The following is a 138,502-nucleotide window of genomic DNA, read 5'->3' on the forward strand; positions in this document are numbered from 1 at the left end:
ACTGGGAGCTGTTTTGGGCTGGAATGCCCCTCCCCGTTCTTTCAATTCCTTTTTCTGTGCAAGGCTGATGTCAGGAAGTGCTGCCTGCCACCCCTGCTGCTCCCAGGCTGAAGGAGGATGGCGGGAGGGGACTGTGCGGGGCTGAGCCTTCTCACCCTGGAGGGGATTGCTAGGAACTCCTGGGGCCCCTGACTGAACAGTCTTGGTCCAAGTTCAAGTGCTGTTTGCAGCCAAGCGGCTCGGCTGGCTGGTAGTAACTGTCCCCACTTCCTCTTCCCCTGGGGTTTTCTGTGGGAGCCTCTGCAGCGGCTGCTGCAGCACATTGTGTCACAAGCTGCTCTGCGAGGCCCTGCTGGCCTCCCAGGGGGCCGGGGAAGATGGTTGGTTTTGGGAAGTAGCAGTAACGGTCGGCTGCAACGTGAGGGAGGGGTTTTCCCATCCCCATCCCTGCTGTAGCCCTGTGTCTCTGAGATAGCGGGGTTGGCCCGAGGGCTGTGTCTCTACTGCCAACTCCCGCCACTAAATGCCAGCTCGGGTGGCTACCAAAGTCCATGGTGCACAGGTTGTTTGGGTCCTCAATCCCAGGCCAGGAGTGGCAGGGAGGTCTCGTTAAATGGATCCCATAGCAGTCAGGAGTGCCCCCTGCTGGGGGTTTCCACCCTCTGTGCAACAGCTTCCCCTACTGCCCCTACATCTAGGGCCTCTGAGTGCAGAAGCTCAGCAAGCAGCTTTCTGGGCTTTGGGTTCGATCCCTGTGGAGTCTGGCTAAGGAGTCAGGGGAGGAAAGGGATAGTCACGCTAGTACCACGCAGCTTAGTCCCACAGAGTAGCACAGAGACTCCCTCTTGGGGTTGCCTTGCCTCGGTGTCTGGCCACTGTTGCCCGTAAACTTCACTCTTGTTTGCCTATATTCTAACAGCGGTGAATCAAGTATGGTCCGGGCTCTAGGGCACTGGATTGCAAGCGAGGAGCCCTGGGGTACTGGGTGACTACCCCTCAGTTTTCCCATCTGTGAAATGGGGGTGATAACTACCTCGATGAGATCTCTGGGTGCAGAGTACCATATAAGGACTCAGGGGCGCTGTTTATTTCAGTCGTGGGCCATACATGGGAACGGTGCTCCGTCCGATGGCCCACTTCTTCCTGCCTCTCTCCCTCCTTGACAATTATACAGTGTATTTCTTTATATACACACACATACTCTGACCACTTCCTGTCCCAGCTTTTGAGCTTTCCCACTGACCTTGCAGGCTGACCACACTTCCTCCCTAGTTCTCTTTCTCGACAGGCTGCTCTTGGCTGTGGGGGGCTTGGGGATGATCTCGCAGCAGGGAAAGAAATCTGACAGATTGTCTCCCTCTAGCATGTGAATAAAGCCAATGGGAGGGCAAGAGCTGGGCCCGGTTGCTGCATGTCTCAGAGCCCTGCAGCTGCGGGCTGTGGCTAGGGAGGCTGGGCTCTGCAGAGGAAGGCACCAAGGGAGGTTGCAGAGTTGACAGCTAAGTGCTGAAGTGCCCACTGTGCTTGGAGCAGGGCTTTTGCAACACTGCGGTCCCCTGCCAGTGGTTCGCTGCAGACGTGTGCGTGGGAGGTGCTGCAGTGCACCTTACGGATAAAGCGGTGGTGAGCCCACTGCCACAGCCTCTCTACAGGGTGCACAAGCAACACCTAGGGACCCAGCCTAAGCCGGCAGCACCGCTGTTATCGCCCTGGGGGTGCAGATTAGAATCTTTTTGCTGCAATGGCAAGGGGCTTGCAGATCAGGACTGGGGTGGGGGTCTCGGGACAGGAATCGCAGCCTGAGCTGCAGATCAGGCATGAGGTACGCTGACAGCTGTTGGGGGAGAGCTCCCAGGACTGCAATGGGCTATAATTTATTATTGCAGCCGCACCTAGAGGCCAGCAAAGCTGGTGTCTCATTGTGCAAGGTGCTGTACATAGAAAATGACCATCCCTGCCTTGTTAGACGGGCCGTACAACAGGAGTGAGGTGGGGAGGAGATCATGGTTGGAGCAGAAGGGACTTCTGTTGGCCAGGACTGGGGTGTGTTGGCAGAGTGGTGGTGCTGCAAGGGCAGGACAGGAATAGCAGCTAGGTCAGGGCAGGAGGGCAACACACCAAAAGCCCTGTGGGTGCAGTGTGGGGCTGGACTGGAATAGCAGGAAGTGCAGCAGGTCCGGAGTGGAGCTGGGTGCATAACTGATGCGCTGGTTTGCTGATAGTTTCAGGGAAAACGATGGTTTGGCTTGAATCAAATCTGAAAATAGCAATCACAGAAAAAGTCAGCAAATTGAAAACAAATCCATTTGGGGTGAACAACGCACAGTGTGGGACCCAACACATTTTGGTTCAGGCCTTTAGAAGGCTTTACAAAACAGGAGAAGAAAGTGCCCTCCTTATAACTTTCACCCGTTTATAACTTTCAGGGGTGAGGGCATTTACCTGGGAGGTGAGAGAGCCAGGTTCAATTCCGCCCCCCCCCACCCCCTTATGTGGAGAAGGGATTTGAATTATGGTCTCCCATATCCTGTGGGAAGACCCTAACCACCAGATTGCAGAGTCATCCTCCCTCAGTATGGCTAGTCATTGTCATTATGAATGACCATGAGTTGCTATAATGAATAACAATGACTAGTTATCAGGCAGGAGGAGGAGGAGGAGGGAACAGCGTGGGGGTTAGGGTACTCACCTAGGTAATGGGAGAACCAAGTTCAAGTCCCTTCTCTGATGGCACGTTATTTATACAAAGAGGAACAGCTTCAATAGAAGAGCTGGAGCAGAGATTATCCCATAGCTCTGCAGCTAGGGTGTTCACTTGCAGGGTGGGAGCGCTAAGTTTGAATCCTTTCTTCACCTCGGGCCGAGGGGGGGTTGAACCTCCCAAATCCCAGGGGAGCACCTTGACCACAGAGCTAGAAGACACTGGGGCCCCCCCATTTTATGAATAGCACCTCAGTCTTGAAAAAAAAATGGCCAAAATGTTTTGGTTAATTTGTGTCAAATTCACAAATGGTTTTGGGTCAAACAAAACTGCATTTTTTGGCAAATAAACTGTTCATCTGACCAAAAGCCAGGAATGAAGGGCATTGGCAGAGCTGGCCAGGGAGGCTGTGGGTCACGACTGAGGTGCGTTGGCAGAGCTGCTGGGACACTAGCGTGCCTCCTGCCCGCTCCGTCCCTGCCTCTAGCTAGTGGGATCAATCGCCTGGCTCCCCAAGCGAGTTTGACAAGGCGTAAGGAAGGCAGAGTAAGTGCCGGTGGAGAGAGCGCGTGGGAAACGAGAGGGAGAGCATGTGGGTCCTGCGCTCTGGTTAGGCGGTGGCGGATGCTTGTTCTGCCTTGTTATGTGTTTGCTGTAAAAAGATTTCCCCTTTAAGGCTTGGCTGAAATTATTTATACTTGCGGGGTGGTGACAGGAACAGAGAGCAGCAACAGGAGCACTGACAGCTCTTACCTGCTCAGCAGTGATGGGGGAAGGGGGAGGGTGGGAACCAGACCAGAGAGGAAACTGAGGAGGGAAGGAGAAGTGAGAGAAGGGGCTAGAGGAGAAAAGCGAGGCAGGAAATCCATGAGCAAGAAGGAGTGAGGGCACCGGAGGAGGGAGGAGAGAAAAGGGCGGGAGTCCAAAGCGAAGTCAGAGCCGAGCGAAAGAACCGAGCGGGGAGGGAGGAGAGGAGAGAGGGAAGTACCGAGAAGCGCAGCAGGGAGGAAGAGGCAGCGGGCTCTGGCTCCTCCGATGACAAGTGCAGCTGGCTGGTGCTGAGTGGGGGAAGCCACTCGTGGGGGCGGTCGGTGCCACGCTCTCTTCTCCGCTCCCAAGATGATGAAGAGGCAGTTCAATCGGATGCGGCAGCAGCTCTCCCATCCCAGCATCACGGGACGGTAAGGACCCAGCCTCAAGCCCTTCAGCTCCCCACTGGTGGGGCTGCCAGGGAGGGCAGGAAGCTGCACCGGAGAGCGTTGCCCAACCGCCACCGCCACCCCCCAGCCTTGCAGCAGGTCGTAGGCCGGATGCACGCCTGGTCAGGAGCCGGGGGAGAAGCTGTGACGACCACTGAGGCCCTGCGGTTGAGTGACCGAGGAAGGGGGCCGGGGTTGCTCGGAGCAGCCCCAGTTCTGGGGAAGCTTTAACTAACCCCCGGGGGGCTTGGTTAACTCGGCCCTCTTGGCTGGGAGAGCTGGAGGGGCACAGCAATGGTGCTCAGTAGCGACTCCCTCTGGTCGTTTATAAAGCCAGGTTAACCAAGAGCAGCTGGCTGGCTCCACTTGTCCTGCTGGACCAAGCAGCAGGGCCCCTCCGTCCAGCCAGGCCCCGAATTGCCCTGTAAGCTCAGTTTCGATGGTGTGGTTCAGCCCCATGAAAATCAGGCCAGGGGGCGACCCTAAGCCTGACAGGCTAGGCAGGGAGGGCCTGTCGCATTGTGCCCCTCTGTGCGGCAGGATGGCAGCCGGGGTTGGGGCCAGGGAAGTGTAGAAGTCCGCAGCAGAGGGAATCCCCCAGGCCCCATTGGGGTAGAGAGGAACAGAGATGCAGGAAAAGGAGTAACGACTACAGGAACATTCCCTACCAGAGCTGCTCTCCCTCCTGGGCTGGAGGCCCCATTTGGAGCTAAATCCTCCACACGGTACCATGGGAGCTTCCTCTTGTATCCCCCAGTGTCTCAGAAAAGCCTGCCTGAGGTGGAGAGGGGCGCAGGGAGTGTCTCGGTAGGCTGATGAGAGGGGCTCTGGGCGTATGCCCTGCTCACCTTTCCTCTCTGGGTCTCTAACTATATTTCCATTCCTGCCATTCCCCAGCCCAGTGCCACCTCTGCTTGATTGTTTTTCTTTCTAATTGTTCCTCTTGCAAAACCTTGAAAGCCCTGGCAGGGCTGGGCTCTCCTGTCTCAGTTCTCACCCACACACCCACGTTGGTTTTTCTAATGTCAGGAGGCTGAGAATGGCTTGAACTCATCTCACTGTTTGCCTGAGCCCCCAGGCCGGGCAAGTGTGTCTTTCACTGGGAGCAATAGGTTATGCTGCTGCAGGGTCTTCCCCTTACCCCAAAGCAGTCCCCTCCCTCAATTCCCCTTCCCCCTGTGTAAGGACTAGGGCACTTGCAGCGGCTCTCTTCTCCCCATATCCTCTGCATTAAAGTGGTCTTCTCCTCTTCACCTGACCTTCACAGTGGTCACATCCCCTGAAAGAAGAAGCCCCTGGATTGGATGGACTCTGCTGGCAGCCCCTGGTACGAGGAGGAGGAGAAGAACCAGAACTGGGGCCAAGAGCTGCTCAAGTGCCTAGTGATTTTGGGTGCCCAACCCCAACATGTCTTGAAGGGCCCTGATCACTAGAGGGCGGGAGCTCAGCGCCTCCTGACAATCAAGTGTCTCTGGTGGAGTGCCCCAAATCACTAGACACTTCTGAAAATCTTGACCTAGATCCCTTGTTCAGCTTAGAAGGAGCCAGCGTGGACCTCCAGTGCTATCACTCTGCCCTGTGCCTGAGTCCCAGCCCCCTCTGCTCTCAGGTTGGGAGCCATTCTCATGCCTCACATCCACTTCCTGTGGGCCCACCTGAAAGCTCCTCTTAGTCAAGCCCAGCCTTAGACGGGATGACTCAGGACCCACCATCTCCCATCCCCCTGGACCCACCCAGAGTCGCTGTGGTTCAAAGCCCTCCCTCCGGAGGAGGCTGGCTGGAGGTCACCAACTGTAATAAGTCTCTCTCTCTCTCTCCCTCCCACGCCCTCTTCACCAGAGCCCAAGAAACAGCAGAGTTCCTGACTGAAGACTTGCTGCAGGTAAGGCATGGGTTCGGTCCATGGGCATGTGTGGGCCTGTGCCTGCATGTGGGGCGAACATCTGGTGTGTCTGTGTATGAGTTACTCTCTCTCCATGTTTATAACAAAGTTACAGGGAAGCCTCAGCCTGGATTTTTCTGCATCCTGGAATGGTACCTAGGTGCAGTAGTGGGTGATAGACCTCTGACAAGCCTCCCTGATTACATCAGTGGGGGACAGAGCTAACCTCAAGCCTGAGCCCTGCCTCCCATGCTAGCTCTGCTGCTGAGACCTTGTCTACACTATGTCTCTAGCCACATTAGGGACCCCAGTTACAACACAGCCTAGCCACACTGGAACGTGGGTTGTTTTTTTCCCGTGTAGACCAGACAAAACCGTGTTATAACCACATTAAGGAAACTATGTGACATGGGTCCAGTCTACACAGGCAAAATCAAGTGGTGGTGGAACAGGGTCACCATGCAAACAGGCTGTACCTATAGTGTAGGCAAGGCTTCATAGTCCAGCCCTCCAGCCCTCTCTGGCAGTGGTGTGGGATGGGGACACAACACCCCACCAGACCTTGCACACACAGGGGAGGCACCAGAGGGACATGGATGGATGTCAATAGGCAGAGAGGGTCACCCCGTACCCTCCACACTGGAAGAACGGAAGTTCTCTTCCCTCAACACACAGCTGCCTTCCCAGCTAGGAAACCCCAGCAGAGAGACCCCAGGGCAACCCTGGAACCTGATACACTGGGGGGTGGCTGGGGAAGGGAATCCCCCAGCCCAGTCCCACTGGCTTCCCAGTCTCTTCCCTCTCTCTAGATAGAGCAGAGAATCGAGCCAGCCAAACGGGCAGCGCACAATGTATCCAAGAAGCTCCAGGCATGCCTGCAGGGGCAGTGCGGGGCCGACATGGACAAACGAGTGGTAAGTGCCTCTGTCCCTGGCTCCGCTCCCTGGCAAGCTGCCTCTTCAGCCTACCCATGAAGTGGTTGTCAGCCCCTCCCCCAGCAGCCAAGCCCAGCTGCTCCATGCGAGACTCTGCTGGGTGGAAGATGCTTCAAGGGTGCAAAGCGCCTGAGACCTGAGTGTTACAGCGGCACATTTATTCCCCTCCACCGTGGAGGGTCTGATCTGTGCAGGGTGGGGATTAGTTGGAGAGAGTGAGGCAGGGTCATGGAGCCTTAAAGACCATAGTAGCCATTTGCATCATAACCCCTCCCGTGTATCTCCTTGGCTTCTGCTTTGATTCTCAGGCTGGTGAGGAGGATTCTGAGGAGGGACTGTGAGGTGGGGACGGATGTGAAATGTGTCCTGTGTGAGGTGGCACTTCCTTGGCTGGCCCTGCCATCAGCAGGTTGTGGTGCTGAAGGTGTCACTCCCACACTGGAGGGGGAGGGAGGATCTGACCTGTCTGCTCATTGTTTCCTCTCTCCCCCCCTCCGTCCCCACCCCTTGGTTCTGTGCAGAAGAAGCTTCCTTTGATGGCTCTTTCCATGACTATGGCTGAGAGCTTCAAAGAACTAGACACCGATTCCAGCCTCGGGTAAGTGCCCTGAAAAGTATCAGTGCATATGGTACAATCAGCACACACTCCCCAGGTAGGGTGACCAGATGTCCCAATTTTATAGGGACAGTCCCAATTTTTTTCTCCTGCTGATAATAGCTCACCTTAACTAATTAGCCTCTCACAGTTTGAATGGCAACTTCCAACTTATCTGTATATATATAATCTTACTATATGTTCCATTCTATGCATCTGATGAAGTGGGCTGTAGCCCACAAAAGCTTATGCTCTAATAAATTTGTTAGTCTCCAAGGTGCCACAAGTACTCCTGTTCTTTTTCCCAATTTTTGGGTCTTTTTCTTATATAGGCTCCTATTACCCGCCCTGTCCCGATTTTTCACATTTGCTGCCTGGTCACCCTATCCCCAGGGCACTGGTTCAGGGGTTCATGCTCCCAGACTGAGCCTCTGAGCACTTGCATCAAGGTTAACGCTGCCAGCCACAAGGCGGCACCCCACCCCTGAGCACGCGCGCTGGGGGGTTTATGCTCTCCATCTCTGAGTGCAGTAGGATGGGCACTGCCTGCCTCCCTGATGCACTACCCCGCAGGGAGAGGGGAGGGTGTTTGAGACCTGCTGTGATTCTCCCCTTCCATTCCTACAGGAGAGCTCTAGAGATGAGCTGCTTCATACAAAGCATGCTGGCCAAAGTCCTGTCTGAGTTTGAAATCACCTTAGAGAGAGACGTCCTACAGCCTCTGAATAAACTGAGTGAGGTAGCCCTGATCTTTCTCTTTCTTATCTTTGCTTTCCCCATCCCCTCTTTGCTCACTCTCCCTCCGTCTCTCCTGCCTGCTTGTGCTCTCTGGCCCACCTCTGCTCTCTCCCCGACCTTCTTGCCTCTCTCTCTTTGTGATTGCACTAAACGCAGCAATTCCTGGCAGCACAGGGGTAGGATCTGTAACTAACTCCCTCATCCCAATCTCGGCTAGGAGGAGCTGCCTGTCATCCTGAAACATAAGAAGAATCTTCAGAAGCTGATCTCGGACTGGAACTCCATCAAAAGCAGGTACTGAGCGAGGGGGAGAGTGGTGGGTTGCAGCTGTGATCCAGATGATTGCCCCTTGAGAGTGGGGATTGAGGGTGGGGGGAGCTGACAGCTGCACCCTCAGATCAGAAAGGATCTAAGTCCCTGACACACAAGGATGAGTCCAGATGCAGTGTGCACTCGTGAAGTCCCTTCCTGTTAAAGACACTGTGGATTCTGCTATACAAGCAGAACAGGCAGTCACCTGGGGCAGCAAAATGCTCAGTTCTTCTTCGTGTGGGTGACTCCAGCTGGTGCAGGGATTATTGGCCTGTATGCCCATGCCCCTAGGGCAGGTCCTGGTACCAGGGGTGGGGGGAGGTTTATCTATGTTCACACATTCTAAATGAGCAAATCCTGTGCCGGGGCAGAAATGGAGGGTTTAACCCACAAGTAAATGCTCTGCCAAGGGGAAGGAGAGGGGCAACCCTCCCGCTTCTAGGCGTATTTACATATCGGCCAGAGTTCTGATGTGGATGGAGGAGAGGGCTGGAGGGTTTGTGCCTCTCCATTTAAAGTGTCAGCATCCCTGGTATTAAATGCCATCAGGCTTCCAGGATGTCGGCCTGATTCTTCTTTTGCAACCCAAAGGCTGAACCAAGCTGTCAAGAACTCCAGTAACAGTGCTGGTGCTGGCCCTGGCCCCGGGGGGTCGTCCGCTGCCATCAAACTGGAGAACCTGAAGGAAGAGGAAGAGGAGGTGAAGCGAAGGGTGGAGCAGTGTAAGGCAAGTGGAAAATGAGTCCGCCCTCTTTGGGGAGGGGAAGCTGATGACACGAAGTGGGGGAAAGGAGGCCAGGTCTGGGTTCATTCTGAGAGCTGGGCACCGATCCACTCATCGTTAGCGGTTGTGTCCCAGGAGGCCTCAGGATTCAGTCACTAGTTACAGGCTAGAGCTCTGTCTAGAGTGAGAGGGTTGGTCCAGATGCAGCCAGCACCAGTGGTATGCTGGCCTTGGTAAGATGGCTGTGTCCCAAACTCCAGAGGGGTAGACAGCTGGCGAACTCCAATGCCAGCCCCAGGCTCCAGTGTAATCGAGTAGGAAAGGGTTTAGAGCAGCAGTGTGGTGGTCCGAGAGTAAAGCCACTGCAGGAGAGCTTGGTGGGGTGCTCACCACGGAGCTGAGAAACCTGCAGCAAAGAGGAACATATTGTAGAACAGAAGGTCCGTCTTGTGGCTCAGAAACAGGCCTGGCACTCAGCAGATCTGAATTCAGCTCCCAGTTCTGCCACAGACTCCTTGGGGGACCTTGGGTAAGTCGCTTCAGTTCTCTGTGCCTCTGGTCCTGGGGGTGACAACTCCGCCTTCCTCCCTGCCTGTGTCTGTCTTGTTGGCCCAGACGGTGAGCTCCTCCATGCAAGGACTGTTTCTCATGCAGCACCCAGCACAACGGGACCCTGATATTCGCTGGGGCTTCAACCCCAATCCTAATAACAAAGAGGAAGCATAGACTTATTTCCTGGGGGGCTGAAGGGAGAATGCGAATGCTGACCAGTGTAACCCCAAATCTAACGAGCCAGCTCCTTTGGGCTGCTGTCTTCATTTGCCTCTGCTCCAAATGCCAGTAAGACCCCCTGCATCTCTTGATGTAGCCTGCTGTGTGTTCATGGCCCAGATCTGGCGATGGGAGCACTGTCTGGGGGACTGGTGGGATTAATGATGAGGGCTGATGGGGGGGCCCCTTCATTGTGGTGGTGCTGAGGAGAAGGTTAATGTTCGCTCTATGTCATTTCCAGGATGAATACATGGCTGACCTCTATCACTTCTCTACCAAGGAGGACAGCTATGCTAACTACTTCATCAAAGTAAGTCCCACCCCTCCGTGCTGTTCCCTCACCCCAGCTCATTCCCATTGTGTACAAGTCCCCTAGGATCTCCATGTTGCACTGGCCTCTTCTCGGTCCCATCCCACTGCCCCGCCGCTACTGGCAAAAGAGGCTTCTCCCCTGCTGTTCCCACTCTGTCTTCGCCACTCTCCTTTGCATTGCACGTCCCATCTGAAAGCACCCATCCCTGTCAAATCCCCCAAGATCCGGTGTCTCTGAGAGATACTGTGCAGAGTAAAGGTTTGTGATTTGCCTGTGATCTGTCTGGCAGCTGCTGGAAATCCAAGCTCAGTACCACCGGAAGTCTCTGGAATCCCTGGATACAGTCTTGGCAGAGCTGAAGGAGACCCACAGCCAGGCAGGTGGGTGGGACGAGCCGGGCTGGGGCAGGGTTTTGTGGATGACAGTGTGAGTAACTACACATGGAATGTAGGCAGAAGGGGTCAATTCTCTCTACTGCTTCCTCAGGGTGTCTCCAAGCTCCCACTGAGCCTGTTTGCTGGGCAGCTCTCTTCCTCACCCAGTTATCCTGGGATTGTATGAATGCAGCAGGGCAAGCTTTGTGCACCAAACTGACCCCTGCCAATGTACCTCAGTCCTCACTGAAGAGACCGGAGCTTGGAGTGAGAGGAGAATTTGGCTCCCACGGCTCATTTGGTCCTCGGCCTCCCTGCTGGGACTGCCGATCGGAGGGCAATTTACAGCCAGGCGTGATGATGGCGGTTTGGAGTCCCTGTCCTGCTAGGAAATGGGTTGACCCCTCTCACCTCATTTACCACAGAGCTGGCTGTTGGATGGTGATGAGCACTGATCCCTCCCCAGCCTGAGCCTGGCCTAGAACCAGAGGACTAGGAGAGAGACTCAAGCACCCTCTCCACTGGGGGTTTGTCCTCCACCCCCTCCTGATCTCTCTCCTCTTTTCCAGAGCCCCCTTTCTCCGTGGATACCCCAGTGTCGGGGTATTATGGGGTGCCTTTGGAGACGCACCTGAGGACTTTGGGTCGGGAGATTGCCCTTCCCATTGAAGCTTGTGTCATGATGCTGCTGGCGTCAGGCATGAGGGAGGAGGTAGGTGCCGCTTGCTGCCCAACTCCTTCCCCCAACCACAGCCAGTCCGTCCTGCTGTCACGCTGTCTCTCACCTCCCTCCTCTAGGGGCTCTTCAGGTTGGCAGCGGGGGCCTCGGTGCTCAGGAAGCTGAAGTGCAGCTTGGCCAGTGGCTCCAACGCACTGGAGGAATTCTACTCTGACCCACACGCTGTTGCAGGTACGTGCTGGAGGCCCAAGGTAAGGGCCCCAGAGACACTGACTGGACGAGTGGCAGCCCCAGAAGCATGGTATTATCTTTAAAGCAGCAGTTCTCAAACTGGGGGTGGGGTCATGAGGTTATTATGGGGAGGTGGCAAGCTGTCAGCCCCCGCACATGTTGGGGCTCTGGCTGTCAGCCATGCACAGAGCTGACAGCCAGAGCCCTTCACAGCTGGGCGGCCAGAGAGCAGCGGCTGCTGGCCAGGTGCCCAGCTCTGAAGGCAGCACTGGCCCCAGCAGCAGTGCAAAAGTAAGGGTGGCATGGTATGGGAGGGTCATCAAAGCCTGAAATAATTTCAAAGGGGTTCCAAGCAAAAAAAAAGTTTGAGAACCCCTTCTATAAAGCATGACCCTTTGCCTCCATCTCAGGTGCACTGAAATCCTACCTGCGAGAGCTGCCCCAACCCTTGATGACCTATGAACTCTACGATGACTGGTTTAAAGTAGCCTGGTAAGAAAGAACCAGAGAGATGGACATTCTTAAGCAGGCTAAATTATTAAAAGGACCACTCTGATTATGGACTCTTCAGCAGGGGTGTCAAACATAGGGGTCCGCAGGTTAGATCTGGCCCGCATGATGTATGGATAGCATTCTGCCGAGAGGTACTGGTGACTGCATCGGTCACAAACCTCTCTGAGACTGAGCAGAATGCACTCTTCCATTAACGTGACTGCCAGGATGAGTTAATCCAAAGCCCCCCACCAACACAAACGGGGGTTGTGAATCAGCCCTGGGAGTTTGGACTGAGTGGGCAGAGGGCTTTTGCTGAGTATTGTTGTGTTTTGTGCGTGTCTGTGACGAAAGGAGCAACTGAAAGCACGGTGTCTAGACAGTCTGACCTTGGAAGAAGCCTGGGGAGAGGTTTTTCGGGTCAGGAGGCAGGCTGAAAAGGGTGTTCTTAGAATGGTGAGCAAAAGGTGCTGTTTCCTGCTATTTGATTCCTTCTGCTTTCAGAGGCACAGGATTTTGTACATTCTTTGTTGTAACTAAACAAAACTACCTTGGAGAAATACCTGACTACCACCAACTTCTCCTCTCAACTGAACCATGCCCAGGGCCTCACATTTTGGGTTGAAAAGGGGCAACACTCATGTCAGGCGTGGGATCTGGTTTCCAAGGAGAGAGCCTGTGAGTTTGGAACCAAGATGGAACAAATCCTGGAAGAGCTTGCAGAAATCAAAAATGGCCAGCAGGATATAAAACAAGCCCTCAAACAGGAGCTGGAGACGTTGCAAAAGGCATTAAGACAAGAGCTGGAGGTTTCCCAGAAAGGGCTCAGAGATGACTTGCAGGCCAAGATGAGATCCCTGTTGGAGCACCAATGATGAAGTGCCCGGGCAGGTTGGCAAACCCGGCTGAAACACACCCAGGCTGGAATGAAACAGATTGATGAGGTGACCAACAATCGGACTGCCATAGGCCAGAAGTTTTCCCACAAAACAGCGGAGCCAAGAAAGTTTTAGCCAACCGGGAATGGGCTAACTGAGATGAGCTGCAGCAAGGACTTAAGGAGCTGAAAATTCAGGTCCAGAGGAACCCAAAGGGTTGCTGACCACAGAGGAAGGCCACCGCCTGAATGAGGAATTGAGCCAGCCAGAGGATGTGGGGAAGACCGGACATTTACAAGGTTTCTACCCAGTTTGTAATCCACAGCGGCCCAGAGGGGAGAGGTTGGTCTGTCCCAACTCAAATGAGGCAAAACCCCACTATCGTTCAGGGAAAAACTTCCTGGGAAGCTTATGTGGTTCAACTCAACATTATAGTGCCAATGAATGGCTGGGAGGAAGGACAGGAAGGGGTGTTACTCACAGCCCACATGGGTGGCCCAGCTCTGATTGTGCTGCAGATCTTACCCCTAGAAAACAGAGTGTGTAATCCAGACCTGGTACAAGCCCTTAACATGTGGTTTGGAGCTAGTCATCAACCTGAGCTGGCCAGGGCACAGCTAAGAGCTAGAAAGAGAGGGAAAGAAGAAACTCCATCTGAACTGGCAGAGGGCCTGCAGAGACTTGTGTTCATGGCATACCCAGATAACACCAAGGGGACTTGGACTTGCAGTGGGACTTGGACTTGCAGATCAAGATCAAGATCAGCGAAAGGACGCCAAAGACACACTGAGAGGTTGGGGGAATTGGCCGCAGAATTTGAATATTTTCTTGCAGCAGTTCACCAGGCAAGGAAGGAAGCATCTGCTAGTGAGGAAGAGGGAAACTGCTTGCCATGAGCCCTGTAAGTACAGCTCTGCGTCTGATGTGTGTGATGAAAGAGGGGATTTTAATCTGGTTTGTGACCGTATTGAATGGTGGCAAAAACTGACACATTTGATTTGTAAAAGAAGAGAAATTGACCTGTACGCAAAAGTTAAAGGAAACGGTTCAGTTAAACGCTGGTACTGTGACAACACTGGCCACAAAAAGGGTTGTTATAAATGTCAGGTAGGCCAACACAGACTGCCACAAGTGGCTAGTGAAAGTCTCTCTCTCTCCCAGTTTGGGAAATGGGGGTACCCCAAGCTGAAAGGGCAAAGCTTGGTGGAGGTACCAGGATCAGCCCCACCATTTTTGTTTATATGTGGGCATTTGAACAACAATCACGGGAGTTTGACTACAGTAGGATCTGCAGAATGCACAGCGGTGATTGACACTGGCTCAGACACAGCTGCTTATTAAACCAGATACACTAAAACATCTTGGGGACCGGGGTCCACAAACCGAACCACCTAACCGGTTTCAAGTGGAGACAATGACTGGGGCAAGGGCACCTGTCCCAAACTGGGTTTGAAGAATGGACCTCTGGAATTCAAGCAAGAAGTCTGGGTGGCTGACACAGTGCATGAACTCAGAATTGGCTTGGATTTCATTATGGCTAATGCCTGTGGAATCAGTGCCAGGAAAGGTGCCTTACAAAGTCAGTCTTGTGGCAATTGCCCTTTAAAGGTATGGGCCAGGCAGGTGAGACAAATGGTATGTAGGCAATTGATTTACAGTGAGTGAACTATCCTGCCCCCAGGGGCAGCAACCATTATTACAAGTACATGTTGTAGTAGCTTTCCAGCAAGGGAGTGGTTGAAACCTGTTCTGAGACCCAGAATCTCAGGGAATTCTGAGCTGCTCAAGCTCTTGTGAATCTGAAACAGCAATTGATTTCTGTTCATTTGCTGAATGTTTCTGACAAGTAGCAAATAGTGAAGAAGGGAAACCGTTTAATTGGCCCTCAGGGTGTGATTTAGCATTTTCAGAGCTGAGAAAGGCTCTGGTGATGACTGCTCCTGTCTTGGCCTATCCATGTTTCAAAACCCCTTTCATGCTGGACACAGATGCTAGGGCTTATGGTATGGGGGACAGAGCTTCAGTTTGGCTCTTCCCTCCCCCATCCCCTCAAATCTGAGAATGTAGCTGTGGAAGTTGAGGCTGGAAAAGCTATTACAGAGGTGAATCCCCCATTCAAACAATAAGCAGGGGCTGGTTCAGCCAGAAAATTCCACAGAGACAACAGGCATCCCTCCGGGGCTGACTGAAAGGGGCCCTCTCCCCGGTTGTTTAAAGAAAGTCCATAGTGCGGGGAGCGAAAAATCTGAGAGGGCTACTGGATGGGAATAAAAAGCAATTTGGGCTGGTGATGTGAAAACGCCTGGACAGAAGGCCACTGTACTTATATAAATCATTCACCTTGTATCATTTTTAATTTGCTAAACTGTTTATTTACTTTCTGTTTGGGACGGGTCATACAGGGCGTCACCATTTGGCGCATCATCAGGATGATGGGCAGAGCTAAAATGGGGGGAGTGTTATGCTGAGAGGTACTGGTGGCTTCCATCACAAACCTCTTTGAGTGTGAATACACTCTTCAGTTAACATAACTGTCAGGATGAGTTAATCAGAAGCTCCCCCACCTAACACAAAAAGGGGTTTGTGAACCCACCCAGGAGTTTGGACTAAGTGGGTGGAGGACTTTTGGGGGAGGAGGGGCAGGCTGAAAAGAATGTTCTTGGTGCTGTGAGCAAAAGAAGCTGTATCCTGCTATCTGATTTCTTCTGCGTTCAGAGACACAGAACTTTGTAAATTCTTTGTAAATAAGCAAAACTGCACCAAAGAAATCCCTGACTGTCACCAGTTTCTACATGGATGATATTTTCATCCTCTGGACAGACCATTTGAACTCTCTCACAGATTTCTACCACAACTACGACTACCACCATCCGTCCATTAAACTCTCTCTGGGATGCTCCCACGCTAGTCCACTTGCTGGACACGACAATCAGCTTTAAGCAATGGAACCCTACAGACAGCTAGATACAAAAAACAGACAGATTGCCACACCTACCTTCACAGATCCAGTAACCACCCCTAACACACTAAGAAAGCTGTTCTCTACTGCCAGGCACTCGCATACCGCAGAATATGCTCTGGGATATGCACCTTAATACACTCAAAACCGCCTTCACTGAACAAGGACACTCCACCAGAGAAGTAGATTGCATCATGAAACAAGCCACCTAAATACCTCAAGAGAACCTGCTTCAATACAGAAATAAAATCCCCTCCCACCCCTAACTGTCACCAATCACCCCACAATGGAGGAAACCATACAGGGTATAATCAAACAGCTACAACCATACTCGATGGAGACCCCATCCTGAAAGAAATCTTTCCTGAATCCCCTCTTCTGGCCTTCAAACAATCCCCCCAACCTCTCCAAGCTCATCATCAGAAGCAAGCTCCCCTCTGACCAGGACGCACCAATTCAAAGTGGTATCAGACTTGCCAGAACAATAGATGCAAAACCTGCAGACATGTCTCCATTGCTACAATGATCAACACCCCTCATAACACACCTATTGCCATCCATGGGTCCTACACATGCCTGTCACAAAATGTGGTGTACCTCATCCAGTGCACTAACTGCCCCAATAACAACTATGTGGGTAATACCGGACAATCACTACACTCTGTCATGAACTCACACAGGAAAAAGATAAAGGATAAACACACCACATCACTGGTGAGTGAACATTTTTCTCAGAGTGGTGACTCAGTATCTGACCTATCAGTTCTCACCCTCAAAGGAAACCCACCCAACACCTTCAAAAGACGAGCCTGGGAGCTTACATTCACTACTCTGCTAGACACACAAAATCATGGACTGAACAGAGACACTGGATTATTGCAACAATCTGGAACCCACTAACAACACACACCCCAGCTGCTTTTTTCTTCCCCACCCCACCTTCCTTTCCTCCCTGTGACTCGGAGCCGTGCAGTTATGTTGTAGCCATGCCAGTCCCAGCATAAGAGAGAGACAAGGTGGGAGAGGTAATAGCTTTTATTGGACCAACTTCTGTTGGTGAGAGAGACAAGCTCTCCAGCTTACACAGAGCTCTTCTTCGGGGCTGGGAAACCTACTGACAGGGCAGGTCCACACTACCAACTTGCACTGGGGCAGCTCTGCCATTGGCTTAATAATTCCACCTCCGCAAGGCGTCTTCACCAGAAGCACTATAGCGCGGCACCCACCTTGTCTCTCTAATATCTTGGGACTGACAGGGCTGTGACATCACTGCACATACCAGTTCCTGCTTGCAGCTGGAACGTCCCCGGGGCCCCAAACTTGACTAGCTGCTCAGGTTGAAAGGGGGCAGCGCTATATTCCTATTGCCCAAAGTCTAAGCTTTCCTTTTAAAAAAGAAAAATATGTTTCTAGCCCCCTTGATTGCGGAGAGAATGTTCCACATGTGAAATGAGTTGAAGGCATGCAGTGCTGTCTGCCTGAGTGTGCAGAGAGCCAAGGACTCGGGATTGAAATCTGCTGGCCCCTATTCATCTGATTGGAGTATCAATTTTAAAGTGCAGTGATGATGATGCTTTGTCAACATTAGCTATTTAATGGCTGGTCATTTTAGGGAATGGAATGGGGGTGGGGTGGTGAGAGTGAAGCAAGTTGGGTTGGCATTTGGGAATTGCTGCAGGGAAGGAAATGCAGAGGAAGGAACAGAGGAGACTCACAAAGACAGGGAAGGGAGAGAGACAAAGGGCAGGAATAGCAGTGATCTAAATAGAAGCAGATTTTCTTCGTAGTGAATGCAACAAGAATGCATTGAATAACTAATAAACAGCTGTATTCTCCCCTTGATCCCTTTGCAAGCCCCAGCTGACACCAGAGGGCTTTCCACATGTGCAGAGCACATAGGAATAAGTTCAGCCCTCTCCCCAAATGAGTCTGATCCCCTGTTCTTCAGCCTGTATTGGAATGGAGGGGGAAACGGGGTTCTCACCTCTCCCTCTGACACTGCCTCCGTCCTTCCTTCTCTCAGGCCAGATTGAATCTCTTCTTTTCTCTCTCCTCTCTCAGTTTTAAGGAGCCAGAGGGTCGCCTACAGAGCCTCCAAGACACCTGCAGCCGGCTCCCCCAGGACAACTACAACAACCTGAGGTAGGGGGCAGGGATCCATCAGTCTCTAGGCTTTACATTCTGCCCATCTCTGTGGTATTGCAGTGCCTCAGCTGGTGAGCAATCCCCTGTCCTGAGACCAAGGGGCTACGGTCCTCAAAGCATCCTGGCCTCAGCCTCTGGATGTCTCCCCGGCAGTCAGAGACCAAGATGGGGGGGTACTCCTAAGATGACGTTTGGTGTGTTACAGTGCAGAATGCCAACCCCTCTGACAGTGGGTGCAGCCTTTGCCATGCCCCCTACTAACCCCAGGAGTGGAACCCTGCTCTCCTGCACAGCACTCACACTGAGACCAGGGCCTGGTCTCCACGCTATTGGCATCCCCACTTGTTCTGAGGGAGAGAGAGAGAGAGAGACTCAGTTGGGAATCCCCGTCTCCCCATGTGGCTATGCAGAGCACTGATTCCTAGGGCCAGGAGGAGCGGCATTCCCCTGATATTTACTAACCCCTTGCCTTTTTCAACAGGTATTTGATCAGGTTTTTAGCCAAGCTGGCTGAACATCAGGAAGTGAATAAAATGACCCCTAGCAACATTGCCATCGTCCTGGGCCCCAACCTGTTGTGGTCACAGCAGAGCAAAGGGTAATGCACGGGACTCCCCAGGGTGTCAGCAGCTGGGGGTGATCCAGGGCACGAACCTCCCCACCACCACCTCTGAATGTTTCCTCTACCAGCCTCCCCACAAAACAAGTGCTGTGGCTGGGAAGCAACCAGCCCTGGCTGGGATTTATTAACCATCAAGGGCAGTTTGAGAACTTTTAAAGAAAAGGATTTTTTTTAACCCCAATGGTCCATAGAGCTTAGTATTGACCAGCAGCACCTGCTGCTATTCCCATCCTAAACTCCACTAATGTGCCGCACTCCTGATCTCACCCACACCCCGCTGTTCCAGTTCTAGGCCGCTGCCCCAGCTCTGCAAATGCACCCCAATCCTCACTGGATGCACCTCTTTCTATTCCAGTCCTGCCCCACCAGCCAGCTGTGCTAATGTACTTCAATCCTGGCCTTTCATTATCTTGCCCCCATCCCACACTTCAGCCCCTTCACCTGTCCTGATCTGCAAACACCCCGCACTGTTCCACTGCGAGGATCAGCTCTACCGATTCAACTCCCTGCTGACCTGCACCCCTCTGCCAAGTCTCGTCCCCCAGCACATAGCTCTGCCAATCCACAGGGAGTTTATGCAAGGGGGGCAAATATCTATTGGGCAGTGGCTGAGACCCAGCACACTCGTGGCACGTGTGACCTATGACAGGGCTTGAATCCAGGTTTTTCAAGGTGAAAGGGGCAGTGTGCTCATTGCACACAGCACCACGTAGCCCAACCTCAGCGCTGCACCCCTTGGCTGTGCTTTCTGCTGCGAACCCCTGGTGCTAATAGCACCCCACAAGTTTTTGACTAGCTATAAAATGGGTTCATCCTGCTGCCTTCCATGATTCACCTCCAAACAGGGCCCATGTTCAGCAGACAGACAGTCGCAAGCGCTGTTGCCAGAGGAGGAGCAACAGCTGCATTAACTGTCCATTTCTAGCTCCATCCTAATGGCTTCTCTCTCTCTCTCTCTCTTTCTATCCCTCAGAGACCCGTTGCAGCTAGACATGGCCTCCGTGTCCTCCATCCAGGTGGTGGGCATCGTGGAGGCCCTGATACAGAATGCCAACACCCTCTTCCCTGGAGGTAAGGCAATGCTCGTCTTGATCCTGGCTTCTCTTAGGGCAAGTCCAGTGGAGCCAGTGCTGTGACACCAGAGTCGAACAGGTAGGACTGAGTGCTATTCAGAATCAGGCCCTGCATGCTCAGAGTCTGAGATGAGAAGGGTACAAATTCAAAGGAGTGAGCCACGCTGACATGAAGGGGTGTCCTGTCCAGGGTGGTTCCCTTCTCCTCCCCTGCCCTCACTGGTAAGCTGGCGGCTGCAGTGCCGAATATGAAGAATGGTTTAAAGCCGGGCAAGAGGGAGATCTCTGAGGCGGTACAGCTGGGCTCCCCACCCAGCCCTTCCCTCAGGGGCTTGGAAATCCAAATGGCTCACTGTGAAATTTGGGATCCTGGTTTCAGAAATGGACAGGTGAGAACAAGGAGAAACCCTTGGGAACCTCATATAGTGACAAAAGGCTGCCCAGGGGCTCCATGGTCGAGCTAACGTAGTGACATTGGCAGTGACATGCCTTCTGGCGGGTGGCGTCCTTCTCTCAGCCACTCCACACTCGAGGCACCAGCCCCCGGGACCTGCTGTGCATGCTCTTGGAGGGCTGTGGGGCTCTTGGAGAATGATGTCATGCAGGGTCTGGAGAGTCTATATTGATGGGAGCTGTCTGCCTCCAGGCTGAGAGAGGATAAGGGGGTAGCTGTTCTCTGGAAGCTCGGTGCATTGTGATGGGGGCGCTGCCTGCTCCCAGACTTGAGGCCAATACTCAATACTCCTCGGGGAATTCTACATCAAAAATTTAAAAATTCTGCGCACAATATTTTAAAATTCTGCATATCTTATTTGTCAAAATAACACAACGTAATCATGAGTTTCAATTATTTTCGTAATTTGTTTCAAAACACCTGTCAGCCACCCCTCCTTCCCCTGTCTCTATGTGGCCCTGCACCCCTCTACCAGCTGTCCCCATCTGACCCAGCACCCCCAATCCCATTCCAGCTCAATGCTGTCACCCTACTAGCTTCTGTGTCCCAGCCCCATTCTGTCCCCACACTAGCCCTTCTGAACCCCAATCTATGTGACCCTCCCAGCAGGTGCCCCACAGTGTTCGTGTCCCCACCATATCCTGTGCTTCCTCACCTGGCCCCACAGGTAGGGCACTGAGAGGAAGGCAGCCACTGCTCACTCCCTCTCCATAGCTGGCTGCTCCAGCTCTGAGCCAGCTGCCCTCTCTTCTGGTGTCACAGCAGCCACTGGTGGGCAAAAGGTGTAATTGCAGTGCCTCCCTGGCAAAATGTATTTTCTGCAGGGGACATGAATTTTGCATGTGTGCAGTGTCGCAGAATTCCCCCGTGAGTAACTCGAGAAGAAGAGAGTGAGGGGTTCCTGTGGGTAGGTGAGTGGGTTCTGAAGGATGGTCTGTGTTGGCTGCCCTCTCCCAGAACACAATCCAAAGCCCATTAGGGTCAATAGGATTCTCCCAGTGACCTTTGGATCAGGCCCCTAGAACTCTGCATGGGGTGGCTTTGCTTTGGGTGTGAGGAGTGTCTGTGCAGACACAGAGGAGGGTGCTTCTGTGCTGCATTAATTCCCTTTATTTATTTTTTTAAAGAGATAGTCTTCAATGTTTCGGGCATGTTCATTCCCCCCACGGAAATCAAATCCAGCGAAGCCCCTCCAGTGGAAGAGCCGTCGCCTCAGCCCCTTCCTGCCAGCACTCCCTCTCTAACAGCTGGAGAAGCGTAAGTGTCTGGCAGTGAGTGAGGCTGTGCTGTTCTGTCTGTTCCCTGCCCGCTGCAGAGAGATGGGGTCCCCACATCATAGACAGTGGCATCTTCTGTAGGAGACTCTAGATATGAACTGAATCTTCCTCCCTTACCTTGAGGTTTGGCACACACAGCCCACCACCAGAAGAGAGAGTGCTTCACAGTGCCCCGATATGTGCTTTCTCTTGAGGTAGAGCAAGAGGAAGGATGGTCCAGCATTAGCGTTCTAGCCTGGGATTCAGGAAATGTGGGTTCAATTCCTTGTTCTGCCATAGACTCCCTGTATGACCATGGGCACCTCACTTTGTCTGCAAAATGGGGATAATGGTAGTGCCCTATCTCATAGGGGTGCAGTGAGGCTCAGTACATTGACGATTACAAAGGCACTCAAATGCTACGGTAAAGGAGGCCATATAAATAGATCCTACAACAGTGATGTTCAGTATCTTCTCCTTTTTTCTCTGTCCCCCTTCCTCAGCATCCTGGATAAGCTGCACTGCTGTCCTATGTCAGTTGTATAGCTGCCTCTGCATCGAACACCATTGTCTCCTAGCCATATCCCACCCGGGTGTCTGAGAGGGGAACCCCTTGCCACCAGTGTCACAAGAGGAGAGCTCCATCTGTTTCCCCAGTGACACATGTCTTTAGCACAGTCACCCTGCACCAGTAACTGCTCACCCCATCCCACCTCCCGATCTGTACAATTCATCCCGGAACTCTGCACGTGCGCATTTACAACCCCATGCAGCTAACAGCATGATCAGATGCTAGGTGTGTCACCCCATGTGCCGGCCACAGTCACACCAAGTGTCTCTGGCAGACACACGTATTTGAGGCTCATAGTTCATGTCTCCGGCAGATGTGATTACAGAGACCTGACTTGCCCTTTTCCCACAGCAGAAGAGACCCCGAGATGTCCTCTGGACCAGTCTCCCCAAAGGCGAGCAGAACTTCTCCTGAGGCTGCGGGCCCCTCGGCTGATGACACCGCACGCAAAAGTAAGTCTGGCGGGCTGCCACACCTCAATGCGTACAAAAATCTGTCCCGCTTCTGGTGCATGGCCCAGGCACTGACATGCTGCCGATGGAACTGCAGCTCAGTGGGCTCACCAGTCTGCTGAGGGGTATGCCTCAGCTGGGCGAGGCCCACACTGGGGTACATTGGTATCAGGGACCTGCCTGAGTGGCCCCACCAGTGCTGGCTCCCATCTTGCCCTGTTCCAAGGTTGGCTTCCTCTCACCAGCCCTGCTTGTTCTGTGAGTGAAGGGGATGCTGGCAAGTGATAATGTTGGGGACTGTCTCTAAGCAAGGCTATGACCCAGAGCTGTGGGGAAAGGGGCACTGGCCCGGGGACTTGAGCTGGTCCTGGCTGGACATATTGGGATATAACACGCAATATGGACGTGGGAGCATTTATCGAGCTGGGGCAGGTGACCTCTGGCCTCTCTGGCTGTTGGGCTTCTCCCCTGCCATAGGACCAGCCTCTGTCATGCCACAGACGTCTCTAATGCAGTTTGACTTGTGGCCCATCTAGTGCAAACAGAACACCATTGTGGGGCATTAATGCCTATAAGCCTCTCAATTTACCCATCCTGCCCCTTCTGTGGAGGCAGCAAGCTCATCCCCTGGCCATGGGGAAGGTCTTGGCACTCTGCACTGGTGCCTTTGGCCAAAGCTGCTACGGGCAGTCCCGTAATTATTTGTGGGGTCCCTGTCAGGGATTAGGCCCCATTGGGCTGGGCACTGTACGAATGCATCATGGAGAGCTGGACCCTGCCTTGTCCAGTTCAGCCTGGCTGGAAGGCAAGGAGCTGCGCCATGGGACTTGGGCATGGGAGTACAGGATGGGAGAGCCAGGAGTCAGGCTGCAGGCCTGCCATGTAGGGACCGTAGGGATGGAAAACAAGCTGGTAAAAGGAGTTTTGTTTCCCTGTTTGCTTTGCAGTGAAGCGAGCTGCCCCAGTCCGACCCATGGTGCCCCCGCCACAGGTGCAGCCTCGAACCCAAACTCCCACACCTCAGAACCCACCTGTGCCTGAGAGCACTGCCAACCCCAAAGTCTTCCCCCGCCGAACGGTGAGTGGGTGCATGCGAGCTCCCACTGTCCCACCTCCGCTTCCACCCCAGCCTGCCAGACGCCAGAGTCGAGGTGCTCCGCTGTCCCCCAAGCCTACAGTGACCCCCAAGATGCCTCCAGACACCATGAGGGATGAGGGCTCTGCAGCTGGCCAACCTCCTGCACATAGCTACAGTACAGAAACTGCTGCAAACTGCACCCCAGAGATAGAAGGGCCGAAGGAGCCATCATCTCCAGGAGGGTCAGGCTCTTCAGCCATACCCCAGGCAATGGTCCAGTCCCCAGAAAATGACTGAGACCCACTGGAAGCTTTGAAGGCATCAGTTCTGCCTGCTTGCCTGCCAAGGATCCAGGGAGGAGGTGGGAAGATGGACTGGTGCTCCTCCAGAGTCTGGCACACCACATATGGCAAAAATCTATCTAGCAGCTCGGATGGGACCTCGTGAAGATGGACCAGGATGATCCATGGGATTATGTTTCCTGGAAGGTAGTTCACAAGTCTCCAGCCTTGAAAGTGTTCCCCTCTCCTCCAGGTGCTTCCCTTATCTCTCTTCCCAACACTCCCTGCATGTGCGTCTCTGTGTTTTCCAATCTCTCCCTTGAAATGGGGAACCCGACTCTTCCCACTGCTTCCCTCGTCTCTCCTTATTGGCACCTCATTACCTATGCCTTCGCAAAAGTACCAGTGGACTTTCTCTTTCCCCTCCAACTACCAGAAACTTTCCATAGAAAGACACGAACTCCAGCTCCTGGAGTTCTAGGATCCTGCCACAATCTAAGGAGATAGGGGATCATTAGATGTTTATCTAGCATTCCCCTCCTAGCCATCCCAAATGATTCTGCTTCATTCAACTAATCTCAGGTTTCATAAATCCCCTCTCACACTTTCAAAGGACCCTGCAGACTCTAGAGAGCAAGAAGTTCACGGCTCTTCCTTCTTTTTAAAGACTGGATTTCAGTTACAGGAAACTTGTCTGTATCCAAAATGGTTTGGAACCATTCAACGCATATTCAGAGAAATGGAGTGTATGCACTGAATTGCAACTGATTCACACAGCAGAGGCCATGACTGAGATGAGTCGCCAATTGATGAGGTTTGGATACACAGGGTTGTTCTGACGTTTTCTACGTACGCAATGCAATAATTCTCTACCTTTGGGACCAACCTTGCCTTCAAATGAGTTCTGATAAACTCCTCCCACTAAAAAGAAAAGGAGTCCGTGTGGCACCTTAGAGACTAACCAATTTATCTGAGCATAAGCAAGTGAGCTGTAGCTCACGAAAGCTTATGCTCAAATAAATTGGTTAGTCTCTAAGGTGCCACAAGGACTCCTTTTCTTTTTGCGAATACAGACTAACACGGCTGCTACTCTGAATCCTCCCACTAAGAATCTCTGACATTGACATGGTGAGGTTTGGGGTAGGACTATTTTTTTAATATGTTGCTGATAAGTTATTTAAAGACTTGGGGCCAAATTTCTAGTTGGTATAAGCAAGTACGACTTAACTAACTTCAGTGGGTTGATCAAGTCTGCACTCATCAAGCCTGAATTTGGTCCTGGGATTGTATGTGAGAAAACCCAGTAAAATAATTGCTGCTTTCTGTCTGTTGTGTTTTGCGGTATCTCACGGTTTCCTTTGGTAATGTACTTTTACAAATATATATGTACATATATTTTAAAGAAAAAGTCTCAACTTTGTCACACTGAATGCTTGCAGGGCTGATCCCTTCCTTTCCTTTGCTTCTCCACCGCTCTTCACGGACAATATTTGGAGGTAGGGGACCATCCCAGCACTGAGTTAACAATGGGTTCCCCTATCCCCACTTACGGTTTTCCCCTAGCCTCTGAGAATACAACAGCATTTAGTTCTCTACAGTGCATGAAAATCACATAAGCTCTGGGTTTTCTCTCCTCCCAGACAAGCCCAAAATTATTACAACTCTTGGGGTAGGCGGGGTGGTGGTGGAAAATCCTGTTTAAAGTGCAGGATACAGGACTGACCCATAAGAATTGAGATGGGCAGTGCACCCTAAGCATGGACCTGGAAGGTACCAGCTGGGCAGCTTGGGTACTATTACAGTCACTATGGGTTAGAACTGTTAGATGACTAATGGGGGCAGGTCCCAGCCTCCTGCAACCTCACATTCCCTACTCCTAACAGGTTTCTTTCTGCCTTTTTGTATATGGGCCAGCAGCCACCACCTCTGAGAGGGCCTATGGTTCTAGCGGGTGGGAAATCACAGTATGCGTGGGTGCTTGGCCCATGGAGGCAAGGGAACAAAAAGGTGAGAGGTGACTTCTCACTGGGTTCCATAAGGGTGGTTAACTGCATCCCTTCTGCGGGGCTGCCCGGACACCCTGGTTTGAGGTCTCTGGCAACTCTCTCTCAGCCCCAAAAGAGCACTTGTTTCCTTCCGGCTGCTTTCGCTATGTCCCCGGCCAAGGGAACTGGCCACTTTAGTCTATGGATTTTACCACTTGTGGTTGTGCCATTGTGGCCAAGCAGCCGCCCCGGCAGGAGCATATCTGTCCACCTCCACATCTAGCTCCTTCCGCGGCCCTCCCTGTAGTAGCTCTGAGCACCCTGCGGCCCACCGGGGGCTGTAATGAGCTGGGGTGGGGCGGGGGCCACAGCTGCTAGCATGTAGGACACCCCTCCTCCCCCTTGCTCTGCTGACTTGGCTATTCTGGGTGCAAGCGAGCGTGGGCAGAGGCTGCCCCCCACGGTGTTTGTACAGCGCCTGGCACAGGGGTCCCCTCTCCCGGCTGCAGCCAGGCGGGCCCTGCTGCTTTGGGGGGCGGGTCCTCCGACCCGGGCAGACGCTGGGGGCCGGTGCCCAGGCGGGTTGGCTGAGCGCAGGGAAGCCTCCCACCCGCAGCTCTGCAGCCACGGCCAGCCCCGCACGTGGCCCCGCCCCCCGGGCCCAGCCCTATTTGGCTGCGGCGGGCCTCCGGCCTCGACTCCCGCTTCGGCCGCACCGTCCGCCTGCCAATCATCTCCCCTTACCCCGCCTCTCCATTGTCTCGGGAATTATGAAATTAAACAGGCCCGTGAGACTGTCACTCTCTTAGCCCCACCCCCATTCAATGGTACGAGCATCTCATTGGCCACTGTCACTGAAAGCCCCACCGGTAGCTGTCGTTCCTCCCATTCTCCACCGGCTGCGCAGTTTGCAATATTTGATAGGCTAATGAGTCTGTCAATCTTTACTGCCCGCGCCCTCTCGTTTATTTCCTACTATTTGAGAGGCTAATGTAGCCGCCATTTTCGTTTTGCCCGCCTTCCTAGAACTTTCTCCCCCTGTAATGGGCTATGGCGGCTGGGGTTCTTTCCGGCTTCTCGGTCAGAGCGGCGTGTGGACGGACGTTGATTGGCTCAGAACACCTATCAATTCTTCCCTATCTTTCCTCTCATTGGTCCTCGAAGAAACTCAAACAGAATCTCGCCCTCCTGTCCCCAGTCGCTTTTCCCCTTGCATGGGCGTGGTTAATTCTCCCTGCCTGTCAACCCTGTCCGCACTACTGATTGGACGCTGAGGCCTCGCCCCCGATTGCGGTAGGGCTGTCGCATTTATCCGTCACGCTTCCCCCAGCTCCCGCGGTGATTGGGCTGCAGTGGCCAGCCCCTTCCAGGTGGGCGGGCCGCGGGCTTGCCCATCAGGCCGAGGGCGCGCGCTGATAGGCGGCGGCGCCCCGCCCGGCGCTGAGGTCATTCCCGCGGGAGAAAGCGGCATGGCGGCCTGCCGGCGGCTGAGCGGGGCGAGCGCGCGGGAGGTGCTGGGCCCGGCGCAGGGGCTGCTGTTCGATTGCGACGGGGTGCTGTGGGCCGGCGAGCGGGCGGTGCCCGGCGCGCCCGAGCTGCTGGAGCGGCTGAGCCGCAGCGGGAAGGCCTCGTTCTTCGTCAGCAACAACAGCCGGCGCTCGGTCTCCGAGCTGGAGCGGCGCTTCAGCCGCCTGGGCTTCCGCGGCGTGCGGGCCGAGCAGGTCTTCAGCTCCGCGCTCTGCTCCGCGCTCTACCTGCGCCAGCGCCTGCTGGGGGCCGGCGGCGGCGGCGACGCCTGCCCCGGGCCCGGCCGGGTCTTCGTGCTGGGCGGGGAGGGGCTGCGCGGGGAGCTGCGGGAGGCCGGGCTGCGCCTGGCCGCTGAGGGCGGCCCGGCCGGCGGGAAGGACGAGCCGCCGGTGCGCGCCGTGCTGGTCGGCTACGATGATCAGTTCACCTTCGCTAAGCTGTCTGAGGCCTGCGGCTACCTGCGCGACCCACAGTGCCTGCTGGTGGCCACCGACCCCGACCCCTGGCACCCGCTCAGCGACGGGCAGCGCACCCCGGGTGAGAGGCCCGGGGGCTGCGATCTCCAGTTGGGGAGGGCGGGGGGGGGGGTCTCCGGGCCCCCCCTCCCCCGGCCGCTACGGCCTCCGGGCCCCCAGAGACTCAGGCCTGCCCTCTGCTCGTGGGGGGCTGCCTGGGCGCTGCTGCTTCTCTTGCCACACTGAAGCTGCTGGGCTGAGCCCCAGGGTGTTCCCTGGGCAGCTGTAGCAGTTGACCTGATCTCTGGGACTAGCCCCGTGGGCCAGAAGAGGGTTGAATGGCTCAGTCCCTTCTTGAGAGAGACCGCCAAGGAGGCCTGGTTTCTGTGGTGATGGGGCCATGTTACAAAAAGCCACCTATCCCACTAGAAACTGCACCCAGAGCTTTAATTCACTTCCCACAGCCAGTGGCTGGACTGGGCCAGGGACCTTTATGTGAGAGGTGCCATGCCCCTTCAGATGGTGATGACTGACAGTGGTTCTCCCTCTCTTTATCTAGAAAAGACAAATTTAATCCTTAAACACCACTGAACCACCAATAGTTTTATTTGTTTTAGTGACAGTGCCTAGAAGTGCCATTCATGAGCCAAGACCCCATGGTGCTTGGTGGTTCACAAACAGACAACAAAGCTGGTGCCTGCCCCTGACCATAAGGGCTCATCTTGAATAAGAGGGACAGTGCTACCCCTGAGTCTCTGGATATAAAGTGCACCGAGCCTCAAAGAGGCAGGCAGGAGACCTTTGAATTCCACTGACTGGCAGGGCTGCTAACTCGCTGTCTGTTCTTGGATAACAAGCATTTCTTCTTGAGTTTCTCCCTTGTGTCTGGTGGCTGAGTCCCATAGTAGCTAAAATCTCATATTGATTTGTGAATGCCTGTTTCTCTCCTTCCCAGGGACAGGGAGTCTCACAGCTGCAGTGGAAACAGCCTCGGGGCGCAAGGCGATGGTGGTGGGGAAGCCGAACACGTATATGTTTGACTGCATTGTAGAGCGCTTTCATGTGGACCCTTCCCGCATCCTCATGGTGGGCGATAGGCTGGAGACGGATATCCTGTTTGGCAAGAATTGTGGGCTTGCCACGGTCCTGACTCTGACTGGTGTGTCCCGTCTGGAGGAGGCACAGGCCTACATGGCCAGCGACAACCCTGCTGCAAAGGACCTGGTGCCCAACTACTATGTAGACAGCATTGCAGACTTGATACCAGGCCTGGATGAGTAGAGGGTGAGGTGAAGTGGGGGGGGGGTTCCCAATCTGAGTCCCAGTCCAGATCTCCACCCTTTCCCATTCTTCTCTCCCGTCTTTCTCAGTTTCTGGCTCTACCCAGTCCAGTATTTATTCATTTATTCTGCAAGGGGGGGGGGGGCAGGGTGTGAGTAGTTGTCTTTCCTTCTTTTTCCTGCCAAAAACAAAACTTTCCTGATAGAACCCTTCCTCTTCAGTTAAACCTGCTACCACTGACTCTAAAGGAGAACTGGAAGCCTTGTGTTAAAAGCAGGGTGGGGGCATGTACAAGCCTAACCATTGTCTGTTTGCTCCCCCTCCCCTGTGGGATGAGGGCAGGCTGTCTTATTTTTCTTTTGTATATAACCAGTGGCGGCCTTTTACTGCTATGCCCTTCATTCTCTTTTCTGAGCTGCAGCTCTTGTGCTCCCCGTGGGGTCTGCTGTTTCCAAGCAGAAATGGGCCAATGAGCCCCTGCCAGGGGAGTAGTCACTGCTGTTGTCTTATTCCCTTTCCTGTCCCTACCCCATGCCAGTGCCAGGATCCCCCCATCCAGGCCTCAAAAGGGGTTGGGAGGGCATCTGGAGCTTGTTTTTCCTCTGAGAATGATGAACAGGGGAGGCGCGTAGATCTCCTGCCCTGAAGGGAAGGATTGTCTCTTGTCCTGAATTATCCAGTATCCCTGACGCTTCTGCCATAACACTAACTTAGTTTGGTGTCTTGGATGGGTGAGGGGAGAGAGACTGTCCTAGTGACTCTGCTGTAATGACCCAGACCTGCTGTAACTCTTACAGTTCACCTCTGATGGGAACAACCTCCAAACACCCTTACCTGTGCGTGGAGGAAAGTGTAGGGAAAAGGCTCTTCTGGCCAGACCAGTGAAGTGTATCAGTAACAAACTGTGTAGCTTTTGCCTGTGTCTGATGGGTTGTGATCCCACTACTACAGTGGGAAAGGGATGTGTCCCTACCTCGCTGCTGTTGTGTGGCTGTGTGCGGGATAGCGTTGGTATTGTCAGTGCTGTGAACATGCCACAGCCCCAGAAATCATTCCTTGCTGCTTTGTCTTTTTACAATTTTATTTATGAATTAACTTATTTATGGAAGTGTTTGTATAAATTATTGCTGATTGGCTGTGCCAGGGGTGGGGACGGTGCTTTTGGGCCCCTCTCGCTGCTTCTGTCCCATATTGTTGTGGTTCTTTGACACTCGCCATTTTTCAGCATATAATAAAGTGCAAGCATGAGCTGGAATTGGCCTCCTTCATTCCCCCATCTCTGGTGGGCGGAGGGGCGGGAGGGAGAGAAACATGACGAATGTAGGACTGAAATTAGGAGGTCTTAGTCAAGTTTCTAGGGGGCAGGAGTTGTTGGTCCTTCCCCCTTTGAGGACTGAATGGATTATGTAACGGGAATCCCTTTCTTGCCCTAGGACATGGGGTGGGGCGTACTGGAAGCGTATGCTACTGCTGCCTGGCGTGATGATGGCCTCCGGTTGGTGTGGCTATCTGGCACCTTTAATTGCACACGCGCATGCTAGGTGTCTGAATTGGGCTTGGTTGGCTTGCATCTGAGGGTGGCTACAAGAATACAACCCAAGCTCAGTAGATTGGCCATGTGATTCCACTGCCTGTTTCCTTTCCACGCTGGAATGAGAGCGATGTCTTGGCCACAGATCTTCAGGGCTCTGGCTGAGGAAGCATGACTCTGCCTCACATGCGTGGATGCTGAGCTAGCTGCTAGTCAAATGGTTTTGTATCTGTCAGGCATCTGTAGCAACTCATCAGGGTCTCCCAAATTGTTCCAGGCTCTTGTGCGCTGAGAGCTAAGGTTAATGGAGCGTGACTCTGAAGCAGTGGTTCTCAACCTATTTACCGTTTACATGCAGCTCTCTCTGTTATGTGGGCTGCAACCACACTATGTATACTACTGGTGTGGCCCTGAGGATGTCACATGGGCTGCCGCTGTAGGCTGATTGGGCTTCCTGCGGGTTGAGAACCACAGCTCTGAAGCGCTGATCTCTCTCAAGAAAAGACTTAAAGCACCTTTTGAATAAAGCTTTTAACATTTTATCCTTATCTACTCTAAATCTCAAGCACTGGAGAGGACATGAAGTATAAACCTCCATCTGTCCCCTGGAGGGGAGGTGGCCTCTTCAGCATTGTCCTAGGATGCCTTGTGTGCTGCACCTCTTCCGTGGATAAACAGGTGTCTGGCATGCAGCCTGCATTCTTGTAAATGAGAGGGGCAAGCAAAGGGAAGGAGGAAACCCAAGAAGTGTAAAGAGAGTGGCTGAAACCCTCTGGAGCTACTGATGTCTCCCTCCCCTGCAGTGACAGGGGTGCCTTGCTCCCAGGTGTGAAGATGTCCACTGCGTGTGGTTGCTGGGCCACCAGCACTTCCCATGGCTTTACAACTACTTTTGATTCACAAAGCAGTCTCTTGCTATGGAGCTTTGACTCTAAGGATTCTTGGTCGGCGCTTGGGCTGCTGAGGTGATGAGTGAGAGCCTGGTAGGCTGGAGATGCCTTGCCCAGGGCTCATCACATCTGCTCCATAGTCAGCTACAGTAGGAAGGCTTTCAAGTTACCCATCCCCAGGCATTGGCAGCAGCACTGTTAATGAAGCCTTCAGGGACCTGCATTCAGCTTCAGGGCAGGGATGTGTATGGTGGGGAAGGAGGAGGTTGAGGAATTCAACCCTCTGTTTCGGTGCTTGTTTCTCTGACACCATCTTTCTGTACAGAATAAGGGTGACTGTGTCACCTTTTTTTCCTATTCTGCCATTGCAGGGGTTTCCACAGAGACAGTTATGTGGGCACATGGAGGATTTACATTTCGGAAATGACGTGAGCTGATGGCTTTGGTGTAGTTGCTAGTAGGACTGATACCCCTTGGTGCTAAGCAGCCCTTTTCTTGTTAGTACCAAAGCTACCACCAGTGCCCTAGGGAGAAGGGTCTCCTTTCTCTTCTGGAAGGGTGGTTCCAGACCCCAGGGCGTGGTGTGTGTAGGATGCTTGCCCTTTTCCAGTGCAGGGACAGACTAGCTGCAGGGCTCAACCTGTCATGCTGCCTTCGGCTAATGGGGATGCTGTGGCCAGAGGTGTTGCAGCCTTTCCACTGTTGAAGGAGGGAGGGGATTCTTGAGACACATCCGGTTGTTGTGACAGCTGTTGTTGAGATGGGGTATCTGTTTGCAATCTGCAAAGCATCCTCCTGCTGTGGCCCCAAAGGAGGCTCTGTGTTAAAGAACCCAATTTGCTCCCCTGACTCAGTGGGAGCTGTGCATGCAGAGTGGAGGAGCCTCATGTGCCTTTCCACTGACAAACCCTCCTTTGGCCAACTGAAGGAGCAGGGTGGATGAGGCCCTGAGTGAGTTGCATCGAGTCTCCAAGGGCTGGGGCATGGGAAGATGGATAAGAGACTGGGTCCTTTGGTCACATGCACCCTGTGTACCCTGTACTTTGGCTCTCCACGCAGAGGATACATCAGGCGGTATTCTCCTGCTATCTCCTGTGTTTACATGAGGATAGTTGTGGAGAGAGGAGGGGGGAGTGGTGTTATCAAGGCTAATGCATTCACCACAAGCCTCTGCACTTTCCACTCCAAACAGAAAGTGCACAGCTGCTTTAACCCTGCCTTTCATCATCCTCATGCATAGCTCAGACTAAGAGAAAAGGTTATTTTAATTCCACCTGCAACTTCCCCCGGGGAAGGGAGGAGAGGAGGAGGGAAATCAGCCTGCATGACAGATGGCAGCAACATCACCAAGCGCACTGCTGCAAGGCATGCAGCTGCTACGATTAGGAGTGTGGTACAGTTACTGGACTAGGGTAATGATGGGGATCTTAGGCCAGTTCAGAATGAGACACACAAGCCCTGCTCGCACTAGTGTTCCCCTAGAGGTCAGGCTCAGCAGAAAGGCGAGAGGTAGAATCAGAGGGAGAGGACGTTTCTTTCCCTCACATTCATTCTTGTAGCAGCTTGGAGCCCTCATCGCCATCCTGTGGGAGGTACTATAGGTGGCCCGTACAGGCAGTGGGAGGACGAAGCTTGCAGTCCTGCTGTTTGTTCTGTCTCTGCTCTCTACTACAGAACTCCAGCCTGTGGAACAGGCATGTTTCCTTAAAACTAATGGGCCAGATTGGCAAAGAGGGAAAACAATGGGAGCCAGTGGCCTAATCTGTTTAGGCCCTTCTGTATCTCCCAGCTGGAGCCTCTCTGCATCTCAAGATGGTGAAATACTTGGATAAATCTGATCCGGACTCACCATGGAGCACTGAGAATGGGGCTGGGGCAGATTTGCAGGAAGCAAGAGGAGGGGAGGGATGAATAGGGGCTAGGGGGACAGGTCAGTTGTTGCCCCCAGCAGGGAGTTTTGCTATCTCCTCCCGCTCTTTATTAACTGGGACGCTCTACCGAAAGGCACAGGGACTGAAATATAAAAAGGATTCTTTACAAAGTTACTTTCTTTGCCACTCGTGATTTAACAGCTACTGTTGACCTAAAAAGCATCTTCTTTGTGCAAAGAGGGGCTATGAGGTAGGGTCCTCAATTTTCTCTATGGTGCTGGTGGGCTCTGTACATGCAGAGGGTCATGCAGTATCATTTGCAGTAATGCATGCAGACAGCACGCACACATACCTGCACTCAGCTGAAGCATCTGGGGAGCAAAATCCAGCCTGTGTTGCTTTAAGCCATGGGCATGTACAGGAGAATGAGCTGGGGGAGTTTAATCCAATAATCTCCCCTAGAAGCCTATGAGGTGATACTCCTCTGTCTATACAGAGTAGAATGGGATCTTAGGCAGAAATTAGCCTTCTTTATTGGGCCATCTGGTTAGTTTCCAGGGGGCAGGGGCTATACGTGCAGGATCGTAGTCACTGAGACTGCAGTGAGCTGTGGCCATTTTAGTGAGACTTGTGCCCTTTAGTAGGTACTAAGATCCAGATCCTCAAAGGTATATCAACACACTGATTTCACACGGAAGTGAGGTGCTAGGCACCTAAATACCTTTGAGGGTCTGGGCCTAACCGGCCCCCTCATTGGCAGCATCAGTCACAAAGCCAACAGCAGCATGGGCCATGAAGTGTGAACTCCCTGCTCGGCCCGATGGATGGTTCCTCCAGAACAGGGGTGAGGCATGTTGGCCGGCGGAGGAGGGTGCATGTGGGAAGCTTGCATTGCCACTACCTGTTCTGTGTGTTAACAGAGCCGCCCAGGTCTTCGTGCTGACAGCCTGACAAGTTTCGTAAGCGCTGACCTCCATATAGGAGGTTGGTGTGCATTGCCAAGCGGTGTGCAAGGGTGGCTAAGAGAGTGCAATCCGGGGAGAGGGTGGGGCCACCTCCTGCTGAGGGTTGTGCTGTCTCCTCTCATTGTGGAGTACCTGGGACACCCTGGCCACAGGATAAAGGAAAGCCAAATGTTGTGGTTAGGGCAACTGCTGCTGCCTAAAAGATGTTTCAGCTGTTTTCAAATTGCAAAGCATCCTCTCGCTGGGGAAGGTGCCTCAAGAGAGGCTCTGCTGGACTGGACCCATCTCTCTGTTCTTGATCAATGGGAACCTCAAAGGAGCTGGGGTGGGGGGTATGGCAGGGAGAAACCTTGCCTCACTTCCCAGCGACAAGCCCTCCTGAGGGAGCTGGGTCGAGCTTGTCTTTGTGGTTGTAGGAGCATGTGGCAATGGGGGTAAAGAAGGGGTCCTGTGGCTGCCCTCATCCCATGGGGCAGTGTCCTAGGTGGAGAATGAATTAGGAAGTGCAGCTTTCCCTCTCTTTCTTTTGTTGTTTGCTCTGGAATAGTTGTGGGACTTGATGCACAACCTCTGTTGTCAAGGCTGTTGGTGGTCTCAGTCCACCTCCAGTAAGTGGCTATGCCACGTAAACCCCATTCGCCAGCTAAGGCCAAGATCTGCCAAAGTTATTTGTGATTCTGGGTACCTAATTAGGGACGTGTGGCATCTTAGCAGGGTCTGATTTGCAGAGGCTGAATGCTCAGCACTTTCTGAAAATCAGGCCCCCTAAAGTTGTCTCAAGTTGGGTTCCTCTTAACCAAGGCACGCAAAATCGCTAGTCACTTTTGGAAATCTTAGCCCACTTGCCTCCCTTAGCGACAGTCCGAGCAGAAACATTAAAGGTGGCCGGAGCTCAAGTGAATTCCCCATTCTAGCCTGTACGTGTCCCCTACAGTGGGTGATATATGTGGGAAGCCGGCAGTTTTGCTGTTTGTCCTGTTCCCGTGCTGTGCATAGAGAGGACTCTCAGGTCCCCCAGACCACTGAACTGGTGCCTCTTGCCAGGACCGAGCTCACTATGGAGCCTAGTGTGGGGATAGGGCAGACCTGCCAAAAGCAAGTTGGGCATCTGAGAATACAGCTGGTGGAGACGGGGCAGTCACTGCATCCAGCTGGTCCCCTTGCCATCTCCTCCTGCTGCCTGGGGTCACCCTGCCCATAGGTGCTGGGGACTTTCTGTTGCTGAAGGAGGATTCTTCACCCTGCAAATGTAGCTGCTTTGCCACCCAGTGGTCACATGACTTATCAGCTATTGTTGATCTTAAAAGCATCCTGCAGCTGCTAGAGACTGCATGGAAATTAGATGACATGAGATAAGGCCCGGCTTTGCTGTTCTATGTTGGTGCATTTACCCATCTCTTTCCAGTGACGCACACGCACACACAGCCTTGACTTAACTGAGGCAGATGCAGAGCTGCATTCAGCTGTTATCGGCTTAGAACAGCCCTGTCTAGGGGGGATCCTGCGGTTGTGTTCACCCCTTTAATCCCGTGAAGTGCCTCTGCCGTTCTCCATCTGTCTGTACATATTAAAGTGCAACCCTGAGCTGGCCGCCTTTGGCGCCCACTGGCAGGAATGGAGAACTTCAGCCATCGGGACGGCAATGAGCTGCAATGTTCACGTCCTAGGGAGACTTGTGTCCAGTGATCGGCCCCCTTGTTAACATTCCTACCTCCAAAGCCCAGGGCAGAATGGAGCACAGAGGAGGAACTCCCTGCTCATCCCAAAGGACATTCCTTCGCAGCGGGGCTGAGGCATATGGGCAGGGTGGTGTGCAGGGGAAGCTTGCACTGGCCCTATTTGTTGTGGGTGATACAGCTGCCCAGCACTTGGGCAGCACCTTTTACAAGTGCTGAGCTCAATTTAGACCCCTGAGAATGTGGGGCTGGCGTGGGTTCGCCAAGCAATTAGAGAATACGGCCTCCTGAGGGGTAGGCAGCCTCACCCGCTGGTCTCTCCCAGGTGTCGAGTGGTCTCCCATACGTTGGTAACCGGGGCAGCCTGGCCACTGGCACTGAGGACAAGCCCTTGCTGAAGAAGAGGCGGGACACTTCACACCACAACGGTGGTGGTTGTGACAACAGCTGGGCAGATGGTTTTTCAGCGCCTTTCAATCTGCAAACTACATCTGAAGGGAGGGAAGGGCCCCACGCTGTTCTGGGCTGGGGGTGCTGTGCAGGCAGCTCAGGAGTGACAAGGCTTAGCAACGTGTGCCAGGAACTGCCTCCCTGTGGCTGATGAAAGGAAGGGTGGCATGCAGCCCTCCTTGCCAGAAGGAGAGTCCCCCCGTGGGGGTGGGTGAGAGGGTATAACCAAGGAACCCTTTCAAGAACAAGCAAATGGGCATGGCTGAGACATTGGGTAACTAGATGGGGTCTGACTAGATGACTGTGGGGAGGGGCAGGAGGCAAATGCAATGTATCTAATGTCCAGGAACCTGTGTGCAGCTATTTCTTGTATAGCCATAGCCTCCTGTCCATCAGCCTTGCCGAGCCCCTTCCAGGAAAGAGCAGGGCAAAATCCAGCTGTTGAGCAGCTGGGCCCTGACATTTACATCTGTAAAGGGAGGTTTTAGAGCTGTGGAGAAAATGAGACACAAATCAGTCCCCTGCCCAGGGGAAGTGCCATCTCCCAGAAGAGGTGCATTTTCAAAAGCATGTTGTCATCTGCTCTGCCTTGGGGGTGGGAAGGGAGCTCTGCCCAGTGCTGGCTGGGAAGGGGAATGGCACACCCTCTGCTCTTTCTTGAGCCTCTCTCCCAAACACACTGGTCCCAGGCCAGTCCTGGGGTGACACCCTGGAGTCAAGGGCAATCACTGAGGAGGCCTGTCTTTTTCCTACACTATGGCAGCGCGTGTGTAGCTTGGCATGCTCATACAGTCTCACTGAATTGGGCCCATTCTTTCCCCAGCCACACTGGGGAAATCATGCCTCTCTCTTTCATCCTCTGGTAACACTGTTTCTATTATTGAGTCTGGCTGATTGTGTCCATGGCATAGAATCAACCAGGCTCTCCTGCAGCTGCTAATTCAATTTCTATGCGCAGTCATATTCGGATGAGTCACCCCAGGGAGGTGCAGCCAGGGGCTGACTTTTATCATTGGCATCTGCTGAAAGCTCTGCTATTTGACTCGTGGGGGGGGTCAGCAAAGAGGAGCCTGCGACTGAATATAAAAGGCGACAGCATTCCCACCGTTTTGGCCCAGGAGTAGCTGATTCTTTCAGGGTTGGGGGTGTCTATTGCCCTGCAGCATGTCCGAGGTCCCCCTGCCCTCCCCAGCACCTACACATATGCAGATCTCTGCCAATGCACCACAGCCCTGACCTGCAGCACTCCAACATCTTTGCCATGGTGCCTCTTTCCTGCACTACAATACCTCCTGCTGTACCAATCCTGCCCTGCACCACACCACAGCTCTGCCCAGATGCCTGATTCCTGACCTGCAGCCCCTCCTGCTATCCCAGTCCTGAGTCCTCCCTCCCAGCTCTGCTGATGATCCTCTGTCCTGACCCCTATTATCAAGGAATTGAATAGACTCTAGAGTTAATTTTATCCTTGTGGGGGAGATGGCAGCCATTATGGGGGTTTCCAGACTCCTGTACACAGTAAACAGGGGCATTGAGAGCCTCTCAGAGAGTGAGCGCGCGTGCATTTAAGTTCTGGGACTCTTGAAGGAGCCTCTCAGCCTGCCTTGTGATTTAGAAACAAAAAAATACAAGCGAAGCCGTAAGCCACAAGAGCAGAGGCTTGGCCAGCTGCCTAGATTCACTCTGTTCTTTAGATTTAATTATAGTTGAGCCGTTTTGCAATGAAGTAACTTTTTCCAGAGCAACCCTTTCACTCCATAACGAATCACCCTCACATGGACCGAACCTGATGTGGTAAATAACGTGCAGAACCTATGGGAACGGTCCATTGTGGCTGGGCACAATGCTACCGACACTGTTTACTCAGGGGTGGATTTGAAATTCGGGACAGATCTGCACAAGCACTGGGTGCCCTAGAAAGCTTCACCCCTGTCCCCCCAGAATGGCTATGGGCATGCACCATGCAGGACAGCTGAGTTGGAGTCACTTGCCTCCCAGCTGTTACACCTCTCGTCCCCCCTAACTTGACAGAAATCTCTATGGATCTGGAATGTAGTTGGGTGTGCACTGGTGACCACAATGTCAGGAGCTGAGAATGGAGCTCAGATCCCAAGGATCCTGCCCCAATGCTCTCTGGATGGGCAGAGAAGCTCCCATTTCATTTTGCATGGACCGCTTCCAGGTCCCCGTGCACCACTTTGGTTCTGGTGCTTCTAGCCACCCAAGGCTGTCTGGAATGAAGGATCTAGCTCTGCCCCGCCCCACCCTGCCAATTCTCATACGGTTTAACGGTTTGGGATATTTTTGTTTAAACATCTTGGATTTTTGTTTAAAACACTCTCATCCTAAAGCTATTTTCCACTGGCTCTGTGGCCACTGGAGCTGGATCTGACTCCAGTGACTGGCTGGCTGCTTGGGGAAGGTGGGGTTTAGCATCCAGAGGCTGGGGAGAAAGCTCTGCCTTGATAGCTTTTGGGAGGGTGTGACCTATCATCAAAATTCCAAGCCCCCCCTCCCCAGCTATTTCTGATTGGCTGAAGGGAGGGGTGACTCAGTGTATGACTCATCAGCTGCCCAACTATTTAAGGGCATGGGAGCAGCACAGTACTTGCCCACATCTGTTTGATAGATCTTGGTAGCTGGAGGGAGAGTGAGAAGACCACCACCATGTCTTGTGTGAGTGAAGGGGAGGGAGGCAGGCTTGTGCCTGGGGTGTTGGCTGCAGGAATAGAGGGATGAAATCAGTGGTGTGTTGCAAAGGGTGACTACTGCTGGCAAGCTGGAGGGAGTTGTGGGGGCTTTGCTGTGGGGTTGTCTGTGCTGCCTGAAAGGGTGGTGTGATGTGAAGTGGGCTGTGCAGTCCCCTTTCAATGTCCTGTAATCTAAGAGGAGGGTGGGGTAGTGATGATGTTTTACAAGAACTGATCTCTGATGAGAGCAGTGGGGTCTGTCTCTGCTTCCCCAGGAAGGCTCTTCCCTGCCCCTTTCATGGGGGAAGCTGGGTTTTGGGGTGGGGGTTTTTGGGTGGGAAATAGTTCAGAGTTGTCTCAAGGCTGACATGATGCCTCCTAGCAACTTCCCCCTTTCCTACCCGCAGATGGGATACTACTGTAACAGCAGCTGGCTGTTTCTGAATATCCTATGCCTAGAATACCTACCCCCCACTACTTGTACTTGTGGCCTGAAACTTTCAGAAAGTTCTTGATTTTTTAACCTGCTTTCAAAGGTGTCTGAGGGTGAAGGGACCAGTGGGGTGGAGTTGTAACTGGGAGTGGCTGCAAGGGCATTGCTTGCAGGTGCTAATACCAGAGGGGTTGTTGTTCCTACTGGTCTCTCTCTTCTTCCCCCCCGCCCCCCTGGGGGGGATGACTAGGAAATACTCTCTCTCTCCTTTCTCTTCCCTAGAGTGGTGGGAGGAGGAATGACTTCAGCCAGTGCAGCCCAGATGCATAGATTGTGCCCAGGGACTCTGTTCCAGCTAGTTGGTATTGTTTGCTCATTGGCTGCTGGGGGCAGAGAGGGGTGTGTGGCTACAACCCTGTATGTTGGAAGCTGCACAATGAGTCCACAGCTAGGAGGCTGGGCCTGGGAGGGGGTGACATGTCTGAGCCACCGTGAAAGCACCTTGCAGTCCTCATCAGAACCCTGTGGCTCCAGGCAGTTCTAGAATGGGTGTGGGCATGACTCTCCTGCTGAGGCTCTGGTCTTGGGCAGGTAGCCCTCTTTCTCCTGCTTCCCTAGTGGTGCAGAGGAGGAAGAGCAGTTCAGAGAACCTGTAGGCTGGTAAAGTTACTGATCTGCAAGGGCTGAGAAACTGGGTGGGGCAGAGGGGTTCTGGCCACAAAGCAGGGCCCGCACAGTTGGCAGTTACCTCGTGGTCAGCCCTTGCCTGGGGGAGCAGCTCTGCAGGAGTGAGTTCAAGGACACATGCCCGCTCCGATCCTAGCTCTGAGGCGGCAACAAGGAGCCAGTTAGTACCACTTGAGTCACCCGGCGGATGCAGACAACCCCATTTGGACCACCCCACCATACAAACGCATGCTTCACAGTAGCTAGCCTGGGGCAAAAGCTTCAGCTGCAACCAACCCACAACAGGGCTGTAACCAGTGTGTGGGAGTCTGTGCTCCCTAACCAAAGGGGCTTCCACTCCAATGCAGCTGGACTAGTGTGTGAAGACTTGGGAGCTGCTAAGTGAGGGGAGTTGGGTGTGGCTAGAGCCCTTTTGCTTAAGGGGTGTGTAGCCTGGCTTAGATTTCAGGAGCCATTTAGGACTCACGTTTGTGGAGGTAAGCCAGGTGGGGTAAGATTCACCCCCCTTGGTGAATAAGTTCACAGCTGTTCCCCTACAGAAACTATGCTGGGGAAGCAGTGAATGCCCCAACCATTATAGGTCACCTCTCTAGGGGGTATAGTCTCTGGCACGCATTCTTGGGCATGTGGGGTGGTGCCTGTCTCTCTCTGCCTGAAGTAATGTGCCAACACCTTCTCTTGTCCCCAAAAGGCTCAGTCTCTTTTCTATACCCATGCCCTGTTTTGTACTGCAGGCTGGGTGGGGTACAGAAGGGGAGCAGCTAACAGAGCCAGAAACCCTGGGGCTAACATGTCCCTCTCTGGATTCCTCAGGGAATGGTTTGTACCAATATGGGCATCAAGGCTGGAAAGCGCATTGGTGTGAAGGGTGAAATCTCTGCAGGTGCCAAGAGGTAAGTCCTGCTGTGCGGGGGAAATGTACAGAGGGGTCTAGGGAACATGGCAGGACCTTCTTGACTATGGGGTGGAGGGAAGGATTTCCCCCTTGCTGTGGAAAAGGAGTGGCTTTGAAAGGGTTAATGCCTGAAGCTGCACTTTCCAGTGAGTCACTTCCCAATATACATGGAGGCGATCTTTTCCTTCCCTCTGCCAAGAGGATAAGTAAAACCAGATGCAAGTCCACCAGTCCCCTCCCCTGGTAGCAACCACATCCCCTGTAGTGCAGAGAAGGGAAATGGAGCTGCTCTGTGTGAAGAAAGGAAACAGCCTCTCTCAGGGTGTGGTGAGCAGGCAGGTGGGGCTTTTGGTTGGAGGAGGGCAACTGGATCTGCAGGAGCTCTGCCAGGCAGAGGCAGCCTTGATAGAATTGGTGCTTAGACGTACCCATGGGGTCTCTACCCAGCAATTTAAAAAAACCTCATAAATCCTGTGGCCAGAGCCCCGGTCTCCACACTCAGGTTTGCACTACAGGTCTAAAAATGGCTATATAGACAGTGACTCAGGCTCTGAAACCCACTCTCCTATCTGAGCTAGAATATCTCCATGGCTATCTTTCAGTGCCATAGCACAATCCCAAGTCTCTAGACCCAGGCTCTGAGATTAACTGCTCTGGTTTGTTCTGGGTTTTTTTGCTGTGTAGACTTACCCTCTGAGGGCCTCTAGTCTCTCCAGCAGGTCTGGCCACCAAAACCCAGCAAGTCTGTCCCCTCTGTGTGTGGTTGGCAGGGCTTTCCTGCCTTGTGGGAAGGGAGATTGGCTCCCACCCTGGGAACAGACCGGCATTCCAAGGAGCAACATGTCCCAACTCTTCCTGTTCCCTTTGAAGTGTGATAACATCTGTGTACATCTTTCTGGGCTGCCTCTCCCTAAACAGTACGATCTTGTCTGCATGACTGGTGGCCCCAAGGGAGGGAGGGGCCCCATAGGGAAGAATGGCTCTTCCCCTGGAAGATCCTGTGGGATGAGAGGTGCTTATTAATAAAAGTTGATAACTGCTTCCTTCAGCTGCCTCTGTGGTGGAAGGTGGCAGCTGTTTAATGGGGTACAGCAACAATTACTTCCTTAGGACAAGAAGGGAAGAATGTAGCACCCAACTGAAACCCCAGGGGGACTTCAAGGTGCAGAATGCAATTCTCCAAGCTGGTCAGGGCTAATGCCCCACTCTTCTGAAAATTGCCATGGATCAAGTACCCAGGGCCTCTGTCTCTAGCCAAAAGACTGCACTCTTCTGGGGCAGTGCCTCTGAGGAAAGAGCACCCCCCTACTCATTCCTCAATTCCTCCTGCAGAATCCTAGGGCTTTCTTGAAGGGCTCTATACAAATTCTGACCTGGGGTGCTGGTCAGATTGAGGTGACCACCAAGGCCACAGGCCCTAGAGGTAAGAGTATATGATGCTGCCACAGTCTAGGGTGCCATGCATGAGGCTGCCAGTATCTCACCTGTTTGTTCTATCTTGCAGCTTTGTGCTGAACCTAGGGAAAGACCAAGCCAACGTAGTGCTGCACTTCAACCCACGTTTTGATGCTCATGGGGATGTGAACACCATTGTGTGCAACTCCAAGGACAAAGGGGAATGGGGTGCTGAGCACAGGGAATCAGCCTTCCCCTTCCAGGAGGGCACCAACGTGGAGGTGAGGCCTGGAATGACGTGGATCTGGGTGATGTCCCTGTGCATGGGACACACTCAGCCCTCCCTTTCGGGGACACAGCTGAGGTATTACACAGAGGGGGCTCAGTCCAAGGAGTTGGGCAGGACCCTGTCTGGGCAGGAGACTACACCCACCTCCCACATATCCAAGCTGGTTAGACACAGTCCTGACAACCAGTAATCAGCTGCTCCAGCCCCATGCTCTAGCTAAAAGATCCTGCTACCTGGGCAGGGCAGGAGGAGAAGATGGACATCTAGCAGACCCTGGCAGACATGTCCTCTGTTCCTCCCTTGCAGATCTTCTTCACTCATGACTCAAGTAATCTAACCATTACTTTGCCAAACAACCAGCAGTTCAAGTTCCCTAACCGGTTGGGTCTCCAGGTCATCGATTTCCTGAATGCAGAAGGTGACTTCACAATCAAATCCGTCCAGTTGGAATAACTCCCCAAAGGGATATTTAAAAGGAAACACAATAAATACCACTGAATTTGGTCTACTAAACCTAGTGACTAGCTCTTTCTTGTGTCTGCTGCATTCCCCACAGCCATTCCCTGGGTTTGTCACTTCCTTCTGTCAGAACTGATGGCACCTTGTGTAGCTGAGTGGAATTGGGCCTGCATTTGGCTTGTTGCCCAATAGCCTCTCTGGGGACACTGGAGGGTGGACTTCCTGAAGGATTAGGATAATGTGACCAAAATATCAATAGCAAAGTACTTTCTGTAGCCCTGTGGCTGTGCTTGGCACTAACAAATGCAAGAGCTGCTCTACTTAGCTTATTGCATTAATTTTTTTAATATCAGGATTTAGCTTCACACTCCTTCAGATTGAGAGGAGTCTGGTAAATGTGTCTAGTCCTGACTCTACACCTCACTAAACAGCTCAAGAGGTCTAAGACCTCGACTAGAATAAGGGTGGCTGCTCCCCTGTCAACACTGAATGTGTAGAGTTGTACGAGGCACAGGAGTGGGGTGTACTAGGTTTGTCTCCCTTCTACCTACATTTGTTTGTAAAGGCCCCTCTCACTCCCACAACACAGACTGTACTGTCTCCCAGGGCTGCTAGCCATCCTGAAGGAGCACTAGTGTAACACTGACAGACTGTGGTCATCAGTGGGCAGGATCGAACCAGGGACCTCTGGAGCTTAGTGCATGAGCCTCTACTGCATGAACTAAAAGCCAAGTGGCCATTAGCTAAGGCTATAGAGCAGACTCCTTAACCTCTCTAAGTGGTCTCAGAGCCACTAGATGGGACAGAACATCACACCCAGGAGGGGTGTGGGTTACACTAAGAGCAGTGCAGTACTTCTTTGCCAGCCACGCTCCAAGATAATTGACCTATTGTCCCTGCTTAGTGCGTACCCTGCCCATGCTACAGACTACACTAGGGTCCCCCTCTACTAGTTTACATTGAATTCCAAGCATGACATCTATGTGGCACTGAGGGCTTGTACCCACTACCACTTATGCCACTAGAGCTACATTGCTCAGGGGTTTGAATAAGCCACCTGAGCAATGCTAATTACACTGATCTAAGCGTCAGGGTGGACAGCATTATGTTGGCAGGAGAGCATCTCCCACCGACATAGCTGCCACCGCTCAGAGGTGGTTTTATTGGGCTGACCAGAGAGCTCTCTCCTGGGGGCTAGAGATTCTTCACCACGTGCGCTGCTGTAGCACTTGGGTGCTTGCAGAATAAGAATGATGGAGGTGGAAGCAGAGGCTAGGTGGTAGGGGGAAAATAGGGGCCATGACAGTGGGCTCGGATTGTTTTGTGGCACCCATAAGAGCCAATTTCTGTGGTGCTTACTGCTTTCCTTTGTGCAGAAAAGGTAATGCAGCGTGCTGGCTGGGCTGCAGCATACGTCTACCCCTGCCCACACCTTCCCCTTCCCACAGCAAAATTAGACTGCACTGTCAGCACTGAGTGTGAGCCACACTCCTACTCCCAGGAGCTGTTGCCTAGGGCAAGGCACGTAAGCTGTGCTTTTGTCATCCCTGTTAATGTTCCAGTGACCCTGTGTGCCTCTTTCAGGCTAGTCCTGGCATGGTGAGACTCTCCCCACTCCCTACTCCTTCCATTTTGGGCATGTGATGATGAGGCATGTTACAAACACATGATACATTTCTCTTCCTGCTGTGGGTAAGCCAGTCAGCTGGCCTGAGCCTGGCCCTGCCCTCCACCGAGGTTCTACCCCCCTCCTGCTGGATCTGTGCTGCCTTAGAAGCAAGGGCTGGCCATGGGTGGGGAACATGGGAAAACATCTGAGGGGAAAGCCAGGGACTCTGTCCCCATATTCATGCTAATTGCTAAACAGGGCCAAACTAAGGCAATTCCCAGCCTGCCCCTGTGCCATAGCCATGCCCCTATTGGGGTTTTAGCTGCAGGGACCACCCACAAGAAAACTGTCTACTGGGCTGGCTAGGGGCCTGCTCTTTGGGCCACAGAGGCTTCATCCAGCTCCCTAGACCATCATTCCCTATCTTTAGGCAGACACATATCTCCAGGAGGAGGTAGGACAGTCTCTCCACCTGTCTGAGCAGGACTTTCTCTCACCCTGCCTGTGAAGGGGTGTTAGGGAGGCTCTACCCTCAGATGTCTCTGCTGAGGGTTGTGCACAGCTCATTCCTCCCCCCCCCCCAAGAAGTGGGGGGGGGGGTTCAGTCCCTTCCCCATTAAAATGAATGACAGCTGTTCATGCTTCTCCTAGCCCTTGTTTTAGGCCATCTCATGCAAACATCAGTGTGTTGGTCACACCTGGAGCGCCATTTATTTGCCTGAAAGCTGAGATTCCAGGAGCCCGGCCCCTTAGTCCAGCCTTGATGCTAAATTGGGTACTGCTGGAAATGACTCTGCAGGCTAATCTTCCCCAGAGCCTGCAGTGACTCATTGCTAGCCAGAGCTCGCTAGGGCTCAGCCTGTTGCCAGAGTGGAGGGAGCAGGCTTCCCCACTAGAGACACTCATAGCACATGTGTGTCTGCCCCCCTGTTTGGAATCAGCTGCTGGTCCTCCTGCTCTCTCCACCTGCTCGCTTTTCGGTGAGAGGCCTCAACTGTGTGTCTAGGGGGGAGGAAGCCTAGGGTTGAATTCCCTTTCTCCCACAAGCAGAGGGCCAAGTAAGAATCCACAAGAGGAACCATTAACATTCAAAGGAGCGTCTCTTTCTTGGAGAGCACCAAGGGCTGGTAGTAGGTTAAGTGGGTGGGAGGGCTATAATGGACAGCGAATGAGCAGGGGCTCTGAGATATTTGGGAAGGAGGAGGTGCCAGGTCAAAGCCAATCAGTGCTGCTCGGTAAGAGAACAGGAGACGTTGCAGGTAAGTGCAGAAGGCAGAGCTGGAGATGGATTTAATATTCCTTGGGAGACTATAAGCATCAGCAGAAAGCTGCATTAAGTCCTGGCTGCAGCTGTTCTTGGAGTTTAGTTGCCAGAGGTTCCCCCCACCTTCCTTTCCCAAGCCCCCCACCTGGCAGTCCCCTGGAGGCCATGGGCATGCCTTCTGCTTGGGCCCTACCCTGGTTCCCTGTCAAGAAGAAGGCCTGCTCCCCAGCCTGCCTCTCCCCGCTATGGGCCAGGTGCTCTCGGTAGTTCCGGGTGAGCAGGGTGTAGAGGAATGGGTTGATGCAGCTGTTGCCGTAGGTCAGGCAGGTCACTCCAAAGTTAAGGTATGCCTGGGCGGTAGGGCTGATCCCCAAGCCCTCACTCCAGTACAGCTTAGCGAGCTGCCAGGCCCAGAAGGGTACAAAGCAGGCCCAGTAGGCTGCAATGATGCTGAAAATCCTGGAGAACAGCTTCTGCTTCAAGGCCCGGCCTGTCACCCGCGGCTGCATGGCCGCCATTGAGGTCCAGTAGGCTCGGGCAAGGCAGCAGTACAGGAAGCCTAGGATCAGGCCAGGAGCCAGAATGCTGGTGATGAAGAGCACCGTGAGGTAAACGCGGAAGGCCTCGGGCGTCCAGGTGGGGAAGCAGATCCGCTTGTTGTGGCTGCTGCTGTCCCGCAGTTGGATCATGACCATCATGGGCACAGTCAGCAGCAGCGAGAGGAGCCAGAGGGCCAGGCTGGTGAGTTTGCGGCAGCTGTTCCCGGTCTGCCTGGCCCTTAGTGGCCTAGTCACTGCCCAGTACCTCTCCAGGCTCATGGCCATCAGCAGGAAGATGCTGGCATGCATGGTGAGGAGGTCCAGGCTGAGCAAAAGTCTGCAGCCCATATCCCCAAAGAACCAATCCTGGGCAAAGTACGTGCATACCACGAAGGGGATGGTGGAGAGGTAGAGTAGGTCAGCCAGGGCTAGGTTGACCACATAGACACACAGGGAGCCAGCTGAGTGGCCAGACACGCCTCTGGATGTCACCACTAGTGTGTAGACATTCCCTGTCATCCCAAAAAGGCACATGACTGTCAGGATGGTGCCCAAGAGCCCAGTAACTGGGCTATCCTCTTCTAAGTTAGGACCATCATCTGAGAAATTACCACACTGTGCTTCCTCTCCCGCCTCTGCCATCACTGGCCCAGGGTCACAACACACGTTCTGGTAACGAGAGAAACTACAACATGCGCTGCCAGAGATACGTTTCCCCTTGGTGTGTGGGACTCCGGTAGACGCAATGTAGGGACAGCTGGGGAAGGAAGGAGTGAGAAGAGATCTTGGCTGACCTGACACCAAAACATTCAGGGAGAGTCTATTTCTCACACCAAACAATACAGCTCATTAGTTTGTCCCAATCCTTTACAAGCCCGGCTCAGCAGGATACCTTACCAGTTGTCACACCACCATGGAGCTGAGAAGAGGTGTATGCCTTCAGATCCAGGGTAGCTAAATACCCTTCCATGTCCAGTGAGGTGCCATTGCTCTCTTCACCTTCACCTTCATCTCCCCTCCCCAGTGTTCACTGGCACTTGGAGACGAACAGAAATTCCTCCTCAGTGGGCAAGTAATTTGTCTTTCTTCTGGATCTCTCCTTCCTCTCAGCTTGGAGAAAACCACAGGAAAATTGTGATTTCCCCCCGCCCCGCCCCCACCCCAAAACTATCCCATCATCCCCTCTGGGCAGAGGAACTTGTATAACTCACAGCTTAACACCCAAGTGTCAACGCTCTCAGAGTTTGTACTGGGCTCTTAGCCACTAGGTGAGGAATTGCATTAGATTTCTCCCCCTCCTCCACCCACTATCAGATCTTTCTCTTTTTCTTTCTTCCTCCTGTCGCTTTTCTTTCTTTCTTTTCACTCTTCTGGTCCTGCCTCTAATTTTCCCCTCTGCAGCTGCTACTTCTTCTTTTACTCCTTTGAATGAGCCTTTAGACCTTAGGATGACACTCCCACTCCCTTGGCTGGCTGAGAGCATCAGGGAAAGTCACTGCATCCCAGAGTCAGACTAGAAATGCCAGGGTCAGTGTTGGAAATGTGTTCATAGGGAACAAGTTGTCAGGGCAGGCAACACACGGCTTTTCTGCGCCTAACCTGGAAGGGGATGGGCAAAGAGGCATATGTACTGCTTCCTTCTCCAAGGGGGACCTGGGTGGACTGGGCACACTGTGGAGTGGCATTTGGGGTTGAATCAATGCAGTAGGTGCTTTGCACTGTAAAGCCCCACATATGCCCCATCAATAGCCGTACACTGGGGCAAGATTTCCCTCTGCTGCTGATGGGGCTGGCGTCCACCACTTGTCCCATTTTCAACAGCACTTTATGGGGTGTGAGCACCACTCATAGACCCCCAAAATGTGATACCCTGTCCACTACCCCTCAACCCAGTGTACCTACAATGGGGTGGCTCTGTTTGCATCACTGCCCCCTAGTGGAATATGAGGGATCTGCCTTTCTAGAGGGTAACGTCCCTTTGCTAGCTGAGCTGCTGGAGCTGCTCCTTTAGATATGGGATGAACTGGATTGTGCATGTCCACACACTAACTTTCCCACATCCATCCCCTTTGCCCAGACATGTGCCATGTTCGCTATCCAGTTGGGGACAGCCATGGTTTGAGGCTGGGGTTACATAAGCAAAGCGTGGGTTTGCATAGTATAAGCCTACATGTAACCCAGAGTTATCAAATGTACCATTGTGTGTATATTGGGGAGGCTTCTTGGGAGCCTCCTGATCCGTTGGATTCCATCCTCAGTATTGTTGCTTATCTGCGCTGGAGCCAAATCCCCCTGACTGTATCTAGTTATTGGCAGTATCGCAGGGATTAGAGTGTACAACAACAGGTGGGGGAAGCAGTCTGTACAGGGTCTCTAATGCCCTCAACCCTGTAGTATCTGAGTGCCGTCCCAGGATTCACTAAGCGTTATGACCAATATGTGTCACGTGGTGCATTCTCTTGCTCTCATCCTCTCCCCAGGGGGAGAATTAAGTGTGCAGTGGAGTGTTTTGTTTTCGTAAGGTTTTGTTTAAGGGGGGTTGTTCTTTTTAATGTACACACTGCTGTTTTTACTGGCGAAGGCAGGGCAAAGAAACGCACCTTGCACTGACACAGGAAGGGGTGGGGTTTGTGTTGGTCCTTAGTTCCTGAGGGAGTTCATGCCACAATCTCAGACAAGCCCCTGAGAGAGCTCTGGCTCCTGCAGAGATGAACTTTACCCTCATGGAAGAAAGTGCCATCATGCCAGGGGAGCGAGGCTGTCAACCCCTGTCTTCGTCCCTGAAGGTGAGGTGATCTCCGTCAGAAGATGGAAAGTCCCTCAGATCATGGTGTGTCCAGGCCAAAAGGAAGAAAGGGATTCCCCCGACAGGGGCAGAGAAGGAAAGTGAAGCCTGGCTGTATTAATTCTTTGTAGGGTGTCACTTGACTCTGATGGAAATAGTCATCGCCCTCTCTGCTCACTGCAGAAAAATACAGACTCTGCCCCCTTTATGTTGCTATCATGTTATCTTCTTTCCTCCAAGAAGGAGTCCTTTGGGTTACCTTTTAACAGAACAGGAGTTCACTTAACCAAAGATAAACTACAATGAGATTTTTTTATTAATTTCTTTCTGTGTATTACATTACTGAATGCACCATTAAGTCCAGTTAGCCCCTGTTAATAGACACTATGTACATACACATGCTGCTTGTGTACTAAACCAGGGAGACATCAGATATCCGTAGGGGTTGAACCTGCAACTTCCAGATCCAAAACATGGGCCTTTACTGCTTGAGCTAGTGAAGAACTCCTTTAGCTATGTGTAAGTAGTAGGCTGTTATACTTGTTGGGGCCAGGCACTAATAGGAGAACATGAACCCACATGCCAATCCAGTGGATTACACTTCTATGGAGGCAGTGTGGCCTAGTGGATAGAGCATTGAACTAGAAATCAGGAGACCTGGGTTGTTTTCAGCTCTCTCATGGTCTGCTCGGGGTCCTTGAGCAAGTTACTTCACCTCCCAGTGCCTCAGTTTCTCCATCCGTAAACTGGAGATAATGATACTTGTTCCTTTGTAAAGTGCTTTGAGGTCTATTGCTAAAAAGTGCTAGATAAGAGCTAGGTATTATTATCATGGAATGCACACAACTGTTAAAACGTACAGCTCAGAATGAAAACAGTCTCAGCTTTTGCCATACCGTCGATAGTCATACAGTGTCTTCTTCCCCATACTCGTATCAATGATCCCCTAATTTATACATGCACAGTACTTTAATCTTTGCAGCAGAATTCTGGAGGAAGGTTGCCTGTGAATATGTAACTTGACAAGGCTATAGCTGTTGACTGCCAGAGCTGCACTCCACCCTGCAAACCACCCATGTTGACTGTGTGCTTGGCTGTTTCCACTTTTATGGTGGCTTCCCCTTTTCCAGTAAGGTACAATAACGGAAGTTTAAAAGACAACACCCCCCCGTCTCCTTCACCACCTGTGGTACGCAAACCTTCAAAGCCTGATTGGATGACAGACCCTTCCAGTCTCCAGTTCGATCACAACACTGCTTAGGAGTGGTCTCAGTGACTAGTTGCTTTGAGTGTTCAGTCTTGGAATGTGTCTTCCATTTAAAGGGGTACAGCCTAATTTGCCCCCCAGCAACAAAGGGAGGTTGGTTGATCTGTTTAAGAAAAAGTGCTCCAAACCATGATGTACTGGGAGAGTCTAGATTCTCTGGTGCACAGCTCCTCTTCTCTCCCATAGCACCCTCTCTCAGGGCTAAGGCAGATAGAGCTGTAGTCAGGTTCTCCGGGGGGTTCTTAGGAGCTGAGCTTGAAGTAGGCTTCAACTGTAGGGAAGGCAAACAGAGGGTATATCAGAGCAGGGAGCTAGGCCAGCCTCAGTTCTGTCTGTTATGAGGCTGGTGGGCGGGCGCAGGAGGAGAGAAGTGAACACCATCCTGACACTTACTTGCATACTCCTGGGGGGTCATGGGCTGTTCAATGACCTGACTAAAGGCCGCAATCCAGTCCTGCTGGTCACTCTCGGTCTCGCAGGTGAAGAGATATTCCCGGTCGGGGGTGACGATGGTGAGGCCGTACTGCCAGGAGAAGCTGCCCTGAGCCCCTGCTGGCAGCCCTTGCTTGACACTGTATCCATGCTCCCTATTGCCCACGAACACTTCGCCTTTAGCAAATGCATCCTGAACAGCAAGAGGGAAAGACAGATCTGTCATGGGGAGGGATTTGCAGGCATCCAAACAGTCATGGTCCCAGCAGCCCCTGAGCTAGGGGAGTTTGCGAGACGGGGCAGAGCAGATGAGTGCAGAAGGTCTAAGGGGATGGGGGGGTGACAACAAACGGGATAAAGGGAACTGGAGGTTCAGAACACCAGGGGAGTTATATTCAGAGGAAGCAACTAAGAAGGGATGGGATCTGGGATGGGGGCACTGAGCAATGATCTCTGGAATAAGAGACCAAAGAATGTGGAGGGAGGAACTGGAGGCTCTGGAAGGGCATTAAGGGGGGATTACGCAGAGGATGGTTGGATAAGAAGGGTCTCCTGTCCCCCTTTCTGCTATCTTGAGATAGCGTCACTTCCACCATGTCGCTATTATAACCCTGTTCCCATTGCTTGCAGGACTGATGCAAGCACGGGGGCTTGGACTGGGTGGGTGGGGAGAGATGTGTGTGGAATGGGGAGGCCAAGCATCTGTTGATGGACATTTGGGGAGTTGTGTCTCACCTCCACCTCACTAGGGAAAGGAACCCTTTGGCTGTTCCTTGCCCCAGAGCACAGCACGATAGAGCTGGATGCAATCCAAGTTCTGACTTACCAATGGATCCTTGAAGTACATGAGTCTGCGGTGATCCAGTGTGAACCAGCGCTTCTTAAAGGCCTCTCTCTGCTGTGGAGATGAAGAGGGGACATTTGTAGGAGGAGAGTGCCCTCTGCAGGGGAGAGAGGGGAATTGCTACTGCATTTCATTTAAATCTGGGCTGCATCTAGACACACAAACTGGGCTCAAAATCCCTGCCCTGGAGGGAGCCCACTTCTGCTGAGGTGAGAAGGGGATTCAGTACCCATGTTCTTTCAATCCTGAGTGTCTCCACCAACATACAGACTTCTCACTCAAAGTGCCCCTGCTCTCAGGTGACAGGGAAGTTCAGTCTCCAAGGTCCACATGCACACATGTACACACACTTAATAAACCCACTCTTGTGGGATGAGTGAGGAATTCAGCCTCCATGTTCATCTAATTTTGCATCTCATTGCCACCCTCACTGCTCCCCGATGAGACCCCAGCTGTGCCCTAGCTGAGGCACAGAGCAGCATTGCCGTGGATCTTGGAGAAGTCTGGGGATATGAAGACAAACATGAGGATGCTGAAATGAACCCAGGCAGGTCAGGAACCCTAGTTTCTCTGTGGCAACTCCCCCTCTGTTAGATTTCTTGTGCCATCCCATCTTACCCTGGGGCCAGTCTTCTCCATGTATCCCTCCTTCAGGAATTTCTGCATTAGTCGGCTTTTGATCTGCATAAAAGGAGAATGGTATATCCCAGCACATCTTTCACTTTAGCTGGTTCTTCTTGTTCACTCCCTCCCTCTCAGCCTGCCCTCAGCGCTCCAACTCCTCTCTTCTCTATCCTTCTCTAAATTCCATCTGCTAATGTCACCTTCCCTGCTTTGTCAGGGGAGAGGGCTATCTCCGTGGGATATGTCAGAGAGCAGCTCTTCTCTGCCCATCTCAGGCCCCTCTAACCGCACCACTGTTAGGATGCCAGAGCCTGCACCTCCACCCAGAGCCCTTACCTCCCCCCTACACTCCAATCCTCTACCCTAGCCCTGAGTCCCCTCCTGCACCCCAAACCCCTCATCCCTGGCCCCATATAGAGCCCGCATCCCCAGCCAGAGCCCTCACCACCCTCACACACCCCAACCCCCTGCCCCAGCTCTGAGCCCCCTCCCACACTCTGAACTCCTTGGCCCCACTGCCACCACACATCACTTCCATATTGGTGCAAATAGCAAAATTAATTCCGCACATGGATGTAAAAAATTTGAGGGAACATTAGCCAAGCCACAGTAGTGACTCCTTCCCCAGAGGACTCAGAGAACAGAGAAGTTCCTCTATCTGGGTGGCTTTAGATACCAGCAGGAGGGCTGGTTATTACTCTCAGGTGATTTCTTACCTCATTGTCACTGGCCACGGGAAATGCCACCTTCAGGTAATGAACCTGCACTGCGCGTATGGCATTGAACCAGTCCACTATCTCCTGCGGAGGGAAGCAGGACAGAGAACTTCAGAGTGACCAGTGCCGAACCACCCAACCCACCCCTCCAGACAGCTCCCTGGGAATATGTATGAGCTCCTCCTGTGGCCCACACTCTTACAGCATTCCTCGGTTTCCTCCCAAAAGCCTATATACCAGTCTCTACAGTGGCTCCTAAATTATACCCTTGAGCAGTGGTTCTCAAACTTTTGTACTGGTGACTGCTTTCACACAGCAAGCCTCTGAGTGTGACTCCCCTTATAAATTAAAAACACTTTTTTATATATTTAACACCATTATAAATGCTGGAGGCAAAGCGGGGTTTGGGGTGGAGGCTGAAGCTTGCGACCCCCCATGTAATAACCTCGTGACCTCCTGAGGAGTCCCGACCCCCAGTTTGAGAACCTCTGCCCAAGAACAACTCATCCCCAAGCCAGTCCTCCAGCCCCTTTCCCTCCAGTGACACACACACACATGCAGCATTCCCACAACATTTAATACAGTGATTCTGCCAGCATTTTCCTACACCATTCACTCCAGCACTTGCTACTGCTAAAGGCTGGGATTGCTGTCTGGGGCTAGGACAGCCCCCTGTACCTTTCCATCCTTGTGGTAAAGGAAGATATTGCGGGTCTTGTTGTCCTTGAGGTAGCTGATCTGCAGGCCATTGGGGTTCCCGATCTTCACTGGCTGGAATGTGGCATTGATGGTGTCAATTTTAATATTTATTTTGGGCTCTTTTGCCTGAGAAAGGAAATGGAATTGGTGAGATCTGGCCCTAAAGATGCAGATGGGATAGAAACCATTGGCTAGAGACTGAGGGGCACTGACAAGGCAAGCAGAGAGGAGTCCTCAGGGCAGAGAGTGTGGAAAGGCTTTCCTAGCACCAGCAGAGGGAGTGTGTCTCCATGGCACGAGGTAGGGGCTCTCTCCCCAGGTTGGGCTGTGCTGGCAGCACCAAGGGAGAATCCCTCTGGGAATGTAGAGAATGGAAATTATCTCCCTTTTACCAGTAAGGGGCACTGTGTCCCAGCATGGGGGACTCTGAAGGTGCAAGGGGAGTCCTCCGGACTGTGTAGGGAGAATATAAATGACTCCCTGGCACCAGCAGGGGGCACTCTCCCCAGGTTGGGGTGCACTGAGAGGCAGGAGCTGCCCCCCAAGCAGACCATACTCACATCCGGTTTGGAGAAGTACTTGAGACACCCATCTCTCTCAGACAAGAGAAACTTGCGGAGTAAGAACTGCCCGTTATCCCGGCCCCGTTTCCATAGGATCCCTTCCTTCAGTCCTAGGAACAGAGAGGCCAGTCTGAGAAGGTACCCTATTGGCCACAGTGGGCACTAGAGAGCTGCAATCAGCCAGTATTTGCAGACTGCGTGTGTGCTGGAGTGCCATGCAGAGTATCTCCAGTGGAAAGCTCTGTCTGAGGGATGGGGCCCTGTGCCGGGCTCTCTTGTGCCTGGCTACAGAGGGGAGAGGGAGAGAAAGTGTGAGGGGAAGGATGGGGGACAAGGACTTTAACCTCTCCATGGGTAGTGCTCCTCGGTTTGTCTCCCAGCTCCCTGGCAGACACCTCGCAATGGAGCACATGTTCACCAGCATTCCTCTCACTCCTCCTCGCCTACTGGGAGCCTGCCTAGCTGCGAGTGATGGGGTGTGTGAGAGAGCTCGCTCTCCGCATGTATGCCTCAGCCTCCCAGCCCAACGCACGTAGGCACTTGGCACTGACCCAGAGCTCTGCCTGCTTCGTTCTGCATGCCCTTGGGGGCAGGAGTTTGCTTTGCTGCACGGACAGGAGAACTTCAAATATGACCACTGTGGTCGTTGGGAGTGGGGTGGAGGAAGACACTGGGGCCCTGGCCAGACCAGCACTGTGAACTCCATCACGTTGGTGCCCCATCAGTGCCATCTGGGACACTAGTACTGTGAGCTTCCTTGTGGCAGTGCCCAGCCAAGATGTCAGCACCATGAGCTTCCTCAAAATAATGCCCTGTAAGTACAACCCAGAATGTGAGCTCCTTCACAGTAGCACTGACCGGGCCAGCGGAGATGTCAGTACTGCGAGCTTTCTCATGACAGTGCCCTGTCAACACACAGCCAGGGCTTGGGCAGTATAAATGTGAGGGATAAATCCATGCCGTGCTCTTACCGTTGGAATACGGCAGATGTCTCCCTTGCTCGGTGAATTCCTTGCGCTCGTACTTGGCCCGTATCCACTGCTCCCTCAGGACTCTGTGGGGTGACAAAATGTGGGGCTTAGTGACAGACTGAAGGATCCCAGAAGTGACCACTCTCTCTTAAATAACCACTCTTACTGGCAGTCGGCGTGAGTCGGCTGGTAATAGTAAATGGGGATGTGAGCCTCGTACGTGGCTTTAGCCACCACATTCCCATGCTGCTCCAGGAACTGCAAAATAAGACAAGAGAGTCAGCGCCTTCCCTTTGATGCAAATTGCACTGTGGGCCTTTCCCACCCCCGACATGCAGGGTGTAGCTATCTAAGCAGATGCCCCTCCCCATCCACTGAAATGTCCCTGGATGAGTGACTACACAAGGGTTGGTGTCTATCAAGTCTCAAAGGCCTTGTCTGAGTTAGAGACTTACATCGATTGTACTGAACCCAATGTAATTATCCCCAAAGTGGTTAACGTGGGGGCAGTGCACACGCACTTGGCGTGTGTACATTTGTTTAGTGCTCTTGAGGTTCCATCCCATGTATTGTGGCAGCAGCAAAGCCTTTTGGGAACATATCCCAGAGTTCCCAGCTCCTTTCCAAAGAGTGGTGCTATACGGATGATTTTGTATGGCTGTCTGGAAGACCTGGTGAAAGCCCAGGGGAACAGTGGGCGGAGAAGTCAAGCTCCCATAGATCCCAATTAATCCAGCACTATTTGGAAGCTTTTCCCAGAGCCTTCCAAGGTGGAGGTGGAAGGGGTGCCATGCTTAGACTATTGAGTCCTGCATAAGACCTAGGGCCTGGTCTCCATGGTGTTTACTGGTGGGGAATCAGCTGTATGCAGCCAAGGGGACCCTGGGTCTTGGCAAGGTATGTTTCAAGCAGACTTCCACCCTAGTCATAAAAAAACATGACGTAGGAATAATGCAGAGCCAGTGGTGAGCTGGAGCCAGTTCACAACGGTTCGCTAGAACCGGTTGTTAAATTTAGAAGCCCTTTTAGAACCGGTTGTTCCACGAGGGACAACCAGTTCTAAAAGGGCTTCTAAATTTAACCAGCCAAAAGTGGCGTCTTAGGCGCCGACTCCATGGGTGCTCCAGCCCTGGAGCACCCAAGGGGAAAATTTGGTGGGTGCAGGGCACCCACCGACAGCTCTCTGCCCCATCCCCAGCCCCAGCTCACCTCCGCTCCACCTCCGCCTCCTCCCCTGAATGTGCCGCCCTGCCCTGCTTCTCCTCTCCTGCAGGCTTCCCGCTGTTCGCACGAGAAGCCGGGGCAGGCTGAGAAGCAGACGGCGGCTTCCCGCTCAGGCCAGGGAGGCGGAGATGAGCTGCGGCGGGGGGGCACGAGGAGGGCCGCCCGCGCCGCAGTAGGTAACCCGGGTGGGGGGGCTGCACAGGGAAACCGCTCCCCGTCCCAGCTCACCTTTGCCACCCTCGGCCTGAGTGGGAAGCCGCCGCCTGCTTCTCAGCCTGCCCCGGCTTCCTGCCAAACAGCTGATTCGCGGGAAGCCGGGGGAGGGGGCGGAGAAGCAGAGCGGGGCAGTGCGTTCGGCGGAGGAGGCGGAGCAGAGGTGAGCTGGGGTAGGGTGCGGGGTGGGGAGCTGCTGGTGGGTGCTCAGCACCCACCAAATTTTCCCCATGGGTGCTCCAGCCCCAGACCACCCAGGGAGTCAGCACCTAAGGCGCCACTTTTGATGTGATCAGTGGGGGAACGGCTGCTCCCCCTGCTCCCTCCCAGCTATGCTCCCCCGCCCCTAGGAGCCAGAGGGACCTGCCGGATGCTTCAGTTAAGTACCTCCGGGACTCCCCATCTCGCCCCCGGCAGGTGCCTCTGGCTTTTAAGGGTGGGCACCCACTATGGTGGGCACCCACTATGGTGGGCCACGAGACCTTCCTGCCCGGTTCTGGGGGCAGTTAGGGGACAGGGGAGGGGGTTGGATGGGGTAGGGGTCCTGGGGGTGGGCATCAAGGAATGTGGGAGGGTTGGATGGGGCAGGAGTCCCAGGGGGCGGGGGTGGGCAACGACCCCCTCATGGCGTGAGGAGGGAACCCGTTGTTAAGATTTTGGCAGCTCATCACTGTGCAGTGCCATTGCTTTCACTCTGCCCACCAAAGGGTAAGTGCATCGTCCATCAAGTTGCTGGAGGGATGGGTTGGGGCAAATCATCTCCACTTGGGTATTAAAACCCTACTACTAGCAAAGAGGCTAGTTATGAAATCAAAATGAATGTCAAACAGCATGATTCAAAAGGCCTGATCATGTAGTTTCACTTTCACAGGACCCAAGAAATTGAGTGTTATGAACAAAGAACCCCGACTTGAGTTGCACTGCAGCAGGGATGCAGATAGGAAGACTCTCACCTGCACCTGGGCCTCGTCCCAGTGGTCCATCCTCAAGGATTTAACTTTGCTAATGTTAGGGATATTGCGGTGGATCCCTGAGCAGCTCACGCAGATAAAGACACCCAAAGTATAAGATGCCCAGTCAGGATCTGAGGGTAAATAAAAAGGGGATCAGTAGCAGGTATTCAAGGGAGATATGCCATGACTGAGAAATGTGCTGTCAAGGCTCCTAGGGAAATAGATGCAGAGGGCTGTATAACCTCAATGTCATGTGAGCTGAGTTAGTCACCTGCTGGGGAATAGATACCCCCTAATAAAATACATCACTATCATTTCATCCTTCCTGCTGCTCCAAGCTGTAGGATATTGATCTTATATCTATATTGTGCCTTTTATTTTGAAGGATCCCAAAAAACTTTACAGACTCTCTCTTTTTCTCTCGCTCTCTCTGAGAATCATTCACCCAATACAGAAATGCAGCCACCTCTGGGGTGGAATATGGCAGCTATTTAACAATGCACAGCAATACACATCACTGTTCAACACAGGAAATGAAGAACAACACTGAATCCAGTTGAAACAAGTAGGAATTTAGGAAAGTAAAATGTGATTAATTACCAAAATTGAATTTGGGGCTTAGACCCCCATTTTGCTGAAAGTGCCATGGGGACTTTTAACGTTCCTCCAGGATTAGGACCTTGGATTTCTATTCCTTTCAAAAGATGGCACTTCCAGTAGAAAAATATCTCCATGGCAGGACATTGGTTCAGTGCTGGCCCCGAGGAGAGGATGGCTTTCTGAATCACTCACCACTTTTTGCAGCATCTGCAATTTCTTCAGAAACTTCTCTGTCAAATTCTGACTGGGCCTGACCCCAAGTAATTACTCAGCTCTGACATGACAGCAGCCCAAGGTGATGTGGTTGCACATCTTTCTGCAGTTCAAGCAGTGGGATGACCCTGTTCTTCCTCCACTGCGCACAGTAGGATCTCTTCGACCCAGGTACCTTCTCCACACACAAGAAAACAAATCCCTACACCTAGTGTCCAGCTAGGCCAATGACTCTCCCACCATACCTTCCCCATCCATGGAGGAGAAACTCCTCCAGACAGCCCATATCAAACCACCACAACCTGACACGCTGCTTCCCCCGCCCCCAGGCTAGACAGTTTCTGACTCCTACTCCTCAGCTTCCTCCCCAAAGCTGGCTACTCTGGCTGCCTCTCCCGTGGAACTCTCTCCCCAACATCAAGCCCCACTTTGGACCCATCTCTGCTAACTGTCCCCTTCTCTCCGCTGCAGCCTCTTCCCCCACCCATGTTACTGAGACCCCAGCGACTCACCTGGCTTCCCACAGTCTGCGCACAAGGCATTCTCAGCTCTCCTCCACACCTCCTTTAGGGCTTTCATATTCTTGTCACCCTTTTCAGCCATTGTCTCCAATAGCTGCCCTTGGGCAGGGCACGGCAGGGCCAGGAAGGCAGCTACCTGTGATCTCTACCTGTGATCAAGCCCACTGGCTCGCCCAAGGGAGAAGGGGCTTGGGGCAGGGGATCAGTAGGGTTAATAAAATTGGAGAGCAAACCCTATTGGATTGACAGAGCACAGCAGAGGGAAAGAGACAGAGGTGTGTGTAAGCTGAGGAAGAGGAGAAGGCCGATAGTGTGGGCGTGAAGGGAAGTGCAGCAATTAACCACAGAACTGGTTTTTCCGCATTTCTGCTGGTAAAAGGACAAGCCCCAGGAAAAGAACCGAAGCAGCAGGCAAGTTGCTAAAGGCAACACAGCCATGGCTCAGAGGCGACACCCAGTGTCAGGAGTAGGACTAATGGCCACCAGGCTGCCTCATAATTAATAATGTGCCAGGGTTCATCAGAAGATCTCAAAGCAAACTTTATAAGCATTCCTGAAGCCTCGCAAGCTCCCTGTAAAGTACAGATGAGGAAATTAAGTGGCTTGCCTGAGGTCACACAACAAGTCAGTGGCAATGGTGGGAGTCCTAATGCCCACTCCCTTGCTGTTACCACTAGACCACACTGTCTACATAGTGATTGGATATTTCAGGGGGTCCTGCAGCTTGTGTCTTGAGGCACACTGACATGGCTGAAAACAACCACAGCACCCACCCTGTAACTAACAGAACAGCCTGTGTCCTGCTCCCACCAACATGGACTAAACTGCCGCTCCTTTAAAGGAAGTCTGGAGATTTGTCATATGGAAGAGAAGCAGTAAGAACGTGTGACCTGATCTGCAGCTGTGAGTGAGGGGGAGACAACTAGTTCATGTGACCCGATCTCTGTGGGGACAGAAGAGAGGGATGCGGGACTTGACTGCCAGAGTGGGTCATAAGATACCATGTTATACACATCTGGGGCCCTGCACACCAGCAGCCGCTTTTAAACACCACAGTAGAAAGTGACCTTCAGACTGAGCTGGAGGCAGGGAGATTGTGAGAAAGTCCCACCCCTGCCTGAACCTGATTGGGAGGGAGAGGCTCCAATCAGGAACCTGGAATCTTGAAGTCAAAAGGTTCCACAAGGTTCTGTGGCAGTTGAGGTTTGGCAGTTGGCCTTTAGCCCCACCCCCAGCCTGAGGAAGCTGACTGGAGTAGAGGCGAGAGTGACAGAAGATTTCAGCCAATGGGGCTTTGGGTCGGGAAAGCAAGTGCTGAGGGGAATGGAGCTCTTGGGGTGATTGCCCTGCAGGTCCCCACTGTAGAGGTGCCTTGGGCTTAGGTGCTAGAACTAGGGGTGGGAGGTGCTGTGTCTGCCGCACCCCCGGGCTTGAAGTGCTTTCCATCCTATCCAGGGTTTACAGTTTGGTTCAATGGCTCTCAGCAACCCCCCACTCTACAAATTGTTCTGGCGCCCCTGCTGGGGCACATGCGCGCAGCACGTTCCGGAGGGCCGTGTCTGCTGGGGCTGTGTGTGCACCCTGCCCGTTCCTCATGCCCCCCGCCCCCATGCCCCTGAGAGCATAAAAGGAGGTGCTGATCCAACAACCACCCTGTTCCTTCAAACCACTGTAGGCACCGAGTCGGCACTGACAGGGCATGCCGCTTCCCTTTTGATCCTCGCTTCTCCCCACGGGAGAATTTGCTCTTTTTCTGTAAGCAGCTGCTCGTTTTAAATAGAGTTAGAGATAGAGTCTGTGTTAGATTCCTGATCCACTGGGCACTTAGCATCCTCCTTAGCCTCCATCAAGCGTTCCCAGTGCTGACGTGCACACCCTTTCAATGGTCTAAGCCAAGGCAACTGACTTCAACCCTGTCTTTTGTTCGGTAGTTTAACGTCCATCACAGATGACCACATGAGATCCCTCTTCCATTAAGGAAAAGAGCATGTCCTGGCTGGGGCCCAATTTGTAAATCCTTTAGTACTCAGACTGTCAAGCCCTAGTTACCTGCCTCAATTACATCTTTTACAGAGAATCATAAAGGCAACATCCTCAAGGGCAGAAATACTAGAGAAAGCCACACTGAGATCTCCGTCTCACATGGCTGAATCAGGATGCAGGATCAGTGGTTCCCCAATGGGCAAGGACACACACCCCCAGTCTCCAAGCCCCCGGAATCCATGCCAAGGATATTGTGAAATCATCCTTTCAGAGCCAATCAACCCGACTGTCCTCTTCTCCAAAGCCAAGTGTCATGGGCAATAAGGAATCAGCTCCTTCTACAAGCACTACCTCTACCTCTGTGTCCAGCAGTTGTAGCAGGCTCACAGACTGCTTCCCATTATGGTATCAGGGTTCTCCCTCACTGGTGAAGACGAAAATGTAAAGAAGCCCCAGGCACATTCCTTTTTCCATTTTACTCTAGCCATACGTCAGCCATGTCCTTGGCACAGAGCAGCCCATCCCTCCTCAGTGCCAAGTGCTGCAGCCTCTTCTACCTTGACAACTTCAGCATCAGGACCCTCTGCATCGACTGTTGCGTCTGTGTCTTCCTGGGACCTTTCAGCACTGAGGAGGTCCACACCTCTCTTCAGCTTGGCCCTTACTACTACTTCCTCAGCACAAAATAAAGAAGCCTTCACTTGCCCCTTTCTGTTGTCCCTGACATGCTATCCATGTGCAGCAGGTTTTTGAGCCAGAGCACCCCAGAGTTAACCTCGTTGTTGTCAGGAACAGGACCAAGGTCCATCCTTGGATCTCTCAGTTCCAGCATCTTCATTTTGGTGAGGCTCCTTTTACCTCTTGGATGCCTCCTGCTTCCTGGGTTCCTGTTAGCCGATGGCCAAGGATGTTTGGTGAGGTGCCAGCTATGCCCGTTTTATACCATCCGTGACTTTAACCGCTAGGACACACTGTCCCTTCGCAGCGGGCAGCCCGGGCTAGGCTGACAGATGCCCCAAGGTCCTAAACACCCGTGACTTTAACTGCTAGAGCTCAGAGCTCCTTCGCAGTGGGCAGTCAATACTGACTGACAGGTGCCCCAATGGCAGCACTAAGAGCCTCTCCACACCCGTGACTTTAACTGCTAGAGCTCAGAGCTCCTTCGCAGTGGGCAGTCAGGATTGACTGACATGCGCCCCAAGAGTTTGCCCCGTGGAGGCGGCACAACTCAACGCTAGGCTCTTAGTACTCTCACCTAATGGCCAGGCTTTATAGCCAAAATGGCTGAGGTTCTTTAATTGTGTTGGCTGCTTTACAGTAAACCAGAGAAACAAGTCAGGCTTATGCACAAATGGTTACCAAAATTTACTAAACTAGATTCTAATCATGTGGTTACAAAATTGCTAGTGCCTACTTATTTAAATGTAGAGATGTTCCACACGCAAACAAGTTACAAAACTGAAGCCACAATCCCAAAGAAAGAAAACAAAGTATAGAGCTCTATTTCAAAATATGTGTACACTAAAGATAGGAGATCAGGAGTGGGTGCTTCTTACCCTCCTTGCATCTCTCGATTCCAGCGGTGCCAAGCCAGGATCGGTCACTCAATTCCGCGGAAAGACGAATAAGGGACAAGGCTTAGGGACCCTCTTAGCTGCAGAAGCCTTGGGAGGCTGTCACTTATCTGACCAGCAGATAGATAGTGAAAAGCACTCAAAAATCAAGGTGCTGTAGGTCCCATACTTATACCTCTGTACTCCTTTATTCTCCTTCTCCTTTCTTATGCCAAATTGGGGCTGGTCTGTCTGGGCGATGCCAGCTCTCGCAAGAGTAGTTTACACTTGCAAGGGAGAGAAACAATAAGTTTCGACTACTGGACATTCCTTTTATTAGGGTAAATATTTTCCCACCTAGGATGTTGGGGTGTGTGCATCACGCTATTTAGTAGGGGCTAAGAGCCATGTCTGTCACAGCTTCTCTGTCTGCTGGGAGCTTAATCGTTGTATATGTTCCCAGAGGCACATTGTAGCAGCACACCTGTGCTTCTCACAGCTCCAAAGGCTGTGCTGGAATTTATGTTAAGTGCCCTGTTGTTTTGGCTCCCTTGTGTTCCCAGCAATGCTGGTCTGAGAGGGGGGGCTGGCTGTCTGGCTACAGTTCCTCCTGGCATATCACCTCCATAGCCTTATGGCGCATGTGGGTTCCATTGCCTGTACCTGAAAGGGGTTGAACACCCAAGAAGGCAGAAAAGAGGCCAGGATGGTTACACTTTCTTTTCCTGTGAGAGCTCCAAAGCATCTCCCTCAGCAATTCTGCTCTGAAGAATGGGAGGATGAAAAGACTCGTGTGTATCCTGCCACAGGACCTCCTTATCCCTTCTATTCATCCCCAGATGACACTGTGGTTTCCTCCAGCAACTTCTCCTAATGACTATAAAAATAGTTATGGGGAGAACTGCTGAAATGCTAGACCTGGAGCTGGCAGCTGAGCAGAGAAAGTCTCAGTTTTGTGCCACATATTACAGGCCCTAGTAGGGTAGCTATTCCTGTAAATGAAGGCATTCTGGAGCCCCGAAAGGATCTGTGGCTCACACCAACTTCCCTTCCTGCAAAAGAGCTGCCTGAAGGTACCAAGTTCCCTGAGGTTTGAATGCTTATGCAACCACCCAACCCGCAAGAAAAAAACAATAATCTGATTCTCCTTGTTCAACACCTAGGGAGAGAAATCCAAAGAGGTTAAATCTTCTGTGGGAAAAGGCATACTCCTCAGCCTCCCTCCAGATGAGGATATCCAGCTACAAGGCAGTGTTAGCTAAATACTGCTTCCTCACCTAAGCTCTGCTCCCAGCCCCACATGCAGGCTCCCAGCCCCGTGCCTGGGGCTCCACTGCCAGCCCTGCGCCCAGGGTCCCGGCCCCGTGCCCAGGGTCCTGGCTGCCAGCCGTGTGCCTGCCCCAAGCTGTTATCCTCCAGGAGGTCCCACCCTCCCGGAGACCCGGCCCTGCTCCCAGCCCCAGCTCAGGGGGCAGGGGCGCAGACAGGGGTAAGGGGGCTGGCTTTCAGGACCCCCACTATTAAAACGGTTCCAGTGCCACTGCTCACCTGGGATAAACTGTCTCACCAGGATCAGCTTCCTGGGGCTGTTAAGAAGGAAACTAAGTCAGGGATAGCAGAGGGTCCTCAAGTGACAAAACATGCCTTCTAAGCAGCTTTCGATGCAGGTGATAGCAGCTAGAGCAATGGCTATACCTGTGATGATGCGTTGATATTCCTTGGTCCAGTCTTTAGGTTTGCTTGAGAGGTCCAAAGAACCATTGAGTACCTCCCTTTTGAGGGCCCCTGTAGGATAAGTATAAAATTAAAGAACTAAAGTTAGCTTAAGTTTGGTTAAGAAAATACATGTGTTGTAAAGAAAGGCCATGACGAGCAAGTAGAAGGAAGGCTTTGGAAATAATGAGTTATAAGGCCAAAAAGAATAAAGTAGGGAGGATGTCTGCTTCAAAGAATAACTAATAAGATAAGGGAAATTTTCTAAAAAGAAGGTCTCTGATCAATAGGGGTGACTGCAGATGGCTTTAAATCACATAGAGAATCTGTCTTACAGTGAGCCGACATGGCTCTTCCCCATCCCACACACCAGTGTTAAAGCCTATGTGAACCCAGGTGCAATGGGAAGGCTGTTCCACACCAAGAAGGAGGGGAGGAAAGGCCTTGGGAAGAAAGGAGATTGTAAATCTTATCTGGATTAAGAGTGGAAAGAAGGGTGAACTGTCTCCAATTGTTTTTTAGCTGAAGTCAGTAATTGGCAGGGACATCACTTGTTTGTTAAAAGGTATAAAAAATAAACTCTTAAGGGGTTCATTGCTAATACCTGCCTGACCACGTTGGAGCTGACTGATATGAGTCTCAGTACCCCTGGGTTTAGCCCAGTTGTAAGTATCTTGATCAAATGCGTCTAAATGTTTTGTTACTGTTTGGATGTAGTAAATTGTGTATTAGTTAGGCTTTTTAGGCATGTTTAGAGCAATTGTATAAGTACCATTTGGCTTTAATGATTAAATTTGAATTAATGGTTAAATTAGTGTTTGGTGATTTCCCATATCAACATTAATAATTTCAAATATTATTAATAATTCCAACAGGCCTACTCTGTTTAGCAACAAAACTAATGATTCCCTGCATTCTCTATTAAAGATTCAAGAGCAATGCTGAGGTCTCTAGAACGGTCATCCTCCATCTGCAAAGAAGTGAACTCCTTAGTTTAGATTTCAGTCTCCATGGTTACACAGGTAACACACTAACAAAAGGCCTTTGCACAAGTCCAGAGAGTTACTTATGAGATAGACACATTTTCACAGAGATCAGCATCTGCAACTGCTAACTGGATGACCATGTCATCTGCTGCAAGGTCTTATATCTGACAGTCCAGTCAAGAATCTTGGACCAGCCTTCTCTGTGGACCTGTTCCCCTCCTCCTGCTCCTTTGGCAACTGTCTTTCTTATTTCCTTGTTGCATGGAGTAGTATTACCTCAGATCAATTGTTCTTAAAAATCATTTCAAAGGGAAACTTTACCCAATTTCACTCCATGCTGCCTGTATCCCTCTTCCACATCCCTTTCAGGGATCCCTAGCATAAGATAGTGCCAAAGGAAGAAATGTTATCCCTTCTCCACTTGGGTACTGTAGAGAGGTTCACTCAGCATTAGAGCTGCGTGGAGAAAGGTAATTCTGTTTCATGGAGGATGTTAATATTTCAAAATGTGGTTTAATTCCAAATTTCAAAATTCTCCATGAAAAGGAATGGAGCCCCATCTCTGGAGCAATGTCCTTTAAGTGCTGCCCAGAGCAGAGGACCCTGGAAGCCTGGAGTTCCCAGCAGCTCATCAGGTGGGCTACTGAGGAGCCAGACAGGCAAAGTGGGAGGAAAACAACTGACAGGCAAGGTTCCATGGGAACTTCAGTGAAATTGCACCATCTCTGCAAAATATTTTGAATTGGCAAATTTGGAACTTTTCCCACCAGCTCAACTCAGCAGTACAGTGGAAATAAAATAACAAAAATAAGCAATGGAAATGTTTAAAGCACTGTACAGGTATTAACTTAATAACACCTACCATTTCCTAATGCCCTCTACCAGTTGCCTGCAAGAGAATCCACATAGGCAATGCCTGAAGAAAAAGTTATTTACCACAGTAACTGTAGTGATCCACATTCTTCTCTAGTATTTCAGTTTTGTGATAGATTTTTGAAACAGTAGAAGGGAATGACAGTATGGGCCCTCCAGAAAGTCATATGCTTGTGCATGCAAGGAGCCTGCATTTCACCTACAAGTGGGACCCCTGCAGGCAAATCATCTCAAACAATAACCGTTATGGTAAGTAACCATTTTGTAAGTTGTGTCCTTCTGTAAAGAGTGGGCACACCACTCCCGAGCTATGAGAGGGAAGAGTGGATGCGCTACTTCCAGGAGCTCTGATAGTATGGTGATGAGCACTGTATAAGCTAGATAAGGCCATGTCTACACTACAAAATTATCTCAACCTAACTTACGTCAGTATACAGCCCCCCCAGTTATTAAATCACTTGTGTGTGCACACTTAGCTCCTTGTGTCGGTGGTGTGTGTCCTCACCAGGAGTGCTTGTATCGATTGTATTGTCAGTGTGGGGCATTGTAGAATGGCTCCCAAAAGCCAGTCAATGTAAAGAATGCAGTGTCTACACTGACACTGTGTTGACCTACTTACGTCAACTGACTCTACACTGCTTGGGAAGGTGGTGTTACTAAATTGGCGTAGAGAGGCACTAATGTAAGTGGGCGCCAAATAAGTGGAGACATTCCACAGGCAGTCAATGCAAGGTAGCTTAGTAACCGTGTCTTTTAGACTAGGCCTAAATAAATACGATAGAGAGGGGAAGATATTGGAGCTAGTCCAGATATACTCCCTTATGTGCAGTTGCTAGACAAATGCATTCACACTCTTAGTGCCCTGCAGTGCATTAGTCCAACAACTACATTGAGGGGAACATCTCCAGGCTAGTAAAGAACATGCCCTCAGTCCCCAGTGGCAACACCTTTGGTGAGTTAAAAGAACAGAGATAAAGGGCCACTTTCATCCCTCATGTACACCCAGTGCCATTTTATTCAGTGGGGTTATATGGTTGTAACTGAGGGCAGAATTTGACCTACTAAGAAGAGAACAGGTAATTGACAGGAGGTGGGTACAGAAAAGCTGCAAACTGAAGAAGAATAAAGTTCAGATCAGGAAACTAGAGGAGAGGCAGCAAGGCTGTGAATTCATTCTGACTGTATTCCCTTGGTTGTTAGTAGATAAGGTGTCAGTGCCTCAGAGAAGGACCCCCACAGAATAGCCAACCTAAGCATTCAAAAATCACAAGTCTGTCTCTCCAGCTCCGCCCCAACCTAGGCTCCCAGGATTGGGAACTTCCAGCTATTGTTATTACTAATGTACAGAGACTGTTCTGGGAATGGCCTCAGGCATTGCGGGGTGGGAGAAAGGGGAGATGTGCCCCACGAGAGCAGGGACACAGCGTAGGCGGGTATGAAACTCCCGGAGGAGCTCAGCCCTGCCCAAACCTGAGCCAGCGTGTAAAGGGTGAGTGAGCTAGGGCTTGCGTTGCGCATACTGTCGGTCACACTTGTTGAAGCTGAGAGCCACCTGGCCAAGGCCTCTCCCACGCCCCAGCCCGAATCCTTCCCGGATGGGGCGTAGGGAAGGATCATCCCTTCACCCCCGGCCTGCCAGCTCAGGCTGTAACGCTCCCCTCCCCGGCCAGCGGAGCAACCGAGCCGATCTGCTGGGGGCGGTGCGCAGACGCAGCGGGCGAGCCGCTGAGCGGAAGGGGCCGGGCGCAGCTTGTCCCGGCTGCGCTGGGAGGAGCCCGGCGGGCGGCTGTTTCCCGGAAGGAGCAGCGCTGCCGGGCCGGGCCGGGCCGGGATGGGCCGCAAGAAGAAGGGGGGTAGCGGCGCGAGGCTCCGGCGGGCGGTGATCTTCGATGAGGACAGTCGGCGGTGAGTGAGCGGGGCTCCGAGCCGGGCTGCATGGGCCGCAGCTGCCCGGTGTCACGGGGGTCCGACGGCAGAGGCGCCGCCGGCCGTCCCCACGTGTGTGAGAGGGGCAGCATCAGAGTCGCCTCCTCACGTGTGCGTGTCAGGGGAAAAGGCAGCTGGACCCCCACTTCCTCCAGAGGTGCCTCCCCACTCCCCAAGTGTGGGTGGGTGGGGTGGGGTGGGGGGGAGTAGCTGGACTGCACCCCTTGCAGAGGTGCCTCCCACCACGTGGGAAGCAGACACACACCCACAATAGGGATGTTTCTTCTCTCCCTGTGCCTTTCTTTGAATGCTGAGTGAGGAGGGCCTCTTGAACTGGTAGGAAAAAGGTGCGCTGTGGGCCTCAGCTTTGGGAACGCTCTATGCTGGTCCTCCTCCTCCTCTACTCTGTGGAGAGCTGCAGGCCACGCCAGATTGCTGGTTTTCTTCCTCTCATTCGCCACCCCTCTCTCTGGGGGCGGGAGGGGCTTCTGCAAGGGTCAGGGCTTCTCTTCTGTGCAGGATGGCTGTAACCTGCCCCGTGTGCTCTGCAGGGAGTTCCTGACTGGGTTCCACAAGCGGAAAGTGGAGAGGCGGAAAGTGGCCGTGGAGGAGATCAAGCGAAAATTGAAAGAGGAGCAAAGGAAGATGAAAGAGGAGGTACTTTCCCCTAGGTGATCTATGTGGTTCGCTGGTTAGAGGTGTTTAGTTCATGGCAGTATGTTGTGGCAAGGGGCCATACAGTAGTTGTGGAATAGCTGGAGTGTTTCAGGGCATGGGTAAGGTGGATTGGTAAGACAGGGTGCTGAGAGGGGAAGAAGGAATGGAATAGCTGGAGGTTCTGCAGCATTTGGATGGAGCAGCAGAGCTGCATGGTAGCTCCAGGACTATAATAATGGGATGCATTAGTAGGGTAGAATTGATGTGCACTGGCACAGCTGTGTATGGAAGAAGATTACACCACCTCTTCTCACACTGACGCTAGCCAGTGCTGTATATGCAGGACAACTTGACACTCGAAATTTATTTTGCAGCCCAGTTGTGGAGGAAGGGGGGGGGGGGCATGCTTTGGGCAAGGGTTTGGAGATTGTGCCATGGGTGACAGCTGGTAAGACTGGACTTGACTGGTTTCCTTTTTAGCGGCACAAGGAGTACCTGAAAATGCTGACAGAGAGAGAAGAGGCCCTAGGTGAGTGTTGTCTGCTGTGGTGGATCTGTACCCTATAATGACCAACAACTCAGTTGATGTGGAAAAAACCCCAAAATGTCTGGGTGCTGAAGCTACAAGGAGGGGTTTTTAACTGAGGGCCAACCTGATGCCTTAAAGTTTTATCCCCTGCTGTTAGGAGACACGTGTCCAATCTCTCCTTCATTGGTGTGGTATGAGTTGGGAGTGAAGCAGAGGCAGCCCACTTAGCCCAGCGATGATTTTATTGCCCCCTGTCTGACTGAGAAGCAGTGTTGATGGGCTATAGAGAGGAATCCCTCAGCCACCATCTTTCCAGGCAGAGACTGTATATGGTGGGGGTGAGAGGTATAGAAAGCAGCAATTGGGAGGTGATCTGTAAGGCTTTGCCAAAATGTGAGATCCCCTGTATAGAGGGAGAGAATGTTTGTTCTTATTGACTCCACTCTCTGCCTCTGTGGCTTCAGAGTGCCGGCTTCTCAGTCCCATATAGAGCAGGAACTGGTCAGGGTGAGTTTGGCCTGGGAAGCCCATTTGCTTTGTGTTTGTGTTGTTCACACCTTTCCTGCATGGTGTGTTTTGTTGACTCTGCAGATGAGGCTGATGAGTTGGAACATTTGGTGACATCCCGAACAGAATCTGTGAGCATTGATCACCCAAACCACACTGTAACAGTGACTACCGTCAGTGACCTGGACCTCTCAGGAGCATGCCAGCTAGGACTCAGCTCTTCTGGGGTATGACTCTCTGCTGTGTCTCTGTCCAGTGCCCATTGTCTCAGCCTCAAAAATCTCCAAAGCTGGTTGGATGGGACCAACATTCCCTAAATATGACAGTCCTTTGAATCTACTGGGGCCCCCAATAGGAGGAAGGATGGGAAAGGAGACTAGCAACTTTTACACTCTTGGTCAGTTGGCATTGTTGGTTCTTGAGTGGGCGGTAAACTTTCCTGAAAGGCAGCTTCACACCCAAAATTAAGTTCTCATATTCCATAGAAACTTAGTGTTGGTGAAAGGTGGTGAATTGATAGCCCTGGTGGCTGCTGTATCCCCAGAGCAGGTATGATATGATTGGCAAGTGTACAGACTTTCCTACATGGCCTGACCACTTGGCTTGAGTCCTGTCTTGAAGAGATCATCTCTATGGTGAGAGGGAATTTGTCTCCGTGACCCACTTGGTCTCTCTGCTGAGACTGCAAATGAGGAATCCAGTTAGTTCCAGGTGTGGTGGCTTTTTGGTGTATGGAAACCCCAGAACTGAACTGAGACCTCAAACTCATTTCCCAAGGGCCTTCAGGCAGTAATTGGTTGGAAACGCCTTGTTTTTTCCCTGTTGTTACTCATACCTTCTTGTCAACTGTTGGAAATGGGCCATCCTGATTATCACTACACAAGTTTTTTTTTTCTTCTGCTGATAATAGCCAACCTTAATTGATTAGTCTCGTTACAGTTGGTATGGCAACACCCATTTTTTGACATTCTCTGTGTATATATATCTTCCTACTGTATTTTCCACTGCATGCATCCAATGAAGTGGGTTTTAGCCCACGAAAGCTTATGCTCAAATAAATTTGTTAGTCTCTAAGGTGCCACAAGTACTCCTCGTTCTTCTTGTGATCACTGTGAGCCTATGGATTTGAACTAGTAACATAGACACAAAAGGTTCCCTGTGTGGTAGAGGGAATCCTACAGATCCCCAGGGACATCTGCCCATCCAGAAATCCACCCTGATGTCTTTCAAAAATGAAACCCTCTGATTCATCATGAAACTCAATTCTGTGTCCCTTTAGACCTTAATTACAGGTTGGGTCTTGGAATGGAACAGAATAGTGGTCCCCTATTGGTCTGTGGAGCCCTTCCTTATGGTTTACTGAGACATTGGGAACCAGGCAGTGGAGGATTTGAAGAGTTGGAGAAACAGGTGGTCTATGGGAGGATCTTTCTTTCACAAAATTGTTGTCAGAATGAGAAAGCTGTGGAACCACCTAATGCTGCTCAGACTGACATGTCATGTTTTGTTAGGGAGGAGGTAGTGGATTAGAAGAAAAGGAGACGTCGAGTGGATTCACAAGTACGTTGCCCAAGAAGTCTGGAGATCCCTTCCTGTCCCAGAGGTGGGTATAAAACTACTTGACTCTCTCCTCCCACCCCCAACGATTGTAGAGCATTCTACCACCCTCTAACTTAGATATCTGGAGTATTCATGTGGGGAGACAACATAGGGTTTTGATGTCCATCCTGGGCTTGCTGTGGTGTTTTGTTAAGCTGATGCCATGCTCATCAGCTACCAGCAGAGGGCACCTGCAGAACACCAGCATAGATGGGCCATGGTGCTCCAAAGCTGGGTTTGAGGGGTGTTTTGCACCGATGGGTAACGAGTGTTCAGTAATGTTAATCCCTGTTGGTAGCAGCAGAAGGGTATTGGTGCAGTCTGGGTGGAGTCCCACCCCCTCCTCAACAGATTTGCAAAAGGAGATGGTTTGCCAATCAGGTGACTTTAAAGCTTAAAACTGTGGCATTCTCAACATTTTCTAGTGTCCAAGATTCAAAGCTGCTTTGGTGGCCTTACAGGGCGGTATTTAACGCTAAAGTGTCTGGCTATGCTCCATTTTCAAAGAGATTAAAACTTTACTCAGCATACTTAGACTGCAAGTTCTTTGGCACAGGGGTCATCTTCTTGTTCTGTTTGTACAGGCCGAGCATAATGGGGTCCTGATCCATGATTGGGGCTCCTAGGTGCTAGTGCAATACAAATATTAATAGCACGGTGCCATGCATCACCACAAGCAGGCAAACTGCCTTTGTGGCAGAGGCTGTAATCCCTTCTGTTTAGGCACCCCTCCATCCCAGCTAGGTCTCAGGGCTTGTCTACACTGTAGTGCTTAGAGAAGATGCTACCTATGCCAATGGGAGAGCTTAATCCACCTCCCTCACAGGTGGTAGCGTTAACAACGGGAGAAGCTCTCCCATCAACATAGTGCTGTCTGCACAGGGAGTTAGTTATATCAACATAAGTCTGTAGTGTAGACCAAGCCGCAGACTTTCTCTCTCTCTTTCCTCTACAGGATCTCTTCACTCACTGCCTCGCTGCACGCACGCAGCCGGAAGAAGCCCAAGGGAAAGCAGCTCAGACGTGGTCAGGACCAACACAAGAAAACCCAGAAACCTAGTGCTGGACGAACCAGCAAGTCCCAGCGCCGGAAACTGACTGGCAAAAGAGGGTGCAACCAAGACTAATAGACAAACTGAAGTGGAAATTATCTGCAGGGCCAGGCTCTGCATTTGGCAACAATCTCTGCCTGATGTGAATGCCCAGTTTGTTGTGGATGGGACCTTGTTTGGATTCTTGTTCGACAAGCTGTACAGCCAAGCCCATCTATTTCTTCTCCTGGTTGGGGCCAGTAAATGCTGGGCCAATCATTTTTCACTGTAATTGCATGTCTGTTACAGTCTCTGTTGGGGGGCTGAGAATCAAGCCTGGACCTGCCTTTTCTGCATAGGTCCCCCATTGCCTGGAATTTCCTCTTCCCGTGGGAGCAGAGGAAAGCTAGTGTCTTCCCTGACAGAAATGGAAGAGTTGGGTTTGGAGTGAATGACATCCAGAGGGTTTACAAGAGGAGGGAGGGCTCCACTTCCACCCATGCTCTGCTGCATTGACTGTGCATCCCTCCTTGCTCAAGAAAGCTGGCACCACTTTGAGTGTCTTGTGTTCTTTATACAAAGCCACATGCCTGTATACAGGTAACCGGGGAGATTGGTAACTTCCCTGGTGTAAATCTTTATAAATATCACTTTGTAAGAGCGCGAATGTGTGTGTGCACTTTATTGCAGGTGGAATAGATAGTAGACTAAGCCCAGTTCCAGCTGGGAGGAAAGGGATGGGTCCTGTTGAGGGATGAGGAAGGCCTTGAATTCTCCAGCACCTAGCTCCTCAGGGAGGGGAACGCATCTGGAGATGTTTTAGTGGGAGTACTGAGATAGGCATGGCAGGAGTGAATTGCTCCACTGGTCACTGAAGGTTTTCATAAGGTTGCTATATTACATCTGATAGTGTGACAGTTTAGAAGAGTAAGAAATCCAGTGCACTGGCCCAGCTGTGCTGTTGTGCCCATGGTGATGGCAGAGATCTCCCCAGGCCTTTGCAGTGGTCGACCTCTGACCTCTTGAATGTTTGTGCCAGAAGGGAACTGTTTGTTCTCCCATGGCTTGACTAGAAGATTTTTGGCTAGTCCAGGGGTTCTCAAACTGGGGGTTGGGACCCTTCAGGGGGTCACAAGGTTCCTACATGGGGGGGTCGTGAGCTGTCAGCCTCTACTCCAAATCCCACTTTGCCTCCAGCATTTATAATGGTGTTAAATATACTAAATATATATATATATATATATATATATATATATATATATATATATATATATAAATATATTAAATATAAATATATTTTTAATTTGTAAGGGGGGGTCGCACTCAGAGGCTTCCTATGTGAAAGGGGTCACCAGTACAAAAGTTTGAGAACCACTGGGCTAGTTTATGCTGCAAGGGCTTCCCTGTATGGCTGTATCAACAAAGCCCCCTAGTGGAGACTCCGCATATAGCTGCAAACATCTAAGTTACCGTGTAGTTAAACCACCTCTCTAGATGACCTAAACTGTACGACTGAAGGATTCTAAGATATGTGTATATGGGGGGGGTTGCTGGCATAGCTCTGTTGGTCAGGGATGTGCCATTTTTTCACACCCCTAAGCAACATAGCTAAGCTGGCAAACTTTGTAGCATAGGCCCAGCCTATGTCTATAGGAGTTGGTGACCCCTGATTATGGAATTTGGAGAGCACCCACTAAAAGAAGTTTAAAAGGGGAGGGAGCTGCCCAGAAAGATCATTTTGCCAGGTCAAAATGTTCTCTCTGCCCCTGATCTGCTCTTCACCCAAAGTTCTTATCCATCCCTCCAAGAAAATAGCACCATGATTCTAGTTCTGCAAGCCCTCTAGGGGCATTGAAATGACTATCACCCTTAAGATAAGTTCTGTGTGGTGACTTTAATGTACCAAATCATTTCTTCCCCATTCCACCCCTGAAAAAATTCTGCCAGAGAGAAGGAGAAAAGGGCTAAATGTGGGGGTAGTGTCACCATTTGTTTTCTAGCTGCCATGCTAGACAATTAACCTCTCTGTGGCAGGATCTATGAAACCTCACTAGGTGATCCTGTGCTGGAAGAGTTCTGATCTGCATAAAAAGCCTGTGTGGGGAAGAAGCACTTGAGTTGTTACAGTTTTCTCCTCTTCACAACAGAATTGTAGTCTGATGGAGACAAGGTAAGTTAAATAAAGGGGCAGGTGTGTTCCATTCGTGTGCTATATGGAACACACAGGAGTGGGAGAGCAGAAGTGTGGCTTTATGGTTAAAGGTCTGGTCTAGGAATCATGCAGAGTGAGCTTAATTCTAGCTCAGTCACAGACTCCCTGGGTGACTGACGAGACACTTAACCTCTGTCTCACTTCCCCATGGGTAAAAAGAGGATGATAATCCTTCCTTTCCTCTCACCCATTGTCTGGCTTGTCTGTTTAGATTGTAAACACGCTTTAGAGTGGGGATTGTTTGCACTGGGTTTGTACGGTGTCTGCCACACTGGAGCCCTGATCTCAATAAGGGCTTCTAGATGCCTCTCTAGTACAAATAAATAACGAGGAGCTGCCAGTCCCAGAGGCAGTCTAAAGACAGAAGTGTAGTTGTAAAACACTAGGTGATAAAACCTATTGCAGTGCAGGTAATAACGTTGGAGAATAACTAATGGCACTTCTGTAAAAACTAGAACAAGATAAACAGGGCACACATTAAATGGATTAAAGGCTGCCTAACTGATAGGTCTCAAAATGGAATTGTAAATGAGGAATCCTCATCAAGCAGGTGTGTTTCTAGTGGTGTTCTCTAAGAATCAGTTTTTGGCCCTATACCTTTTAATATTTTTATCAGTGACCTGGAAGGAAACATAAAATTGTCACTGATAAAGTTTGCAGATGATGCAAAAATTGGAGGAGTGGTAAATAATGAGGACAGGTCACCGAGATACAGCCATCTGGATCATGTCGTAAACTGGGCCCAAGCAAACAATATGTGTTTTAATGTGGCTAAATGTATACATCCTAGGGACAAAGTGTAGGCCATACCTACTGAAGAAGGGACTTTATTTTGGGAAGCAGTGACTCAAAAAGATTTGGGGTTCGTGGTGGATAATCAGCTGAACAGGAGCTCCCACTGTGGCACTGTTGCTAAAAGTGCTAATGTGATCATTGGATGCATGAACAGGGGAATCTTGGGTAGGATTAGAGAGGTTATTTTACCTCTGTTTGGCACTGGCAGGACTGCTGCTTGAAATACTGTTAATGAGTTCTGGTGTCTGCTATTCCAGAAAGACACTTATAAATTGGAGAGGGTTCAAAGAGGAGCCATGAGAATGATTAAAGGATTAGAAAACATACTTTATAATTATACTCAAGCAGCTCAATCTACTTTGCTTAACAAAGAGAAAGTTAAGGGGTGATTTGATTACAGTCTGTAAGTACCTACAAGGGGGAACAAATATTTAATAATGGGCTGTTTAATCTAGTGGAAGAAGGTATAGCACAAGCCAGTGGTTGGAAGTTGAAACTACACAAATTCCCACTGGAATTAGGGGTAAATTATTACCAAGGAGGTGTGTGGATTCTCCATCAATGACAATTTTAAAATCAAGATTGGATGTTGTTCTACAAGATCTGCTGTAGGAATTATTTTGGGGCAGTTTTCTGGCCTGCATTATACAAAAGGTCAGATTAGATTATCGCAATGGCCCCTTTTGGCCTTGGGATCTATATAGGTGGGAGTGGTAGCCACTCAGGTTTCATAAAATGAGCTTTCATTTTATCACAACTGAATTTGTAGGCCCTAAAGTTGTGAAGAAAATCTTAAAAGCATGAATGAAGTGCAAACTTGGCTCAGTGTTTTCTTCCTGAGACTGCAGCCAGCCTGAAACAATAGGTCTGAGAGCTGTGAACTACCCCACTTGTCTCAATAGGATGTTTACACTGAACCCAACAATGGCCATTTAAGTGGCAAAGTTGACTATTTCATGGCCAATCATTTTAGTAGTAACACCCCACTCCTGTGTTTATTTAATATCTCTAAAATGCCTTCCCAAAAGTTGCCCAAAACTCCAGCTCTCGCTACTGACAATTTCTTTGCTACAGTTCTGTGTTGTCCACAGAAAAATCCATGGAATGTGGAAACAATGTAAATGTGGGGATTCAATGTATTTATAGAGCTGACTATTAAAATCACTAGTACAGGTGTACTATACGAAATGTTACTCATTTTCATATTTAATTCATTAACCACCACCCCTATTTTGTAATGTAAATTGTCACTGCATGGTCCCCAGTCTGTTGCATCAGTCATACAAAATTCAGGGACCTTGGAGCAGGATTTGGAATCAGACTGCCCAAGAGTAAATAGGTCAGGTCTTGGGTGTGAGTGGTTAAGGACGGCCAAGTGCCAAGTACTGGCCATATGTATCATGCAGGCATCATTTGTCTGTAACTAAATTTTTCCAGAGGTTAGTCAGAGCCTCCCTCAAGTGTAGGAGTATTGGTTTTCTTTCAGTCATTTATAAATACATTTCAGCTCTTAAGGAGAAAATGCCTTCAAAATCTAACACCACCTGTAGAAATTAACATGCCAGTCTAGCTCCTCATCTAAAGAGGAAATGTGATAATCCTCCCCCTTATTCACATGCATGCAAACTGATGTTCATGTGTGCATTTGCATACATGATTATATATGCATATGCATGCATGTTAGCTATACACGATGGGTGCAAGCATGCACCCAGGTTATGCACTCTTGTGCACACAGGCTTATACATGTGGACACACATGCAATGGACTTTTGCATCTCTTCGGCTACGCTTGGGTTTATTTACAGCCACACTTATGCACAGGTTTGCAGATGTGCCGGCAAGATTTTCACACTTGCATGCTGTTGTGGAGGGAGAATTCTGTTGAGAGGATATGCAGAAACTTGCATTGCCACTGCTCTGGAGTGACTTACCTCAAGCACATCACGTTGTTTTATGTCCTACTCTTGGTTTAGATTAAAACCAGGCTGAGGGGGGAAAAAAGAGGGGAGGTGGGGGCCAGCTGAACCAATGAAATACAGGAGACAAGGGCCCCCTGAATCTGGAGAGAGGAGACTTGATGAATTGAAAAGGGAGGCAGTTTTAAATAAGAAGGAAAATGGACCTCTGCATTGCTTTGTCACCTTCCCATCCAGGCCATCCTTCCCCTGACCGTTAGCCGAGCTGGAAACCGGACTAATATTGCAAAGCGAGGGGGGGCAGCCAAAACAACCCACCAAGAATCATGCGATGCCCAGTGTCGCTGCACCGTGGGTTACAAAACCCGGGCACAGAACAGAAGTCAACTCCTTCCCACCCCAACTTATAACAACAGCGAATTGGATGGGGGTTGCACCCCCAAATCTTCCCTCCCCTACCCTTTTGCAGGGAGCCACTAAGGGAGCCGTATCCAAATGAGCTGCCTCCCGGCAGCCAACCAAAAAGGGGCTTCTGGGCGTGGCCTTCCTCTGCTTCCCAGAGAAAGTTTATATGCTTTGTTTTTTAAAAAAAGGCAGCGGCCGATGAGCTGGAGCCGGGCCTGAGCTGGTGCAAGGTAAGTGAAGTGCCGAGGGGGTGTGGACAGGGGAAGGTTGGGTTGGACTAGATCCCACTCCTATAGGGTGAGTGTGTTACGCCGTTATGAAGTGATTGTTTCTATTTTTTGCATGAATAGTCACAGCCCTTATCTTGAGCTATTTTTGCTAGTGATCTGCAAGTGCTTCACAAAGCGTGGGTGTCACCCCCCATTTACAGATGGGCAGCCTCGGGCCCAGAGAGATGATTCATCCCAATCAGCAAAACCCCAGGAAAAAAAATAAGTGTTACCCATGACCTGGAACTGGGAGTGAATGCCAGTGCTTTTCTCTTACTGCCCTTCCAAACAAACCCTCTCTGCATGGCAATTCTAAAGACAAGGCAGGGTGATTAAACAAGCTGAAAAACATGTCGCACGAGTTTGAGGAGTCAGCCTGTGGGGCCAAGAAGTGGCTATTGTGTGTGATTTACCTGGCACCTGCAGTGAATTAGTGCAACAGTTACCCTAAGAAAACCGTATCTGATTTTAGTTTGGGTGCTTGGGAGAGAAAATTAAACCTCTGGTCAGCAGCACTGCTCTAAGTTCTGATGATGAGCGGAGAAGCTGCATGATAGCCCTAGGGATCTTCCTCAGCTGGCTGTCTTTGACAGACAGTTTTTGCAGATTTCAGAGTAACAGCGGTGTTAGTCTGTATTCGCAAAAAGAAAAGGAGTACTTGTGGCACCTTAGAGACTAACCAATTTATTTGAGCATAAGCTTTCATGAGCTACAGCTCACTTCATCGGATGCAGTTTTTGCAGAGTAGCAACTGGGTAAGCTGCTCCACAGGAAGAGAGAGTACCCCTGAAGGGGAGGATATATGGCAGCTCTAGTATCCCAGCCCATGCTGAGCTAGGCGGCCTTTGGGAGTAAGGCTCCGAGGATCAGCTTTGGAATTGCACTTTTGGTGCATTGTAGCTAGTAAATATCCCACTGATCTGAATAGATTAGCTCCGGGAAAGGCTAAGCAGGTTTCTAAAGCTCCTAAAGCACTTGCAAATAGTCCTTACGAGCACATGATCACTAAGATCCCTCTTTTGTCTTCTGCAGGAGCCCCAGATCAGGACATCTGCTGGAAGGTATTGATATATTCCATCCCTTTTAAAGAAGACTCAAATCAGGCCAGTCTGCCAGGAATCACTGAGGTGGTGATGTAGTTTCCCCTCCTAAAAAAGCTCCAGATAAGAACATTCCCTGCCTGCCAACACTGGCATATTGGTGGTATTTCTCCTTCTAAGGAACCCAAGATCAAAACATTTCCTACTGGGGCCGTGAACACCAGGCTGTTAATAAAGTTCCTCCTTCTAAATGAGCCCCAGACCTGAATACTTAAGTATTGAAGTGTCTTGTCTCTTGAGCCTTTATTGCTTCTTTTCTTTGCAGTTCCCTCCCTAAGGCAGCACACCTGAGGAAACGTCTTTCCCCTGGCATGGGCTATGTCAGACTTTGTAGAGCATGCCCCTTGTGAGAACTTTGAGGCCAATGTGTTTGCCAAGAGCCGATGCCAGAATTGTTTTCGGGCAGTTGGTGCTCACCACCAGCCCAGCAACCAGGTGAGCTTTTCATGTGACCTGGAGGGCTATGAATATTTCATGAGAGGCTCCATTGTTTTGGGCTGTGACTGCCTGAGTTCAGTGGATGCAAATTCTCAACACTGCAGCCCAATGAGGCTTTTTGGATTTCACTGGGGGGGCTGAAATTTCCTCTGTGCACAGAATCCATCATTTAATTACTCCCTAGTGCTCTGATGAATTCTGAGCCCTGATCAAAGAGGGGACTAGTGCTGTACTACCGGGGAGGGAGGGCTGGAAGTTAGGATTGAGGTGCATTCATTGGCTGTTCTGCGTGGGAAGTCTCAGGGCTGGAATAGCAAGTGGGGGGTGGCAGGTCAGGACTGAGAGGCATCGGTGAATAGTGAGTATGGGGGAAAGGTGGGACTGGAATAGCAGAGCCGATACAGATCAGGATGGAGATGTAGGCTTAAAGCTATGCGTGTGTAATAGTGGGGGGTGCTACCGTATGTTTAAAATTTTCCTTTTGAGGAAAGCCATTGGTGCAGGATGGGGAAAGGATACAGAGCCTTTCACCTTGTCACTGCTTGAAGCAGCCCGAGTTAGTAGAGACTGAAGGTCTGATGGCCTCTGGCACCCACATCACAACTGACCCTGATTGGTCCCCTTGCTGATAGTCTCAGCAGAGAAGCCAAGGTCTGAACAGACCATGGAGACCAAACTCTCCTTCATCCCCAGGGCAGGGCGAGGTGCATTAGTGAGGACTGGTGCCAGTGAGGTTCACACTGCAGCTGTCCCTGCTGTACATGTCTGAGGGACAGAAGACTTTGGTCTCCCAGGCTGTTGATCAGACACATTTCATCAGTGCCAAACTCACTTTAGAAATGCACTGTGGGCCAGGTGTGTCACCTGTCTGCTCCCTGCCCTGCTGCTAGTGGGAGAGCGTGATGCCCCATCCCAGCGTGGGGTGCCAGCTGGTTTCATGTTCACAGAGGGCTTCGTGTTGTTCATTGTTCTCTGGGAGTGATCAGCCCAGGATTATGAAATAGTAATGAGGCTCCTACTCTCTCTGGCTCTGGGCCTCTAGAGTTACCGCTCCCTTGCCTGCGATCTGCTCAGAGCTGTCTCCTCTGAGCGAATCCCAGCGAGGGCGACACAATGGAGGGAAAGCTGTGCTGACAGCCAGGCTGCTTGGAACCTTCCCCCTCGCAGCTCCTATGCTGGGAAGGTAACTGGGCTTGGGAGAAGGGGGAGGCCAGCACCCTGGGGAAATGCCAGAGCCCTTATAGAGCAGGAGAGGGAGGGGCGTTGGCTCCAGTCCTCCCTTCGGACTACACCCTCCTCCCCCCGGAAAGCCTTTGCCCTGCACTATGACACATGGAGCCTTGGCAAAAATCCTCCAGAGGCTGGGGAATGCAGGTGATGAACAGCTCCCACCAGTCGGGGCATCAGTTCTCGTGTGATGGGCAGTGTCTGACCTCCTGAGCAAAGCCAGACTCTGGCATTTCCCACTTGTTTGGTGAGCCCGGCAGGTGACAGCTGTAACAGAGGGCACTTATCTGATCAAGTTAAGTCCCGGGGCTCTCCTGGGAAGGTTTCCCCTTCCTCCTCCTGGCCTGACACCCCAGATATCCCTCTCCTCCACCATGTCCTTCAAGTGTTCACTTGGATTCAGTGCCCCATCCCTCTTTTCCCTCACTCGATCTCTGTCTTGGGGTGACTGGATCCCTGGGAGATGGAAGGTAACTGCTCCAGCATCCAACAGGGCCTTGCTAGGCCTCTCTCTGGACTGCTGAGGAATGAGAAGAATAGCTTGAATGTGAGAGATCACGGAACAGTAAGGGGATCCAGCACTCCTGGAAGCAGGCTGGTGTTAGGGAGATGCCCGGAGAGACAGGGTAGGAATGAAAGGAAGGAGGATGAGACTGATAAGAAAGGCAACCTCCCCACTAGCCCTTGGAACGGTGGAGTCACCAGTACCTCCCCTTCCTCCCTGCAGGTGCCAGAGGAACATACTGTGGAGGCCCCACACAGTGGTGCCACCAGTGGGCCAGACCCAGGTGGACTTTGGGACCCCGTGTGCATCTTAGCTCCCCAGTGTGAGCTGTATGTGTGTGCGGGCTTCGACGAGGGGACTGAGGGGTGAGTATTGAACTGTGGGAGGGGAAGCACTTCGCTGACAGGGATCCCTGCTAGGTAAATAATATGGGGAGGGGTAGATGTTATCCCATGATAGGAGAAGGTAGGTGGGTGTCTTACCGTTGATCCCTGCTTGTCGTGCAAGGGGCAGATGGGGCAAACTCTGAAAACCCACCATCACCAGTGGCACTAGCCAGGCTCCTCACTGGCAGACTCAGTAGAGGCCAAGGGCTGAATGGGCCATGGAGACTGGACTCCCCTCTTCCTCAGCCTCTCCAGAGCCGGTCTGTGGCCCACTGGCAGAGTGCGACATGTGGGGAGCCCTCGCTGACACTGTCCAGCCTGGCCCGCTCTGGGGATTGAGGAGTTGGGTCTCTAGGGCTGTTTAATCTGGGCCGTTCCAGCAGAGCCGCGCTCACGCAGCTTTCCATGCCTGCCCGCGGTAACACATTCAGCTGAACAATCACCACCAGCTGTTTGTGTTTCCCTGCCTCACAGCTGGCAGGAGAGCTTGGTGTACACCCAGCTCAGCAGCCGAGCCCAGGACAAGCACGGAGAAACCAGCCCCAGTACTGATATCTGCACTGACATCAGAACCAGCACCACGCTCTCTGGGGTGAGATGGGGTCGTCTTGTCTTTTGGATTGGGCTGTTTGATTCCCCCTATGCCTTAACCCCTCAGACCACTTTCCCTGGGCTCCTGAGATGAGCAGAACCCAAAAGATAAAGGGTAAATAGGCCCATATTGAGATATTCTGGGGAACTGCAGAGTGCTGGGTAATTGGGTGTGGGGAGGATAGATGTTGATGTCATAGGCACAATCCCAAGGGACCTTTAATACCCACAAAGTAAACTCCCCTAAAGAGCACATCAGCTAATGCTGGGAGTCCACATTTATTCTCAGTGCTAAGACCATTCCCCACAGCACCCCCTATTGGCTGAGGCTGAGACAGGAATAACTGATTGTTCCCCCAAGCCAGTATTCCTACACCATTCCCTATCATGCTTGCTGAAGATAGAGGTTGGCCATGGAGTAACGATGCACTCGCAATAGCTAGCATGTCTGTACTACTCCCTGCAGTGCCTCCTACTGGAAGAGTCTGGGATTGAAGTGGCTGTGAGCTCCACACAGCACGTGTAGCTGCATCATTCCCCATAGCACCTCCAGCCAGAAGAGTCTGGGACAGTAGCTTTCTGCATCCTTTGTACCGACGTGGTCTGTTTCATTCCTCAGGACTGTGAAATGACCAGGCTGCTGGACAGCATTTTGGGATTGGGCAAACAAGACATGATGAACTACACTGGCCAGAGGAAAGAGGTGCAGATTGGAGCCCTGCAGTCAGACAGACCCAGGTGGGGTCAGACCATATCCTGGGGGAGAACAGAGTCCCAGAGCTTCATGAAAGAAATCTCCCCTCGGAAAGCAGGTTTGGTTTTCTCCTGCCGTAGACCATAGTTCAGGATATAGGTGGCTCGTTCTCCATGTGGGGTTAGTCTTGGAGTCTCTGGATCAAGGCTCTATTTAGATTGTAACCTCTTCGGGGCAGGGATTGTCTCTTACTCTGTACAGTGCCTGGCAGAATGGGGTCCAGTCTCAGCTGGTCCTTAGGCACTACTGTATTAAACGTGATAAATAGTAACAATAGAGCCCAGGGTCTGTGCAGTTTTGCTCCAGTGTCCCTGTGCTTCTCAGCCTCGCCTGCAGTTCTCAACCCAATGTCTGTGCAGTTCTGGTTTTGAAGTCTTTGTGGTTCTTGGTGTCCAAGTGCTCCTAGCCTGGCAGCTGCAGTTCTGAACGCAGTGTCTGCAGGGTACTAGGTCTTGTCCATGTTGTTCTGGATTGTCTCTGGCTCTTATCCCAATATCCACTTTGTATCAGATCTGACCCACTGCTGGTTTTGGCCACGCTGCTCCTGTGTGAGGGAGGGGATGTATCTGCCTCTTGGAGATTCCCTAACCTCAATCTTCTGTTTCCCTCCCAGAATCCAGTCTTGGGAGGCAGAGCGCTGGAGATGGCTGGGGAAAGCATCAGTTGGAGAGCGGTTATTTCTCTCTGGAACGCCGGAAATCTGACCCCACCTGGGTCTCCTCCCCGCCACGAGCCAGCCATGGTGCTTTGCCCGTGCTCAGTGACCCGATAAGGACTGGCAGGCGTCTCGCTTCCTCCGTCAGCTCATTGGACTCTGACCTACCTGGGTACACGAGGGGCGGTGGCGAGGAGCGACATGGCCTGGTGCGGCAGGAATACATGGTGTTGGCTGATCTGCCCAAGCCCAAGCGGATCAGTCACAGGGAGGCATTTGACCAGGAACGCAGCAGCTCCCGCACTCGGAGCCCAGGCCGGGCAGAGGTGGAGCGGATCTTTGGATACGAGCGCAGGTGAAACATGGAGCGGGGTGTGTGTGTGTGTGTTGTGTGTCTTTTTAACAGGTGAGCTGTCCCAGGGTTGATATCACCGAAAGCCTGATTTTTGGAGGTACGTGAGCGCCCACTGCTCTGCTGAGTGCCTGCAAGTCAGCCCCTCCCATTGGTGCTCACACTGAGTTCAAACATGGCTCTCTAACTCAGTTTAAAGACTAGTGTAGAAGGGGCTGGAGGCAGGGCCTCCATCCCTCTGTGGGGGGCCTCCTGGGAACTTCCAAATCTGAGTGTTAAAGTTATAGTGTCCATAGCTGGCAGGGTGAGGATGTGGGGAGAGGAAATGGAGGGAAGAGCAAGTCTAAGGTGTTAGAGTTTAGATGGGGAGGAGAGATGACGGTGGATACAGAGCATGAGTGGAAGTAAAAACAGAGTGGGCAGTCTCGTGGTTGGGGTGGGAAATAGGAGTGGTAGATGGGGTGTGGAAAGCATTATTGGGGTGCAGAACATGAGGGGGAAAGGAGCCATGAGGGGGAGTGGAGAGCATGCCTAGGGATCATTGGGAAGATAGGGAGTGTATTGGGTCTGAGGAGATGCAGGTAACTGAGGAGTGCAGAGCATGTGGGGGATGGTTGATGTAGAAGAGAGCTCAGAATGGGAGGCAGATATGGGCACAGACAGAGCAGTTCATGTTAGACTCTGATGAAGCTGGGAACCCAAACTCAGAAATATGGTATCACACTCTCTGTCCTACTGTGGCTTGTGAAGGCTAGGGCTGGTGAGGACTCTTGAAGCCCAGACAGAAGAGCACCTGTGATTGTCTTTGTGTGTGGTTGTTAGGAAGTCTGAAACGCTGGAGGCGTTCCAGGCCCTGGAGGAGGGCCTCCTGGACCGGCTAGATGGCAAGACCCCACTGCTGGCCAAAGAAGGCCGATTAGGCAGGAGGCAGTCCAGCCCCAGCCTGTACAGAGAGGTGAGTTGCTGGACTCATCACCAGCCCCTTCCTTAGCCAGATAGCAGTAGACACAGCCCAGCCCTGGCTTCCTTTCAGCAAACATCTTCTCAAGCTGTGTCTTGTCCCCATCACTTTTTCTGTTCTCTCTCTGTGCCACACAACTCTGTCTTCTTCTCTTATTATCACCTCCACTCCTTCCTTTCCACTTGATTCCCAGATCCTTCTCTCTCCCCATCCCCTTTCTCTGTGTGTGCCCCACTTCTGCCCCTATTGCAAAATTAGACCACTGCTCCTTCACTGGTTGGGTGAGAGGGGCCACTTCTTTATGCATGGGAGAGGCTGCTCTGCTTATGTGCAGTTGCATGTGCACTCCACTGCCCCCTATTGGAGCTTAAGACATGTTGATGTTTGAAAATTCTCTCTGGGGGCGGAGCTAAGTGCTGCAGGTAGGTCTGTGCATTACTGCCCCCTACTGTAATACAAAAACAACGAGGAGTCCAGTGGCACCTTAAAGACTAACAGATTTATTTGGGCATAAGCTTTCATGTGTAAAAAACCGACTTCTTCAGATGCATGGAGTGACAATTACAGATACAAGGCATAAATATATATTGGCACATGAAGAGAAGGGAGTTACCTTACAAGTGGAGAACCAATAATGAAGCCCAATTCAGTCAGGGTGGATGTAGTCCACTCCCAGTAATTGAGGAGGAGGTGTCAATACCAATAGAGGGAAAATTGCTTTTGTAGTGAGCCAGCCACGCCCAGTCCCTATTCAAGCCCAAATTGATGGTGTTAAGTTTGCAAATGAATTGTAGCTCTGCAGTTTCTCTTTGAAGTCTGTTGTTTGAAGTTTTTTTTTTTCTTGAAGAATGGCTACTTTTAAATCTGGTATTGAATGTCCAGGGAGATTGAAGTTTTCTCCTACTGGCTTTTGTATGTTACCATTCCTGATGTCTGATTTGTGTCCATGTATCCTTTTACGTAGCAAAAAGTATAATATAATACTGTAATACAATGTACTGTAATACAATGGCCCTGCTGACATACAGTAGTGCCCCTTCCTTTGTAGGCCATCAGTAACAAGATCCAAGGGCTGGAAGTTGAAGGTAGACAAATTCAGACTGGAAATAGCATGTAAATTTTTAACAGTGAAGGTAATTAACCACTGGGACAATTTGCCATGGGCTGTGGTGGATTCTCCATCACTGGCAATTTTAAAATCAAGATTGGATGTTTTTCTACAAGATCTGCTCTAGTTTATACATGAATCCTTTGGGGAAGATCTATGGCCCATGTTATGCAGGAGGTCAGACTAGGTTATTATATAGTGGTTCCTTCTAGCCTTGGAATCTATGAACCGAATGGTCTCCATGTGCTAATTGCCTCTTTCTCCGAATGTGCATGAGGGATGTGGACAAGCTCGTTAGAGAACTCATTCCTTTATCCTTCCTCTGATCTCATCCCTAGGGGAACAAGAGGCTCGCACAGCAGCTGGAGCAGCGTGACAGAGGCAGAGGAGAAGCCCTGCGCTCAGTGAGCCTGGCTTGGCAATCAGAGAGAGACTGGAGGAGCCGAGTGGAATCCATGTGCCACATGAGTACAGATAAGTGCCTGGATAGAGAAAGGGTGCCTCTTCAGCCCTCAAATCCTGAAAAACACACAGATAGTAACTGGAAAAGCCAGAGGGATTCCCTGCACCCCACAAACTCCGGGAAGAGTTCAGATAACAGTTGGACTGGCCGAGGGGGGCACCTGTGCTTCGTGAGTCCTGGGAAGCACACAGAGAGCAACTGGAAGAGCCCAAGGGAGACCCACCCTCTGAGTCCAGTGACGAGGACTGAGAGAAAGGGGAAAGGTGCAAAAGAGCTCCTGCACCCTATGGGTGCTGGAAAACACATGAGTGAACGACAGAGCCTAGAGAAGAAACGCCACCCTGTGAGTCCGGGGAAATACACAGAGCGTGATCAGAAGGGCCATGGCAAATCACTGTGCCCCGTGAGTCCAGCCAGGAAGCCAGAGAGGGACTGGAGGAGCCAGGCAGAGACCCTGCGCCCCAGGAGTCCAACTAGGCAGCCGGAGAGGGACTGGAGGAGCCAGGCAGAGACCATGAGTCCAGCCAGGAAGCTGGAGAGGGACTCTAGGAGCCGGGCAGAGACCCTGTGTCCCAGGAGTCCAGCTAGGAAGCCGGAGAGGGACTGGAGGAGCCAGGCAGAGACCCTGCATCCTATGAGTCCAGCTAGGAAGCCAGAGAGGGACTGGAGGAGCCGGGCAGAGACCCTGCCCCCCAGGAGTCAAATTCAAAGATCAGAAAACAACTGGAAGACCCAAGAGGAGTGTTTGTGCCACATGAATCCAATGCAACAGCTAGAAAGGGACTGGAGAAGCCAAGGAGAATGTCTGTACTCAGTGAGCTCAGGGCACCAACCAGAGACCATGAGGAAAAGCCCTGTGAGTCCAAGTCAAAAGTCAGAGAGTGACTGGAAGAGCCATGAGCGGTCCCTAGACTTAAGCTCAGAGAAGCAATTGGAGAATGACAGGGGCAAAGAGGAGACCCTCTTGCATCAAGTGAGTAGATCTATGGAGGAGTGAGAGTCCTGAGGGAACCCGTGGCTGATGGGAATCCCTCCCCCAGCAGATCCAAACCCTGGCAATCAATCCTCAGTTTCCACAGAGCTGGAGAATCCCATTCTTTGCAGCCCCACCCAATGAATAGCACAGAGGTTGGCTTCTCCTCTGGTGTTCAGCTCTGTCCCATTGCTTGTGATGCCTCCTGCTGGCCAGGACAGAAATAGAGCTCTGCCCCTGCATTTTACCCTTTCCCCTGGTGTCCCCTATTGGCCTGAATGAAGAGTGCTTTGTCCTCAGCACTCTGGGGATGAATTTCTGCAGGAGTATGCTGGGAGATGGGCACATGCTTATGGAGAGCGTGGGAGAGGGCAGAATCCTAGGGCTTAGATCCTGATTTCTCTCCCTGTAGTCCCAGCTAGATCGAGGCACACCCCAACCCCTCAACAATGCCAGCTCCATGGGAAGCCAAGATCTTTATTTGAACACTAACGGGCAACGCAAAAAGGTACTCCAGAAACTGGGGAAGAAGGGGGCACCGGGGCAGGGGAGAGCGTGGTGTATGTGCGTGTGCATGAGGGAACCTGTCAGAAGCTCCCAGAGGGAGTAGGATGACAGGGAATTGGCTGGGTCATTCTCTGTGACAAAGGCTAGTTGGCCTCTCATGCAGGTGCTGTCTCAGCATGCAGCACCTCTCTCTCTCTCTCTGACACCGTGTCTGAGCGAGTCTCTGCTTGAAAGGCAGCTGTGAGGCACTGAATTGCTGTTTTTTGTGAGAGGTGGGTAAATGTATTTGCAATTGCACCTCCCCCTCCCAATCCATTTCCCATGCTTGTTAGCACATTATACACACTAATTCTTCCAGTACCTCTCCATTAGGCAGGAAAACATTACTCCCCCTATTTCACAGGTGGGGAAACTGAGGCCCAGAGAGGCAAAGCGATGTGCCCAAGGCCACAGTGAGAGTTGGTGGCATAACTGGGTTTAAAATGCGAGAGTTTCTGGCTCCCAGTGTTGAGCTCAGCCCAACCTCTCTCTCTCTTTGTCTTATCTTATGATAAGATGTAGTGACTATTGCATATGGATAAGAGGAGGGGCTTATTTTACAAATAGAATCAAAAGTGAGTGATTGTGCCGGTGCTCTTGTGATTTAGAAATGATCTCTCAAGTGAATTTGATGCTGATGAAAGGTACCAGCCTATCTGATAATTCTGGAGCCTGAATCTTCTGTTGAACCCAGGTCATGTGCTGTCTTCCCGGCCTCCCCACCCACAGTGTGCCTTAGCCCTCCCCTGGAAAGATCTCCTCATAGAGAGGGGAGTTGTCTCCATGCCCCATTCACACTTCTGCTGAGAATGCCAAGGAGGGGGCCAATGCAGGAGCATCATGAGGGTACATTTGTTGGGGGATATGGGCATCACTCTGAACTGTGACTTATCAACTCATTTCCCGTGAAGCATCAGACAGCTGTCAGATGGGAATGCCTTGCACTCAGTGTCCCCCAAGGTTGGATTTGAATGGGTGACCCGCATGCCATTCCCAATCCCCTGAGCCATGAAACTCTTGATCTAGAATTGAAAGACTCTGTATCCCACCCCCCGTCTCTGAACCAGCCACCCTGTACAGGGAGGTTGTGTGTGTCCCTCTTCTGAAGTTTGTATTATTTGTGCTAACAACACTGAAGTTGCTTCTGGCTTGTTTTCCCCTCCTTTGTAGAGGGCATCTTCTCAGTGCTGAGGTGTCTTGGGGCCCTGGCCATATGAGAGAACTGGCTCCAGCTAAACAGCAGCAAGGGTTCAAATCTTTCCTCCTTCCTTCCCCCATCCTGCCCTTCACCTCCCCCACAGGGGCTATTAAAATGCAAATACTCTTGAGTATCAGGCTGTCACTTGGTGGGAGGCCCAGCACTCTCTCCTCCCCTTCCTGGAGCTCCTATTGCTTACTTTCCTCACTTCTGTGCAGCTGAAAGCAAACTGGGCCCTGAGGGAAGATGCCCTTTTCTCCTTGGCATTTGTTCTTTCTTAGTGCCCTCCTCTCTTGGCCAGGCTGGTGAACACAGAAAGAGGGAAGTGGAGGGCCACAAGGGTTACACATCTCTAAGTGTTTTCTATAGTACCTGTCACCATAGTATCTGTGTGCTGCACCCCCATTAATGCATTTAGCCTCACAACACCTCTGTGAGCTGGGGAAAGGTTATTAGCTCCATTCTACAGATATGGCAGCTGTGGTACAGAGAGATTGAATGACCTACAGAAAGTCCAGTAGGAAGCCTGTGATAGAGATGAGAAAATTGACTCAGACCTCCTGAGGCTCAGTCCAATGCTTGCTTTAACCACAGGACTACCCATCCTTCTTACACTTCACCCTGACCCCAACATATACCTCTCCAATTGCCTGGTCCCTTAAAGACACACAGTCTGGTTGCAAATGGACATAGGCAATATCATGTAGTTGTAATTGTGTCAATCCCAGGATAAGAGAGAGATAAGGTGGGTGAGGTAATGGCTTTTATTGGACCAACTTCTGCTGGTGAGAGAGACAAGCTTTTGAGAGAGCTTTTCTTCAGATGTGGCTTGAAAGCTTGTCTCTCTCACAGGACCGGCTCTAGGCACCAGCAAAGCAAGCACATGCTTGAGGCGGTATAATTCCAGGGTCAGCATTCCGGCCATCCCTTTTTTTTTTCGCTTGGGCAGTTGTGCTCTGAGCTTGGGGCGGCAAAAAACCTAGAGCCAGCCCTGGTCTCTCACCAACAGAAGTTGGTCCAATAAAAGATATTACCCCACCCACCTTGTCTGGCTATAGGCAATATCCAGAGCTGTGGCCCAGTCAGAGGCTCTGCTGGGCATATGAGCCTTTCTCAGATATCTGTAACCATATGCCAATTTCCTGGTATCACTGAGGTTCATGGAGCCAGGTGCAGGGGGAAAAGATCAGCCAGTGTAATGGGAGATGCTGGGGATGGTGCAGAGGGAGAGGGGCTCTGCCCTGGGAGAAGATGGGGGACACTGAAGGTGGGCAGAGGGGGGAGGGCTCAGCCAGGGTTTGTATTCAGCTTGCCAGCTTCAGCCATGCTGTGGTTAGAGAGGAGCACATTCTTTGACCTTATTCCCCTTGTACTGCCAGTCAGTTACAGGGAAGATGTTTCTAAAGGAATTATATTAAATGGGTTAAGGTGCGTAGTTCAGAAGCAAACAAGGAAAGAGGCAAATCTGGTCTTCTGGCAATTACAGTTCATTCAGTCCCCAGCTACTTCTGGGGGCACAGAGATCTCATGATAATAAATTGGTTAGTCTCTAAGGTGCCACTAGTACTCCTTTTCTTTTTTCTCATGAGATCTCTGTAGAGAGTTGTAAGGCCACTCTTCTGCTCACTTTTCTGTGAGGCTGAAGGCAAGAGGGCATTTTCATTCTCCTGCCCTTTCCTGTCTGAGCGTCCTGCTGAAGGACAGGAAGCAGCAGTCAGAAGATCCTAGGTGCTACCAAGTGGAGGATGCCCTCTGTGGGCGCACACGTTGTGATAGAGGAGCTCCGCCATGGGCAGTGCCTTCAGTTAGGAGCCGAGTGTGAACGCGGGGTGGCGGCTGAAGCTCTGGCCTGCCTCCAGCGGGCACCCCCCTCCCCCCTGCAGCTCTTCCTGCCAGGGGTCACCTGGTGTAACACTGTTGCATCTGTGCTGCTGATCCCTGAGGCTCTCCCTCGCCCCCTCCTAACACTGCTCCCTTCCTCATTGGCCGGCCAGCTTCTCCCCGGCTCCCCCATTGGCTACCGGCCCCTCCGGCCGCGTGCACGTCCCGGCTCCGCGCCCTCCCATTGGCCGGAGGGACCCTCCCAGGAAGTTTTTTAAAAAAAAAAAAAAAAGAAGAAGAAGAAGACGACGACGACGGGGGGAGGGGGCGGAAAAGTTTCTGGGCGGCTGGGAGCGAGCGGAGGGAAGGAGCCGACGGCGGGGCGGGCGCCGTGGGAGCGCTGAGGCCGGGACCCTGCACGGGCTGGGCTCCCCCGGCCAGCGCTGAGCCAGGGCCGCCCGCCCGCCCGCCATCATGACGGTGAGTCGCTGAGAACGAGCCGCGGGGTCCGGCCAGCGCCCGGTGGGTTTTACCGGGGGGGGGTGGGGCCGCCTCTCTCCTGGCGCGGTCGGGGGGGCTGCTCGGTGCCTGCGTGAGCCGGTGTCGTGCAGCTGCGGGCCGACGTCTGCTGTGCCGCGCCCCCCGCGGGGGCTGGGGCTCGCCCGGTCCTGAGCCGAGCTCTGGGGGTGGAGGGGACCCAGCCTCTGGCTCTTCGGCTCGGCTGCGGGGTCCTGCCGTACGCGTTCGGGAGGCGCCCGTTTCTGCAGTCTCTGGGCTGCTGGTCCCCTTGCATGGATCCCCGCCAGCCGCCAGCCTGGCCTCCCCACCGCCCCTGGCACTGCCCGGCTCTTGTGGTTTTAGTTGCCTTTTCTTATTAACAGGAAGTTAAGCAGCAGCTGTTTGCTGGGGCCCCGGGGCGGGTGGGTCTCTTGGGATGGCATGACTGCCTGTGCGAGGGGCCGGTCCGCTTTGGGGTGGGGGGCTAGAGGAGGCACGTGCAGAGGGGGTTGTAGGCATGATGCCATCTCTGGGGGCAGCAGGGGCCGGCGCGTGAGAGGTGGGACCGCAGGACGGGGGCGGGGCGGGGCTCTCCGAGACTGGTAACAGAGGAGGGTCTGCTCCGAGGCGACTGTCAGGGGGCCATTGGCTGTGCATACAGAGGGCAGGGAGGGGAGAAGGAGTGAGTGGGGGAGCAGGGCAAGGAGTTTTTTCCTCCTGCCCAGCTTGAAAAGGGAGAGAGACCCTGGTCTCAGAGAGCGGGGAGTAGAGATTGTCAGGCTGGGTCCTGGGCTGCATGGGGACCCATGGCGTGTGAGCGGGTGGGCTGGTGGCCAGGCTGGCTGGAGTCCTGCTGGAACTGGATGGGGAGGCACCAAGGGAGGCCGGGATGCGATGACCCTGAGCGCTGTCATGAGCTGTCAGCCTACGCTTCCTTACAGCATCACAACATCCTGCAGCTTTTCCTGTCCTTCCTGGTGACACCCCCTCCTTTTCCTCCTCCCCCTCCCCCATGTGGGGGCAGGCAGAGAGGGGCTCATGGCATGGGAACTTTGCCCAGCCTGGGCGAAGAAGTGGAGCTCCCTGGTGAGACACCGTGTTGTATTTCTCCTCCCCACCCCCCCCCCAGAATAATACAATGAATCTTCCCCCGTCACTAACCCCTCCCTCCTTCTCTTCATTTGTCTGTGTTTTCCCTGATTTGGGGAGAGCAGATCTACCTTGGGAAACAGCCAAGCAGTGCCCATGACTGTGGTGGAATGGCTGTTATCTCTAGGAGAGCTGGGTTCCTGCCGATTAGATACCCACGACTTAACAAATGCACTGCCTAAAGCTCTATTTTTTTTTCCCCTGTTCTGCCCAGATTTGCTGATCCAAGCACCCCCTGCTAATTCAACCCAGGAGGCTCTTCCCCACTCACTTCATCTCAGTCCTCAGCTGCAGCACCTCTGTGTGTTGATCTCCACCTCAGATATTTCAGTCCTGGGCAGGGAGGGTGGATGTGTGAAACACACCAACAGAAACTAAGATGCCAAACTTGCATCACTGATGACCTTGTTCAGGATTTGAACGTGGCCTTTATTTAGAAGCGAGAGGCCCTTGCACTGAACCCTGCTGTGCTGCTGTCTCCAGCACACACTGTAAAAGAGGATGTGGTTTCGGGGAGAGGCAGTAGTTGCCTCTCTCTGCTGAGGGTGGTACGGGAAGGGGACCAGCATTCCTAGGCCCTGGAGGGGGAAGGTTGCTGCACACAGCAGAATAATGGAGGTGACAGGCTGGGCTGTGCATCCTTGCGCCTGCAGGCAGTTTTCACAGGGATAGGCAGAGCACAACATCCACTTGCTTTCATAGCACGAATGAAATTGGGAGCTGTGTGGGCCCTTGATCCAGTGGGGGAGTAACTCTGTTTCTGTCCTGAGTCCTCTGTCACGTGAATACCCTTGTATTAACAAGGTGAGGGGGAAGGGTGTCTCCCTGGAGCTGAAATGTTTCAAAAGTCACTGTGTATGACAGAGAAAATGGAGCTGGTTCTGGCCAGTGGCCCTGGGGAACATCTGGGGAAACACAGGAGGTGGTGCTGGTCCCCAGAAGTTAGAATTGGAAAAGACCTATCAGATCACCCAGTCCCTCTCCCTGCAGCCAGGGTAGAATTGTCCCCTAAAGGATGCTTCCATAGGGTTCTAGCCAGTCTGGTTTTAAAAGTTTAAGGGATGGGGCCTCCACCGCCCCCCACCCACCCACCCACCCTTGACATACTACTCCATAGCCTAATAGACCTAACTGTGGGGAAGTGTCTTCTGAATGTTTCCTTACTTTGCTTAATTCCTTATTTCTAAGCTATACCCCCTGGTACCACCCTAATTCCTTTCCTTCTTTGGTGTTTACATTCTTCAGATATTTGCAGACTGTTATCATGTCCCCCACAGTCATCACTTAGCCAGGCTAAGCATATTCAGCTCTTATTGTAAACCAGTCACTCCAGCCCCCTGAGCACTTCTTCTCCAGAGCCCTACCAACTTGTCAATCTTTTTCTAGCAGTGTGGTGTACAGAAGTGAATGAAACACTCTGGGTGGGGCACACCAAAGCTAAGTAGTCCTTGCACAAGGCCTCTGGACATGCAGCCTAAAACAGCATTTAAGGATGGCTGTTTTTTCTGTTTTGCTGCCACATCTGATTGCAAACTTGTCTCTAGTTTGCTGTCTGCTGTCACTCAAGGCCCCTCAACATCCCTGCTTTCCAGCTTCTCCCTCCTGCTGAATCTCCATGTTTCAGAATATTTTTCCCCAGACACATTATACCATGCTGTTCCAAATGGAATCTCCTTTTTAGCATGCTGCCCATTGGCTAGATTCCGTGCTGTGCTTCCTGGGACAGAAGGTGCAGCTTGTGTGGGAGAGGGGGCAAAGGTGGCTTTAAGCCATCTCTTGCACCTCTTGAAGTACCAGCCCTAGTGTAAGTTACCACAGCCCCAGGGCTGTCCTAAAACTTATGGCAGCCTCCCCACAGCTGCCTATAGGCTGCTCTGCAACCCCGAATAGCTATAAAGAAAGTGCCACAGTCAAGAAGACCCCTCCTAACCCTGGTGCACCCCCACGTGTGCGGCTGCAAGGGAAGCAATACAAGGCCACATATCCTGCCCTTATGTTTTTCCTGTGTTGGGGGAATTCTTCCTGAAGCCATCCTTTATGGTTCCTATACTAGACATGGGGGCTGGAGTAGGGTGTCAGAATCTGGACCAGTGGTGCTAATATGTTGTTGAAGTCCTCTGGTATTGCTGTGTCCCTTCTGGGGTTTGCAGCTCCTCCCAATGTAATATTCTCTGCTAATATCCGTTAACTTGATGATTAATGCTCTGAGAGTGTAAATCACAAATAAGTTGAGACTTTGCACTGATCCTTGTGGCAACCTCACTAGACATCTGACCTCTTGCTCAGTATACTGCTATTTTATCATTCCCCCTTTTTTGGGGGGTAATAGTCGGGTTTTAATCTTCCTGACCATGGTATTTATCCAAGGCCATTGGAACTGATTTATCGGTTAAGATTTTGTAAAGAGACTGAATCAAATGCATTACTAAAATCCAAGTTTGACACGTACTCTGTCCCTGTGTTTGTTAGATTTTTTTTTTTTTACGCATTACAAAAATTAGGCTTGACTTTTATAAGTCCCTGCTGCTTATTAGGTTATCTATTACTCACCATGAAGTTCTGGGAAGCTGCAATGTGGACATCTGGTGGAACAGAGAATGATGCCATACTGCATCTGGGGACAAAGGGTGGGATTGGCTAGCAACTGTGGGGCTGGCTTTGCTCGGTGACCTCAGGGTACCTTGGTTTAATATGTGGGAGGGTATCGTTTGCGATGCACATGTGTTTGGCAGCATGTTGGTTTTATGTTCCATTTCCCTCCCTGCCCCGCCCCCAGTTCACAGCCAGCTGTGGGGGCGCTGGATTGGAAGGGGGAGCAGCAGGAGGTGGGGAGCACCTGCTGCATAGATGCAACCACATAATGTGAGGAGCGTTGGGGGAGGCATGTGGGGGAAGCCTGGAGTGACTGTGGGGTGGACAACATCAACAGGATGGTAAAAGATTGGGGGAAGGGTGTGTATCTCCCTCCGTGTCCCCCACCCTCAGGCTGCTCTAGGTGAAGGCAAGCCAGCAGCTGCCTAGCCCAGGAGATTTCTGGCAACTCTAGGGTGTGAGCTCTCCCACAATAACCTGCCCTGGTGCCAGCTAACTGTCCGGGTGGACCCCCTGCACGTTAACAGTTTCTTAATGCTATTTCAGGGCCCTAGATCAAAGGGAATTAACAAACTGTGCTCCCTGTGTGCATTAACACTCACTGAAACCTCAGCGTGGGCTATGTGGCTAGAGGGCCTGTCGAGGTGGAGGCAGTTGCTGCCTGGGGGGAGCCTGCCACCTGGTTTGGCCCCTGGTGGGGTGCCTCAGGATGAGGGGCCCTCTAGGTGGGTGGCAACCAGGTAAGTGGCATTCCTGCTCCCCTCTGAGAACCACTGGCATAGGATTTGGGAGGCAGACTATTGTACTGGTGACCCCTTTCACACAGCAAGCCTCTGAGTGCAACTCCCTAATAAATGAAAAACACTTTTTTACATATTTAACGTATTATAAATGCTGGAGGCAAATCAGGGTTTGGGGTGGAGGCTGACAGCTCATGACCCCCTGAGGGGTCCCAGCCCCCAGTTTGAGAACCCCTGTTCTATACCCACTCCTCTCCATCCCCCCCACTTCCCTCTGTGTCTTAGCCCATCTGCCATCCAGGGTCTTGCCCCCACTCTTATCTCCCACTTCATTTGCCACCAACCAGAGATTTGGGGGGTTGGGGGGAGGAGGGTGAAAGGGCCATTGTCTACCCACATCCACCCCATCTCTCTCAAAAACCTGGCTGGGAGAGAGCATGCCATGGCCTGGCTGACCAGCTCCAAGGTCCCACTCTGTGGTGTTCTGGCAGCTGAGCCCCCAATCTGCTGGCTGCTGCAGGGACCGATGGGTCTGTCCCCTGAGGGCCTCTGGCTCACCAGCAGGGAGGGTAAGGTTAGGAGTGTGGGGAGGCAGCGTCTTTGAGAGGGTTGGGGGAGCAATGCACGCACGCATGCACTCCTTCTGGTGCCTCTGCCCCTGACCCCCAGGGTCTGCCTCCTTCCCCAGTCATCCTGCTCCACTGTACCCTGCCCCCCCCCCAACTGTGCCTGGAGTCCTTTTCCCTATGCTGTTAGCTCCCTCTTCAAGCATCCTGCCTCTGTGTCTTATCTTCCCACCCCACCTGTCCCATGATCTTCTCCCTGCCCCGTTTTCCTAGCCCCCCATCCCATTGGTCCACCCTTGTGTCCTGGTCTCCCCTTGGTCCTAGCCCCCATCCCCACCTCAGGTCCTGACTCCAGTTCCCCTGTATTATCCCCTCCATTGTTCCACCCATCTATTTTGTGGGGCCCCTCTCCATCCTCATGTCAGGGACCCCTTTCTGGCCTGTTGCAGCTTCCGGTGTACTCTTGGGTGCCCTTCAGAGTCTCACACCGAAGGGTTTGCTCAGGATGGGGATCCGGAGTCCATCTGGGCAGGGCGGCAGCTGCAGTCCTATGCTGTGAGTCCCAGCAAATGGCACACTTGGGGATAGATCCCTAATGCAAGGCTGCTGGCTCCTTGGGGTGGGGGACCCCAGTGGAGATCCTTCACGGGAAGCCTGTTTATGGAGGAGTAAGCTGCTGTATTTGCCACTCTGTCATAATGAAAGGGGAACTGACTAGAGGGGGATGTCAGAGTCACTCCTGTCTGCATGGGGCATCCCCTTTGAAATGTGGGCACTGTTGAAAAGGAGTCACTTAGGTCCCATGCACCTTTATACCAGATGATGACAGGGGGAGGTCATGTACCCATCCAGGCCAGAGCTGTCTATAGCTGGGTTTAGCATCATAGTTTGATCCAGTCCATATGGACCAGATTTTCCCTTGTATACTTATTTGAAATAAGCTTCGTCCCACAAATCCCCAAGTATAAGGGCTCTGCCCCTTACCTGCTGGGGGCTTCACCCACGTTGTTCAAACCTGGCGACCATGTTAAGGAGTTGTTAATGTGCGCAGGGTACACGCTGGTGGTAGGAGGGGAGCGGGCAGCATACTGACCTACTCCCTAAGGTGGCATGTTTTGAGCAGCCTCTGCCCACCCTGCAGCCTTGGTGCTGGAGGTGAAGAGTGGAAGCCTGGGTCACCAGGCTCCAGTTTCCAGGTGTCTCTGCTTCCGTGTGGCATATCCTGTCCCTGCAATTGGACGCTCCCAGCCCCGGGAGACAAGGATAGGATGGGCCTACAGCTGTAATAACAGGTGGCCCGCCCCCCTTCCCCTCACCCATAGGCTGGTTGGGTTTGGGGCAGGCTGACATTCTGCTGCTGCCTGCTGTAACCTTGGGTGTAACCTAAGAGCTCAGCCTTGGGAGATGAAACGGGAGAAAGCTTCACCCAGTTGGGCCGCGAGAGATCTGGGCTTATGTGGCCAGCTGGCACCAGGTGGATGTTTCCTGGATTAATCAGAAGCTCTTGGAGTGCTAAGTACCCACCCCGTGGCGGAGCTGCTCCCCGCACCAGCCCCTTCCTGGGTGGAGCATGTGGCAGTTAGGGATACTCAGCAGCAGCCTGCCCCAGGCTGGCAAACGTGGTACAGCTGACACTCAGGTACAGCTCTAATATTTCCTCTTCCCCCTCTCGCCACTGCTGGCTGACCAAGTTTAGTTGCTGGGGCTTGAATGGGGCAGGAGGAGCATGTGTGTGGTGGAGGGAGGCGGTAAGAGAGACTGGCCTTGAGAACACAGCAACTGAGCCAAATTCATCCCTGATGTAGCTCCCCTGAAGTTCATGGTGTTCAAGGAGGGATGGGTTTGGTAAAGCAAGGAAGAGCAATTGCCCTGCATCAGCTGTTCCCAGTTCCAGCCCTGAAATGGGAGGAAGAACTGGTTATGCTGCAGCAGCAGGGTGAGGTTTGGAGAGGGTGGCGGCACCTCCCCCATGGCTGTCGGTGAGCTGGAATAGTATTCACACATGGCTGCGTGCAGTGGGGAGGCTGGGGGAGCAGTCGGGGTGTTTTATGGCACAGAAACACTCCTGCATTTAAGAAAGAGAAATTAGTTTCTGGATTCTAGTACTGGCTCTGACTTGTCCTGTGGCCTTGGGCAAGTCGTTTAATATTGCGTGTTTCCCCATCTGCTCTGAAATGATATTTACTTCATGCACAGCCAGGATGAGGGTTGATAATGTGGAGCTGTTCCTGCCTTTATTAAGTGCTCGGTGTTGGTGTCAAAGCATGGCCCCAGGCTCTGGGGGAGCGCTGGATTTGGAATGGGTTTCAGTAGTTTTGTGACCAACTCCTTTCCAAACTCAGCTGATTCAGTGGCCATGCAAGCTGTTTTTTGCGGGGCGGGGGGAGAGAATATAAAAAAATCTCTGAATAAATGTCAGCAAAGCAACTTGTGGAAACTTCCCTGGTGCATACCTACCTTTACTTCTTTAACCCCTCCTTCCCAGGCTTCCTCAGGCAGGAATACCTGCCTGTCACTGTATGAGGAGCCATCCCCTCTGCTACTTGGTCCTAAATCCATGTGGGTTTGGAGGACGGGATGCTGGACTGTCCTTGCTTGCTCACATTGTACCACGGGGCTCCATTCCAGTCACTTCTAGACCTGGAGTTGTGGAATCCGTGTCATTCCTGACTACCAAACTCTGCCGAGTCCCAGCCCAGCCCAGTTGTTAACCCCCTGCTCTCTGTCTGTCTCCAGCCGGATCTCCTCAATTTCAAGAAGGGATGGATGTCCATACTGGATGAGCTGGGAGAGGTAAGATGGATGGTGGGTGTGTGACACCCAGAGGTCTCTCTCCTCCCCAGTCCCTATCAAAGACCCCTGTGTACCCAGAGGCTTGCCTTCTCCATTGTGACTGTATCCCTTGCTGGGGAAGGTGGAGGTGAGCTGCTAACTTAGACTCTCCCCATCGTGGCTGAACTCTGCCAAGGAAATTCCCTGGCTCAGGTGCCTAATTTGCTGTGTGCAGTCCAGTCGCCATCACACAGTTCCATCAGAGTCCTCTCGCTGGTCCGCTCCCAGCTGACTGATAGAAAGGGGGTGGGGGGAGGTATCTTTGGAGGAGGAAGGGGACAGCTGGACTTGGAAGCTGCCTTCTGGGCAAGAGGGGTGAAAAGTCAGTAAGCAGAATACCCTCCCCTGTTCCAACACATTTCGTTGGTAATCTAGTCTGTTCATTTCTCCCTGTCTCTCCTGTTTACTTCCCCTCTCCTTCGCTGTTCTGTCGGCAGTGGAAGAAACACTGGTTTGTGCTGACAGACTCGAGCCTGAGATATTACAGGGACTCCAATGCTGAGGAGGTAAGAATGGGGAATGCACTTTGACCTGTGTGTTCTTTCCTTGGGGTAAGGTGGTGGTGGGATCCTGGAGCTGCCTTGTGCCCTTCCCAGAGGGGAGCGTGCTTTGCTCCTGGTGGAAGGGGACTGCAAAGGTGGCAGAGCTTATTATATAGCTTAGCTGCAACCTCTCCAGTGCCTGGGTCTGAAAAGGCATCAAAAAAATTAATGACTAGAATATGGGACCTCAGCTCCAGCAAGGATGAGAAAGATATTCTGAGTGGGCATAGACTGAATGGGAAGTAAGGAGAATCTCATGCTTCCAGCTGGGATACAGGCGGCACTGGGGAGATGGCATGAGGTTTGCTCGGGGACCCACTGGTGGTCTTGGGCTTGTTTCAGGCCGATGAGCTGGATGGTGAGATCGACCTGCGCTCTTGCACAGAAGTGACGGAATATGCCGTGCAACGCAACTATGGCTTCCAGATACACGTGAGTACCTGCAGCCATGCAAACTTGTACTGGGCTCCTGTTGGAGCTTGCGAGCTAAGCAGAGTCAGGGCCGGTCAGTTCTTGTACGGGAGCCCTCCAAGGTTACCCAGGCCTGCAGGAAGCGGCTAACGCTCACCCCTCTCAGTGAACGCAGTCCTCCAGGAGAATGCAAAGAGCTGCTGTGCTACTACTGTGTGAGACGTTTTCAGATGAGATTGCCAGCCAGGACCCTGAGGGTTTGTGGCCCATGATTCCATGGCAATTCTGGCAAGAGCAGGAGTGTTAATCCAAGAGACCTAGGCTAATTCCAACTTGGATAACTAGATTTTTGCTTCCTTCAGCTATCCCACTGAAATTGCTTGGAGATGGGATTCTTCTTCATTCCCTTTCTGTCCTGAAGAACTGCTGGGTACTGTTGCCATGTACTGTTAACAGTACACTTGCTATCAATAGTATCAACTTGCCTCTATTGTGATTGATGTCACATCACACAAGCTGCTTATCCCACTGATTTGTAATCCGCTCTGTTACCTTGTATTCTCCCCCATCCCCATATCTATCTGTTTGAGCCACCTGTTGTATCTCATAATGTACTTAGTCCTTGCCCTGAAGATCTTACAATCTATCTTGTTCTCTGTACAGCACCTGGCACAATGAGGCCAGGGCCTCTAGGAGCTGCTGTAATACCAATAATTCATTTCTGTGCGCAGGAATTGAGCTGTGCGTGTGTAGCTTGGTTCTGATGTGATCTAGGATGCTTGGGGTTATAAGGCACTACATCAGTGCAGGAGGGGGATATATTGCAGGGTAGGGGTGGATGGAGCCATGCTGGGAGTTCCAGCTGACCTTCCCTGGTAATGAAATGACTACAAGGGACCTTAGCTTAACAGCAGACTCTGCCCGGTGTTCTGTAGGGATGGCAGGGAGCAGATGGTATGGTATCTCATGGGTAAGGAGAGGGAGGGAGCCTAAGCATAGGCTCGCTGTTTTGCTGACAGGCGAACCCCAAAGGTTATTTCACCTTGCTTGTGAAATCTGTCTTAGAAAAGAGAGAGCAAACCCCAATAGCGGGAACAAACAAAACAAAAGAAAGTGTTTCTTCACACGACACACAGTCAACCTGTGGAACTCCTTGCCAGAGGATGCTGTGAAGGCCAAGATTATAACAGGGTTCAAAAAAGAACTAGATAAGTTCATGGAGGATAGGTCCATCACTGGCTATTAGCCAGGATGGGCAGATTATGTCCCTAGCCTCTGTTTGCTGGAAGCTGGGAATGGGCGACAGGCTGGATCAGTCAGTGATTACCTGTTCTGCCCATTCCTTCAGGGGCACCTGGCATTGGCCACGGTCAGAAGACAGGATACAGAGCTAGATGGACCTTTGGTCTGACCTAGTATGGCTGTTCTTACGTTGTACTTCACCCAGGGGACCTACCTCCCCAGCACCCCGGGAGCGCAGATGGACATACACAACCTTAACAGAGACAGAGGAGCTGGGGGGTTTTGTAGGGGAGGAGGATGTCTCAGAAGCTGACCTGTTAACTGGCACCTGTCTAGCAGTGCCCAAGCGATGAATTAACCTCCGCTTATGCCTTTTGAGGGCCTGTCTTTTGTTGGTGTGACAGGAGAGCAGAGAAGGACTGTTAAGACCCTACTGGTGGCTGTCCTCTGACTCTGGGCTATCAAAGGCAGGCTTCTCCCAGCTCTGCTTGATGGCGCGCCCTGCAGTCTGGAGAGCGAGTGGGTGTTGCCCATTATCCTGCACTGTGGCAGTGGGGAGGGTGTCATTGCATGTTGTGGGCTGAGCCCCCTTTGGCGTCTCTCTCTTTCAGACAAAGGATGCCACCTTCACCCTGTCAGCAATGACCTCGGGGATCCGGCGGAACTGGATCGAGGCACTAAGGAAGAATGTGCGCCCAGCCAGTGCACCGGATGTCACAAAGTATGTCTGTCTGGGAAAGCCGCTGCCCTCCCCCCCCCCACACCCCCATCCATGGCTCTGTGTCAGCACCTTGGCCACAAGCAGACAATCCTTTCTGGGACAGGAGAGGTCTCCTCGTCCTCCGCTCCCACCTTGGCGTGAGAGAAGATGCTTTGCCAGTCATGCTTGCTTGCCGCAGTGATACTCGTGAGGGTATCACGGGGGTATCCAGTCTTACCATGTCAGCGGGTGAGTGTGGGAGGAAGCTCTCTGGGGCTTTGTACTCAGGGTCCTGCTGGGTGACCCAAGGGCAGAAAACGTCTCCCAGGATCCTTTGAAGAGTCGAGAAGTGATGGCTGGCTGGCTGCTTTGCAGTGACCCACTCTTTTCCTCCAATCATTTCACCACCAGTCCCCTGACCAACTGCAGGTCAGCAACAGAGAGTCTGAAGGAAACCGACAACACCAAGACTGGATTTACCTTTCTCTTTCCCTGCTCCCCTTTTGCATGTAAGAGTCCCTCTAGGGTAAGGGGGTGGCACTAGAGTGCACAGCTGGTGGGCTCTGTTCTAGAGACTGGAGCTCAAGCTCGGATCAAAATGTGTGTCGCTGGAGCTGGGTCTGGTTCTCCCCACTCTACAGGAAGTCTGTTCCCATTGCAAAGCCACTGGGAGGTTTGGCGTGACAGGCTGGCTGTGCTCTGGAGGTTCCTAGGACTGGAATTGCAAGGGGTGTGGCTGCAGGCTAGGCTTGCAGTGCATCGGCAGGAGTATGCATGGGCTGTTTGCACAATGCTTGCCTGCATGACTTCCAGCAGCCTCGTGTGTGTCTCTCTCTCTCTCTCTCTCTCATGCCTTTGTGCTCTGATTTTCAGGCTATCTGACTGCAATAAGGAAAACTCCTTCCGCAGCTGCGTCCCCCAGAAAGGCTCCCTCAGGTCAGAGGAGCAGTGGCCAGGCTTGGGGTCGGAGGTTATCTCCAAGGGCAGTAACCGGAAGGTGGATGGGCCTCACCACACCTTTGACTATGTGGAGCTGTCCCCCTTGCAGCAGGGCCCCTTGAATCAGGGGTCCCTGCAGCGGACGAGAGGCAGTTTGAGGGGGATCTCTGAGCGAGTCACCAAGCACGAGGACCTGGAACGGGACCTGGCCCTCCGCTCTGCGGAGAGGCGGAAGTGGTTTGAGGCTCCTGACACCGGTGTCCTGCAGGGTGACGGCCCAGCAGGGGCCCTCTGCTGGAAGGCATGTGAGCAGGAGCTTCTGGGGCCCTCCCTGTCCGAGGACCAGCGTAGTCGGCTGAGTGAAGAGATTGAGAAGAAATGGCTGGAGCTGGAACGGCTTCCCCTGAAGGAGTCTAAGCGCCTTCCCCTGACGGCACTGCTGAACCAGAGCAAGGGGGGCCATGGAGACACGAGGGAGGCGCTGGAGAAAGAGGTAGGAGTTGTCTGTCTTTGGGGCCCCATTTCCTCCTTCCCAGGTTGGGAGAGGGACTCTCCTTATTCCCAGGCCCCTTTGGGCCAGGGGCTCAGCAAGACTCTAGGCCAAAGTGCTGGGGTCACAGGAAGCCCTTGTTACACCGTCTGCTCCCGCTGCCGGCCCTCCATGGATAGGGAAAGCAGCACCATTTGCCACCTCTGGGTCGGGAGACTTCTAACTTGCATAGCAGGTTCATAGACCCTTGCTTTGAGAAGCAGCTTGTCCATATATCAGAGACCCCTCAGCCCTAGTATAAATTGATGAAATGCCATTGACTTAAATGGAGTTGAGCCTGTTTACACTAGGGACACCTAAACCTCTTGCCCTGCCCTTCATAACTGGGGTTTAACCCGACCAGCTTAGCCCTGGCAGCAGTGAGCGTGTCACTAGTTCCGTGGGGATAACAATGAACCCTTTACGCCAGGCACTGCCAGCCTTTCCGCCTTTAGAGGCGAGCATGGCTTACACCTAGTGTGTCTTGAGGTGGGGTGGAGTCTCTTCCTCTCCTCTTCTCACTGCTCATATGCTGGGGCCTCTTTCACTGGGTTTGTCCCATTGGGTGACCACCCCTTTCCCCGGATAAAGGACGCTGGCTGTGATGCCCAGTGTCTCCTTTGATTGTCCCTCACCCCCAAACCCCTGGCTGAGACTCGTTTGGCTGAGAGACACCTTGTTGATTCCAAATCGGAGCTTTTCCTCTCATGGCTGAGTCTGTCGTTCTGGTTTCCTGGTGCAGGTCCAGTCCCTGAGGGCACAGCTGGAGTCCTGGCGTGCCCGTGGTGAGAGCCTTCGTGACACAGGAAAATCCCATGGAGATCGCCACATGCCCCAGGGCTTCATCTCCCAGGTGAGGGTCAGTGGTGGCAGTGGGCCAGAAACCCCACTTTGCCTTTGAGTCCACTCCAGTCCTGACAAGGGTTGGGGGGAAGGTGGGAGATTCACCTACCCTGGCTGCATTGCCAGAGTGTGCATTGCATTGACTAGCATTGCCATGGCAATCCAAAGTGAGCCCAGCTGCAATCAGTGTTAACTATATAGTGGCTGATGGGCACTGCCAGTCCTTAAAGGGGGTGCCCAAGTATGCATGCAAAGGATGGGTGGAATCTGATGGAGCTGTCCCTTCCCACTGAAGCAGGGTTATGTTGCTTGAAGGGTTCGGACTTGCCCACCAGAACTCCTGTTAATGCTGGGGAGATAGGCTTGGCTCAGTCATCCACCTGCCCCCTCGGGACTGAGCCCCTTCGCTGGAGAGAAGGGAAGTTAATGTGTATTAGGCTTTCCATAGGTGGAAACAAGCTGATGATGGGTCCCAGGCACATTACAGATAAGTTCATGGAGGATAGGGCCATCAATGGCCTTTAGCCAGGCTGGGCAGGGATGGTGTCCCTAGCCTCTGTTTGCCAGAACCTGGGAATGAGCGACAGGAGATAAATCACTTGATGTTTGCCTGTTCTGTTCACTCCCTCTGGGGCACCTGGCAATAGCCACTGTCGGAAGACAGGATACTGGGCAAGATGGACCTTTGGTCTGACCCAGTATGGCTGTTCTTATGTGTAGTTTAGGGCATGGTTACACCATGGAAGCCTTGGAGGACACAAGCTGAGGACTCTGCTCAAACCTAGGTTGTTCCCGTTTTAAGTTATGAGACTGTCCTGCATTTCACCTGGGACAGGAGGAACCATGTTGTAGCAGGCTCCTGCTTTCTGAGTGTAAACAGCTCTTCAGTTTCTTTAAATAGAGCGTGGTTTGGTTCAAACACACGAATTTCTCTCCATTCTGAGCGGTAACTGTCTTTGATTTTATTTGGGCATGAACCGATATGTCGGGCTATAGCCAAGACTAAAACCCGGTGTGCCACTCATCAGCCATATGCCCCCAGGAGCCAATCAGCAGGCTCTTGTAATTGAGGTCAGCCAGCTCAGGAACAGGGGTTGCTTATGTAAAGCAGTCAAGTCTTAACTCCAGTCGGGAAGCGTGTTGGATAACGGGTCCTTGGGGATAATCCTGATGATGCAACCGATCGAGTTGCCTCAAATCACAAAAAAATAATGAGGCACTGCGTTGATTGCACTCCACTTTTTGATCTCTGTGGTTATGAGCAGAGCCCATTCAGTGGAAGAAAAGGGTGTAAGGGCCTAATCCTGCAAGGCTCTGAACCTCTCATTGGTTTCAGTGGGTATTAAGGGGGATAGAATCCTAGGACTGCAAGGGACCTCAAGAGGTCTAGTCCAGTCCCCTGCACTCATGTCAGAACTAAGTATTATCTAGCCCATCCCTGACAGGTGTGTGTTTAACCTGCTCTTAAAAACCTCCAATGATGGAGATTCTACAACCTCCCTAGGCAATTTATTCCAGTGCTTAACCACCCTGACAGTTAGGAAGTTTTTCCTAGTGTCCAACCTAAACTGCCCTTGCTGCAATTTAAGGATAGGACAAGCAGCAATGGTCTTAGAGGTTAACGAGAACAATTTTTCTTCCTCTTCCTTGTAACAGCCCTTTATGTACTTGAAAACTGTTATCATGGCCCCTCTCAGTCTTCTCTTTTCCAGACTAAACAAACCCATTTTTTTCAATCTTCCCTCATAAATCATGTTTTCTAGACCATTAATCCTTTTAGTTGCTCTTCTCTGGACTCTCTCCAATTTGTCCACATCTTTCCTGAAATGTGGTGCCCAGAACTGGACACAATACTCCAGCTGAGGCCTGATCAGCGCAGAGCAGAGCGGAAGGATTACGTCTCGTGTCTTGCTTACAACTCTCCTACTAATATTTCTGAGAATGATGTTTGCTTTTTTTGCAACAGCATTACACTCTTGACTCATATTTTCCTTGTGATCCACTATGACCTCCCAGATCCCTTTCCGCAGTACTCCTTCCCATTTTGTATGTGGGGAACTCACTGTTCCTTCATAAGTGGAGTACTTTGCATTTGTCCTTATTGAATTTCATCCTATTTACTTCAGACCATTTCTCCAGATCATTTTGAAATTTAATCCTGTCCTCCAAAACACTTGCAACCCCTCCCAGCTTGGAATCATCCATGAACTTTATAAGAACAGGAGTACTTGTGGCACCTTAGAAACTAACAAATTTTATTGAGCATAAGCTTTCGTGGGCTACAGCCCACTTCATCAGATGCATAGAATGGAACATATAGTAAGAAGATATATATACATATAGAGAACATGAAAAGATGGAAGTTGCCATACCAACTCTAAGGCTAATTAATTAAGATGAGCTATTATCAGCGGGAGAAAAAAAAACTTTTGTAGTGATAGTCAAGATGGCCCATTTCAAACAGTTGACAAGAAGGTGTGAGGATACTTAACATGGGGAAATAGATTCAATATGTGTAATGACCCAGCCACTCCCAGTCTCTATTCAAACCCAAGTTAATAGTATCTAGTTTGCAAATTAATTCTAGTTCAGCAGTTTCTCGTTGGAGTCTGTTCTTGAAGCTTTTCTGTTGCAAAATTGCCACCTTTAAGTCTGTTACTGAGTGACTAGAGAGGTTGAAGTGTTCTACTGGTTTTCGAATGTTATGATTCCTGATGTCAGATTTGTGTCCATTTATTCTTTTGCGTAGAGACTGTCCGGTTTGGCCAATGTATATGGCAGAGGGGCATTGCTGGCACATGATGACATATCTCACATTGGTAGATGTGCAGATGAACGAGCCCCTGATTGCGTGGCTGATGTGCTTAGGTCCTATGATTGTGTCACTTGAATAAATATGTGGACAGAATTGGCATCAGGCTTTGTTGCAAGGATAGGTTCTTGGGTTAGTGTTTTTGTTGTGTGGTGTGGGGTTGCTGGAGAGTATTTGCTTCAGGTTTTGGCGCTGTCTGTAAGCGAGGACTGGTCTGTCTCCCAAGATCTGTGAGAGCGAGGGATTGTCTTTCAGGATAGGTTGTAGATCTTTGATGATGCGCTGGAGAGGTTTTAGCTGGGGGCTGAAGGCGACAGCTAGTGGCTTTCTGTTATTTTCTTTGTCTCTATGCCATTATCTAATTAATTAATGAAGATATTGAACAGAACCAGACCCAGAACTCATTGAGTGCTGCTCAGAATCTGGCCCTAATTTTACCATGCTAATGTAATGCCAGTTACTCATGTAAAGTAAAAGGGGAGATCCCATTGAAATGACCCAGTCACGTACCTTCTTGTCTTTTTGGCTGCTAATAAAGATCTCCATGTTGCTGGATTATTGCAAATGATCTGTTATACTTGCCACAGAAAAAGCCCACACTGTGTGTGGCAACTAATACAGCAGGTTAGAAGCAGCCCTGTGAGCCTGGTCAATATTGCAAGCCACAGTTCACATGGTAAATATAGCAAGTAATCCACTTCCCTCATCAGCCCTTGATGAGATATTTTGTAACTTCTGAGTCCAAACTGCCCCTTCCCTACAGGATGGCTTTCTGTCTCCTTCCCGTTAACCTGTCAATGTTTGATAGCCAATTTCTGGGCAAATCACAGGGCACCCACATTTTACCCCACTGAGGATTATGTTGATAATTTGCCTGGAGTCAATGGGTTGCATTAACTCAAAGTGGCTCAAAGAGCAACTGCCCTTGTTCTAGTACCAGCTGCAGACTACAGGTCCCAGGATGCAGCGCTCTATCTTGGTGTGAGGAGCGTTTCCCAAAGTGTGGTATGTGTGCTTCTTTGGGTTTAGGGAGTGGAGGAGGCAGCAGGCGAAGGACTATGGAGGAGAAGCAGGCTGGCCTCTTGACTGTCAGCTGAGTCTCTGAAGGACTCTTCTAAAAGAAATTCTCTAGTTATGGTTTAAAAGAAAACCTTCAAAAATGACTATTCTGCACTGATGCAGCAACTCTGCTTGAATTTGCAGAGAGCCTGCAACAGTAGCTCAAAGGCGTGAACTTAATTTCAGTGAGTGCCAACTCCAGTGCCAGTGAGGATATTTTAAAGCCTGTGTTAAGTCCCCCTGCACATCAGACTTGTAAAAGACAGAAGATCATATTGTAAATGTCTGCTCATCTGCTTTGAGGATCCACTCTCTTTGGGGAGGGACTTTAACAGCACATGGCTGTGTTGAAGCGGGGGTGCGGTTGGTTTCATTTTCCTTAAGAGGCAGCTCAGCTTTCAATAGTTAGCTTTATCCCTGCCCTAAAGCCAGGCACTTTGCTGCATCAGGCAGTGTGGCCTACTGCATAGAGCACTGGACTGAGACTTGGGAGACCTAGGCTTTATTCCTTGCTCTGCCACTCATCTGCTGGGTGACTGTGGGCAAGTCACTTCCCCTGTCTGTGCCTCAGTTTCCCCATATGAGAAATGGGGGATGATGATACTTTAGTCAAGCACTTCGAGATCTAAGGATGAAAAGCTGTATTTAACATCTTTATCCTCTTAATAAGACACTTTCCTCCTTCTTGCGGGTATTTTATCCTGGCAGGTATTCACCTCCCCTCTCTGATTCAGTGTTGGTGGTAGGCCTGAGTGGAGTTCACACCTATAGTGCACAGCAAATGCCAGCCCAGTCGTACGGTATCTTACTGAATCTCTCCGTCCCACTCCCCTTCACCTGTTTTTCTTTCTCCCCTCTTCTGTGTGGCAGGAGGCATGTGAGCGCAGCTTGGCAGAGATGGAATCTCTTCACCAGCAGGTCATGACTGAGCTCCAGCGGCACCATCAGCGGGAGCTGGAGCGGCTGCGGCTGGAGAAGGAGCGGCTCCTGGCTGAGGAGGCTGCGGCCACAGCTGCAGGTAGCAGCGAGAATCCGAGTGCCTCTAGACGTTGGGTAGATGGCTACCTGCTGCCCCTTGTCCCCTTCTCCTCTTTCAAACTTTCCTTGGAGTCCGCTTGCCACCTCCCCTGGAATCCCTCATTGCTCCCTTCCCTGGAATGTCTCTTGGGTCTCTCTAAGCTAAGATGTGTCCCAGAAGGGTGAGCCTCCAAGGTGCTGAGCACCCTCTGCTCCTGCTGTTCTCAATAGGTGGCAGCCTGTCTGGGCCAGGCCATGTCTGTAAAGCACAAGGTCGGGCGGTGGTGCTGCAGGGAAGCAGTGTAGTCCAGGAGCTAAGACGTTGCTCTGAGAGTCAAGAGACTTTTGTTCTAATCGCAGCTCTGCCGGTGACCTTGGGCAAGTCACTTCCCCTCCCAGGTTTTGGTCCTCCCCTGACCTTTATAACCTCTTTGATGCAGGGGCTCTCTCTGTGTATGTACAGCACCTAGCACAATAGGGCCTGATCTTGGCTGGGGCCTCTGCATTACTTTAGCAGTCGTTTCTGCTTCTTGATGAAGCTGTTCCCCTTTAGGCTGTGCAGTGGGATGGTCGCTGGCTGAGATCCAGATCTGAGCTAACGAGATTTCTATGAAAAGACAGATGGGTCAAACACACTGGGACTAACTGCCCTCTCCTTGTCTGTCGTGTTCTCTGTGGCCTCCTTGGCCCTGAAACTCCAAGGAGCCTATGCTGTGTATGTAGTCCCATGCTGCTAACTATCTCTGTATGAACAGGATTATGAGTGGCTGCCCTCCCTTTAATGGGCTCAGAAGTAAGACTGGAAAACCCCCTCCCCATACCCCTCCTCCTTGGATAAGGGAGGTGGCGAGTGAGCAGCTCCACTAGCTGAGGCTGTCAAGACTGTGTCCATCTCCTTCTCTCCTCTTCCCCCCTCCCCCCCGCTGTTGGCCAAATAGATGCCCATGTGGCTGAGTGCCCCATGCACACTGGATTTCTCTCCCTGTGCCCTTAACCCCTGTCCCCTGGGTATGAGATGGGATTCATAGAATATCAGGGTTGGAAGGGACCTCGGTCATCTAGTCCAACCCCCTGCTCAAAGCAGGACCAATCCCCAGTTTTTGCCCCAGATCCCTAACTGGCCCCCTCAAGGTTTGAACTCACAACCCTGGGTTTAGCAGGCCAATGCTCAAACCACTGAGCTATCCCTCCCCCACTGAGCGATTCCCTTTTTAATAAGCAAGACCTGACCCGGAAGCCCCTTTCTTCCCCACCCCCTGTGTGTCCATGTTGGGAATTGGCCTTACTACAGCTAAGAGAGGGGAGTCTCTGCACGGACCCTGCAGCAGGAAGCTTCAGACGGTCGCATCGCCCATGAGCAGTGCTTGGGGCTGCCTGCTGTGGCTTGGCATGGTAGGAGTTAGCCCTGTGGAAGGTGCCCGGGACAGAGTGGAGGCAGAGGGAAATTCTGAGCCATTCCTGGAGCTGGGGTTTCTGGTGGTAGATGGGAGGGAGTCCTCAGGAACTCCCCTTGTTCAGTTCCCGCTGCCCCCCTCTGCCAAGCTGGCGAGCGGCCAAGTCTCCCGGGACACTTAACTCCCCATCTCCTTGTCTCCTCCTCCCAAGCAATTGAAGCTCTGAAGAAGGTGCACAAGGAGGAGCTGGGCAGGACACGCAGTTTCCAGCAGAGCGGGTCAGGCTCGGAGGCCCTCCGGAGACAGCACCAGTAAGGAGTCTCTGCACAGTCCCTTCCGCCCTGTCCCCTGCCCAGGCCAGGCTCCGGGCTTGCTAGGTCACTTTTCGGTAGCTCTCGCCCAGTGGGGCGAGTTGGAGGGGTGCTGTTTCTTTCAAAATTGGGCTGAAGGGTGGAGTTTTATATTCCACCCCTCTTGGCCTTCCAGAGAGCCAGCATTAGCTTCCAGCCTGCCTCCTAGCACTGCTTCCAGGGAAGGGTAGTGGGGATGCGATGGCCTGAGATGCTAACCGTGTATGTGAGAGCAGGATATCCCATCTCCACTAGACCTGAAAAGGCTACCGTGCTCCCTGCTTTCTCCCATTAGATTCTTCGCTTCTTTCCTCGCCCAGCTTCAGTGGGTTCCCCTGCTCTGATTACCAGCTGCTCAGGGGAGGGGACCCTTCTGAGTAACAGCGGTGGCCGTGGGTGATGGCCATGGGAGTGTGGGCGGGGCAGAGAGTGGTGTCCACAGCCGGGTTGGAGAGCAGTGTTTGTGCAAGAGTGGGCCCTGGGAGGGGGACAGGGGCACGCTGCTTCTCTGAGGTAATGTTCTGAGCGGCTGTGGCAGGTCGGATGTGGACTCTCTGAAGCGGGAGCTGCAGGTTCTCTCCGAGCAATACTCCCAGAAGTGCCTGGAAATCGGCAACCTCACAGAGAAAGCAGAAGAGCGGGAGCAGATGCTGCAGCGCTGCCAGCAGGAGGGGAAGGAGCTGCTCCGGCAGAACCAGGCAAGAAAGATGCTTGCCCAGAAGGCTGAGCCTTCTGCATGGCATGCTGGAAGGTCCCAGGGGCATGTTCCCTCCAGAGCCAGAAAACCCTTAACAAATGAGCTGTGCTGTCCAAAGCGAATCAGGAGATGAGGCCCTTTAAGCTGGGGTTGAGGGAGGGGGAGAGTATCTGAGGAGGGAGCAGTATGGGCCTGGCTGGCTCTCACCCGCCTGTGGACTCGGGTTTGTGGGTGCATGTGCACTCCCCTGATGAACCTGCTCTGATCTGCAGGAGCTGCAGACGTGCCTGTCGGAGGAGATCCAGAGGTTACGGACCTTCATCACCGCGCAGGGCGCAGGGGACGGGGCCTTGCACAACGGCGAGAGGAGCTCCTGTGAGCTCGAGGTAAAGAGGCCTGCTGGTGCTATGTGCTGCTGACCCACTTCCGCAGCAGGCGTGGCTGTCAATGGGGTGCACTGGACGCCTGACGTTCAACCCCGCCGCCTACCCTGCAGTGCTGGCTCTGTGGGACTATGAGAGAAGAGCAGCAAGGTGTGCAGTGGACTCATGCCAGTCTGACACCTTCAGGGGGCACAAACTCCCATGAAGCAGAGGAGCTGATGGCACAAGCTGCAGTGCAGGAAGTTGCTACACAAGCTTCCCCTGCACAGCTCTGCCACTGCGTCTCGTTCTAGATCTGCAGCACTTCCTGGCCTTGTGCTCCTGGCTCTTCCTTCCCCACCCCCTCCAACACACCCTTCTGCCCTGCACTGATGCCATATCTCTCAGCTTGGTCCCTGGAGTCTCTCTTCTCCTTCTCCTCCTCACAGGTGCTACTTCGAGTGAAGGAGAATGAACTCCAGTACCTGAAGAAAGAGATTCAGTGCCTTAAGGATGAGCTCCAGATGATGCAAAAGGTACCATTTCCTGGGAGCTATTCTCTCCTTCCCGGGGGCTCGTTTATCAAGGGGTGGGATGTGAAGATCTCACTTAAGTTGGAGGCGGGAAAATGATGGGGGAAAGCAAGGACCTGGGAAATCATACAGAGGATGAATGCTGAGCAGGAGTGGTTTGAGTCTCCTATTTCTATTGGATTCACTTTGGTTTCCTGCCGCTTTTGGTCATTAACCCTCAGAGCAGTGGGAGGGGCTGGGGGTGCACGCACCCAGTGTTGGGGCCCTTCTAGGTGGGGGAAAAAAACAGTGAAATCTGGATAGAACTCCAATTTGTTTGCCTTCTTTCCGCCTCCTTGACTGTACGTCGGCCCACCCACGTCCAGGCCTCCTCACCAGTATTCTCCCCATCTCCCTCAACACAGTGTTCCCATTAGAGAAGGGCGACCTCTACTGAGGGTCCTAATGCTCCTTCGCCGGCCAGGGTGGGTTTGCTACATGCAGTATATTCGCCATTGCTCTGTTGGCGTCTGTTCTAAATGGCCCAAACGAGGTGGCTTCCACCACTTCCTGCCTTAGGAGACTTTCACAACTGACTGGCTCTTGCCATTAGGGGAACCTTCCAGAGATCCAGCAAATTTCCCGTTGCTCTTAGTCACGCACCCCTGCAGAGGCTCCTCTTCCTGGTGGCCATAGACAGCTGTCTACTCCCATAGCCCCCAACTCTTAATCCACCTGTCGCTGAATAGCTTCCAGAAACCAGCCCTACCGGTCCGCAATGACTTGTTGCTCTATAGCCGCCCGGCCTCTTGTTCCCCTCCACCTGCCTTGGAACAGCCAGTCAGAATTGAACTCTGTGGATGTCCCCTCTTGTGCGAGTCTCTACTGGGCTCCCACTGCTTTCCTGGCTGAGGCTCAGATTGACACCTAGGTCTTGCTCTCCCTGGCTTTCCTCCTGGTGGGGGCTGCCCGCCCCAGAATGAATACCAGAAGCTGGGTGGTGACTCCTCGCCTTCTGCTGCAGGATAGGAGATTTGCTTCAGGGAAGTACCAGGACGTCTATGCAGAGCTGAACCACGTCAAGCTGCGCTCGGAACGGGAAATGGAGCAGCTGAAGGAACACCTGCGCCTGGCCATGGCAGCGCTGCAGGAGAAGGAGACGCTGCGCAATAGCATCAGCGAGTAGAGGTGAGCAGCCAAGGGCCGCGAGCTGCACTGTGGGGTTGGCACAAGCCTGCCCACAGCAGGTATGAGGGCAGCTTATGGGGCCAGAGCACAGAGGGAGTTGCAGTTCCTCCAGTACTCCAGGGCACTCTAGGGCGAGGAAGGACTGGCCTTGTAGTGGGACCCTAGGTATGGGCTCTGTTGTTGCTTGAGCCCTTTAAGTCTGGCCAGAGTTGTTCCCACTCAGCCAAATGCTCGCCCTGCACTGAGATGCTCTGGGCCTCTCCTGACAAGGGCACTGTAAAGAAGGGGGCGGGAGGCAGGTGAAGGCAGAGGAGAGGGAGTGGATGTGGGGGCCTGCTCCACTTGCTGGGTCATGTCGGCTCGGCTGTGAGTCAGGATCGCCTGTTTGATGCTTGCTGGATCCAATCGAGTGGAAATTTTTCCCTCTTTGTGGTTTCTCTTCCTGCTCATGCCTCCCTTGTGGAGGCTGAGACCTCTCAGCACCGGGGAACCCTGCTGTCTAGGCCCTGCTCCCGCTTATTTATGGGTGATGTGGGGCGTGAGGAGAGGATACAGTAACCCCTGAGTGGTTGTCACCCCTCCTGTGGTCGGGGGAGTGTTGCCTGCATGGCCGCTGCACAGAGAGAGGGACCAAATGCACATGTGGGAGGAGTCCCTGACCTATCCGTGCCCAACAGGGGATCTGAATTGATCTGGGCCCGCACAGCTGCAGTACAAGCAGTGTCAGTAGCTGGCATCTCCGGGTACAAACGACCTTCTCCTGGATTTGGGGAAGCCCCAGAGTTCTGGGGCCCAGCAACTCTGAAGTCTTTTAAGCCATTTGCCGTGACTCTTTATTTCCTCCTTAGGTTTGTTTTGCTCGATTCCTCACTTGTGGGGAGCGGGTGGCTGCATCCCATCCATTAACACCCCCTCAAGGAAACCAGCTCCCATGTCTTTCACCAATCCCCATCCCATGCGCCTGCGTATCTGAGCACATCGTTTGGACTGGCTCCTACGTGCACCTTCTTCAGGATTTTATATGTGAAAAGATATATTTTATAGATACTTCACTTTTTTGTTTTGTGGGTGGGGAACATTTTAAATCTACAGTATCTTTTTAACCAGAAGCTGAAGACAGAAGAAACACAGCTGTTGCTCCTGCCTCAAGTGCTCCTTTTGGGGTGCATCTATGGGGTCGCGAGTGGCCTTCTCCCCTCTTATCTCCCTGCTCCTCCAGCCTGCTTGGATGTGCTGGAAGGACCATGCACCATGAGACAGACTGTGGCTAGCCATACAAGAGAACCAATGTCCTGCACACGTTCCCCTGGACGAGGAGATGTTGGACAGAGCGTGCTCAAGCTGTTGGGGACTGTGCTCTCACTCTGTGGACTGTATCGAAGGCAGGTTTCGGTACCCATGGGCCATGTGTCTGTCCCAGGGCAAGGCCAGTCCCCTGGAGGTTTTGGAAGAGCCTGCCTCCTGCTAACACACTCCTGAGGAGAAGCAGGGGGACTCCACACGCGCCACTGCTGCATTCGCCGGAGCCAAACAATGAAGGCGGCAACTGCCCTTCCACACCGTTAATAGTTTGACTTAATAAAATCTTCAGCTATCAGAGGGGAATCTATTATAATTATTGGATTGGAGGTTGTGTCTTCATGGAGCAGGACTATCCCTCTCCGCAGCACCCTTTAACCTTCGCGGGGGGCCTCCATCCTTACCAGGTGAAGTGGGAGGCTGGATTGCAGATCGTGCCTGACAAGTGGGGCTCTCTTCTAGCATACCTAGATCTGGCAGGTGGTGACTAGATTGTGAGCCAGCTGCTGGGGGTGGGGAGGGTGCGCGTGTGTGTGTTGGCTTGACTCCTTGCCCAACTCTGCTCCTCCGCTGCTGGCCCCCGCACCTACTTAATATCATCTAAAGCCTCTTCAAAGCTATAACGTGCTGTACACATGCCTACATGCGTCCCAAGTCTTAGCACAGGTACACAGGAACAGGCATCACCATTGGCCCATGGGGCAGCCATGCCTCAATGGAGGAAGCCCTTTGTGAGTGAGAGTTATTGCTCTGCTTCTTGCTGTTTAACCCATTCAGCTCTACCTTCCTGCCTTGTTAAACGCTGCAGGCAGAAGGCGATGGAGGGCAGGGGGCCAGGTGGATTTGGACTCCCTAGGACCAGCTGGTGGAAGAACCAGTTTTCACTTTCCTGCAGACATTTCTCCTGAGTCCTGCTATGACAGCCCCTGTGCTGGTTGCAAGAACAAAACCAGGTAAGAATTGAACTTGGAGATCCGCTGTGCGGGTTCTGAATACAGAGAGGCGTGGAAATGGTCTAATGTTCCAGAATGTGCAGTTCTCCCTCCCTTTCCTGAGTTGTCTGAAATGCCATTGTCCCATGCCCCATGAGACGCTCTGACAGGCATCTGTGTAGTAAAATCAGGGCTGTCAACTCTCCATCATTCAGTGGCGGTCACCTCCAACATGCCCTTACAGTTCTCGTTCAGTCAGATCTGCCTTTAAACCTACATTTGTCTCCAGGGGGAGGGGGGGATATTTTACAGCTGGCCTGGGAGTCTTGAGCCCTGCTGGTGTGAGCAGGAGGTTCTGCTTGCTCGGGGCTTTCCTACACTTGACTGCAGAGTGGGAATGCTGAACAGCAACTCTGCTCCACTAGCCTTGAGCTTGTGGATGGAGTGAAGGAGATCACTTCCCAGAAAAATCCCCAGTCTGGTTGTCCAAGGAGGTGAGGATCCCCCTCTGTCCAGCCTGAGAAGACGATAGATATCTTTCCCCACACAAGTGTGGCAAGGGGAAGATCTACCCCACTGATTCCTTAAAAACAGAAAACCCCATGCCCACTTTCTCCCTCCCCACCCCCCATACAGGTAAGAGTATTTTGGCTAGATTAAGTGTCTCCAAACTTTGCCTGTTTAGTTAAACTGATGCTGGATTTATTTTTTTTATTTTTGGTCACAATCAATTGGCACAATAACAAAAAGCGGGGAATGGGCAGTTCAAAGGACTGGTGATGGGGAAGGGGTAGAGGAGTGAAGGATGCAAACGAGAAATATGTAATTCCTCTCTCTTCTCCCCATCCCATACCACTTTGGATGCTACAGATTACTTATTGGTGTGAAAAACTGATGGGTAGATCTGATAAGGAGATGGATGAAACCTACCGGTAACTGCTCCTCACACTTTCAGCCCACCCCCCTGTTGACTAGCAGGTGACCACTTGAGCTTTTGTTCAGAAAACAGTCTCTGGAGCTGTGGAAAAGCAGCACCTCAGTGTCCAGGCCGGGACCCCTGCCCCATCCATCCCCTCCCCGTCCCCTGACTGCCCCCAGCACTGAGCAGGAGGGTCTCGTGGGCCACTGTAGTGGGTGCCTACCCCACCCCTAAGAGCCAGAGGGACCTGCCGGGGGGGCGAGGTGTGGAGTCCTGATGGTGCTTACCTGGGGCAGCTCCCAGGAAGCATCTGGCAGGTCCCTCTGGCTCCTAGGGGCGGGGTAGAGTAGCTAGGAGGGAAGCAGGGGGAGTGGCCACTCCCCCCACTGATCACATCAAAAATGGCACCTTAGGCACCGACTCCGTGAGTGCTCCGGAGCTGGAGCACCCACAGGGAAAATTTGGTGGGTGCAAAGCACCCAAGGAGTCAGCACCTCAGGCGCCACTTGCCAGTTGTTAAATTTAGAAGCCCTTTTTGAACCGGTTGTCCTGTGAGGGAGAACCGGTTCTAAAAGGGCTTCTAAATTTAACAACCAATTCCAGCAAACCGATGCAAACCGGCTCCAGCTCACCACTGCTTGGACCCCATGTAAGACTCGATATATCAATTGCAGGGGAGGGGTGCCACGTGCTGGAACTGTGCTTCGGAATGGAACATAAGGCATTAACAATTGGAGGTAGAGGGGACATCAGTCCATGCTGAAAGAGTTGAGGCACTAGCCAGCTAAATAGGTATCCAGGCCCAGATATCTCTGTTCCTGACATCCATTGAAATCAGTGGGGCTCAAATATCATGGTGGAGCAGGGCACAAACCTGATGCCACAATTCCTTTTAGCTAACTCTAGTGCTCGGCTTGCTAAAAGGGTAGGGTGGAGTAGCATGGACTGGATGAGATGAAAATCTAGTGCTCTCGCTCGGTGGATGTGTTGCTGTTATAGAATGAGTAGGGGTGTATCTGTGCGAGGCTTCCTCCCCCCGCTGGGTGCAGGGCTGTCCTAATCCAGATACCTTTTGCAGCTTGGTTGTCTGTGTGTTTATCCCACTAATGTTAGTGTCATCTGCTAATTTTATTATAGGTGAATTCACCCTAAGGGTGTCAGGTAGGTGTGCAGGGAGCAGCAAGGGAAAGTTATGCACATGTTTACTTGAATTGGTCAAAGTCTGTGGCACCTTAATTGATTCTTGGACTATGGAAACTGACCGGTGTCTAAAGATTGTGATAAGCTTTTTGTGGGCCCCAGCTCAAATACAACAGGGTTAGCTAAAGACTTCCTTTTTTGCCTGTAAAGACATCCATGCAATAGAAGCCAGTGATGCAAGAGGAAGGCTGCTGAGCTGCATCCTCTTCCTCATTTGAGAGGCTTAAAGGTAGGTCTGGATTCTGCCTGTTCTCACACCTTTGCATACGGGACTAGATCTTGTTGATATATTAGCCCTGCACTGCTCTCATAAACCAGCCTCTGGTCTTCGGAGCAGCCATCTGAAGTTCCTCTCCTGTTGTAGCTTGGCCTCCTGTGGCTGACTCCTTCTCTAACAGCAGCAGCCCTCTGTTTTTGGCCAGCACTCGCTGCAGGCTCCTCGAGAAGAATGAAAGCTCTTTAGTCACAGAAGCAGTGTCCAAAATCACCCTTGGCTCATCTCGCTCCAGCTGCAGCCAACCCTCCAGCTCCTTCCACGGCCCCCACCCAGCTCTCTTTTCCTGCCACTAGGTTTTATATAGCAGGAGTGGGACAGAGCAGGGGAGATCTGTTTCAGACAGAGCTAGGTCTAGCGGATGCCAGGGAACTTTTGTACCTTGAGCTTGTGCCTTATCTTCCTGGCTGGAGGGGGCTGGCCCTATTAAGTGCAGTAAAAACAAACAGCTGGCTAATCCAAGGTCCATCCTATTGGGACTCTCAACTCCTCTTCCCCCCTCTTAGAGCTCCCACAGCAAAGTCTACAAACAAAACACCATATCGGCCCAAGGCCATGCACTGACATCCTAAGCGGGACTGTGGTCATTCCTGAAGAATGTTGGCATGTTAAATAAGGAGATCCTAAGTGGGTTTTTAATGTAACTGATGATGTTCTCTGCTGCTATCTGCTGTGTTCAGAGAAACTCTGGGAGGCCTGGAGTGGTTGGGATAGCAGAGAGTTTTCTCAAAGTCCAATAGATTCAGCCTTGAGGAGACCATTCTGATCATCTAGTCTGACGCAGGCCTTAGAACTACCCAGTTCCTGCTGTGAGCCCGATAACTTGTGATGGAACTCCATGATATCTTCTAGAAACGCATCACCTCTGGGAACCAAGCTGAGGAAGAATCCACCAGATCTCTTAGTAAGGTGTTCTTGTAAAAGTTAAAATTCAGACTGATTTAAGGAATCATGCACCTCTTCCCAAAAAAGAAAAAAAAAAAAAAAAAGTCCTAAAAATGATGTGTCCTAATTGCTCTATCCCACCACTACCCACTATTAAAGGTGCAGCTCTTGTTCCCTATTTAGGAGCAGGTTTGTGGGGTTTTTTTTTTGTTTTTTTTTATGTTAAGGGACAAGTGTGGGTGGCATGGGCCTAAACAACCTGAGCTCTCTGTACTCAAAACCCTGAACCACATTGAACTGTTTAGGGTGGGACATTGACAGATCATGTTAATGTAATTGATTCTCTAGGCCACCAGCTCTCAGCCTTTCCAGACGACTGTGCGCCTTTCAGGAGTCTGATTTGTCTTGCGTACCCACAGGTTTCACCTCACTTAAAAACTACTTGCTTGCAAAATCAGACCTAAAAATACAAAAGCGTCACAACCACTTTTACAGACAAATTGCTTATGTTCTCATTTTTACCATATAATTATAAACTCAATTGGAATATGAATATTGTACTTATATTTCAGTATATAGTAGATAGAGCAGTATAAACAAGTCATTGTCCGTATGAAATTTTAGTTCGTAGTGATGGCGCTAGTGCTTGTTATGTAGCCTGTTGTAAAGCTAGGCACCTATCTAGATAAGTTGATGTACCCCCTGGAAGACCTCTGTGCATCCCCAGAGGTAAACAGACCCCTGGTTGAAAACCACTGCTCTAGGTCCACTTATTCCATCAAAATTAACACAGCAGTAACCAACTATACAGTTATGCCAAATTGGCTGCATGATCCCAAATGTGATTGGCCAGTTGCATTCTTCCATTGAAAAGACCTGGTTGGCATTGTCCAAACTCAATTTTTAAGTAAAACAATGTAGAAAAAAGCACTTAGGCGTGCCCCTCACACACACGTAAGTAAGGGGGAGATGTGTACTCACTACTTCTGGGGAAATAATTCCTTCAATGAGTTAGAATCCTAGCAAAAGAAAAAAGCCCATCCCTCAAAGAAATGGACGTTAATAATGAGCCTGCCCTTTCCTCCCCTTAATCCACTCACAGACACTAACAAGTGACCTTTTGAATTTCTTTATCTCAAAAGGCATCAGCTACTAGCTGCCGCATCTTCTGCAGCCTTCTTGTAGCACGATTAGTATGCAAAGTCCCTTACCTGAAGTACTTAATCTGAGGCAGTATAGTCAAAATGGGTGTGGGGAAGGAGAGGAATGTAACTCATGTCACTTGGATTAATTAGAGAGCTGTCTACCAGAGGGTTTTGGCTGAAGAATGTCTGACTTCTCAACCACTGCTGATTAGCACCAGCAACACTTGAAATCCTCACATGTGGGGACGCACATTTAAATCACATAATTCTTCCTCATCTCCGAGATGATGCCATTGCACACCTAGGTCCTGTGCTACCATGATCTGACAGTTCACTGACACCCAGAGACCAAAGTCCAATGCAGCCCACACAGAAACAGTAGATGCAAATTTCCTTGATGCTAAAACACCTGATATGACCAGGCTCTTGCCATCAAGGAAGTTTCAGGTATTGAATTATTGAAGCACCAGATCCATCAGTGTTGAGTGGTGGCATGAGACACATACCTCCCTCTCTTCTTCCTCCTTGTGCTCCAAGGAATGAGCACAATCCCACCAACTGAGCTGATCCCTGTAATTACATACTGCTGCATGGTAGAAATTGTAGCTGAGAAGTCAGAGTTCCTTTGGGCTGGCTGAGTTTGACCCTGCATCTAAGCCTACCGTATGGGATGATGAGATAAAGTTCCCAAGCATGGGCCTTCTGCTGGACATGCAGCCCATCTGGCTGCTGATGCCTGACTTGTTAGACTGGAAGGCTGCTTCCTCTGGATGGTCAGTACTGGGGGCAGTACCCTCACGATATCTCCAATAAGGGGCAATAGAACTGCCTTTATGTAGGCAATTGATGAAAGGCTAGTTGGGAATGTGCCCCTAATGAACATGCTCATCTATTACAGACCTAGGGTGACCAGATAGCAAGTGTGAAAAATCGGGACGGGGGTGGGGGGTAATAGGAGCCTATCTAAGAAAAAGACACAAAAATCAGGACTGTCCCTATAAAATAGGGACATCTGGTCACCTTGCTTCTCTTCTGATGCCACTGTTGGGAGCTAGTAGATCTGGTCTTCGTCATGGGTCAAAAGACACACCATGATGCAGAAGATGCTCAACACAGTAAGAGGGGTTGAGAGGGAGGGCAGAAGTACTCCATGGGGCCAAATCTCCATGGCAGATTCCTAATGCTGATTATCCTAAAACTTTAGAATCTGCATTTTTTCGTAATTATGTTGAATATCCCTGAAAGGGGCTGAGGAGGGAGCACCTGATGCCTTTCAGCTGCTGCTTGCTCCTTCCTGCTGGCTTTATACAGCCTGGTGTTGAGTGCATGAAGATTCAGGGGCTGAGTGCTTGCTAGCCCTGATGGATGCTGCTGTCCGCAAGCCACAGCTAGATGCACTTGACCTGCAGTAAGGTTCTGCCAAGCCCCATGGTCTCAACTCATTCAGTGGAGATGGCGAAGTTCCATTGTTAACTATGGTCTGGGGTCTGAATTTCAGACTGCACACTGTTCACCAGCTGTACCACAACTCCCCCTGCTGGCAATGTGAGGTTTACACAAAGACCAAAGGTTAGATATGGCTGTTAGCTAGTATCTAAACTTTATTTATTTGATGCCTTCTTGTCATTCAGCATCACTCAGTGGGAAAGTAGTGGCATTTTGAAGAGCACTGCTGTTTTAAGCCTTTTTGTCTTTGTGGCTCTCCCTGACTGTTTGTGCAGCTCCCAGGTGCTTCCCTGTACCAACCCCACCAACGTTCCATCCATTATACTGATCAATATTGGCATAGGTAATGTCAACATTAAGTGTTTTCATTAGCCTTTGGCATTGACTGTCCATGGAGATTAGTAAGGGGCTGCTGGGCTGTTATTTCAGGCTGCCTGCAGACTGAGGAAAGCAAGTGTGTAAGTTACACTCGGCTCCCATTTTTAAATGTTTTCTTTGCAACCCTGAGAGCTAGAAACGTAGAAAAACTCAGATTGTACATCATCTGAATATGCCACGTGGACTGTTAATACATGAAGCAGGCTCTGCATTTAGCCAAGGCTTGAAAATAAGCATTCCTCCAAGATCAAAAGACTATGCATTCAAACAGAAAATAGAAATCTGTAAGAGCACCACCTACTACTGTCCCTTCCAGTAGGGTAGAGAACTCCCTGCTATTGTTAATTTTGTCTTGAATGAAATATTCATGATTCTAAGGCAAAGAAGATTTGAACAGAGAGTTCAGTACAACTGAGGGTACAATGGTAGGAAGGGAGAAGTAGTATTATTAGATTTATTTAAAAAGAAGGGGGGGTGTCATAAATATAAGGGGAAGGGTAAACACCTTTGAAATTCCTCCTGGCCAGGGGAAAGCTCCTCTCACCTGTAAAGGGTTAAGAAGCTAAAGGTAACCTCGCTGGCACCTGACCAAAATGACCAATGAGGAGACAAGATACTTTCAAAAGCTGGGAGGAGGGAGAGAAACAAAGGGTCTGTGTCTGTCTGTATGCTGCTTTTGCCAGGGACAGAACAGGAATGGAGTCTTAGAACTTTTAGTAAGTAATCTAGCTAGGTATGTGTTAGATTATGATTTCTTTAAATGGCTGAGAAAAGAATTGTGCTGAATAGAATAACTATTTCTGTCTGTGTATCTTTTTTGTAACTTAAGGTTTTGCCTAGAGGGGTTCTCTATGTTTTCTAATCTAATTACCCTGTAAGATATCTACCATCCTGATTTTACAGGGGGGATTTCTTCATTTCTATTTACTTCTATTTTCTATTAAAAGTCTTCTTGTAAAAGACTGAATGCTTTTTCATTGTTCTCAGATCCAAGGGTTTGGGTCTGTGGTCACCTATGCAAATTGGTGAGGCTTTTTATCCAACATTTCCCAGGAAAGGGGGGGTGCAAGTGTTGGGAGGATTGTTCATTGTTCTTAAGATCCAAGGGTCTGGGTCTGTAGTCACCTAGGCAAATTGGTGAGGCTTTTTACCAAACCTTGTCCAGGAAGTGGGGTGCAGGGTTTTGGGAAGTATTTTGGGGGGAAAGACGCGTCCAAACAGCTCTTCCCCAGTAACCAGTATTAGTTTGGTGGTGGTAGCGGCCATTCCAAGGACCACGGGTGGAATACTTTGTACCTTGGGGAAGTTTTGACTTAAGCTGGTAAAGATAAGCTTAGGAGGTTTTTCATGCAGGTCCCCACATCTGTACCCTAGAGTTCAGAGTGGGGGAGGAACCTTGACATGGTGGCATAGTGGTGGGATTAACCTGAAATCATTTTGAGATCCAGTTGAGATTTTTTGAACTAGAAATACAGATTTTAAAAAGGAATTTTTTTTTCCTGTGGCTTTGAAGCAGCTTTGAAACTGAAAGCAGCTTCGGTTTTCCCTGCTTTGTGGCCAAGCAGAGACAAAAGGGGATTATCTTGTGAATTGCAGGTTTTCTTTGCCTGGAGGCAGGGTACTTAACTCCTGCAGGGAAATTCACAGTCTTCCAACCCAGAGGTTTTTTTTTCTTTTCTTCCTAAAAGTAAATAAGGGGTGTGTGTTCTACCCATTTGCTTTTTCTTTGGGCTGGGTAAGCAGGTTTCCAAGTAGTTGGAGGTTTTTTGCTTTAAGTTGGGCCCAGAGCAGAGACAAGGGAATTGTCTTTTTCTGTAGGCTGACAATCACTATCAGAGAATAGGTATTCTATTCCAGCACAGCAAAATTTTACAGCCAAGTTTTGTTTGTTTATTTCTAAACCTCGGGTGTAAAGTTAGTTAAAAACAGAGAGGTTAGAATGACCAAATCCTCAGCTCGACTACAGCTGGAATTAGCCAAATTTCAGGCTGAGGAAAGACAAAGGGAACATGAAAGACAGATAGAACTCATGCGGCTGAAGAAGGAACAAGAAAGGGAGGCAGAACAACACCAAGCGGCTGCTCACAGGAGAGCTATGGAAGCGAGGGACAAAGAACTGGAGGAGAAGGAAAAAGAGAGGAAGTATGTGGAGGAGATGGAGAAGATAAAGGCTCAGCAGAATATCCCAACAAACCCTAGTAATCCTTCTCCAAGTACCACTTCCCATCCCAGAAAGTTCCCCACCTACAAGGCAGGCGATGATACTGAGGCCTTCCTAGAAAACTTCGAAAGGGCCTGCCTTGGGTACAACATCTCTACTGACCAATACATGGTAGAGCTGAGGCCGCAACTCAGTGGACCCTTAGCTGAGGTGGCAGCTGAAATGCCTAAAGAACACATGAACAAGTATGAACTGTTTAAATCCAAGGCGAGAGTCAGAATGGGGATAACACCCGAGCAGTCTCGTCGGAGGTTCAGAGCCCTAAGGTGGAAACCAGACATGTCATTTACCCGACATGCCTACCACATTGTGAAACATTGGGATGCCTGGATATCAGGAGCAAGTGTTGAATCTCCAGTAAATTTGCCCTTCCTAATGCAAATGGAACAATTCTTAGAGGGTATTCCTGAGGAAATAGAAAGATACATCCTAGATGGGAAACCCAAAACTGTAATCGAGGCAGGAGAGATTGGAGCCAGATGGGTGGAGGTGGCAGAGAAGAAGAAAACTGGTCGCAGTTGGAGCGGAGACCAGAAGGGACCACCCCAGACCACACCCTATTACCGGGGGCCGCCCAAAGCCCCACCTACCTCCCAAAGAACCCTCCAGACCCCTTATCGTCCTGCCACCCCGTTCTCCAGCAACCCTCCTCGCCCCAGTGACCCGTCAGCTGGACGATGTTTTAAATGTAACGAGCTGGGGCATGTAAAGGCCAACTGCCCCAAGAACCCCAACAGATTACAGTTCATTGCACCGGAATCACACCAGAGGTCCACAGGCCCAGATACTTCCCAGATACCCTTGGAGCGGAGGGAAACTGTGAGTGTGGGCGGGAAGAAGGTCACCGCGTGGAGGGACACCGGAGCACAAGTGTCAGCTATCCATGCTTCCTTAGTGGACCCCAATTTAATCAACCCAGAGATCCAAGTGACGATTCAACCCTTCAAGTCCAACTCTTTCAATTTGCCTACAGCCAAGTTGCCTGTCCAGTACAAGGGCTGGTCAGGAATGTGGACTTTTGCAGTCTATGATGATTATCCCATCCCCATGCTGTTGGGGGAAGACTTGGCCAATCATGTGAAGCAGGCCAAGAGGGTGGGAACGGTCACCCGCAGCCAGGCTAAACAAGCCGTGAGGCCTAGCTCTGTTCCGGAAACTGCTATCAGGACCCAGTCAGAGGTGATGGACCTGGACCTTAGGCCAATGTCTGCAACAGCAGTAGTGGATCCAGTCCCAGAGACCCAGACGGAACCAGTCCCAGAACCGGAACCAGCCGAACAACCAACACCAGACCCTGTGTCAGCACTGAATCCAGTACTTGCAACCTCAACACCAGAGGGCCCCACTGAACCTGAACTGGCAGCAGCCGATAACCCTACACAAGAGGCTCAGCCGGAGCCTGAATCCCAACATAGTGCACCAGCGGAGAGCGGTTCACAGTCAACAGAAACAGCTCCATCCCCTATATTGCTTCCAGAGGGACCAAGCCTAGGTCCACAATCCAATGAGGGACTGATGTCTCCAGCATCAAGGGAACAGTTCCAGACCGAACAGGAAGCAGATGAAAGCCTCCAGAGAGCTTGGACAGCGGCACGGAGCAACTCACCGCCTCTCAGCTCTTCTAATCAATCCAGGTTTGTTGTAGAAAGAGGACTTTTATACAAGGAAACTCTTTCTGGTGGACACCAGGAAGACTGGCATCCTCAGAGACAGTTGGTAGTTCCAACTAAATACCGGGCCAAGCTCTTGAGCTTAGCCCACGATCACCCTAGTGGCCATGCTGGGGTGAACAGGACCAAAGACCGTTTGGGGGGGTCATTCCACTGGGAGGGAATGGGCAAGGATGTTTCTACCTATGTCCAGTCTTGTGAGGTGTGCCAAAGAGTGGGAAAACCCCAAGACCAGGTCAAAGCCCCTCTCCAGCCACTCCCCATCATTGAAGTTCCATTTCAGCGAGTAGCTGTGGATATTCTGGGTCCTTTTCCGAAAAAGACACCCAGAGGAAAGCAGTACATACTGACTTTCATGGATTTTGCCACCCGATGGCCGGAAGCAGTAGCTCTAAGCAACACCAGGGCTAAAAGTGTGTGCCAGGCACTAGCAGACATTTTTGCCAGGGTAGGTTGGCCCTCCGACATCCTCACAGATGCAGGGACTAATTTCCTGGCAGGAACTATGAAAAACCTTTGGGAAGCTCATGGGGTAAATCACTTGGTTGCCACTCCTTACCACCATCAAACAAATGGCATGGTGGAGAAGTTTAATGGAACTTTGGGGGCCATGATACGTAAATTCGTAAATGAGCACTCCAATGATTGGGACCTAGTGTTGCAGCAGTTGCTCTTTGCCTACAGAGCTGTACCACATCCCAGTTTAGGGTTTTCCCCATTTGAACTTGTATATGGCCGTGAGGTTAAGGGGCCATTGCAGTTGGTGAAGCAGCAATGGGAGGGATTTACACCTTCTCCAGGAACTAACATTCTGGACTTTGTAACCAACCTACAAAACACCCTCCGAACCTCTTTAGCCCTTGCTAAAGAAAACTTACAGGATGCTCAAAAAGAGCAAAAAGCCTGGTATGATAAACATGCCAGAGAGCGTTCCTTCAAAGTAGGAGACCAGGTCATGGTCTTAAGGGCGCTCCAGGCCCATAAAATGGAAGCATCGTGGGAAGGGCCATTCACGGTCCAGGAGCGCCTGGGAGCTGTTAATTATCTCATAGCATTCCCCACCTCCAACCGAAAGCCTAAGGTGTACCATATTAATTCTCTAAAGCCCTTTTATTCCAGAGAATTAAAGGTTTGTCAGTTTACAGCCCAGGGAGAAGATGATGCTGAGTGGCCTGAAGGTGTCTACTACGAAGGGAAATGTGCTGGTGGTGTGGAAGAGGTGAACCTCTCCATGACCCTTGGGCGTATGCAGCGACAGCAGATCCAGGAGCTGTGCACTAGCTACGCGCCAACGTTCTCAGCCACCCCAGGACTGACTGAACGGGCATACCACTCCATTGACACAGGTAATGCTCACCCAATTAGGGTCCAACCTTACCGGGTGTCTCCTCAAGCTAAAACTGCTATAGAACGGGAGATCCAGGATATGTTACAGATGGGTGTAATCCGCCCCTCTGAAAGTGCATGGGCATCTCCAGTGGTTCTAGTTCCCAAACCAGATGGGGAAATACGTTTTTGCGTGGACTACCGTAAGCTAAATGCTGTAACTCGCCCAGACAACTATCCAATGCCACGCACAGATGAACTGTTAGAGAAACTGGGACGGGCCCAGTTCATCTCTACCTTGGACTTAACAAAGGGGTACTGGCAGGTACCGCTAGATGAATCTGCCAAGGAAAGGTCAGCCTTCATCACACATCTCGGGCTGTATGAATTTAATGTACTCCCTTTCGGGCTGCGAAATGCACCCGCCACTTTCCAAAGACTTGTAGATGGTCTCCTAGCGGGATTAGGAGAATATGCAGTCGCCTACCTTGATGATGTGGCCATATTTTCGGATTCCTGGGCAGACCACCTGGAACATCTACAAAAAGTCCTTGAGCGCATAAGGGAGGCAGGACTAACTGTTAAGGCTAAGAAGTGTCAAATAGGCCTAAACAGAGTGACTTACCTTGGACACCAGGTGGGTCAAGGAACTATCAGCCCCCTACAGGCCAAAGTGGATGCTATCCAAAAGTGGCCTGTCCCAAAGTCAAAGAAACAGGTTCAATCCTTCTTAGGCTTGGCTGGTTATTACAGACGATTTGTACCGCACTACAGCCAAATCGCTGCCCCACTGACAGACCTAACCAAAAAGAAACAGCCAAATGCTGTTCAGTGGACCGGAAAGTGTCAGAAGGCCTTTAACAAGCTTAAAGCGACACTCATGTCTGACCCTGTACTAAGGGCCCCAGACTTTGACAAACCGTTCCTAGTAACCACAGATGCATCCGAGCGTGGTGTGGGAGCAGTTTTAATGCAGAAAGGACCTGATCAAGAATTCCACCCTGTAGTGTTTCTCAGCAAAAAACTGTCTGAGAGGGAAAGCAACTGGTCAGTCACTGAAAAAGAATGTTATGCCATTGTCTACGCTCTGGAAAAGCTACGCCCATATGTTTGGGGACGGCGTTTCCACCTGCAAACCGACCATGCTGCACTGAAGTGGCTTCACACCGTCAAAGAAACTAACAAAAAACTTCTTCGGTGGAGTTTAGCTCTCCAAGATTTTGATTTCGACATCCAACACATCTCAGGAGCTTCTAACAAAGTGGCTGATGCACTCTCCCGTGAAAGTTTCCCAGAATCAACTGGTTAAAATCGTCCTTAAGATGTGGAAAATATTGTTAGTCTTTATGTACTTGGTAGTATATTTAGAGATGCATGTGTCTTATTAACTCTGTTTTTCCTAGAGCTCCAGGAAGAAATCCCAGCCAGTGTTTCACCCTAGCTGAGATTTGGGGGGCGTGTCATAAATATAAGGGGAAGGGTAAACACCTTTGAAATTCCTCCTGGCCAGGGGAAAGCTCCTCTCACCTGTAAAGGGTTAAGAAGCTAAAGGTAACCTCGCTGGCACCTGACCAAAATGACCAATGAGGAGACAAGATACTTTCAAAAGCTGGGAGGAGGGAGAGAAACAAAGGGTCTGTGTCTGTCTGTATGCTGCTTTTGCCAGGGACAGAACAGGAATGGAGTCTTAGAACTTTTAGTAAGTAATCTAGCTAGGTATGTGTTAGATTATGATTTCTTTAAATGGCTGAGAAAAGAATTGTGCTGAATAGAATAACTATTTCTGTCTGTGTATCTTTTTTGTAACTTAAGGTTTTGCCTAGAGGGGTTCTCTATGTTTTCTAATCTAATTACCCTGTAAGATATCTACCATCCTGATTTTACAGGGGGGATTTCTTCATTTCTATTTACTTCTATTTTCTATTAAAAGTCTTCTTGTAAAAGACTGAATGCTTTTTCATTGTTCTCAGATCCAAGGGTTTGGGTCTGTGGTCACCTATGCAAATTGGTGAGGCTTTTTATCCAACATTTCCCAGGAAAGGGGGGGTGCAAGTGTTGGGAGGATTGTTCATTGTTCTTAAGATCCAAGGGTCTGGGTCTGTAGTCACCTAGGCAAATTGGTGAGGCTTTTTACCAAACCTTGTCCAGGAAGTGGGGTGCAGGGTTTTGGGAAGTATTTTGGGGGGAAAGACGCGTCCAAACAGCTCTTCCCCAGTAACCAGTATTAGTTTGGTGGTGGTAGCGGCCATTCCAAGGACCACGGGTGGAATACTTTGTACCTTGGGGAAGTTTTGACTTAAGCTGGTAAAGATAAGCTTAGGAGGTTTTTCATGCAGGTCCCCACATCTGTACCCTAGAGTTCAGAGTGGGGGAGGAACCTTGACAGGGGGGATCCTATTCAAGATGCTAGGTGTTGTCCCTGCCATGAACTACATAAACAAAATTAGATAGTGTGTAAAACACCCAACTCTTCTCTCTCCCACCCATCTGATGAATCTCAAAGGCCCACCTCCATGGCAGCTCACACAAATAGTCGTGTCTTGCAGTATATTCAGAAGTTCAATAATTCTGGGCTATTTTAGATGGGAGAGGAAGCCTGTGTCAGCACAGAGGCTGCTCACAGAAACCACCACCACCAGCCACTGCTCTTTTAAATCAAGGAGGATCCCACACAAATGCCTTCACTGATTGCAGTTGTGGCAGTGTCTCTCTAGCAGCAATATCCCAGCCCATTTAGGGCTTTATAGATCAAAACCTGCAGTTTAAATTCAGTCTAAAAAACAACAGCTAGCAATGCTGATCATAAATCATCAGTGACACATGCTGCCAACAGGAAGCCTCGCTTTTATAGATGGCTGCTTCTTAATTTCTGTACCATCTTAAATTTCCAGCTAGATCTACTGCTATGTGATCATCCAACAAGACAATAGCTTGGGATCCAATACAACCCCCGCTTTGCAAACACAGGTAATGTGATGGGGGCATAGTCTCAGTCAAAGGGAGGTAGGATTACTTATTGCGTTCTTGCATTTTTCATAAATAATGGGCATGCCAGCTTTGCATCACAGGTGCCTTATGTACTATAACTCTGTTCCATAAGCTACAACAAATGGCCATGCATTTGATCACAAAAGTATTGCCTGAAACCACACAAGGACAGTAGGTACTGTGTGTGTATATACAAAAAGAAAAGGAGGACTTGTGGCACCTTAGAGACTAACTTATTTGAGCATAAGCTTTCGTGAGCTACAGCTCACTTCATCGGATGCATTCAGTGGAAAATACAGTGGGGAGATTTATATACATAGAGAACATGAAACAATGGGTGTTACCATACACACTGTAAGGAGAGTGATCAGGTAAGGTGAGCTATTACCAGCAGGAGAGCCGGGGCGGGGTGGGAGACCTTTTGCAGTGATAATCAAGGTGGGCCATTTCCAGCAGTTGACAAGAACATCTGAGAAACAGTGGGGGGTAGGAATAAACCAGGGGAAACAGTTTTACTTTGTGTAATGACCCATCCACTCCCAGTCTCTATTCAAGCCTAAATTAATTTTATCCAGTTTGCAAATTAATTCCAATTCAGCAGTCTCTCCTTGGAGTCTGATTTTGAAGTCTTTTTGTAGAAGAATTGCCACTTTTAGGTCTGTAATCCAGTGACCAGAGAGATTGAAGTGTTCTCCGACTGGTTTATACAGATATATATTTCTGTATCCTAAACATGATACTATGGCGTGGTATTAATCAGAAATAACGCTTAGCTTCTATTTTTCATACAGTAGCCTTCAACAGCCTTGAAAGGTCACCCTAAGCAGCAGCATAGCCACAGGATTGGTTGCTTAGCAAGAGAACGCGTTGAGGAGGATACTACATTTCCCATAGTGCATTGCTGTGGCATCCTACGGTGGTCTGTAGTTAAACTCAGGGATCCTTTATCTATCCGCCTCTTTAAATGTTAATCAGCTGACTGAAATACTTCAAAGCAGCTATGGCTACCTTCCACCAGGATTGTTAATGGGTTAGGGTCGGTGATTTTAAATTTAAAAGATTAGCGAGAGCAATGTATTGTTCCCCGAGTGCATAACACAGAACGATATCAAAGTATATTTAAGTTTAGTTTTTTATTTAAGCCTTGAAAATCTATTTAAAATCCCCCCCCCCACTGAAATCATTCCTGTTGTATCTACAGCCAACACGACTAAATACATAAATATATATGGGGACAATACTGTATAAATTGATCCCCCCTCCCAGAAGTTTGCCCACCTCAATGTTTAGCAAATGCCCTTTTGTTGTTGTTGTTTTGAAATGCACTTGATATATCTTTTTGCATGGCTCTTGCATAAAAATGGGATTTTTCCATCCCTCTCCACCGTTTATTTCCCTGTTGCGCTTCAGGACTTTGCAAATAATTTAATGCATTACTTTTTCACCCCGTACTACTTTGCTGTTTGCTGCTGCGGTTCTATCTAAATTTTCGTTCTAGCAAAGCATGTTAATAGACTCATTTGCATGAGCCACTCCAAGATGAATGCTGGGGTTTTTTGTTGTTTGTATTAATTTTTTTTTAAACCTGCTGGTTTCGTTTTGCATCCACGTCTTTAAAAAAAATCCCCTCGTGTTTAATAAGCTGTCACATACACGTTAAACTGCTGCTAAAGTACACGAGGCACTCGATGCAAATGTAGCTGTTGAATGAAGCAACAGCGTGCTGCGTCTAATCCCTGCGTGCCTATTGGTAAAGGAATTGATCCACAATTTGGATCAAAATATGTTAGGAGGTCAGATCCTACCCCCTCCTCACCTAATAATCTCACTTTTGCCTAGAGCTCACTGAATAACTCCCCCCCCCCCAAACTATCGAGCTGCACTTCTTAGATTGTCTCTTTCTCTGCTTCGTGTATTTATTTATTTTTAAATCGTGTGTTCACTTCTCCCCTTCCCCCGCAGTTAAAATAAACACCCATCTGAATCAAAAAGGAGAAAGCTATTAGACGGGGTGGACAAGCACACAGAGAGAGGGCTGGAGAGAAACAGATATGGAAATTTCAAGGACAAACGGTTGATTATTTAAATCCTGTATTTAAATAAAATAATTCTGCCCGTGCATGGTTTATAAACTGACAAACTATTTGTATGCTTGTTCCCTATGTCATACCCTGCAATTGAGCTGGGAAGAGGGGGTGGGTACCGATCTGTGGGTCCATGTATGTAGATATATTTGTTTGGTGGTGGTTTTCGTGTTGTTAGGATTCCAGGTTATTTTATGGCTATTAAAAAGTGTTTCAGAGGCATTTTAACTTTCTCCACCTGAAATGACTCGGTACCATAAGATCTCAGATTTCAGCCCCGCACCTCAATGTTTGCATCCCCGATGTTGTTATATTCATATTTGTTATAAAAAATAAATGGAAAAGGGGGAAGAAAAACAACCTATCCTTCCAGCAAAATGGCGATGGCACGTACATTTAATCTCCTAATAGCAATTAAACACTTTCCCGGGATATGTATGTAAATTACGGTTACACTAGTGATAATCTGCCCCTCTCCCAGTCCCAGGCTCCCCCTCCCCTGGTCCCCTCAAAGAGGGTGGAAATCCGTTTTGAAACGCTAAAATCGATTCCTCACTAAAAATGCAGGAGGAAATAAAACAGCTCAGGATTGCCCCTGTGCAAGCCCCCAAAGCAGTTTGTGGGGGGCAAACGGGATGGGGAGGGGGCAGGTGCAGCCCCGGGGGTACCTGGCTGGGTGTGTGCGGAGGGCTGGAGTAAGGTATGAGGCGGGTGGGGTGTCTGTGTCCCCCAATTTCTTCTCCATGGCAGTTGAGCTTGTTATTGTTTAGGAATCTCTCAGCCCAGTGCGGTAGTTTTTTGGGAAGAGGAGTAATGGAGGGAATCCCCCTCCCTGCCCCCGGTGCCCCCCCGTACAGCTCAGGCAGGGCTGGGCCGTGCCCCCTGCCCGTGTGCCCCCAGCCCCGGGCAGGGGGCAGCCAGGGGGACTCTGGGGGAGGGGGATGGCTGCAAACTTCCCATCTAATACCAAAGAAAGTTTTGCAGAGCAGGAGTTTGGGGAGGGGGCAGGAGTGGGGGTCCCGGGGCTGGGGGCGGGAGGTTCCCCCCTGGGGACCCTCCCCAGGCTTGGGGGAGCCACCCCTCCCCCCCTCCTCAGCCAGGTCGGGCTGCGCCTCGCCCGGCTCGGGGCTCCCTGTGTTAGTTGGGGTCTGTTCCCGGGGCCCCCGAGGGGGTCCCGGGGCCCGCAGCGGGCCGGGATCGGGGTCCCCCGGCGGCCCAGACCTGGCCCTTGCCCCCGGTCGCTCGGCCCGGGCCGAGGCCCCCCCGGCCGCCCGGCTAGGGGGGCGCAAAGGGGAAATGTGGCGGGGCCCCGGCGGCACCCGGCGCCGTTTGGGGCGGCCTGAGCGGGCGGGGGGCGGCGGCGGCGAGAGCGGGGCCCGGCGGCGGGGAGTCCAGGGACCCGGGCAGCCGGGGGCGGCGGCGGGGGGGCGCGGGGCCGCCCGGGGAGGGGGAAAAGGGCCGCTTGGGGCGGCGGAAGAAACACAGATGTCGGCGGCGCGGCGCCATTCGGGGCCCTGAGCAGGCAGCCAGCAGCCCTGTCCTCACCGCGGTCCGCGCCGCGGCGCTAAATACCCGGATGCGCCGGCTGCTGCTTGGAGAGCCAGACAAGGCGCGGGAGGCGGAGAGGGAGGCAGAGCCGAGCCTGCCGGGGGGGACCGAGACCCGCGGCCTGGGGGGAGGGGCGGCCACTCACAGCCTGACAGGGGGACCCCAGGCCCTGACTGACAGATACCGAGGTGCAGACCAGGCCCACAAGGGACCGAGCCACAGAGAGGCACCTGCCACCGCCAGGAGGGGACGCCAGTCACGAGGGGGCCAACTCGTCTGCCCGTTGCCAGGAGAAGCCCCCCGCCCGGCGACCGTCTCGCAGGCCGGCCTTCCGCGTGGCCACTGGGACGAAGCATCGCACGTGGCGAGAGTGCGTGGGAGCCAGCGGGCAGCGAGGCGGCTTGAGGACCCCGTGCACAGGGCTCTTCTGATTCCCTTGGCCCGAAGGCAAAGCAAAAGATGACGGAGAATTCTGCCTCGGCTCCTGCGGCCAAGCCCAAACGGGCCAAGGCGGCCAAGAAGTCAACAGACCACCCCAAGTACTCTGACATGATAGTGGCCGCCATCCAGGCTGAAAAGAGCCGGGCCGGCTCCTCTCGCCAGTCCATCCAGAAATTCATTAAGAGCCACTACAAAGTGGGGGAGAACGCTGACTTCCAAATCAAGTTGGCCATCAGGAGGCTGGTCACCACTGGTGTCCTCAAGCAGACCAAAGGGGTCGGCGCGTCTGGTTCTTTCCGCCTGGCCAAGGCTGATGAACCCAAGAAGCCACCTCCAGCCAAGAAAGCCAAGAAGGAAGTCAAGAAGGCCACGACGCCCAGGAAAACAGCTAAACCCAAGAAAGCTGCCACCAAGTCCCCAGCCAAGAAGCCCAAAGCTGCCGCCAAGAAAGCCAAAAAGAAGCCAGCAGCTGCTCCAAAGAAAGCCAAGAAGCCAAAGACTGTCAAGGCCAAGCCAGTGAAGGCACTGAAGCCCAAAAAGGCAAAGCCATCGAAACCCAAAGCAAAGTCCAGTGCGAAGAAATCAGCCAAGAAGAAGTGAAGTGCAAGTCTGGGATCTTTCTTGGACATTCTTCTTCACCTCTACTTCTGTAAATAGTTTTCTTCTTTATTCTCTTCTCTCTTTCTATTGCAACTTTATAAAAGACTGGACTGTTATTTCCCTGAAATAGTTAAAATAATTCAATTACTAAAAAAAACAACAACGCAGTGCTGAGACTTGTCTTACAAGTGTTATTGGTTTGTTTTTTCTTCTGTTGTAATCTTAGAGCTCTCTATTTTTTTTAATGTATGAAATACTTATTTGTGTTTTGGGAGCAGGGGGGAATCCATGTTGGATAAAAGGGAATTGAGTTCCCCAGTCTCCTACCAGCTCCAGGGTATCATACAGGTAAATTGGCTGTGCATGGAACTTGCCCATGCCAGAGTGTGGGGACAAAGACCTCTAAATGAAGGGGGTCTGAGAAAAATAACTGTGCTGGAAGATCTTGATCACATGGGATTAATTGCTGTAGCATAAATTACATTTTCTTTAACCTCAGTCTGATGGTTCAGCATTTCCCATATATATATATATATATATACACACACACACACACACTAATGACAGGGAGACCAGCTCATGATGCATGTGATGTGTCTTCCCCACCCCAGTGAGAGGAATGGGCTGGAGTTGGTAATCTGTCCACCTACTTTGCTCTTGTGGGAGGAGGTTGCCTTTTAACTGAGAGGCTTTAAAACGGGGATCAGTGGAGATTTCCTGGTGGGATTTGCAAAGTGGATTTTTCCTCAAAAAGGCTGGATTTGCAGAAAATCATGGTTGATGGAATTGAAGTGGAAACGGGGGTGAGGTCTAATTCCCCCACCCCCTCAAAAGAAATGAGAGAAAAAAGAGGTTCTGCTTCCAACTGCATGAGAAGCATCATCCTAATCCCTCCAGAATCTGTAATATCTTGTGGGTTAAGAGAAGGGGTTAAGAAAACCATCTCTTCACCACCGACTGTTATGCTGGGTTCTCTGAGTGCTTTCCAACTCTGCAGCGCCCACTTCCTGATCCATAGCTTTGGTATGTAGCCATACATCTACAATAGAAAGGGCACAAGACCAACAGTTTCTTTAGGCGTGGATTTTTTTGATGGGGGGGGGAGTGGGGAAAAAAGAAATGTAACCGATACTGAATCTGTCAAAAGTTGCTTTATGGAACTGGAGCTGTGTACTGTTATTGCTTAAGGTTTGGGGGGTGGGGGTGGGGGGAGGGGTGGTTGGGAGGGCAGTGTGGAGGGGATATTTCCAATATTCCAGTAAAAACAAAAAAGTATATTTGGTGGGTTTGCTGTTTAAAACCAAGTGAAAATCTCATAGGATTGACGCTTGTTCATTTTATTTTGTAAATGTAATTTGTGTAGGAAATAATTTGCTGTCTTTGTAATTTTAGAGTTTAAAACAACAACAGCAAATAAACAAATAGAGGAAGGTTGAAATTTCCCTCATTCACTGTCTTTTGTATTCTTTAGTATTTAAAAATACACAAGATGGGGAGGGGGACATGGGAAGAAAGGGAACATGGGGAGAAGGGGTTATGCATGTGTGCACACACGGTTGGGTGGTAAGGTGTTATTCCTCTTCCAACTTGAAAAGACACTGATAGCTCTCTGGTTTGTAAGAAGGTGCTGAAGGGATAAGGAAAGTTTGCTGGTTCCTGAACTATGGAAAAACTCTAGACCTAGAGCATGGGGTATTGCACAGCGTCGGAACAATTGAAAGAGATTGGGAGATTATCCAAAGAGATTATCCTCCAAGAAAAGGCAGTGGTGACAAGGGGAATTTCACCAGCATAATGCCACTTGGCTTCTAGGTTGACAGACTGGGGTATCCAAGCCAGAATACCCTGAGCACAGAAAGTGCCCAAATCACCTTCCATCTTTTCTGATTTGTCAATTGCACTCTGCCACTGAGATATTGTCAGTGTACTGAAAGAATCTTTTACTGCATCCCAGCTGGCTGTGGAAAAGCAGACTCTGAGGCCACTGCTCAGGCATTCAGTTTCTGGGGACCATTTGTACAATTTTGCCAATGCTTTTCTGTCCTGACCTGTGCTAGCCTTTGCTATGCCATATTCTGGCTAGAGTGGCAGATTTAACAGTAAGAAGGGTCAGCAAATGCTGACTGCCTCCCCACTCCTCTGAGTCTGGGTCCCCCATCTCCCTCTCCCATCTGCCAGTGGCAGAGGAACAAAAAGATGGCCTGCGGTCCAGGTTTAGATTGTGGTACCCCACATGCCATCACATATCGCACATTCATTAAAATAAACTCCCTTCCACCACCCCTGCAGTCATCTCTGCCTCTGCTCCCCCGTTCCCCTCCTCCCCAGCTCCAGGCTCTGCCATCTGCTCCCTCTGGCCCGGGCTGTGTACCAGTGCTGCTGCTGCCTCCTAGGGCGAGGACCACTGCTCCCACCAAAGACAGAACTGCTGTCGTAGGAGCCGGAGCCAGAGCCTTGATCGCTGCTGCTGCTGCTGCTGCTGCTGCTACCAGAGTTGCAGTCAGAGCCACAAGAAAGAGCAACCTTGCTGGTTGCTGCTGCCCACATTTGAATTTGCCTGGTCAGCTGGAGGGGAGGAGGGGCCTCTGATCATTGGTGGTACCCGCTAATCAGAATTCATGGCAGAGCCACCATTTTGGAGGCCTCCCTCCCCAGGCAAACTCAAAAGTGAGCAGTGGGGACCAGCGCATTGCTCCTCCTACAGGTTCCAGCAGGCTGCAAACAATGGCAGCAGCCTGGGCCAGGTGTATGTTGTGTGGCTGAGCAGCGCTGAGCCTGCAGGGGTCCTGCAAGTGCATATGTAACCCATACAGTACACCTTCTGGGTGTGGTGTTCTGTCCCATCTAGTGGCACCGAGACCACTTACAGAGTTAAAATAAGTCTGCTCTACAGTCTTAGCTAAGAGC

The 138,502-nt window shown here is 51.3% G+C and overlaps 8 protein-coding genes across 10 annotated transcripts; 6 read left to right on the forward strand and 2 right to left on the reverse strand.

The window, feature by feature from the left end:
* Positions 1 to 3,645: 3,645 nt before the first annotated feature.
* Positions 3,646 to 25,076, forward strand: SH3BP1 (SH3 domain binding protein 1). 3 transcript variants are annotated; one of them, XM_077829491.1, is made up of 18 exons: positions 3,646 to 3,882; positions 5,740 to 5,782; positions 6,592 to 6,696; positions 7,239 to 7,315; positions 7,940 to 8,051; positions 8,268 to 8,344; positions 8,954 to 9,089; positions 10,099 to 10,167; positions 10,460 to 10,550; positions 11,114 to 11,256; positions 11,343 to 11,454; positions 11,865 to 11,946; positions 17,845 to 17,925; positions 18,410 to 18,526; positions 19,524 to 19,621; positions 21,205 to 21,334; positions 22,256 to 22,356; positions 23,304 to 25,076. In XM_077829491.1, the coding sequence occupies exons 1-18, from the start codon at positions 3,821 to 3,823 to the stop codon at positions 23,729 to 23,731; spliced, it is 2,064 nt and encodes a 687-aa protein (XP_077685617.1). In that variant the 5' UTR covers positions 3,646 to 3,820; the 3' UTR covers positions 23,732 to 25,076. The 3 variants fall into 3 exon arrangements, with proteins under 3 accessions (XP_077685617.1, XP_077685609.1, XP_077685613.1); XM_077829483.1 differs by lacking the exon at positions 3,646 to 3,882 and adding an exon at positions 4,542 to 4,707; XM_077829487.1 differs by lacking the exon at positions 3,646 to 3,882 and adding an exon at positions 4,542 to 4,707 and having other exon boundaries at positions 22,259 to 22,356.
* Positions 25,077 to 27,155: 2,079 nt separating this feature from the next.
* PDXP (pyridoxal phosphatase) lies at positions 27,156 to 30,218 on the forward strand. The gene is made up of 2 exons (XM_077829503.1): positions 27,156 to 27,764; positions 28,638 to 30,218. The coding sequence occupies exons 1-2, from the start codon at positions 27,170 to 27,172 to the stop codon at positions 28,961 to 28,963; spliced, it is 921 nt and encodes a 306-aa protein (XP_077685629.1). The 5' UTR covers positions 27,156 to 27,169; the 3' UTR covers positions 28,964 to 30,218.
* An 8,754-nt stretch (positions 30,219 to 38,972) lies between these two features.
* On the forward strand, positions 38,973 to 43,232 carry LGALS1 (galectin 1). The gene is made up of 4 exons (XM_077807574.1): positions 38,973 to 39,022; positions 40,970 to 41,049; positions 42,556 to 42,727; positions 43,042 to 43,232. The coding sequence occupies exons 1-4, from the start codon at positions 39,014 to 39,016 to the stop codon at positions 43,186 to 43,188; spliced, it is 408 nt and encodes a 135-aa protein (XP_077663700.1). The 5' UTR covers positions 38,973 to 39,013; the 3' UTR covers positions 43,189 to 43,232.
* A 2,659-nt stretch (positions 43,233 to 45,891) lies between these two features.
* Positions 45,892 to 47,248, reverse strand: LOC144274732 (urotensin-2 receptor-like). The gene is made up of 2 exons (XM_077833827.1): positions 46,261 to 47,248; positions 45,892 to 46,031 (listed from the first exon to the last, which is right to left on the reverse strand). The coding sequence occupies exons 1-2, from the start codon at positions 47,246 to 47,248 to the stop codon at positions 45,892 to 45,894; spliced, it is 1,128 nt and encodes a 375-aa protein (XP_077689953.1).
* A 2,476-nt stretch (positions 47,249 to 49,724) lies between these two features.
* LOC144259364 (arf-GAP with dual PH domain-containing protein 1-like) lies at positions 49,725 to 59,364 on the reverse strand. The gene is made up of 11 exons (XM_077807576.1): positions 59,223 to 59,364; positions 57,898 to 58,028; positions 55,674 to 55,765; positions 55,508 to 55,590; positions 54,534 to 54,646; positions 53,953 to 54,099; positions 53,275 to 53,358; positions 52,553 to 52,615; positions 51,917 to 51,988; positions 51,052 to 51,283; positions 49,725 to 50,929 (listed from the first exon to the last, which is right to left on the reverse strand). Exons 1-11 carry the CDS (start codon positions 59,311 to 59,313, stop codon positions 50,901 to 50,903), a joined length of 1,137 nt encoding a protein of 378 aa, XP_077663702.1. The 5' UTR covers positions 59,314 to 59,364; the 3' UTR covers positions 49,725 to 50,900.
* An 8,747-nt stretch (positions 59,365 to 68,111) lies between these two features.
* Positions 68,112 to 73,251, forward strand: NOL12 (nucleolar protein 12). The gene is made up of 6 exons (XM_077807577.1): positions 68,112 to 68,244; positions 68,817 to 68,922; positions 69,403 to 69,451; positions 70,043 to 70,185; positions 71,470 to 71,561; positions 72,513 to 73,251. The coding sequence occupies exons 1-6, from the start codon at positions 68,171 to 68,173 to the stop codon at positions 72,682 to 72,684; spliced, it is 636 nt and encodes a 211-aa protein (XP_077663703.1). The 5' UTR covers positions 68,112 to 68,170; the 3' UTR covers positions 72,685 to 73,251.
* Positions 73,252 to 91,575: 18,324 nt separating this feature from the next.
* Positions 91,576 to 115,836, forward strand: TRIOBP (TRIO and F-actin binding protein). The gene is made up of 14 exons (XM_077829517.1): positions 91,576 to 91,745; positions 99,547 to 99,603; positions 100,080 to 100,148; positions 100,527 to 100,616; positions 102,449 to 102,558; positions 103,411 to 103,969; positions 104,748 to 104,858; positions 109,590 to 109,737; positions 111,342 to 111,441; positions 112,019 to 112,178; positions 112,450 to 112,563; positions 112,989 to 113,075; positions 114,076 to 114,239; positions 115,088 to 115,836. The coding sequence occupies exons 1-13, from the start codon at positions 91,740 to 91,742 to the stop codon at positions 114,235 to 114,237; spliced, it is 1,773 nt and encodes a 590-aa protein (XP_077685643.1). The 5' UTR covers positions 91,576 to 91,739; the 3' UTR covers positions 114,238 to 114,239; positions 115,088 to 115,836.
* Positions 115,837 to 134,608: 18,772 nt separating this feature from the next.
* On the forward strand, positions 134,609 to 137,042 carry H1-0 (H1.0 linker histone). Its single transcript, XM_077829532.1, has one exon. It carries the CDS (start codon positions 135,014 to 135,016, stop codon positions 135,593 to 135,595), a length of 582 nt encoding a protein of 193 aa, XP_077685658.1. The 5' UTR covers positions 134,609 to 135,013; the 3' UTR covers positions 135,596 to 137,042.
* The last annotated feature ends 1,460 nt before the right edge of the window (positions 137,043 to 138,502 follow it).

Source organism: Eretmochelys imbricata, chromosome 1, assembly GCF_965152235.1.
Source record: "Eretmochelys imbricata isolate rEreImb1 chromosome 1, rEreImb1.hap1, whole genome shotgun sequence".
NCBI lineage: Eukaryota > Metazoa > Chordata > Testudines > Cheloniidae > Eretmochelys > Eretmochelys imbricata.

Bases quoted from the DNA above. Each gene is read 5' to 3' on its own strand.
- SH3BP1 (XM_077829483.1), top strand. From the start codon at position 4,631: ATGGGAGCTTCCTCTTGTATCCCCCAGTGTCTCAGAAAAGCCTGCCTG. The intron at 4,708-5,739 runs GTAGGCTGATGA...CCTCTTCACCAG, and splicing joins GGGGCGCAGGGAGTGTCTCG to AGCCCAAGAAACAGCAGAGT. The intron at 18,527-19,523 runs GTAATGCACGGG...TCTATCCCTCAG, and splicing joins TGGTCACAGCAGAGCAAAGG to AGACCCGTTGCAGCTAGACA.
- PDXP (XM_077829503.1), top strand. From the start codon at position 27,170: ATGGCGGCCTGCCGGCGGCTGAGCGGGGCGAGCGCGCGGGAGGTGCTG. The intron at 27,765-28,637 runs GTGAGAGGCCCG...TCTCCTTCCCAG, and splicing joins CGACGGGCAGCGCACCCCGG to GGACAGGGAGTCTCACAGCT.
- LGALS1 (XM_077807574.1), top strand. The intron at 41,050-42,555 runs GTAAGTCCTGCT...TCTATCTTGCAG, and splicing joins ATCTCTGCAGGTGCCAAGAG to CTTTGTGCTGAACCTAGGGA. The intron at 42,728-43,041 runs GTGAGGCCTGGA...CCTCCCTTGCAG, and splicing joins AGGAGGGCACCAACGTGGAG to ATCTTCTTCACTCATGACTC.
- LOC144274732 (XM_077833827.1), bottom strand. From the start codon at position 47,248: ATGGCAGAGGCGGGAGAGGAAGCACAGTGTGGTAATTTCTCAGATGAT. The intron at 46,032-46,260 runs GTAGGGCCCAAG...CTTACCGAGCAG, and splicing joins CTTCTTGACAGGGAACCAGG to CACTGATTGGCTTTGACCTG.
- LOC144259364 (XM_077807576.1), bottom strand. From the start codon at position 59,313: ATGGCTGAAAAGGGTGACAAGAATATGAAAGCCCTAAAGGAGGTGTGG. The intron at 53,359-53,952 runs GTACAGGGGGCT...TTCCCTCCGCAG, and splicing joins TTTACCACAAGGATGGAAAG to GAGATAGTGGACTGGTTCAA. The intron at 51,989-52,552 runs GTAAGATGGGAT...TCATCTCCACAG, and splicing joins TGGAGAAGACTGGCCCCAGG to CAGAGAGAGGCCTTTAAGAA.
- NOL12 (XM_077807577.1), top strand. From the start codon at position 68,171: ATGGGCCGCAAGAAGAAGGGGGGTAGCGGCGCGAGGCTCCGGCGGGCG. The intron at 68,923-69,402 runs GTACTTTCCCCT...TTTCCTTTTTAG, and splicing joins AAAGGAAGATGAAAGAGGAG to CGGCACAAGGAGTACCTGAA. The intron at 70,186-71,469 runs GTATGACTCTCT...ATGTTTTGTTAG, and splicing joins TAGGACTCAGCTCTTCTGGG to GGAGGAGGTAGTGGATTAGA.
- TRIOBP (XM_077829517.1), top strand. The intron at 99,604-100,079 runs GTAAGATGGATG...TTCTGTCGGCAG, and splicing joins TACTGGATGAGCTGGGAGAG to TGGAAGAAACACTGGTTTGT. The intron at 104,859-109,589 runs GTGAGGGTCAGT...TCTGTGTGGCAG, and splicing joins CCCAGGGCTTCATCTCCCAG to GAGGCATGTGAGCGCAGCTT.
- H1-0 (XM_077829532.1), top strand. From the start codon at position 135,014: ATGACGGAGAATTCTGCCTCGGCTCCTGCGGCCAAGCCCAAACGGGCC.